The sequence below is a fragment of the Podarcis bocagei genome (genome assembly GCF_964188305.1).
Source record: "Podarcis bocagei genome assembly, chromosome: 3".
Lineage (NCBI taxonomy): Eukaryota > Metazoa > Chordata > Lepidosauria > Squamata > Lacertidae > Podarcis > Podarcis bocagei.
In genome coordinates, this window is record NC_138127.1 from 102,503,328 (window position 1) to 102,636,359 (window position 133,032).

General features: G+C 43.4%; 2 protein-coding genes across 6 annotated transcripts in view; both read right to left on the reverse strand.

Annotated features, from left to right (window-relative positions):
- Nucleotides 1-4,666: 4,666 nt before the first annotated feature.
- USP34 (ubiquitin specific peptidase 34) lies at nt 4,667-115,355 on the reverse strand. 2 transcript variants are annotated; one of them, XM_081188302.1, is made up of 81 exons: nt 115,152-115,355; nt 96,648-96,735; nt 93,855-94,278; nt 92,089-92,139; nt 89,977-90,126; nt 85,030-85,097; nt 84,016-84,208; nt 80,586-80,666; nt 79,486-79,547; nt 77,476-77,557; nt 77,295-77,387; nt 76,427-76,552; nt 75,833-75,962; nt 72,679-72,714; nt 71,485-71,615; nt 70,333-70,952; nt 69,363-69,577; nt 67,127-67,242; nt 66,918-67,045; nt 65,162-65,251; nt 63,799-63,894; nt 59,801-59,883; nt 58,961-59,115; nt 58,746-58,859; nt 57,304-57,403; nt 56,999-57,158; nt 56,452-56,578; nt 56,213-56,360; nt 55,706-55,806; nt 54,591-54,800; nt 53,415-53,540; nt 52,124-52,246; nt 51,947-52,030; nt 51,416-51,502; nt 50,939-51,139; nt 50,255-50,337; nt 49,228-49,268; nt 47,117-47,241; nt 46,338-46,490; nt 45,554-45,658; nt 44,548-44,603; nt 44,336-44,456; nt 43,949-44,132; nt 42,716-42,879; nt 41,327-41,392; nt 38,959-39,105; nt 38,787-38,843; nt 38,578-38,655; nt 37,478-37,572; nt 36,092-36,264; nt 34,450-34,603; nt 33,945-34,023; nt 32,904-32,957; nt 32,708-32,803; nt 28,431-28,495; nt 28,249-28,324; nt 28,116-28,163; nt 27,192-27,257; nt 25,721-25,801; nt 24,712-24,797; nt 24,050-24,218; nt 23,719-23,793; nt 22,606-22,757; nt 22,083-22,131; nt 21,884-21,988; nt 21,737-21,781; nt 19,870-19,974; nt 18,893-19,040; nt 18,004-18,638; nt 16,749-16,906; nt 15,930-16,008; nt 15,633-15,759; nt 15,393-15,500; nt 14,119-14,223; nt 12,325-12,449; nt 11,729-11,852; nt 10,666-10,745; nt 9,701-9,841; nt 7,915-8,061; nt 6,656-6,815; nt 4,667-5,932 (listed from the first exon to the last, which is right to left on the reverse strand). In XM_081188302.1, exons 1-81 carry the CDS (start codon nt 115,192-115,194, stop codon nt 5,325-5,327), a joined length of 10,740 nt encoding a protein of 3,579 aa, XP_081044428.1. In that variant the 5' UTR covers nt 115,195-115,355; the 3' UTR covers nt 4,667-5,324. The 2 variants fall into 2 exon arrangements, with proteins under 2 accessions (XP_081044428.1, XP_081044429.1); XM_081188303.1 differs by lacking the exon at nt 80,586-80,666.
- Nucleotides 115,356-130,330: 14,975 nt separating this feature from the next.
- XPO1 (exportin 1) overlaps nt 130,331-133,032 on the reverse strand; it is a 36,142-nt gene continuing 33,440 nt past the window's right edge. For all 4 annotated transcript variants that reach the window (XM_081188439.1, XM_081188440.1, XM_081188441.1 and 1 more), the window contains 4 exons: nt 132,444-132,578; nt 132,173-132,332; nt 131,976-132,072; nt 130,331-131,381 (listed from right to left, as the gene is read on the reverse strand). In XM_081188439.1, coding sequence (XP_081044565.1) covers nt 131,235-131,381; nt 131,976-132,072; nt 132,173-132,332; nt 132,444-132,578 — 539 coding nt within the window. In that variant the 3' untranslated portion in view covers nt 130,331-131,234. The remainder of the gene's footprint in view (nt 131,382-131,975; nt 132,073-132,172; nt 132,333-132,443; nt 132,579-133,032) is intronic.

The window sequence follows — 133,032 nt, forward strand, 5'->3', positions numbered from 1 at the left end:
ACCAACAGTGGAAAAAGTACCCAGTGACTATTAGCTGGCTTCATCTTAAATACATCCAAATATGACTAAGCAAAGCTATGGACAGGAATCTTGGTTTATGTGTTATGCCACAAAGAGAGAATCTGGTTTCTAGGGTCAGGAGTCCTCACAGTGTATCCATTAAATTATGACAACAACAATAATGGAGTGAGTGTCTAGTTCTCATGACTGAGACTTGGAAACTAAGCTAATTTTGATGAATGGTATATTATAGTAATGAATTCAAGGGATTTTTTTTCTTCTCAAAGCTGTGTAAAGAGATGCGCCAAATGTTTGTGCTTAAAGCAACACTTTGTCAGATGTTTAGTGCACACACACAAAAATCCAAATACGAGTTAATAAAGTTGAAGTAGCATACCATTTTCATCTGATTTATTGTGGGTTCTGTGTAGGCTGCCTTCAGTATTTTTCTCCACCCTCTCCTGCCAGCTTCCAGATCGCTTGGGCCGAATGCCAGAGGAGCCCCTGCAAAAATCACAGGTCGATAGCAGGGCACACGGCTTTGCATAGAAAAGGTTCCAGATTCAATTCCAGTGGCAGTTCTGGGGAAGACTTCTGCTTTAGAGCCCAGGGAATTACTGCTAGCCACTATAGCCAATATTTGGCTAGATGTAAAAAGTAAATGCTAGGGACCAGGTGGCGCTGTGTGTTAAACCACAGAGCCTAGGACTTGCCAATCGGAAGGTCGGCGGGTCGAATCCCCGTGACGGGGTGAGCTCCTGTTGCTCGGTCCCTGCTCCTGCCAACCTAGCAGTTTGAAAGCATGTCAAAGTGCAAGTAGATAAATAGGTACCACTCCGGCGGGAAGGTAAACGGTGTTTCCGTGTGCTGCTCTGGTTTGCCAGAAGTGGCTTAGTCATGCTGGCGACATGGCCCGGAAGCTGTACACCGGCTCCCTCGGCCAATAAAGCGAGATGAGCGTCGCAACCCCAGAATCGGTCACAGCTGGACCTAATGGTCAGGGGTCCCTTTACCTTCTAAAAAGTAAATGAGCCCTGGACAGTTAGGTCCAGTCAAAGGCAACTATGGGGTGCAGCAGTCTGATTCGGGTATAAGGCAAATTTGTATTCAGTGTTTTGCTACAGCAGCATAACATGTTAAAATACCAAGGTTGTTGGTATCATAAATGGATGTGAGCTGATTGAACTCTGTCAAAGATGGAGTGAATGGGTCCCTAGGACCATTGCTGACCGAATTAAGGCAGGAGCCGAAATCGTGGTTGAGGTGCCACTGCTGCTGCCTGATTGCTCACAAGGACCATTGCAGGAGTTGAATGGCTTCTGCAGAGCCTTTCCCATAGTAACAGAGAAGCCAGGTGGTACTGGGCAAATGTCCCTACCTGGCCTAGCTGATGCAGGAGGTACGGTAATTTGGATGCCTCCTGCATGCCAACTGTGGAAATGGGTAAGTGTTTTTCCCCACTTAAGACCAGCACGCAATATTATCACAATCCATCGGTGATGCCACAGGGAAAGTTTGAGAACAAAGCTGAAATTGATCGGCCTGTATAGCCTGCATAAAGGACATTTTGCAATTGTTACTTTAACGTTGCTCAGCAAGTGAAAAGCCCAAATGGCCATGTGTACATTTTGCTAAGAGTTCTGAAACGTAGTAAGGCAGAGCTCATGCTTCTGTATGTGTGTGCTGAAACACATTTGGCCTGCATCACGATAAAATATTGAAGTGAAAATGCCACTTACTGCAGGCCAGCATCCACTATAAGTCAGTTCGACATGCTTTTTGTATTTGTATGTTCTCATGTAGCAGAAAAGTCCTATTCAGTTAGTAGTAGGCCTTTCCACCATGTTAGCAGTTAACTCATTAAATTCTTATGGCATTGAAACAAATTATTGGTGAATAAAAAAAATAAAAGAAATCTGTGTTTATATTGGCATTATCTCCCAAAATTTGCATTGCATTGGTGATGTGCTTCTTAATAATAAAATAATAATAATAATAATAATTTATTATTTATACCCCACCCATCTGGCAGGATTCCTCCAGCCACTCTGGGCAGCTTCCAACAAAAGATTAAAATACAATAGTCTATTAAACATTAAAAACTTCCCTAAACAGGGCTGCCTTCAGATATCGTCTAAAAGTCTGGTAGTTTGTCTTTGACATCTGATGGGAGGGCGTTCCACAGGACGGGTGCCACTACCAAGAAGGCCCTGTGCCTGGTCTCCTGTAGCTTTGCTTCTCACAGTGAGGGAACTGCCAGAAGGCATTCGGTGCTGGACCTCAGTGTCCGGCCAGAACAATGGGGGTGGAGACACTCCTTCAGGTATACTGGACCGAGGCCGTTTAGGGCTTTCAAGGTCAGCACCAACACTTTGAAATGTGCTCGGAAATGTACTGGGAGCAAATGTAGCGTCTTTCAAGACCGGTCTTACGTGGTCTCGGCAGCTGCTCCCAGTCACCAGTCTAGCTGCCGCATTCTGGATTAGTTGTAGTTTCCGGGTCCTTCAAAGGTAGCCCCACATAGATTGCATTGCAGTAGTCCAAGAGAGAGATAACTAGAGCATGCACCACTCTGGCGAGACAGCCTGCGGGCAGGTGGGGTCTCAGCCTGCGTACCAGATGGAGCTGATAAACAGCTGCCCCGGACACAGAATGCATGAAACAGGTTCTACAAAAGCCTTAGTCAAATAGAGTTAACTCCTAAATGTACCTATAAGGTGATTCCTGAATGGGTTTTTTAATTATAATATGGTGTGTCATAATTACATTCCTATACCACCATTTATCAAAGGATCACAGGACAGTTTAGAATATAAACACACAATACATATAGTAACAAACAAGAACAATTTCCCAAACCCTCCTCCCTGATTAAAAGTGCACTGATTGCTTAATTAGCCAAAGGCTTGGAAGAGGAATGCTTTTCCCTTGTGCCTAAAAATATATGATGAAGGTGCCAGATGAGCCTCCCTGGGGAGGGTGTTCCACTAATGAGGAGCCACTGCAGAAAAGGGGCATTCTTGTGTCACTGCCCTCTGGATCTCTCGTGAAGGAGGCACGCGAAGAAGAGCCTTCAGTGATGATCACAGGGTCCAGGTCGTGAGAGGTGGTCCTTGAGGTAATGCAGTCCTGAGCGGTTTAAAGCTTTATAGATCAAGACCAGCACTTTGAATTGAGCCCAGAAACTAACTGGCAGCCAGTAGAGTTGGGCCAGGATCAGTGCAATAAGCTCAAATGGTCTTGACCTAGCAACCAACGTGTATGCTGAATTCTGCACCAGCCGAAGTTTCTGAACTATCTTTAGAGGCAGTTTCATGTCTAATGCATTGCAGTAATCTAACCTAGGGGTTACCAGAGCAGAGAACAGACATTTGGAGCACAGCAGAAGGAAGCTGATAGAAGGCGCTCCACACCTAAGCCTCAAGCAACAGCAAGAGATCCAGAAGTATCCCCCAAGCTGCGCACCTGGTCCTTCAGGAGGGGTGTAACCCTAACTTGGGCAGGCAGCCTCCCATCCATCCGGTCTAGGGAACTACCCACTAACAATACCCATATCTAAGCAGGGCTGAAGGGACGCAGGTGGCACTATGGGTTAAACCACAGAGCCTAGGGCTTGCTGATCAGAAGGTTGGTGGTTCAAATCCCCGCGACGGGGTGAGCTCCCATTGCTCGGTCCCAGCTCCTGCCAACCTAGCAGTTCGAAAGCACGTCAAAGTGCAAGTAGATAAATAGGTACCGCTCCAGTGGGAAGGTAAATGGCATTTCCGTGTGCTGCTCGTTCGCCAGAAGCGGCTTAGTCATGCTGGCCACGTGACCCGGAAGCTGTACGCCGGCTCCCTCGGCCAATAAAGCGAGATGAGCGTCGCAACCCCAGAGTCAGTCACGACCGGACCTAATGGTCAGGAGTCCCCCCTTTAAGCAGGGCTGAGCTTCAGTTTGTTGGTTATCGTCTAGGCTATTGCTGAGGCAAGACAACGTTCCAATACATCCACTGGCTACCAGACTGGTAAGACACACAGGAACAGTGGGAGGAACCAGCTGGGGAACCAGCAAAGGAAGAAAGGCTCTGAGCCCAGGGAATGGTGGTGGGAGGATGATGGGTGGTCAGATTGAAAAGACTCGGAAGAGGTGTTGGAAGCTGATGGGGCAACAGGGCTCAGTGAGCTGGGGGAGTCTGGCAGAGAGAGGTCAAGCAAAAGTAGAATCCAGTGAGTGGGAGAAGGGAGTTGGGAGAGTGAAGTCATGGGTGCCACCTCCCTCTTACTCCCAAAACCAGAAGTATTAAACAAGAAAAGCAAAAACAGGTTGCAAGCAGACACAGACTGCCTGCTTGCAAGAAACCCTGAGGAGGAGGCAACATAAAGTTGGGGAGCAGGGGCTTTTAGTCTCTGCAAATGGTTTCATGGAGTAGGACCTATGGGGCATAAGCGGCTGTGCTCATTAGGCCTGAAACCCAGTCTCTGAAGATAGGTGGGTCAGACAATCTGGAGGAGGGGGCACATGCAGAATATGAACTTATTCTCCCAGAGGGAGAACAATAAACAAGAACTGGGTCCAATTTATCATATCCCAGACTAGTTCCGAGTCATCCAGGTGAGGCTCTTAGCTTGCAGCTTTGGTAAAAAATAAAACTGGAGCACTGAGGCAACATATATAAAAACGAATGAAAAGTCGTCACAATCAGTTTAATGAAGTGCACAGAATAGCAATCGGTCATGTCAATAAAAATAAAACAATTAATTTTACATCAAGTGTGCTTTATTTCCTCCACAGGTATTCTGTTAAATAAAGCACCATATATATATATATTTATATATATACTGTCAGGCCACAGCTAGAGGATTCTTTACAGAATCAAATTTCTTGTGGTTGTTTAGTATACAAGTAAACTTAATTTTGATAATAAAAACCACAGCGATTGGAGGCAATTTGCCTCTATTGTAAGGTACAAAACTGGCACAGAGGACACCATATTATACACAGTAAAAATGCCATCAGTTTAAATTACATCATACAGGGCGAGGAGACCCTGTTCTCCCAGACAGCCATATTTTAAAAGAAAGCCACTACAGTGAACTTTGAATTACATAAAACATATTCATTATCTGATTGCCCTTTAAGAAAGTGTACGGTAGATGCTAATTTTTTTCCTTTTTAATCTGGAGTTCTGCCTGACCAAGAATTAAGCATATAAATTTAATCTTGCAATTCAAGCAGAAAGCACTGGACAAACTGAAGCACAAAACAGAAATAAGCAAAACTTATACAAACAGCATTTTTGAAGGGGGGAAAAAGACTTTAAAAGCAGACATGCTCCTCTATTGTCAAGAAGCAGCTTGGTTTCCTTTGCCAGATATCCTCGAAACCACATGAATCGTAGACTCAATGGTCCTGCAAAGGATGTCTAAAATGTCTTGCTGCTGCTGCATGTGACTCAAGAGTCCTCTGGAATGGCTGCAACTGAGCGACAAGCCAGACTCGGGGTCCTGCGAGGCTTGACCTTCACAATTCTTCAAATCTGTGAGGTCAGACAGAACAGCAGAAATGGATGTGGAGGGGAACTCTGCGTCATCCTCAACGACGTTGGAATCCTTCGAGCTCGGGGGCTCTTTCAGCTCTTTACATTCTTCAAACCTACTGCTGCCTGCCTGCTCCTCCCCATGCTGCGACCGGGCAGCTAGCATCATGTCTTCCGAGAACGAAGACGGAACTTCCATCCGGTACTCTTTGACGGAGCTGTTTTCCGGGGAGGGCAGGTCCTGCTCTGTGCCCGGGTCAATGATCGAGGAGTCTCTTGTCTCGTTATCTGAGGTGCTAGTTGGAGTCAAAGCCTCCCTGGGTTCAGTTTTCAGATCACTGATGCAACTGTCTACTGTGTGCTCCTCGTCGCTGCTAACCCGTCTTCTTTTTACTGGAGTAGCTCCTTCATCATCTATAAGGTCGAAATACAGCATGCTGTCATATACACATCTGATTTGCTCCACAGCAAACTTTTGACACTCGGGGCAAGGGCACTTTTTTCCTGAGCTATGGCTCGCTCTTAGACTCAACAAGAGTCAAAAATTGTCTTCACCAGCTACTAGAACAATGGGCAAATGCTTGCAACTAAAAGATAGCTCAGCTAGCCACCCACATTTGGCTCTGGAGCTGTCCAGCAATTGATATCCCTTGGCAAGGGGAAAAAAGCAGGCTGCCCTTGAGTTAGGAAATGGGACTGTGCTTTCTAAGGAATCCTCTGCCCTCCTGGGTATAGATGCTTATTGTGAAGGCATCTGTAACATCTTTACCCAAGAGGATGTCATTACTCATATCCTGGATGTGTTTATGGCCAATATATGGGTATCCAAGTCAGAGTGGGAGATGCCTCTAACATGACGCATGCTCCAAAACACAGGCTATGGCTTGATTTGGACACAGCTTCTGCTTACCTGTGTAGCAACATCAAAGTGCTCCAGTTTTACAACTGCTTAACCCAGTTAGGTGCTTAAAAAGGGGGGGGGGGTGCTTGGCATTTTAGGGATACCAGTAAGAACACTGGGCAAAGGGGCAGCAAGTAATCAATATAAAGAGAGTTAGTGAAATCTGAAAATGCAGTTAAGAGAAGCCAAATCAGCAACTAGAGGGGTGGGGAGTCAAGGACCACTCCAGAACAAACCTTTAGTTTTTCTTTCTTTGGCTTCTTGCTCCTGCAGCGAGTTCTTCTGTTGTTGGCAAGTCCTGCATTTGTTTAACAGTTCTTGCAGTGTTGGAATTAGGGCAGCGTTCAGCTGTTTGGGGGTGTGCACGGAAAGCAGCAAAGTGAGGGCTCGAAGGTCCTGGAAAAGAAAATCCAGAAAAATCCACTTACTTAATGAAGATTCAGTTCTTAACTCAGAAAGATCTGACGTGGGAACACTGAAATGCTGCTGGAAGGATTGTAAGATGTTTGCATCCCAGCAGAACAAACACCTGAATCATTTTACACTATGACAACTTTAAACAAGCAACTTATGTTCCGATGATGAACTTAATAGGATGCCATGGGAGAGGACTGGCCATACTGACCACACAGTTTTATTAGGGCTGCAATGTTCAATCAAATTAAAAACAAATGTTTAAGCAATTAATAAGGTGCCCTGGCTAAACAGGAACATTTCATCTTTTAAAAATTTGGAAGAGAAATATATAAAATACAGCTTCTTGAAAGAGGCACCCTCACCTTTAAGCATGGTGTGTGCTATCACATATGCATGATTTGAATGAACACCAAATATGCTCTCTGCTTCACTTTTTTTTTTTTTACCCATATGAAAATGTTTGCTAACTGAATCAATGGCTTAATCAATTAAAGCCTGCACGATTATCTTCACCCAGCCTCCTCAGAACAAGCTGAATGTCTACACAGGGCTCACTGAGGGGTACTTGCACACATTCATTACTTCTAGCTACATGCCCTGGCTTCCTTATCTAAATTTTGCCAAGTCATACCAGTGGAGTCACAGCTCTGGTTCAGAGGTAACAGTATTAGCCCAATAAACCATGGTTTCTCAAACTATCTTGTATACCTTCTTGTGTTCCCTTGTGTGCCTGATTTTGGCGCTTCCATTTCTGCTCGCTAAACCGCAATATCCCACTATGTCTGAACCGAGAAAGTGGTGATTTAATTGCTCGTTACAATTCAGGACATGAGACCAGCATCAATCCTGGTACAACTCCATGTGCCATTCTTTTTCCAACTTGTAATACTGAGAGCAATTTCCCCTGCCCATCTCAAAAAGAATATAGCAGACCAAGAAACTGTATAAAAGCATTTTTTAAAAACAACAACAACTCAGTTATGACTTTTGGATACATACACTGAAGGCACAGCAGAATGAAAATAAACCTCTGGTATTTATTTTAAGCCGAAAGGGAGGGGGAAGAGAGGTAACTTACCCCATTTAAAGTGGAGCTTGCTTTAAAAATTTCAACTCGCTGATTGGCGAAATCTGATTCTAAGCTCTGATACTGGTTGATCAGATTTGTAACCAAATTATTGATTACTCCAGCACAATTTGCTTCAGAAAAAACCTGCCCTTGCACCTGTAAAAAAATTAAATATGATTTTTAAACTTGGCTCATGAGACACAATTAATTCAAGTGATCACAGTGCTGCTGTCAACACAGCTATGGAAGTGGTATGTGTGCTTTGATATTCCTTCATTGCCAGGGGTTGGACTCGATAACCCCCAGGGTCCCTTTCCAACTCTACAATTCTATGATTCTGTGACTTATTTCAATTGGTCAGTGGACTGCAGAAGTAGCAGCCATGTGTGTATTCTGTCCTCACGTTTGCTAGGAAGTGTGTGGATTTTCTTTCTTAGATAAGACGGAAATACGAAACACCTTTCAGCTCACTCCCTACCAAACAAACTCAGCAGAAGCTCTATCCTTCGAGCAAGGTGATTTATAAAGTAAAAGTAGGCTCCACCTCAACAATTCTACCTACCGTCTAGGAGTCCACCCAGCAACTTACAACTGAGTGTTCCTTTTCTTCAATCACACCAAGCCTATGTGTAGTTATGATCTAATTCAGTGGTTTTCAACCAGCATGCTGTGGCACCCTGGGGTGCCTTGTATGATAGTCAGGGGTGCCACGGACAACACTGGCCTGTCCCTCTTTCCTTCTCTTCCTCCTCTGATGCCCTCTCATCTCAGCCTCCCAAAGACTTGCACGACTGTGACGTTAACATATGAGAGTGCTGGAGGTGAAATAGTTAAAACAGGTTACCCAATCAGGACCCGGGGGATGGAGTCAGAGGGGCTATAAAACTAGCTCTGGGAGGGGCAAAGGGGGAGTTCGTTGGGAGGTTGGCTGGAGTGGGAGTGAATTGGGATAGAGTCTGTGGGTAGGTTGAGTTAGTGTAGCGAAATAAGCTGAGGCAGGAACAGTTAGGGGCTAGGAAGACGAGTAAATATCGGAGAGGTGGTTTAGTGAGTGAGAGCAGGTAGCGGAAGTTATAGGTCTGGATAGGCACCCCATGATTGTAATTGACCGATACCGTTTATGAAACCACACGCTTGTTAAACTGCAATAAATAAACAAAAGTTTATGTTCCAATTTAATCCTGACTGGACTCAGTATTGTACCAGGTAGGGCCTGGTTGGTGGCAGCGAGAAATAAAGTAGTGGCACAGGGATCAATAGACGGTGAAACGTCCGGGGACCCTGTGTGATCGGGGACCCTTCCTCCTTTGATGCCCTCTCATCGCAGCCTCCCAAAGACTTGCACGACTGTTTGTTGCAGCAGCAGCAGCAGCAGCCCTGGCTACAACCCCCCCCCCCAGCGAATGGTGCCTCTAGGGCTGGCCAGAAGGTACTTCCCAGGCCCCTGTGGGGCAGTGTGATGAGGCACCTCTCTTTAGGGCAGGGGAAGGGGCAGCTCAGAGACCAGGAGAAGCGGGAGCGACTGCCCAGAGGACTCCCAAGGAGAGGGGAGAGGAGGCTGAGGGAACACTCCACAAGGCAGAGTGTTTGAAAAGGAGTGTGGGGCTGCCAGCTCTGCAGGCAAGGGGGGACATAACTGGGCTCCTGAGCCCCACAGAGGTGCCGCAAAAAGATTGTAGTTGGTCAAGGGAGCCGTGGACACAAAAGGGTTGAAAACCTCTGGTCTAATTAACCTGAGTCAAAGCTTTGTGAGGGTGCACTGAGCAACTCATGCACAGATGCCTGATGGACATACCTTGAGAAGAAAATGCGTTAAGAAAGTGTACACAACGTTGTTATTGAGAAAGGTCCTTTCGTCCATGAGTATGCATTTAATGTATTCTGCAAACACAGGATCCTCGCACAGGAGCTTGATACAGTTCTTTGACATGGCAGACTGAAGGGAGAAAGAAAAGGCTTCAGAACCGGTGCCAGTTTTGTGTTGCTGCTGGAGACAACGGCTGCAGTCTTTTGCACACATGCAACAGACAACACTTATTCACTCCAGCAGGGCTTGTGAAGGCAGCTTAGCAGAGAAGTGCTGCACAAAGTTGCCATGGTTCCTCAGCACTTGCAGGCCGCTGTACGAAGCACAAGGTGCTTACATAGGAAATAGCAGCACCTGCTGAATTCCTTATAGCTAGAGATACATTGGCTCACAGTGGGATGTGGGTGGCACTGTGGGTTAAACCACAGAGCCTAGGGCTTGCTGATCAGAAGGTTGGTGGTTCGAATCCCCACGAAGGGGTGAGCTCCCGTTGCTCAGTCCCAGCTCCTGCCAACCTAGCAGTTCGAAAACACGTCAAAGTGCAAGTAGATAAATAGGAACCACTCTGGCGGGAAGGTAAACGGCGTTTCCGTGCGCTGCTCTGGTTTGCCAGAAGCGGCTTAGTCATGCTGGCCACATGACCCGGAAGCTGTACGCCGGCTCCCTTGGCCAGTAAAGCGAGATGAGCGCTGCAACCCCAGAGTTGGCCACAACGGGACCTAATGGTCAGGGGTCCCTTTACCTTACATTGGTTCACATGTGGAAAACAGGAAGCTGGTCTTATGCAAAGTTAGACTCTCTAGCCACCTAGCCCAATGGTGTCCCTCCAACTGGCAGCAGCTCCCAAGGGTCTCAGGCAGGCGGAGGTCTTTCACAACACCTGCTACCGCAGATCATTTTAAGTGAAGATTGTCAAGGACTGAGAGCTGCTTGCGAAGCACACAACATTTTACCTGAGTTTGGCAAAGCTCAGTCCAAAGTTTGGGAAACAAAGCTAGATGAAGAGGCAGGCCTTCGTATGCGACGAGGACACCTACAATTTGGAAAGAGAAGCAGCAGCCATTTCAGCGGGTTGGAACATTCTCCGAAGGTTTGAAACATTTTAATTCAGATCATGATAAATGATCAGCAATATACAAAAAAGTTATATGGGCTCCCTTCTTTACTGTCCTTAAACTGGCAGGTGAACTGTTTTATTCTGACAGGATTGGGGGAACTGGCTGTTTTTAAGGAAAGAGCATTCATTCATTCATTCACTGAATTTATCTACCGCCCTTTACCCAGAAGTCTCAGGGCGGTTCACAGAATAAAATCAAAATATAAAACCACAAAATACATAATAAAAATAAAAACAACAACCCAATAACCCCCAAAAAACACATTTTAAAAGGGCTGTGCTGTTTTTACTATCTATGTTCATAGATTTGCTTTTACAGTATATAGCTTTAATTCTATAATACCTTAACTACTTAACTATCGTCATTTATATATTTTTAGCTTTTTTATTTTATCCATATTTGAATTTTTGTAAGCTGCATTGAGTCCCAGTTTGGGGAAAGGGTGGAATATAAATAAAATTAATTAAATAACAAACAGACAGACAGACAGACAGACAGAGATTGTTGCTTCCTAGCCTGAACTTCAGGAAGGAAAAATCTCTCCTTTTGTTTGTTATTTAATTAATTTTCTGCACTGCTTTCACTGCTATTTAAGGCTAGGTCTTAATGGGTTGGCAGCATAACAGGGTATCTCTCTACCGTGAGCCTGGCCAGCATTTCCAATGGTCAGGCACAATGAGACTTGAAGCCCTGCAACTCCTGGAAGGCTATGGACTCACAATCCCCCACCCAGAGCCTTACAATGAAAGATTTGCTCAATGAAATGCTCAGGTACACTTGAAAAGGAAATGCTGTAAATACACTGTTGCATTTAGTCTCTTGTTTAAGCAGCAGCTGCCACCGAAGGCCCCCTCGGGTGCTGAGATTCTTTAGGGAGAAGCGTCACTTCTGTACTTACTCATCTTTACTAAGGTCTCTGTGAACTTCTCACAATTGATGGCAACTCGGCACAGCAGATGGATGAACTGATGATACGAGAAAAAGTAATCTAGCAGCATGCGGTCATAAACTTCATCTTTGCCCTGAAGATGTAAGGGAAACGGGTTTATTGCCGTGTGGTTTCAAAAGAGGCCCTGACGCGGAGTGGAAGTGGAAAAGCAACTAACTGGTGAATGTCTCTGCGCACGTATCTGCACTTAACCCTTCCCCTGCCCACGACTTCCCCACTCCTCCTGAGCCACCCTCAACTATTGCACCAAGTTTAAACGTATTTGGAACCCTGTGTGTGTATGTGAAATAAAGATCTGGAGAACGGAAGTGATGGGTGAGGAAAGATGAAGTATTCTCCATCCTGCTTCCAAAAGCAGTTTCCTTCTTATTAACACACCGCCACAGCAAACTAGTTGCCAGCATTTTGTAACATGCACAGCATTTAACAGCAGTCTTCAGCACCAGCGGTGAGCGAAGTCCACAACTTCCAAGGCACAGCAGTCTTGGAGCCTCGCTCAACCCCACCAGGAATCCCAACAAGAAGCCCCTCCCCAACAGATGTACCTTGCTGGCTTCAACCATAGTAGGCAAGAGGCACATATTAAGCTCAGGGCGAGGTGGGCGGATGTTACTTTTGCCTCCTATCAATTTCAAATTTTCACGGCATGGGAAGTAAGGACCAAGAGACACTGAAACAGAAATCAGAGAACAAAAAACAGGCATTTAATCTATGCAGCTTGACACTTACAAGTAACCAGTAATATTCTTAAAAACAATAAAAACAAAAATGTGTGTGTGTGTGTGTGTGTGTGTGTGTGTGTACACACAAGATCCAGACTCAGTATTTAGTTCCATTCAAATTTTTAGCACTTTGCTTGTTATAGCATCCCAACCTGAGGCTGGAGCCAGAAGGTCAGAGGCAAACAGGAAGCTTCCAAGTCTTAGACTGATGGGAAAGGTGCTGGCTGCGGAAGTTTGTCACTTTGGTTGCTTTTCATTCGCAATCCCTCCCCACCAGCTGCTTTGCAACCACTTGACTGGGAAACCTGCTCTTGAAGGCAGGCTGGGAGAAAGCGACAGGATTAAGCACCTCCCTCGCGTGTTCTTTCCCATCTAGGCAAATGCAACGTGAGAGGCAAGCACAGAACATAGGATCCCTTGCTTGCTTCCAAACAACTTAGTGCCCCCCGCCTTGAGATCTTTGCACCATCTGCCCCAGTACCGGCTATTTCCAAAGCCCATCTCACCTGCTTGCTAGAACAGCCAGCCACCCTGCCTGCCCATCCAATCCTTGCTTGCAGAAACTTTCCTTAAAACTTCCCATCACCACCTCCTCAAGTGCAACCCAACTGCAATGATTCCCATCAACATGTAGTCATGTTACCAATATCATTTATTGGCAGGTTTATAATTTACCCAATTGTTATCCAAGCTCCTTGGAACGGGAGCCTGCTTGATGACAAGTGGCAGTCATGGGCAAGCACCTGGGCTGAGATATCGACCCACCATCTCACCCTCATTTGTTCCCAGGTGATTCCTGCTCTTTATTACTACCCCTCCTTTATGTTCTGATGCTGTGATGAACATTTACAGTGGTACCTCGGGTTAAGAACTTAATTCATTCCAGAGGTCCGTTCTTAACCTGAAGCACCACTTTAGCTAATGGGGCCTCCCGCTGCTGCCACTGCACGATTTCTGTTCTCATCCTTCAGCAAAGTTCTTAACCCGAGGTAATTTTTCTGGGTTAGTGGAGTCTGTAACCTGAAGCGTATGTACCACTGTATTTTCATTCACAAGGTTTTAACCTGCCTTTTCAGGGCAAATTGCCCTCAAAAGGTTGCTTTCGAGACTCTAAGACACAATCCAATTACAAAACAGACATACACCCCAATCACCAGCTTAAAGCGTTGTTTTTAACTACAGTACAGTTCAGCCAAACACAGATATTAATAAAGGTGTCTTCAGAGGTGTTTTTTTAAAGACCTGCAATGATGAGGCTGTACATATCTCCACAGGAATGGAGTTCCAAAGGCATGGGGCTACCACTGAGAAAGCCTTGGCCTAGTACCTGCCCATCTAATAGGTATTATGTACAAAGCTGCTCTGCTTTCTTTTTTTAATCAGACTATTCCTTATGTCTTCTCCCCCTGTTGATAAAGTCAGCCCAGTAAAAGTATGCCTGAAATTACTTAAATAAGCCATATCCCTTGAGGTCAAAAGGGAGAACCCCTCACCTTCCTGGGCTGCCTTTTGTCTTGGGGGAAATGTGAAATCTCAGAACAATTGAATCCTGCAACAAAATCCTGGGCTAGACACACAAACAGTTAACAACAGGCCTTTTCAACCAGAAACACGTACTTGGGATGTTGCTGTGGTGGTATGTGCAATGGTTGTGCTGCAGAAATGGAACCAGAGTGTGCAGGAAATCGTGAGGGCTTAAGAGCACCAGCTCCTTCAGGACATCTGCAAAGCAAACATTGGTTTTGCATTTTTCTCAAAATATAGGTCTGGGGTCAACGGCTCACTTGACAAAAGTGAAATACCCGATATAAATCTTCTATTTTATCAAAAGGTTCAAAGAGGGTTTAAGATTACAGTTGGGACACCAAGCAGGATTGGATGCCTTCACTTACAAGTTGGTAAGCTGAAGGATCCAACCCTGTGCTGCTTCGCAAGCAGCTTTCCTGAAAGAAAGCAGCTTGTGAAGTGGCAGCCGTAATTCACAGGATCAGTGGCTCTGCTCAACAGCTGTTGAGAGAAGGCACTGCTCCTGTAGGGCTGAAAGGAGAACCACTGTGTTGGGCCTAACTCCTCCTGACAAGATGCAGCTGCCAGTCAGGTAGAGCTTGTCCTATTCACTTGGTTTTCCTGCCCAATGCCCCTGCCTCCTGACAGAAGAAGAAGAAGAAGAAGAAGAAGAAGAAGAAGAAGAAGAAGAAGAAGAAGAAGGAGGAGGAGGAGGAGGAGGAGGAGTTTGGATTTGATATCCCACCTTTCGCTCCCTTTAAGGAGTCTCAAAGTGGCTAACATTCTCCTTTCCCTTCCTCCCCCCACAACAAACACTCTGTGAGGTGAGTGGAGCTGAGAGACTTCAAAGAAGTGTGACTAGCCCAAGGCCACCCAGCAGCTGCATGTGGAGGAGCGGAGACGCGAACCCGGTTCCCCAGATTACGAGACTACCGCTCTTAACCACTACACCACACTGACAGCCACAGATTGCTCCAGCCTTCCAACCCAACTTGCAGCGATCCATGGTTGTCTGTACCCAACTCACCCAATGCCCACGTCCCTCTCCAGATATGCCTGGTTTGGCCGAATCTGATGCACGGTTCCAGTAGCTACCACAGCTAATCTGTGCGATGCTCTTCGGATGGTAGAAATTACAGGCATAGGTGTTTGGAAAAACCTGGGTGCTTTATCTGAGCCAGATCCCTCTCCTCCCCACACCCACCAATCACTGAAGGGTCTCAACCATCAAGCCCCCTCTACTCTGAAATGACCCCCTTCCATTTTTGTATGTTCTATGCCTGCATGTGAGCACCCAGCTTTAGAAAAAAAGAGAAATAGAAAGCTTTCTTAAATGTTAACTGTTCATCAAGCCTTTGGGCGGCGCTAACCCAAATATACCTTACCTATACAAGTGTTTCTAAGTTCCGGGGGGCTGTATGAATTTAGCAACGTTAAAAGTTTGTGGGCAAATTCTATTCGCTCCTGCCACTGGATCAGTGCTTGTTTCACATCTGCAAATACAAGAACACGGTTTGGTCATTCAACCGCTATAGTTGAATTATACTGGCAATTATACGTTGGCTTTCCCCCCCTTTCATTTTTAAAAGAGAAATGTAAATACAAGTAATAAATAACGCCCAAACCTTTTCTTTGCAGATATGGCCGGGTGGACTTGAGAACAGAAAGGAATATGGACAGAAGCTCAACCAGGTCTCCAGTTACGTGGCAAGCTGTGGCTTCGTGGTACATCATGTGCAATGTGTTGAAGGACTGCAAATAGATATATAAATTAAAAAGTAGTGTTAGCATGTTACTAGCATTTCAAAAAGCATTTATATGAATACAGTGTCCTCATATAATTTACTCTGTTATGTTTCCTCAGCACAAGTTTTTTTTTAAAAAAAAAACACCCCCACAAACAATAGGAATGATAATCTTACCTCCGTCATCAGGATTAAGCCTCTGTTGAACACAACAAGAAGCCGGTCCTCATCTGTTTCTAGTAATATTCGGAAGGCACTAGGGGGAGAAAACAGTAAGGGAGAAACATGAGCTCAAGCATGCTACCATATTGTTTGTTTTAAATTACTTTTTTATTAGCGATTGTGACGTTTTGAAAATAGGTGCAAGGGAGGAGCAGGCATACTGGGAGGGCAAAATGTGGCACTGTGTCCTGAACATAAGAAGATCCTGCTGGATCAGGCCAATGGATCACCTAGTCCAGCAGCCTGCTCTTGCAGTGGCCAAGTGGATTCTTATGGGCAGCCCAAGAGCAAGACCTGGGAACAACCGCACCCTCCCACTGAACATGCTGTATCAAATATAATTATTCACTCTTGATCCTGGTGACAGGCCTTGCATTAAAAATGATGATGTATCTTTCCTTCACCCCTGGAAAATGTGCTCTGTGGGGGAGAATGAGTGCCAAACAGAAAACTACGCAACACAAAGGTACATAAGCAAATTTCAGCGTGATCTCTCCAGTTTTCAATGGGAGTGCAGGAGAGAAAAGGGGAAATACCCACATTTGTTTGGTGCCTAGAAAAACAAAAATAAAGGGGGATGCGCACATCAGCAGGGAGGATCCAAGCTCTGAAGGCACTAAACGAAATTAATATTCACAAAATAGCGGAAAGCACAATGATGACTGCTTGGCTCCTTTGTACATTCTCTCCCTCTGTGTGCGTGCAGTTACCAGATTTCAACTTTTTATATGGTCCATGAATTTCTTTTATACCAATATTCCAAGAGTGAGATACCTTATTAAAGTAGTCCAGCATGACCGTCCATCTAAGCAGCGAAGGTAACAGCTTATGGTAGTTTTCTTAAACTGCTTAATGTCTTCCAGCTCTTCCTCTCTCATATCTGGCCTCTGAGCTACAAACAGTTGCATGAGGTTAAACAGCTCCTCCACAGCCTAAAGAAACCAGAACAAGCATCAGGCTAAAACAGTCACCTTAACGAACAATTTTCAAGTCCTGATCATTAATTCACTGGGGGGCAGGGATGCTCCTAGAATAAAGCAAATTCCAAGAATCAGGAAATTTGCACACCCAAGCATCTGCTTTCTAATGCCACATTTAAAATAAAAAGCACTCTTGGGTTCATGTGGTTCTAATTTTTGCCCCCTGCCAATCCTATTAAATTGCCGCCCTTCATATTTATGGAATAAAAGGTAAAGGTAAAGGGACCCCTGACCATTAGGTCCAGTCGTGGCCAAGCTCTGGGGTTGCGGCGCTCATCTCGCTTTATTGGCCAAGGGAGCCGGCGTACAGCTTCCGGGTCATGTGGCCAGCATGACTAAGCCGCTTCTGCTGAACCAGAGCAGCGCACAGAAACGCCGTTTACCTTCCTGCTGGAGCGGTACCTATTTATCTACTAGCACTTTGACATGCTTTCGAACTGCTCGGTTGGCAGGAGCAGGGACTGAGCAACGGAAGCTCACCCCGTGGCGGGGATTTGAACCGCTGACCTTCTGATCAGCAAGTCCTAGGCGCTGTAGTTTAACCCACAGCGCCACCCACGTCCCTATTTATGGAATAATCCCCCCCAAATACAAAATCAAGTAAATGTATGGTAAAATTAAAAGATAAAAGCACCCTAAAACTGGAAGGGGTGGGACATATTACAGGTGCCTGGGCTCTTGTTTTCTTCACCATCTCTAAATTAGGTATCAACAACTGGAGAACCTAGCCGCAAATTGAGCCCTCTCAATGCCACCAGTTGGCCTTGTAGAGGCAGGAAAAGCAAGGAGGGATTGTTCCATTTGAAGCAAGAGAGTTTGAAGCCTTCGAGCAACAAAAGGAGCCAAGGCCACTCAGAGACATCCAACACAGAAGGGAGAAGCAACTGCATTCACTGGATGGGCTCTGGGCCCCGATACCTTCTGTAGTTTCCTCAAAATGCCACTCCCGTAAAAAGCTGCTGGCCAATCAGAATCCTGGCTCTTGTGTTATGGAAAATCCCAGCACAACACCAATTTCCCCATCCTGTCTGTTGGGCGAAGGGACTTACCCCAGGGTACTGGCTAGCGTGTGGGGTGAGATTCTTAAAGGCCCACTGAATATTCTGATGAGAAGCCAGCTGCCTGGTGAATGCAGGGGACTGCTCACAGCACAGCCGCAGAATGCCATAGTAGGCAGGCAGCATCCCGCGGTTAAAGAGCACCACATCCTGGTCGTCGTGGTCCGCTAGGATGTAATTGAAGGCAATGTTCTTGGTTACTACGGGGTTCTGTACAATAAGGCGCACATTCTCGGGGCAGTCGACACAGACGTTGTACCAGAAAGAGAGCAAGGCCTGCTTGTTGTGGTTGGTGGCGATGGCGGGCTCAGAGAGCTTCGGCTGGAAAAGGTTCCACAAGTCCATGAAGTAGGTAGAAAACATCAGTTTTTCTGTTTTGGAAATCAAGCAGTAGGTCATGAAGCTGAAGTAGGGCACCAGTTTCGTAGTCCCGTGAACAGCAGCGTCTACGTAGAGCTTAGCTCGCGAGAGCAGCCCAAGGAGCACGTTATAGACCTGGTGAAGGACGACCGTGGTGTCTGGGCTAAGGGGAAGGTCCCGAGTGGGGATGTGGAGTGAGCGAGTGGATCGGAACATCTGTCGGAATGAATTGCTTGGAATGAGAGAGACCAGAAGGTAGGCAGCAGCTGCAAAGGGGGGAAAACCACAGGTGAACAGACAGACCAAACCTCACCAGGTAGAGCTTGAGTTTCATAAAACCACACATAATACAGATAGGAGAAAGGGAAACACAGGTAGACCTTCCAAATATTCAAATACTGTTAAGTGAAATAAACAAAACAGCAGAGCCCACATTCTCCTTTACAATTAAACGACGATGAAACAATTGTGCAAAAGTTAAAACCAGAAAAGGGTAATTTCCTCCCACGTAACAACTTACAGGTTCTCACTCTAGGGTAGTTGTGAGCCAAAAGAAAGCGTTCTACCCAGTTCTCCATATTCTGCAACACCCAACTGTGGGCAAGCTTATTTCGGGGCGTCTGCACCGCTAGCCAATCCAGGCACTGAGAAGGGTTGTACTCAATCACCTAGGCAGGAAAAAGGGGAAAATGGAAGAGTCAGACAAACCCACAAATGCCAGATTCCTGACTGGCATTCAACATATTGTGAACATGGCCAAGACTGCAGGTATTGAACAAGGCTGCATGTGTGCTTTTCTGCAAGAGGGGTGCAGTGTCTTGTACGTTTTGCCTCAGATGCAGGTATCTGATGTGATACCTGTTCATGAAACAGAGTCAGAAGGCAAGGTAGTCCTGACAGTAGTTAGCTACTTTAAGTATTCCCCCATGCTCCGAAATCTAACTTGGGGAGAGATACCCCTAACCCTGCGTCTCTAATCGGCTACTCCCTTAACACATGGAAGGGAGGCTTCCTGTACAAGACAGTAGGCATAATTCAAACTGTTCACTGGTTCAGGCGGTGGAGTCCTCCCATGGGGATTTTCTGCATGGGGAGCAATTACTCGAAAATCATGCACCATGTCAAAACTTATGGACTCTGAGAGAAGACATTCAGGAACTCCAAATGTGAAGACTAAAGTGTACAGTCCTACTAGAGATCTGCACCATCTGAGTTTCATGCCAGCTGCACATAGTTCGGTGCCACAATGAAAAATATAAAAGAGAATTGGCTGTTTTCTTAACACCATCTAATATCTGATGGAGGAATATGCACCCAGATCTACTGCACTGCTTGCCAAAGGCAAGAGCTACTATTTCCAGAGTTCCCAGTCAGGTGGGGAAAGGCTTAAGAGCAGTTCTTCTTGAAGGTTATTCCATCTCGACACCTTGGTGGGAAATAGATGAACAAGGGCTGGGAGTCTCTAAATCTCTGCTTGATAAGCTCTGAATACTTTACCTCCCATATCCTCTGGAGGATGTAAGAAGCGAACGGAGGCATTCCAGGAGGGCCACCGGCAAATTCCATAAGCATGGTCAGCAACTTGAAAAACGGATTGGCTGCCTGCAGAGTTGAAAATAAACAAAGGGCATGTTGAAATACTGCCTATGAATCACATCAGGAAATCTCAGCCATGCCTTGAAAACCAACTTTTAATCCACGGTTTATTTCATCCCGTGAGCAGTTTATGTGCGTTTATGCAGCTGAAAGATTTACGGCCACGACATTCCAAAGCTACTGCAAAGCACCCTGAAAATTGCTTATGGATGTACTGCAGAGGTCCTTAGCCAAGCCCTGGTGTCATGCATCTATTCAACTTGCCTTCCTTTGGTGGAAAGAAGAATTATATCTGCCACACTGTGCAGAGTCCATCAAATTCAGTTCATTATTTATAACTAACGTGATGTTGATGATGACGGTGTATCTGTTCACAGAGGATAAGGCTATCAATGGCTACTAGCCATGGTGGCTGTGTTCTACACTGACTGTCGAAGGCAGTTGTTGGCATCCGCCTGTCTCAAGAGACAATGGAGTGTGCCTCCAGCAGTGAAGTTAAACCACACTGTTAGCGGCACTGAAGTGACCTCCCCGGGGTGCAAGCCTGGGCAGTGTGTATGGAGGTCCTGGGCTGCCCAGACCCCCCCGCACCCCCTCCCAACCTCGCTGATATGGTTCAAAGGAAAGCAGAGCAATATGTCTGGTACCAGCTTGGCTGCAGGATGGTACAAGGCACCATCTAACCATCTTAGGGACTGCACTCTGGATGTTTGTAGGGTTCACTCCTGAGCCTTTGCCCCACAAGACAGCAGAGGTTTAGCACCAGAATTCTCCTATGAATACCAGTTATTGGGAATCTCAATAGGGAGAGTGCTGTTGTACTCAACTCCTGCTTGTAGGCATACTTATGCGCATGTGTGCGCGCAGAGGATTTGTGTACTGCAGAAACAAGGGGAGAAGGAAAGATGAGGGCAGGAAGGGAAGATGCATGTTTTTTCTGTGCACTGTGAACAGAACGGCATTATCCTCCATATAGGGTCCATTTCAATGGAAGCTACCCACTGTCAGGGCAGACCAAGTATACTTTGTTCTCAGATTCAGCACTTTTCCCCACAAGAATGAACAGCAGCTATTCATTACATAGTAGTAAGGGACAGGGCATAATCAGAGACACCAGCCTCTAAGCCATGCAATTCCACCCCAGAGTCTATTCTTTTTGCATGGAAAATCTTGGCCTTAAGAATGTATTAGCCCAGTTTCATCTGACTGGCACCTGAGTTAGGCAGTGGTGTTTCCCATCAACCCTTTTAACTTGAGAATGCCAGGTCTTTTAGGAGGGCACAAATGGAGAAAATGAGAGGAACTGGCTGCTAAAGATTTATATAGGCTCATACTAATCTGTAGAGGTATAGACGCAAATGTCAGGCCAGTAAATTGGTAAAGGTACCCCTGACTATTAGGTCCAGTCGTGGACGACTCTAGGGTTGTGGCGCTCACCTCGCTCTATAGGCCAAGGGAGCTGGCGTTTCTCCACAGACAGCTTCCAGGTCATGTGGCCAACATGACTCAGCCGCTTCTGGCGAACCAGAGCAGCACACGGAAATGCCGTTTACCTTCCCATTGGAGCAGTACCTATTTATCTACTTGCACTTGACGTGCTTTTGAACTGCTAGGTAGGCAGGAGCTGGGACCGAACAACGGGAGCTCACCCCGTCATGGGGATTCGAACTGCCGACCTTCTGATCGGCAAGTCCTAGGCTCTGTGGTTTAGACCACAGCGCCACCTGCGTCCCCAGTAAATTGGTAGCAATACCATAACCGTACGCACCTCAGGAGTCAACTTGGCTATAGATGTGAAAAGCATGGAAACAATCTGTAAGAGAGAAAGGAAAACTTCGATTATATATGCAACTCCAGTGCAACTTTCCCAGTAAAGCTCCTGGAACAAACAGAGTCGACAGCAGCTGATACTTACATGTTCTGCAAGTCTGTTATTGTACCGGCAAAGGCTGAATATAAGATTGCAGGTCTGCCTGATGTTTATCCCATCGCGGATATGTTGAAACAAGAAAGGAAAACCCTGAAACAAATCCGAAGGTGTCAGTACAGCAGACATTTTTTAATAAGGCACATTTGAAAACAGTAGTACTTTTCCAGCATCCAAATATATTTACCTTGCCTCCTGTTAAAGCTGCCATGTCATTCTGGGATAAAGTCAAGTGCCTAAAAACACAATTTAAAAAACCAAACTGATTCATTTCATCCATCTACCGGGCTTGAAAAAGTAAGAGTTGCTTTCCTGTAATGTTCATTCTCTCAGAGTGATCCATGCAAGGTTGCACATACAGAAAGTCTCCTCTGGGTGAGCCAGAACAGATTGTAGAGAGGTAGGACCTCACTTTGCCTGCTTCATGCTGCTGATAAGTACAATCTCTCCACTACTCTCGCTATGGATTTTAGGAGCCCCACCACCAGCCACCTCCAGTGGTCAGCCCAGCTCATTGTACAAGAGGCACCACTCAAAAAATATGTGAGGTGAGTGCACCCAGAGTTTTGCATCTAACTGCACTTAAACAAGAGTCTAAACCAGGGCAGCCCACTAAACTGAAGGCTGCCACAAAGGCCTTGAGGGCCACGGGTTGAACCACCCTTGTAAACCCAAGGGAGAAGCTGTGCCTGCGTGTGGCTGCTCCTTACCTCTCTGAGCGGGATTGCTCAACCAGAAGAGCTATCAGAGCTATCATCTTTTCAAGGGCAGCAGGCCTGTATTTTTCTTCTGCTAAAGAAAGAATATCTTCCTCCTCTTCTTCCTCTTCTCCTTCTTCTTCTGATAATACTTCAACTTGTGGCTAAAGGACAGGCGGGGGGACGGGGGGATGGGACGGACAACAACAACATACATGTAATTCTCATGGCAAGCTGAAAGAAATCACCTTGCAGGTCTGAGTGAGAGATTAACCTTTTCACTTTATCACTCCCTGAGATTCTCTTGGTCCAGACCTCTTCTGTAATATGGGGTAGTAATATAAGCCCACTGGGATAATGTCTCTAAGGCAGTGATGGCCAAACCTGGCCCTCCAGATGTTTTGGAACTACAGTTCCCATCATCCCTGACCACTGGTCCTGTTAGCTAGGTGTGATGGGAGTTGTAGTCCCAAAACAGCTGGAGGGCCAAGTTTGGCCATCACTGCTCTAAGGTAATCTATGTGAAAGCCTTGGAATGTTAAGAAAGCACTAACTATAAAGGCCATTTATTATAATAATCAACCAAGTTACTCTGTATCAGGACTTAACCACAAGGGTAGCTTAATGAGAGGGCTTCCGACAGATACAAGCTTATCAGGGGATCCATCCCATACAATGTAGGAATAGGGCCTTTGGAACGCCCTCCCATTATGCATCAGACAGGTGTTGCCTTTATTGTCCTTTCACGTTATTTTTCCAACAAGCCTTTTAAGTGAAGCGCATTGACAAGAATTCAACTCCAAGCCCACATGGGGTTTGGGCCAGACCTCCTGGGCTTTAACCATCTTCCCACATTATGGAGCACCATATACACCTATAGGGACCCCTGCACTGAAAGGGGAAAGGAGCCAAAGTTCGTCCTCGTCAGTGACCTTCTTGTGTAAGAACTTTCAAGGCACTCCCAGGTACCACAAAACAGAGTTTACAAAAACGACTCTTAAAAAAGGGCTCACATTAATAAAGCTACTTCCATCATTTCAGTGTTCACTTAATAAGTGGTCAGCATGAGGTGTGTGGAAACAAACATTATCACTTGGTCAGAAAGGTGAAAATCTTAAGACTTACATTTTCAGGTCCTTTGGTTCCCATGTAGAAATGGACCATTGTTGATATGGCTTGCAGTGAAAGCAAGAACTGGCTCTGGAAACAGTTGAAAATTATTGGAATGTGTAAGCAATACAGTATATTTACTGATTCTAGTTATTTATGGCCCACCTCCCATCCCAAGGTTGGCTTTTCTCCCTCTCTGACTATATATAATGAAGGCACAAACATTTTAAAAATGTGTACAGTAACAAAAATCTGAGACAGCAGATGGCACAGCAGCATGGTCACACACACCCAAATAGAAACTGCAGAGTCCACAGAGAATCAGACCAACCAAAGCTGCACTCACCTCCTCTTCTCCCATTTTGGCAAATTCATAAAGAAAGGCGAAGTACTCTGTGAGATGTTTACTGTGAGGTTTCACACCATGCTCCATAATTGACAACAGAGTCTTCACAAAGCGGGTTACGCACGAGCGACTACCAATATCTTCCACAGGGCCATCCATGTCATCCGAACTGAAAATACATTTCAATTTGAATCATTCAGTGTATTGTTAAGGACTCTGCAGGCAAAAGCGACCTCAGGCCAATCTAAAGGGATGTTCAAAGATTCCATGTTTATGTGCATACTGCATTATCCTCAGGCATTCTATGTACTACAGCTAAGACTGAAATCCTATGCATGGTTATATGGTTAAAAAAAGTCCTACAGAACTGAGTAGGACGTACTTCAGAATACAAACATGCATAGGATAAGGCAAAAAACAGTCTACACTGAAGAAGATGACAAAAAACAGTCTACAGAGGGAAGCTGTTTAGAACTTGTTCCATTTTACTCAGTCTTGTGACCACGCAGCAGTATAAAAACAAAGGAAGCAGCCTGAAACAGAAAGGTCTGATTATGTATTTCTTAATGCTTTCTAATGATTGCTTTTAATAATAAAACAAGCGTTTTGAATAGCTGAAATAACTTTTAAGAAGAAAACATTATCAGGTACAAATGTTTTACCAGTCTTCTATTCCTGGCTGCAAGTAAAGATGAGCATGGACAGGCCTCAGCCGCTGAATCACATGAATACACAAGCGCTGGAACATCTGCAAAATAATGAGTTGGAGGGTGACTTTGTTTGGGACTTTACCAATAATTTTAATAGGACTTCAAAAAACAGAATTCTAGGACTGCATTGTTCAAAGAATCAGCCATGACTAAACTGATCTTGTGTTTCATGTACCTAAATACCACTTCACCCATGACATTATAGAGCTGGGACAGGGAACTGATTTCAGCCAGGAGGCCAGATTCTGGATCCCCCAACCTTGAAGGTCTACTTTGACAACCTTCAATTCCCACCAGTTAAAAGAGGGATACAACTGGCTGAGATGTTTTAAGTGTAAATGTACATGTTTGCAAACACACGTAAAGTTGCTGGCAGCAGCATTGATGTGTTAAGAAAAAGCCACAAACCACAGTAGGAAACTATATGCAGCACAAATTGGAAGTGTCATAAAATACTGAGCAAGCTTTCGAGTTTCAGAGTGGATGTCCAGCCAACCAAAAGGAAAAAATGTTTTGAATGGGTTGTATACAATGCTGTCTGTGTGAGCAGGCTTCCACCTGTTGCAAAATGGCACATCTAAAAGTAACTCTTCTGCAATCCATTTTGTACATGGGCTTCAATTCTCAGGTGAACATGTGCACCCAGTTCTTCCTCGGTATTAAAGCAGGCCCAAAGCTGCCAAACTGCTTCAGAGCTAATGTCTTGGAAAACTATGAAGAACACTTCAACTGTATAGAAGGATTAACTGTGCAGGCAGATTGAAGGCATTAAACATTTTGAGTGCTTAAATGGCTAAAATTAATTATAGCTTACTAGTGGACAGAGAACACAGCAGCCCAGGATTTTCTGGGCGTAACAAGGAAAGGGAAAAGAACAAAAATGGCTACACACAAGAGACAGCTTAATCTCAAACAGCAAAAATTATTTTACATGGCAGATTGCATGATCCATATTGCTCACCTGTCTCACAATCTGATTGGGACATTTTATTAGAATCTGCATGGGCCACCAGTCATCATCAGCCATACGATCCAGAAACCACTGGGAAGAAAAACACACATTGTTCACAATTCAGTTCACACTCTATTTTTAAGTGAAACAGTCTTTTCTAATGTGTTATACCTTAATAAAGCTGTACGGTATATTATTATTATTATTATTATTATTATTATTATTATTATTATTATTATTATTACAGTGGTACCTCGGGTTACATACGCTTCAGGTTACAGATGCTTCAGGTTACAGACTCCACTAACCCAGAAATAGTACCTCAGGTTAAGAACTTTGCTTCAGGATGAGAACAGAAATCGTGCTCCGGCAGCGCGGTGGCAGCAGGAGGCCTCATTAGCTAAAGTGGTGCTTCAGGTTAAGAACAGTTTCAGGTTAAGAACGGACCTCCGGAACGAATTAAGTACTTAACCCAAGGTACCACTGTATTATTATTTCTACCCCGCCCATCTGGCTGGGTTTCCCTAGCCACTCTGGGCAGCTTCCAACTGAAGGTTAAAAATACATTAAAATATCAGACATTAAAAACTTCCCTGAACAGGGCTGCCTTCAGATGTCTTCTAAATGTCATATAGTTGTTTATTTCCTTGACATCTGATGGGAGGACGTTCCACAGGGTGGGCGTCACTACAGAGAAGGCCCTCTGCCTGGTTCCCTGTAACCTCACTTCTTGCAGGGAGGGAACCGCCAGAAGGCCCTTGGTGCTGGACCTCAGTGTCTGGGCTGAATGATGGGGGTGGAGACGCTCCTTCAGGTATACAGAACCGAGGCCATTTAGGGCTTTAAAGGTCAGAGTTTTATTGGGGGGCAGGGGGGTATCACCCCTTGGCCAGAACTTACAGGTTCCTTTTTAATTTGAACGGATTAAGTTAGAGTTTTCTTTACATAAAGAACTTAGCCTTCCCTGCCTTCTAGCAGAATGTGATCTACAGTGATGAGCTAGATCCAAAGTCTGAACCCTGGAGAGGTTCTGCAAGCGTTACTATGCGACAAGCTCTATCTCTTGTTGCTCCCTGCTTATGAGGCACTCTGGTTTGTGATATGCAGACCAGACTGAGAAGCCTGGATATAATGTAGATACTTTGGACCACAATCTCCATCAGCACCACTCAAAGGCTGCGTTGAACCACACCAACATATCTGCAACTTTTTATGGCCTTCTCATACATTGGTGTCTCACCAAACGCTGTTCAGAATATCAACATTCCCTTCTTACAATGTTTTGCCTGATCCAAAATGTTTACCCTTCCTTTTAGCCTACATGATAAAATGAAAAAGAAAAAAAAATCATTCAAGAAATGCTAGTAAATGCCTAATTATTGTCTTAGGTCTCCTCTAAATAAATATATTTGGGGATAATCTATCATATTCATCTCTTACGGCACAAACTACAATTTAAAAATGTTCATTTCAATCTTACCTCACAAGCAGCTTGGCTGTTGTTAAATTGTTTGGTTAACAGTTCGATCCACTGAAGCATTGTAGGCTAAAGAGAGAAGAACAGTAAATGAAACCTAAAAGTGGTATTGCGTGGCTACATAAAAATAAATGTAGCCTCTAAGTTAAAAGAAACAGGTATCTCACAAGGAATGGTTGGTACCCTTCCACATCTTCCTTACTGAAAGTGTTTCCATTTAATAAAATTGTGTCACATGCTAGAGTCATCTTGGGCTATATAGTCTAAAATACAGTCGTACCTTGGAATTCAAACTGCTTAGTTGCCGAACGTTTTGGCTCCCGATCGAAAACCGGAAGTGATTGTTCCGGTTTTTGAACATTATTTGGAACCCGAACGTCCAAAGAGACTTCCGTGGCTTCCTGCAGCCAATCAGAAGCCGTGCCTTCGTTCCCGAACGTTTTGGAAGTCGAACGGACTTCTGGAATGGATTCCGTTCGACTTCCAAGGTACGTCTGTATACATTCATTTGCATGCATTGTGCATTAAAAACACATTTAATTTGCTTATGAAACAATATAGTCTGTGTATATGGATTAATCTTTTATGAAGTCTGAAGTAAAGATGACCAAATCTTGGGGAAGGAAAAGTACATATATAACAAATTGGTCCATGCTGCTTCAAAGGGTTTTACAAAAAGCCTACATTTGGAGCCTGAATCAATGTATCATTTGAGGCAAAATCAATTTTATTACAAATTCTGCTTTGTTTTCATTTCCACAAACTGAAGGGTACTGTGTATCTGAAGAAGTGTGCATGCACACGAAAGCTCATACCAAGAACTAACTTAGTTGGTCTTTAAGGTGCTACTGGAAGGAATTTTTTTATTTTGAAGGGTAGCAATTTTTCTTAAGCAATTTTATGGCTGTGTTATATTTAGCAACGTACCTTTTCTTTTGAATGAATAAATGTTTCGAGGACAAAAGAGGTGCTTAACTGTAAGACAAGAATTGACAGTCACACAGAGTGCACAGAACCAACAGTAAAAGATGGGCTTTAAAAATGTGATAAGGAATCATACCTTGGCTGTCATCAGAGAAACCGCTTTTGGATCTGGTAAAGTGCTGGGGATGCTGCTGCACAATTGCCACATGAACCTAGGCCAGATAAATATGTTATCAGTTACTTAAATTGAATTTTAAAATGTGGGTAAGAGGTTTTGTTTTTGTTTTTTTAAATGTTCTCAAGTTAGGCATAGCTTACCCAAAATATGTATGCTCAAAAATATTCTTGTCTTGAAGAAACTGCATGTTATCGTGCCATATCCACTGAAGAGAAAAAGCAAGTGCAAAGCTGTTTACTCCTTCAGAGCCATACAATTCAGAAAGCAAGAGACAAAGCCTTCAGTAAGGAACCTTCTCTCTCACACAGCAATTTAAACTTAACACAATAGTTCAAAGTTAGCTGATATGTAAAGCAGGTGTGAGATCAGTGATAGGGAAAGACAGACAGGGAGAAAGAGAGAGAAACTATCTATCTACCCTGTCCTGGGAGTATTTGGAGCAGGCAAGGTAAGAAAAAACAATGAATACATGTTGAAAATCTTTCTCCCCTCCCTCTCCCCGGGCTATGGTCTACTCCAGGCATAGGCAAACTCAGTCCTCCAGATGTTTTGGGACTACAACTCCCATCATCCCTAGCTAACAGGTCAGGGGTGATGGGAATTGTAGTCTCAAAACATCTGGATGGCCGAGTTTGCCTATGCCTGGTCTACTCATTTTCCTTTTTTTTTTTTTATAAAATTTTTATTGGTTTTTCAGAATTTTTAAAGACAAACAAACACAGAAAGAACAAACATACATGTATAAATTCATAACATATTTTCATAAACCTCTTTTCTGGGACTTCCCCATACCTCCCCTTTCTGCATCCCAATGTCCAAAGTTTTGTAGCAACTCCCAATTGTTACTTTTCAACCTCTGTCATCTTAGTCCTCTCTATGTTCTGATCTTATATCACTGTATCCCTTTGTTTCTAAAAACCACAGCACATTAACATTCATTAAGTTTATAGTAGTCCTTAAGGTAACTTTTAAATTTTCTCCATTCTTCTTCCACCGTCTCTTTTCGTTGGTCACGGATTCTGCCTGTCATCTCAGCCAATGTCATATAGTCCATCACTTTCATCTGCCATTCTTCCAGAGTGGGTAAATCTTGTGTCTTCCAATACTTTGCGATGAGGATTCTTGCTGCTGTTGTAGCATACATAAAGAAAGTTCGGTCCTTCTTCGACACCAATTGGCCGACAATGCCCAGGAGAAAGGCCTCTGGCTTTTTAGGAAAAGTACATTTAAGTACCTTTTTCATTTCATTATAGATCTTTTCCCAAAAAGCCTTAATCTTCGGGCATGTCCACCAAAGGTGGTAGAAGGTACCTTCAGTCTCTTTACATTTCCAACATTTGTTATCGGGCAAATGATAAATTTTTGCCAGCTTGACTGGGGTCATGTACCACCTGTACACCATTTTCATAATGTTTTCCTTTAAGGCATTACATGCCGTAAATTTAATACCGGTGTTCCATAACCATTCCCAGTCATCTGACATAATGTTATGGCCAACATCCTGTGCCCATTTAATCATGGCTGATTTGACTGTTTCCTCCTGTGTATTCCATTTCAGCAACAAATTATACATTCTGGATAAATTCTTAGTATTAGGATCTAGCAGTTCAGTTTCTAATTTTGACTTTTCCATCTGGAAACCAATTTTCCTGTCCTGTTTGAAAAATTCCACTATTTGATGATACTGAAACCAATTTTGTACCTTATGCTTCAGTTTCTCATAGCTTTGCAATCTCAACTTATCTCCATCTTGTTCCAAAATTTCCCAATACTTCGGCCATCCGACCTCCATATTGAGTTTCTTCACTGCTTTGGCCTCCACTGGTGAGACCCATCTAGGGGTTTTGTTTTCCAAAAGGTCTTTGTATCTTCTCCAAACATTAAACAATGCTTTTCTAACAATGTGATTCTTGAAAATACTGTTAACTTTATCATACCATAAATATGCGTGCCAACCAAAAGAGTTGTTGAAACCTTCCAGATCTAAGATGTCTGTATTTTCGAGGAGCATCCATTCTTTCAGCCAGCAAAATGCTGCTGCCTCATAGTACAATTTCAAGTCCGGCAGGGCAAATCCCCCTCTTTCCTTCGCATCTGTCAGTATTTTAAATTTAATTCTGGGCTTTTTGCCCTGCCAGACAAATTTTGAAATATCTTTCTGCCACCTCTTAAAACATTCCATCTTATCCAGGATCTGCAAGGTCTGAAACAAAAATAACATTCTAGGCAGTACATTCATTTTAATCACAGCGATTCGGCCTAGCATTGACAGTTTCAAATTTGACCAAATTTCTAGGTCTTTTTTAATTTCCGACCAACATTTTTCATAGTTATCTTTATACAAATTCACATTTTTTGATGTCAAATAGACCCCTAGATATTTCACCTTCTTAACCAGTGTCAACCCTGTCTCCTCTTGGAACTTCTCCTTTTCTGCATCTGTTAGATTTTTGCCTAAGACTTTGGTTTTTTGTTTATTCAGCTTGAATCCAGCTACCTGGCCAAACTGTTGTATTATTTCTAACACCTTTTTCGTACTAGCGTTTGGCTCTTGCAAAGTCAATACTAGGTCATCTGCAAACGCTCTTAACTTGTAATGTTTAGCTCCGACCTGGACACCCTTGACCTGCTGGTCTTCCCTTATCATATTCAGCAACACCTCCAGGACTGAAATAAAAAGTAATGGGGAGATTGGACACCCTTGTCGTGTTCCTTTCTCTATCTTAAGTTCCTCCGTCACTACATTATTTACAATCAATTTAGCTTTTTGTTCAGAATATATTGCAGCCATACCATTCTCAAAACCTTTACCTACCCCCATCCCCTGAAGGTTCTTTAACATAAAGCTCCAGGAAATATTATCAAAGGCTTTCTCCGCGTCCACAAAGATCAATACTGCTTTGGTGTTTATATTCACCTCATTTTCCTCCATGCAACTCACAGGGCGGCATGATTCACTACTAACCTACCAGGCCATGGTGTCTTCTCTTAAAGAAACAATGCCAAACTCGTAGGATGGGATCCAGTGTTGCTCCAGCGGATGCAATGGAGTTGCATGTTCCACTCCTCCGTCCTGCAGCACCTCCTTAATCTGCTCTGCAGGGCGCCCCAACCCTCAAGAGCAGATTTTGGGTGGTGGCAGGGGGCGGGGCGGCAGGTGAGAGGAGTGGAAGGGGAAATCCTGTTTGCACAAATGGAACGGTGCAGTTGGGTTCCACTCACAGGCTTGGATCCCAAGACTATCCCTCCTCTACAGACACCCCCAATCTCATATTGTTCAAGAGGGCCAAACTCTGTTTTTTGTGTGGGGGCTGTATAGGGGATGAAAAACCTTTAGCTTCCATGAAAAATTATCCTAAGCATATTTATCTTAGGATCGAAGCCACATTTTTTTTAATACCGTATTGTTCGCTCTATAAGATGCACCAGACCATAAGACGCACCTAGTTTTTGGATGAGGAAAACAAGAAAAAATATATTCCGAACCTCAGAAGCCAGAATAACAAGAGGGATCGCTGCACAGTGAAAGCAGCGATCCCTCTTGCTGTTCTGGCTTCTGGGATAGCTGCGCAGCCTGCATTCGCTCCATAAGACACACACACATTTCCCCTTACTTTTTAGGAGGGGAAAAGTGAGTCTTATAGAGCAAAAAAATATGGTATATGAAACTGCCATATACAGAGTCAGGCTCAGCATTCTTCATTATCACTGGCAGTAGCTTCCCTATGTACCAGGCAGAGGTTTCTCCCAGTCTTGTCCCTAGGGCTCTTTATTGGAGATGCCATGGACTGAAAACTGAACCGCCTGCATACAAAAGAATGCATTTTTCCCCAGCAGAGCTGCATGCTCTTCCCAATGCTTTATCTAAATCAAAGTACTCAACTAACCTAGCAATCATAATGCTAAGCATCCTTTCTAACTTTTTGGATACAGTCAAACCTCGGTTGTCGAAGTTAATCTGTTCTGGAAGCCAGGTCGGCTTCCAAAATGTTCGACAAGCGGAAGCCGCGTCGGATGTTTGGCTTCCAAAAAACATTCGAAAACCAGAACACTTACTTCTGGGTTCCCGGTGTATGGGAGCCAAAACGTACAGTAACAGAGGCATTCAGGAGCCGAGGTTTGACTGTATTTTGACACCCTGGTGTGCCACAGTGCAGTGAGAACTCATTGACACAGGCACAAACTCATGGTCCTTGAGCCATAGTACAGCATATAAGCCAGCAAAATATTTGTAGCCACTAATTTGATTACATCCCATTTTGCAGCTCCATCAAGGGAAGACAATCAGTCACTTGGTGAGCTTAAAGCAAATGGCTGGCTGAAAGTGGCAAGATAAAATTTAATTCTGCTAATAAAGATAGTCGGAAAAAGAATCCTTAAAAGTTTGCATTGTTATTTTAAATGTAGCCATATATACCTCTAGCAACTCGGACGAAACATCAAATTTGTAGTCTTTGCCGTTCTCTTCTTCTGGCTCCATCCGTTTATAAAAGAGCATGTATGCACTATGGGTCTGGGGGAAGCAAAAAACCCAACAGCGTTAATTCAAAACAGAAAGAGGGAGAAAGATTATCATGAGTTTCTTTTTAAAACTGAAGGATAAAGCAAAGTACCTTTTCAAAGGAGAAATCCATAAATTTATCAGTAACAGAATCATACGTCTTTGTCTGAAAGAAGGAAAAGTTTTTTTTTATTAAAAAAAAAAAGATCCATCCTTTCTGTCATAGCTGTTTTGCATGCACGACATGGTACAAAGGCCAACCCCAATTTTACACCCATTTATTGGCACAGAAGTAATTTACCGTATTTTTCGCTCTATAACACGCACTCAACCATAACACCCACGTAGTTTTTAGAGGAGGAAAATCCGTAGGCATGCCACCCGTAGGCATTCCTTCCATAACACGCACAGACATTTCCCCTTACTTTTTAGGAGGAAAAAAGTGAGTGTTATGGTGCAAAAAATACGGTAATTCTCTTCATAGCTTCATGATTGATTTTCCAGCTACAGCACCTTTGATCATTATTGTAAGTCCTTAAGAACAAAAAAGGGCTCTAACTTTCCAAGTTCGATTTTGTTATGAGTTGGTGCAACTGTGAAGTGTGGAAATAATCTAGCACCTACATTGTAATTAAAATACGCAACATATCTGATGTGACTGGCATAACTGCACCTACTCAAAAGTCATGGCAATGTGAGGCTCTTACAGTTGTGAACTGGTATCTCCAAATATGTTCAGCCCCTTTGCATCACTCCCATCCCAAAGCACAACAAAAGTGACTCTGACTTGAAAGTAAGGAAGATTTATTTATTCAGATGCTTGAGGCTACTTCTGTATCCTTTGCTCCTTGAGGCTCAGGTGGCCTTTCATCAGCTTCAGATGGTGGCTCATCTGTGCCCCTATCTAGACAGGGATAGCCTAACATCTGTCATCTATGCTCTGGTAACCCCTAGGCTAGATTACTGCAGCAATCTAACCTAGTTTATGCATTTCATACAGTGATTATAGGCTCTACAGAAGTTCACAATGTATTTGAAAGGTGGCACAGTACCAGTTTTCTGCTGTTTCTCTTTCTGCTTAAAAAGTGCCAGTGGGGATTACAACTATGTGGGTGCCTTTCTGACCTTGTAAAAGAGAGAGATTACAACTCACTGTCATTTCTCCGCCAAAACATTCAGAAGCCAGCTGAGCAGAATCAAATGGCTTTACTTCAGCATCATTGAAAAGATACCTAGAAAACACAAACACGTTACACTCATGTATCAAGCCAATTTATATCAAACCAAACATTTATATTCTGCTGGATGGAATATGGCTGTAATTCCTCAGAGTTCTTGATGTGAAATTACAAGAAATACAGTATGAGCATACTCGTCTACTGAGTTAGATGACACATTTTAGCTAAATGCTACAAAAGCCAGGAGAGAATGAAGAGAACTAAATCTGAAAACATGTAAGGTTGAAAATATATATTTTAAAACTATTGAAAAAAGACTACTGCTCAGTTCAAACGTACTATCAAACCCATCATTTGATGATCAAGAATGCTCCCTCTTCCCCTTTTGCATACAGTTTTCCTCCCGCACTCCTGGGGGGGGGGGTTGCTAACAAATCATCTACTGCGACACGAGTTGAAGATTGAACATTATTGACTCACCACTTGTTGTTTTTGTATGCATGAGGATTAACAATATCCCGGATAAAGCTGTAGTAGTGTCCCCCATCTGCTGTTCCAGTATGGACAGTTACACCTATTAAATCGTACTCAAAGCTCTTGGTCTCTTTGGAACTGTTGCTGTCATCCTTGAAACCTTAAAGAATGTATAACAACTTTTAGAATCTCATTCTTTTAATTACTGGAAGAGACCAAGTACAAGCCTAGGACCCTTGTACCTGCGGGACCGCCTCTCCCGGGATGCCCCACGGAGTACCTTAAGGTCCATAAATAGCAACACCCTAGAGGTCCCGGGCCCTGAGGAAGTCAGATTAGCCTCAACCAGGGCCAGGGCCTTTTCAACACCGGCTCCAGCCTGGTGGAACACTCTTGTCTCATGAGACTCATTTCTTTCCGCAGGGCCTGTAAGACAGAGTTGTTGCGCCTGGCCTTTGGCTTAGAATCAATTTGATTCCCTCCCCCCCTCTTTCTTTTTTCCTTTTCTCCTCCTGTGAAGAGGCTGCATCTTAATGTTTTAATGTTGCATTTTAATCTTGTTTTTTAAGTTGTATTTTAATCAACTTGTTTTTATGATTGGTTGTTAGCCGCCCTGAGCCCGGTCTTGGCTGGGGAGGGCGGGGTATAAATAAAAATAAAATAAATAATAATAATAATAATAATAATAATAATAATAATAATAATAATAACAACAACAACAACAAACAAGCTACAATATATTTGGCAGCCCTGCAGAAAGACACCAACCCAATGTGTGTGTACATGAACCAATAAATGGGCATTCCTGCTTAATGAATTAAAAGGTAAAGGGACCCCTGACCATTAGGTCCAGTCGTGACCGACTCTGGGGTTGCGGCGCTCATCTCACTTTATTGGCCAAGGGAGCCATCGTACAGCTTCCAGGTCATGTGGCCAGCATGACTAAGCCACTTCTGGCAAACCAGAGCAGCACACGGAAATGCCGTTTACCTTCCCACTGGAGCAGTACCTATTTATCTACTTGCACTGGTGTGCTTTCGAACTGCTAGATTGGTAGGATCTGGGACCGAGCAACGGGAGCTCACCCCGTCGCAGGGATTCGAACTGCTGACCACCTGATCGGCAAGTCCTAGGCTCTGTGGTATAACCCACAGCACCACCCGCATCCCTTGCTTAATGAATTACAATGACCCCAAATCAAGGTGGGCACAGCACTCCTTTGAATAGGCCTACCTTATACTGGGTCCCATTCCTAACCTCCCTTTTAAGCCCCTCCTCTTCCACAAAGGAAAAGGGGACAGCTGATGGAAAGGCCTTTAATGACTGCATGAAAGGCTTGGTGGTTGGGCTTCCCACTCTGGAATTTGGTTGCTCCAGCAAGAAAAGTAATTAAAAACAAATCATCTTCCTTGGGGAAGACGGAGGGGCAGGCAATCAACTGCACCATCAACCAGTCATGCCAAAACGTTCAAAAAGCCCCACAAAGTTTTCTGAATGCTCATCACTTGAAGGGCCAAAGTACCACAGTGTCTGCCCAACTCTAGTGGAAACCATGTTGCCAGAAATATCCAAATAGATGAAGAGGAGTTATCAAAACTGAAAGAGTTTGCCAGGCGCAAAACTGCGGAGGTGAACTAAATTCAAATACCTTCTTTCCTGTCATTTTTCCCCATAAGAAAATCTTCAGTGTAAGGTGTCATGTCCAGACGCAGGGGGAATGAGAAGTGTGTGTTGACTTTCTCCTTCATCATAGTGACCATGTTAAAAGTGTATCTCATTGTATTGAAGCTTAAAATGCGAGGCAATTTCTTAAAACAAGCCCTAAAGACAAAACAAGCAAATAATTCCTTGCGGCGTGCGCCTTCCTTCAAGGACCACTGTTATTTCTGAAAGAAAGTATTGCTCATGTATAGCACAAGCAGATCTGTTCCTGGTATGCATGACCCAGCTGGCATGGAATCCTAAGCAAAACCGTGCAAGGTCCCAGAATAAAGATAATAGAATCATAGAATCATAGAGTTGGAAGAGACCACAAGGGCCATCGAGTCCAACCCCCTGCCAAGCAGGAAACACCATCAGAGCACTCCTGACATATGGTTGCCAAGCCTCTGCTTAAAGACCTCCAAAGTAGGAGACTCCACCACACTCCTTGGCAGCAAATTCCACTGTTGAACAGCTCTTACTGTCAGGAAGTTCTTCCTAATGTTTAGGTGGAATCTTCTTTCTTGTAGTTTGGATCCATTGCTCCGTGTCCGCTTCTCTGGAGCAGCAGAAAACAACCTTTCTCCCTCCTCTATGTGACATCCTTTTATATATTTGAACATGGCTACCATATCACCCCTTAACCTCCTCTTCTCCAGGCTAAACATGCCCAGCTCCCTTAACCGTTCCTCATAAGGCATCGTTTCCAGGCCTTTGACCATTTTGGTTGCCCTCCTCTGGACACGTTCCAGTTTGTCAGTGTCCTTCTTGAACTGTGGTGCCCAGAACTGGACACAGTACTCCAGGTGAGGTCTGACCAGAGCAGAATACAGTGGCACTATTACTTCCCTTGATCTAGATGCTATACTCCTATTGATGCAGCCCAGAATTGCATTGGCTTTTTTAGCTGCCGCGTCACACTGTTGGCTCATGTCAAGTTTGTGGTCAACCAAGACTCCTAGATCCTTTTCACATGTACTGCTCTCAAGCCAGGTGTCACCCATCATGGCTCACAGTTGTCTCGTTCCAGACAAACAATGAGCTGAAATCAAGATTTGTTCCCGGTTTGTCTAGGGAAGAAGAGCCTTGGTTTGGAGGGAATAAGGCAAACCTTGGCTCAGCCCTGGGTAGTGCAACAGCAGCTGAACCAGGGGAGGAGTGTAGCAGCTGTAATATTTGCTCCAGGAATCCACACATTTGCACTAAGCCATGGATTGGCTTAGTGTCGTTGAGTGAACTGGGTTTATGTCTGTTTAGACTGGTAACTTCTACCAAAATTAAACATCAACAAGATAAAATATATATACCCCCAAGTGTTTTCCCTCAACGATACCTTTTTTCAGCCCGTACTTTCTTTCCGCAGTGAGAGCATGTATACATGTTGTCCCCTTCCAGGGTATCTTTAATGGTAACTTCATCAAGAGATTCCTGTATGTAAAACAGAAAGGAAACAGCTTTATTTATTTATGTATTCATTTGTACAAACTAAAGAAATGAAACTAAGAAATGAAAAAGTATTGAGCGTGAGAAATCACGTGTAAAGTCAGCACTGTGAACTCCTGCCCTAACAAAAATACTTGTTTTTAATACATGCAACTGTGTCCCCCAATCGAAGATTGGACTTGTATCTCATCCAAGGCATCGTAAAACACACACACACACACACACACACACACACACACACACACAGAACCACAAGTCCACATTCAAGCTGTCCGCAAAGATGCTGGTATAGAAAGGATAATAATACATTATTCTTTCTGACATCATCACCAACTGCAAAACCTACAGCAGCTAGATGCAGAATATTACCTTTCTGTAATTGGACACTATGTTAAGAGTTATGGCACTAGGTAATCTCTAGTGGTGCTTCCTCCACTGATAGCCAACATTTGTCATCAGAATGTGGAGGGAGGGAATTTTCAGCTGTTCCTCCTTCCCCTGCAAGCCTCTGGACACTGAGGGGAGCCCACAGCAGAGGGTGGGGCATCACCACACCCAGCTTCATTTCTGCTTTATTGGCATCAGCAGAAGGGAGAACACCCACTAGTCCTCATCAGTATGAATTGTTAAAATGATGTGCAGGATTCAACAAATGAGTCCCCTCCTTCCACTTATGCAACCCTCCCTCCATGTGATCCCCAAAATCGGCTCAGGGGACAAGGTGGTGGAGATCCCTCACAACATCACACGAGAGGAGGAGAGGGCGGATTGTTTTGTCTGAGGTGCCAGAGAACTTGGCCTGACAGAATGACTTAGTGCAATGCTGAATTATATTATATTATTATAAGGGGGGGAGATTACTTAGTGATTGAGTTTATGACAGTCAAAGCAGGCAATACTGGGCTAGACAGATCACTGATTCTGCATTCAGTTGCTTCAAATGTTTGCTTAACAGAGGCCTACAATCACTGCAGGTTCAGTACCACTTACATAAATATTCTTCATGTCTGCTACCTGGCATCTCACTGTGTAGAACTCTTCAGCAGTCTGGCTGACATGTTCACAGTCCTAAGGGACAGTGGGTTTTTTTAAAAAAAGAATTAACAGGAATCAGTGACTTTATTCCTACTTGAAAAGCAACAGCTTAGGATTGGGGAGTGGGGAGGGAAATTGGCAGGCAAAGTTAAGTAGCCACTCACCAAGGAAACAACGTTGTTTGTGATAACACCTCCAAACAAGCTTTTCACCGTATTCTTCTGTGAATGAATGAATTTATTTCAGTCAACAAAATAATTTACTTCAGCCAGGACAATAAAATAAAATGAAATCCGAAGATTGGTTTAAAAATAATAATAATTATGGGCAGCTTACCAATTCTGGAGACATTTCTTCAATTTTTGTTATTAGATCTGTGAAGAATTCAGTCATGTCTTTTTGTTCACCGGTATTAAGTGGCTGTTTATCCATGGTGTAGGTTTTGCAGAATGGTCTTGGATTGTATGCTTTGCATTCACTTTCCTGTGTTGAAAACAGACAGACAGTCAGAAGCAAAAGGCAAAAGAAGCAATTAAATCTTTAATCTTAAAAAGTAAGAACACACACAATAATTCTTGCAGATACAGATATCTTTGGATGCTTCTGTGCTAGCAGATTCAAGATAATCACATGCAGCTCTGAGCTTCAATAGAAGTGAAGGAGTAATTATGATTTCTGCAGCTCTGAGATTGCACAGAAGGTTATTGAACTATTACAGGGTCAAAACATGGAACATGCTCAAACAAACCTTCTGAAAGCTAAGAAGCTGCCTTATACAGAGACAGACCATTAGCCCAGTGTTGTTTATACAGAGCAGTCCTTCAGGGTTCCAGATAGGGAACATTCCCAGGCCTACCTAGAAAGGCTAGGGATTGAATCTGGTGTCTTCTGCCCGCAATACAGATGCTTTGCCACTGAGCAACGGCCCTTCAACTTGCCAAAATAAACACCTTAGAGTTTCATAAGAGTCAACACCTTCCATTCCAGCAGTCAGAGGAGAGGCTGAGATTAGGCTTACAATGCAGTATTTGTAATATCAAGCTATTGTCTTGATATTATTTCAGACTATAATGTGGAGGACATTTCTTCTGGGAGCTAAGAAATGTTTTCTGTAACAGCTGAAATCCCATGATCAGAACACCGGGCAGACTCAAACACCTTATAAATAAATTGTAAGATGCAACAAAATATTGAGTCAAATAAGAACTCATCATTTTCTCCGTACCTTGACTTCTCAATGAATCCCATCGTTTAGGGGCAAGCGCATGCATGGGTATTTTTTGGCAATGGGACTGGAACTCCAACATCAGAATATTTGAAGAGACATTATCGTAACATTCCAGAAGTGCAGTACCGCTTACGGTGACCTAACTGCCGTAAATTTGGGTCATGATTTAGTATATTTTCTTCATATACTAAAGCCAGGGGGCTGCCAAGCTTTTTGAGGCAAAGGGCACATTTGGAATTTGGAGAAAGCACGGTGAATACCAGTCACAACACGCCTGCCATGAGGGTGTCACATAACGCAAAATTGGGGCTGTGCCATAACATAAAATACATAGCCAGAATTTTACATGCTTAAAGTGTGAGGAGAAGAAGAGGATTCCTGAATAGGGGCTTTCTGAACCTGAGAGGGTGTGCCAGTCCTCAACTTTGCCTGTCTGCAGGCAGAATACAGTGGAAGCTTGGGGTTACGTACCGTCCTCCTTACTACAGGTAATGAGCTCCACTAACAGAGAAGTAGATGCTCCTGGTTGCGAATTTTGCCCCAGGATGTGAGCGGAAGGCCCCATTAGCGAAAGCGTGCCTCATGTTAAGAACGGTTTCGGGTTAAGAACGGACCTCTGGAATGAATTAAGTTCGTAACCGGAGGTATCACTGTAGATGGTTTCAGGGGGCTCAGAATGCTTGTTAAGAAAACTCAGAAAAGTGCTCTTTTGAAAAAGTGGGAAGTTTGGATTTTGCATTAAGACTGAGGCCTACCCCCCCCCCCTTTATGGTGAATAGTGGAGGATTCAGATGAGCCTCTCCAATAATGTATGTGAGGACGTTTCGATTTATCCTTGTAGGAAGGGATTCTTTAATTTTTTTTGGCAGCACATCTTGATAAAGAAGGAGGGAAGGGAAACCAGCTTGCTCAGAGGCATTTTCCAACTCATGACACCCGCTCGCACTCTCTGCTGGCAAAGCGTTATAATGCTTTCTGTTTCGGCTGCAAAAAATAGTGAGGCATTATTTAAACTCTTGGTGCTTGAGAAAGCTCCAACTGAAGTGCAGTCATCTGTCCTGGGACAGGACACACATAAGGGTAGCAAAAACAGCAGTACTAAGGAAAGAATATATATAGCCCTACATACACAGCCCTGAGCTATAAGAGAAGAACAGTCTCTGCCTGGGTGAAGGTAGGGTGAAACTGGAGGAAGTGCCAGAAGAGAACTAAAAAAAGAACCCTGTGATCCTCGGATGAAGGGCAGTATACAGATTTAATAAATAAAAATAATACTAAATAAAACTTCAGACGCATGTCTTTGCCTTGAGCAAATCAGATGGATGCCACCAACATAATGGATGTCTCTGAAGTTAAAACACAAGAACCTATTATGCTCCACCACCGCAGCAGGCAGTCATAGACTAGCAGACCGCTATTAAGGTCATCAAATACAAAAGTAAGCATTTATTTTCATAAGCGCTTTCCCAAACTTACCATTAGATGTGTAAACATTTTTTGAAGTTCTAAGAGGGTGGTCTTGTGCTTCATATCCTCGGAATACTTTTTAAAAAAGATGTAAGAGTGGGAAAAGGAATGTTATTTTGTGAAGTTTGTAGGTTATGAAAACAAACCTTTTCCTAAAAGTTGGAGAAAACTGTAGGATTACAGCATTTTACAATGTAGCTGAATTCAAACTATTCCAGAAAAGCTAGACTTCATCTATTCAGTTGAATTTATGAAATAAACTAAATTAGGAAATGAATTACTTATTTTAGGCTGGGGGAAGGGGACGTTTATCAATTGACTTATTGTATCAATGTATGCATATTGATGGGAATTCTCTCTATCTTCTTCTACAAGGTAATACACTTTCCTTCTGCAGTTGACCCAGTGGCGGAGGAAGGGATGTGTGGGTCCACCCTGGGTGTCATCACTGAGGGGGGTGACAAAATGAATTGTGTGTTTGGTTTTTGTTGTATTTTAAATGGGCTTACGAAACTTTTTAGGAGTGATGGGGTGGCTTGGGCACCTGCAGGTTCCGCGCTGCTTGAAACGGCATTATGGGACTTGTGCCTGCCTACTGCCTCTCCTTCAGCCGCCCTACAGCTGAGAGGAAGGCGACGAGAGACTCCAAGCATCGGATAGGCTCGCCCCGCCCCTACGAGCGGATCACCCTGCCCCGGCTGCAGGACACGCCCCGCACCAGGTACCTGAATGGCTAGATATGACGTTGAGTTGACCAATTTCAGAAAACAACACCCCCTTCAATTTTGGCCTCTGACTTGGTTACACTGAGGTCAGCACCAACCCTACAGTGCTAGATTCTGATGAGTAGACTTTGAAAGGGATAAATGTTACATTGAGCATATGAGCCAATCTATGCCACTGCAGTCTATTCTGATTGGCAGCTGCTCTTCAGGGTCTCAGGCAGGCAGGAAGGAAGGAAGGAAGAAGAGGAGTTTGGATTTGATATCCCGCTTTATCACTACCCGAAGGAGTCTCAAAGCAGCTAACATTCTCCTTTCCCTTCCTCCCCCACAACAAACACTCTGTGAGGTCAGTGGGGCTGAGACACTTTAAAGAAGTGTGACTGGCCCAAGGTCACCCAGCAGCTGCATGTGGAGGAGTGGAGACGCGAACCCGGTTCACCAGATTACGAGTCTACCACTCTTAAACACTACACCACACTGGCTCTCAAGAGCCTTCACTAACACTGATACCCGAGATTATTTTAACTGGGAAGACATTCTGCATTTATTTCACCACTGAACAATATTGCTTCAGACCATTATTCACTGTAGTTAGATTAACTATTTGCCAAATCACTACACCACCCCATCTAAAATGGAAAACTTGCTTCCTGTTGAACCAGGAAGGTCATACCTTTGCAGTGAAGATGGCTTGCCTGGCTTCCGGTATCATATACAGCTGCTGAATAGTTGATGCCAAGTAACACGTTGCTCCAAGGTTGGTTAGACCCACAAACCTGCACTCAGCTCTGACATCATCATGTGGCCAATAATCCCACTTGTAAGGTGCATGGGAAGCTGGAAGAAATGGCAATTTTATTTCTTAATACTGGGTTTCAAATAACTGTCTGCCTGATTATTTGTGACAAGTGAGAATGGCCACTGATTGTCTCTTCTCCTAACCACACTATGTTTGGGGTTATACAGTGGTACATTGATTTTCGAACGTCTCGGAAGTCGAACGTTTCGGTTTTCAAACACCGAAAACCCAGAAGTAACTGCTTCAGTTTTTGAATGTTTTTCAGAAGTTGAATGTGCCATGTGGCTTCCGTATTGAGTTTTCCATAAGTAACTGCTTCTGTAAGTAACTGCTTCGGTTTCCAAATGTTTTGGGAGTCAAACGGTCTTCCGGAACAGTAAAAGGTAAAGGGACCCCTCACCATTAGGTCCAGTCGTGGCTGACTCTGGGGTTGCGGCGCTCATCTTGCTTTATTGGCCGAGGGAGCCGGCGTACAGCTTCCGGGTCATGTGGCCAGCATGACTAAGCCGCTTCTGGCGAACCAGAGCAGCACACGGAAAGGCCGTTTACCTTCCCACCAGAGAGGTACCTATTTATCTACTTGCACTTTGACGTGCTTTCAAACTGCTAGATTGGCAGGAGCTTCCGGAGCGGATTACGTTCAAAAACCGAGGTACCACTTTATTTTGAAAGCGGCCCAAGGAACCACATTTCTGCACTGCAAGAACAGGATGATGGACTAGATGAGCCACTGCCCGATCTCGCAGGCTCTTCTTATGTTCAGATCCATTTACTGAGCCAAAAGAAGGCACTGAAATGAAAGCCAAATGGATGCTGGCACTGTTCTACTTTTGCTAATTAATACTGAACATGGAACAGGAGAACAACCAAGAAACTCCAGCATTTTCTCAGTTTGGCCAGAAAATGTCAGCAGCGAAGATTTCTCCTTAAAAAGCAAAAGCAAACAGATTTCTGCTTGTTAAGGAAGGACTGGATTCTTGCAAGGGGTGAGCAAAAAGGGCACCGTAGCATTTTATCAATAAACATCCAAAAATTCTAAGGCAAGGAAAGACACTGAAAACACCCTGCTCATTCGCAAATGCCGAGAAACTAACAAAATATCCTTACATTGCATGTGCTGTGCCATAACCCAGTTGTGGAGCAGCCTGTAGTTCTCTACGGAACCTTTTACCATTTCTACCAACAGGTCGTAAGCAGCAGCCCTTGAAGAATGAGACTTGCACTTTGGCTGTTGACGGTCTTTTAGGCTTGGAAGCAAGAACAGAAGATTGAAGATGTCTCTCAGAAACTCCTGCAAAATGAGAGAAGTATATCAGCTAAGGTTATATTAATGGCAATTTTGGGTGGTGCTCTACGGAGAAAGTCAGGCATGCAGAAGGTTCATGAAATCAATGGGGCTTGCGGTGAAAATTTCCCTTTAACAAGCATAACTGTCTCTGGTTTGCGCCCAAGGTTCTGAGCAAACTGTGGTGGGAGAGCAGGTCAAGTTCTTACCTGCCCTTCTCGGGAGAATTTAAAAGGCGGTTTGTGTTTGACTACGCTTGTTGCCAGGCGGAGCAGACCTGTAAGACCATCATCTTCTATGTTGCCATCTTGATGGTCAAGGATTTCTCTGCTGTAAAATGCAAATTGAGTGCCTGTCAGCTAAAACAAACACTCTCCTATTGAAAATACGCCCGAAGTGAACTAGCAAATTTAAAGCTTACCTTCGAATGCAATCTGCCAAATGTCTAGCTAAGGCATCTAAATCAAGCAATGTGGTCTAAAGAGAGAGAGAAACGTAGATGTAAATATAAATAAATTGGTGGAATACACTGGTTGGGTTATGCAATAAAAAGGTACTATGTGCAATTTTAGTCTCACTTTTGTACAAAGAAAAGGATTTTTTCCTTTGAAAATAAAGCTATAGGGTAGCATTCAATTTTTTCCTTTTTTAGGTAAACTGCTTTGAGGGTTTTTTTCTCTCTACAATTAAGCAGTGTATAAATTTTATGAAATAAATAAATAAATAAATAAATAAATGAGGTGCGTCCAGATTCCTGGACAAGCCTAGTGGAAATTCAGAAATTCTTCCTTTGACCAGCAGGCCTCCGAAGCAGCATCACAAGCTTTTGAAATTCCTTTCATGCAACAGAGGTCTGCTATCTGGCACAGGGAGCGGTTGTGTAAGAAAAGCAAGCCGAAAGCTCTTTTGGACTGGAGAAACTAGTCATGCTGACGTTTGCCAAGAATTTTCTTAAGTAAGTCTTAGGTAAGCCTTTTTTCCCCTCTGATACTTAGAATCTTAAGATTTATATCCAACTGGCTGTGCTCAAGCAATGATCAGCTCTGACAAACGCAGTTGAATCCTGCTTGGTTGCAAACCAACAGTGGAGAGCCTTATCTGTCTTAAGCTTGCATGTATGAGAAGAAAAAAAGCAAGTTTTGTTTGTCTGAACTAAAAAGCCCAAACTCACTGGCCTTGTGTGTGTTGTGTATATATAGACAGATCCCATTCAGGCTCTTGAAGAAAGCCATTTCTGTCTGAGTGTGCAAAGGAATGGGTCAACAGAACAGCTACAAGGATTGCATTTTTCAGTTCTTGAGGCTTTTAACCCATGCTCCGAGTATAGTCAAACCTGCCTCAGTTTCAAAGGAGCAAGGTTGCAATTGGTGGTGGTGGATTCTTTAATATAAAACCAATGTATATAATATAGAACCAATTGTACCTACCTGACTAGCATCTTTTACATGTATATTATCTATTAGTTTGCACAGCAACCAGAAATATTCCTTACAGCCAGACTGTAAGATAGGTTCTTCTTCATAATCTTCAATCTGAGGAAATAAAAGTTTGTGTTTTGTTTTATCTATTTTGATCCAAAAAAACACATAGAATATGATGAAGGGTCAAAACTAGATGGTGACTATTACTTGATCTATTGGTCTGGAATGCCAAAAGGTAAACAACTGAGAAACTGTTTTACCTTTGCTAATACAAATAGCGAATCAGTGCTTATGTAAGCCATGCCAACAAAACAACCTTAGTTTTATAATTATGACCCACCTATTCCAGGACGACTAACCATAAAAAGTTTACAGCAGCATATACATAGCAGCATATAAGCAGAGGGGTGAAAGGGGAGGGGGGCATGTCAAGGGGAAACTGACTGCATCAACACATGACATCATAAACCTGGCTGTGACATCCACTGGCAGGATAGACAGTAACAGCATATGGGAAGGCAGGTAGAACAGAACTGATCTTACAGAGCTATGTGTAGGTCCACAAGTAAATGTTACAAACTGGAAAACCAGCAAGACATACAGTCTTTTTAACGGCTGATCTAATCAAAATGCACAAACCATCAAGACTTGGGGGAAGTAGGCAGAGAAAAGCTTGCTCGAACTGTGCATCAATTTAATTGGGAGAAATGTGTTTTATATTTGCTACACAACACAAATGCCATACAAATGAAGCTGCTAAGCTTCTTGTTTGTTTTTGTTGTTGTTTTACCTTGATAGGCTTTAACGCCTGAGCATCAGGAAGAAACTTGAGCAACGTTGAAGCAGCCAGTAGCAGAAAAGATCTGTTTATTGAGTCTCCCCCATCCAAACCTGACAACGATAATTTATACAGGCCATTGCAGGACTCGTGACGAACTGCAGTCTGAAATGAAAAGAGATTGCCATAAAATGGAACCCATTTAAATGAAAACTTTTTAAAAATCCTCTTTCCCTCTAGCATATTTATGAAAACTACTTTCAACATGTCTGTTAGTTGCTGGCATTCTGAAACTCATCACTTGTGCTAGTTTTATAGATGAGGGGAAAACCCGAGGCTTCCAACCAAGTGCTGAGAGCTAAAGAATCATGCAAATGGAGCAATTTATACTGAAAATCAATTTGCAACCTTGGTTTTGAAAGCTGAAGAGAACGACTACTTTATACCCTAGATCCACAATGAGGGCATTCAACAGGCTTAGGCAACAATCCTATACACACTAATCTCAGAACAAGTTTTATTAAACTCAGCAGATTTCACTTCTGAGTTCTACCCAACAAAGTCATAAGCAAAGTAGGCCCAATGAAATCAATGGACTTAAGTTAGTCCAGTCAGTGGGTTAATTCTGAGTATGACTTACTTAGCTACAACCCTTTGAGTGGATATGCCTAAGAATATGTTGTTAATTAAAAAAGCAAATGAGATATATGATGTTAAGACCTTTCAACTGAATTTGGCTCAAGGGTTTGTTAATGTAACTAGAATTATGTTTCCCCACCCCTTAGGCTTACCTCAGGAATGAGAAGGGTGAGTTTCTTTAGCCAGTCTTGTAAATTATCACTGTCTGCTAGGCTGGATTTCACCAAAGAGCAGCAGTGAGCCCAGCTCACTAAGAGCCACATTGAATAGTGAGTAACTAAAAAGGAAGAACCACATACAATTGTTATACATCACACACATACAACGCCATTTCATTTATTTAAAGGCTAAGATCATCACAATATATAAGAACAACAACAGCATCTTATTTCTAAATCTTATACTAAATCCAGATTACACTGCATAAGCTTTCATGGGTCAGCAAGATACAATTCTGCCTTTAATGAGGTGTGCATGCCCATATATTCCTATTATTTATTTTCCAAAACACTAGACTGCCGAAGGGAAAAATAAGAAAGGCGGAGTCCTCTGAAACAGAGCTTCTGTATACAATATTTGGCATGTGTCTCTGCCTGCCCTGGGTAGGAGGAGGAGACAATCCATCCTTGGGTGTTCTCATTGTACTATGCTGAGAATGAAGATTTTGCTTAGATGGTCAAGCATGGTAAAAGGGTAAGGCACAAAACCAAGAAGAAAGAGGCATTAAGCTAACAGAAGGCCTGATAAGATATATGGCACTTGCTAACTGCAAACACATGGACCAAAGCTTGGTGTGTATTTTCCCCTTTCTTCCAAGAAAGCCAGCTCCCAAAATGTTGAATCCCACTTGACATTTTAGTGCTTGTGGGAAGAACCTGATTGTGCAAAGCCCTCAACATGGTAAAGTTACTTAATTATGGAAGCACTAACATCGTTACTTCACAAAAGTCTCCACCTACCAACCTCAAGGTCTGGACAGTAAACGAAACACAAAAATCTACTGGAAGAACCGAGCTGCTACAATAAAGCTTGCAGTTTCAAGTAAAAACAAAAACTCTGAAGTGTGTTGCCACAGCTTTTGCCAATCTGTATACCGCAGGAATACAAAAAACAGCTCCCTTGGCTATACACACACTCTTATTCATCACAGTAAATTGAAACTCAGCATGACACTTATGTTCACATCTGAGCTGCAAGGCTGGCCTTCACAAAATTGAGGTATTCATGCCTTCTTGATGGAACTAGCCTAGGAGTTCTTTCCAAGCCTCTTTGGAGCCAATTATTGTTCTCTCCTCCACAGAGCATAGAGAAAACATACAGCAGAAGCCTTTGTCAGGTCAGATAAAGTATCAGGTGAACAAAGATGGCTCTGACACCCTACTATTCCTTGCTCACTATCCAAAGCGAGGGAAAGAAAAATGTTGTGGTCAGCTGCTTGTCCGTGCAACAGTAACACACACCTCAATTTTGCTGCTGCTTCAAAGCAGGCAGGTCTGGAACTGAAGAACACTCCAGACACTGAAGAAGAGCAAGCATGAAGTCACATGAACACCCCTGACACTAAAGCAAGTGGGAGGAGCAGTCCACTCCTGGATAATCTCCATCTTTTAAGTTTCCTAATGGTGCATAATGCTCTATTCTGTGAGCTTTGCTTTCAAATTAATTTCCCCCCTCCACTCCTTTCCATATAGGAGGTTAGAAACCAGAACTAAGTTTGCCTTGAGAAGTGACATGGCTTTTAGATTACAAGCCTGAGGGCAGGTACTGTATTACTTCCTGATTTTATAAGCTGTTCTGGGCTTCTTTTCAGGTTAAAGAGCAGAGGAAAAAATGTTTAAATAAAATAAACTGGAAAGTGCTCGAAACAGCAAAAATAAATACTTCAACACAGCAGCTTCACTGCTCAAGTCTAATAAATGCTCTCCATAGCAAAGGTTTGTTGGTCAGCTCTACTGCATGGGGAAATCTTGTCTGCAATCCATTACTCATGATGACATGACATATACAATTACCGTATTTTTTGCACCATAACACTCACTTTTTTCCTCCTAAAAAGTAAGGGGAAATGTCTGTGCGTGTTATGGAGGGAATGCCTACGGGTGGCATGCCTACGGATTTTCCTCCTCTAAAAACTACGTGCGTGTTATGGTCGGGTGCATGTTATAGAGCGAGAAATACGGTAGCTATGAATCAGGAAAAAAGATTTTCAAGAATGAAACTGTTATTGGTTTAGTAACCTTCCTGTCTTCATTTATTCACTAACCTTCATGTCTTGACCTATGATCAGCTTGAGCTTTCAATACCCTGTATAGGAAGAAAATCAAGTCAATAAGATCTTGGTGCAAAACTCTATTTTAAAAAAAACCCTTCTGCAAAAATCAAGCAATGAAAAGTGATATTTCTTTTCACTTCTCAAAATATTACTCATTTGTTCTCAGTGGATTATTAAAATATTAAAATACAATTTAGTATGGAGGGTTTTGTGTTCTGCTCCTAATTTTTCCCCAGGATGCTTTGTGCAATGAGACCAGCAGAGAACAAACTAAAATGCGGAATTTTTCATAACTATGCAAATGCAGGAACTAACTTAAATGCAGTAATATTTCTAACATTCAATGAGGAGAAAGGGGGCATTAACTGAGGGCAAAGCAGAGAGGTCACACTGTGTGGCACCTTGTGCCAAGTTAGGAACGGCTGCTGGGAATAGACCTGATTTAGCCCCCTGAGATACTCAAGAGATACTCATGACAGGCAGATTCCTAACTTGGTGTGGGCTGCAACTCCCCTGAGGTCAGCTTACTTCTCCTTGGAGAAATATATTTAGCATGTCTGGAAAATAGCCGACCTGCTGCATCCTGTGCCAGCAATGAGGGCTGTGGGAACTGCCAGGACTCACACCAACAGGGATCAGGGCAAATGGAAAAGCCAAACCAAGTGTCTTCAGCAACCAGAATGATGCCCAACACCAATGCAGAATAGTGGCTAACAACCTAACAACCTTCTTTCAATCTCTCGAGGCCTCTGGGCCATAATCGGGTCTTCTTTGGGCACCAAGTAACAACCAGGGGAGCACATGCAGTTGCTCACTTTTCCTTCAGCTCTTGAGGACTGGTTTGCGGCTCAAGTTTGCAAAAATACTGAACAGAAAAGACGCTTTAAAGAAAACCTAAACAGCTTCGTCTATTTGTAACGTCATAATCCTTTCTGAAACTGGGAAATCAGTATGATGCTTTAATGCAAATATGTATACTATAAATCTTACCAAAGATATTAAAAAAAGGTTATTGTACCTAGGCGCCAGGTTGTCATACGTATAGGCAACACACATAAGTCGCTGTATCAAACTGGTTCCCTGGACAAGTACAAGAAATACCTTTAAAAAAATTGAAGCCAAAAGAAAACAGTTAATGCAACTGCTATCTTAAAATATAACATATTTCTTATGCTTTAAATCAAATCAGAAAAATAAATGTGCTGACTCCATGTATTGGAGTGATAAGCAAGATACCCTGAACTTCAGCCAGCCATCCAAGTACATTCAAATTTCCTATGTCTTAAGAAAGTGTTTTCTACTCTGACTCACAGTTGGATTGCCATCACATGCTGCCTCACCCTTTTTCGTTTGTTTGTTTATTTACAGAAGATGCTAGGGATTGAAGCTGGGATCTTTTGCACACAAAGAGTGGGAGAAACCATAGTATTTGGACTGCTGGATAGTGACAAGGAAGGAAAATGTTTTGGGGGGAGGGATTTCAGACTGCATTGAAGTAGTAACAAAAATCTCTCTTTTATTCTCTAAGTACGCAGTCTACAAACAAGTGGATTCTGTCTGTATGCCTGTGTCTTAAGTCTTTCTTAAGTCTTTGGCAATAGAAGCCACATAGCCGAAGGATCCAAGACTGAAAGATCCAGTATGCATCGGGATAAGTCAAGTACAAAAAAGTTTATGTTGAAATTCCTTGTTCGTTTCTCACCTCTGTCAAGCGAGGTATATGCAGGCCCTTTGTGTGGTCTCCCGCAGTCTTGCGTGATTTCCCTGGCCAAGTTCTCTTCCTGTGGCTCTCTGCTACTCCAGACCAGGCAAAGACATCGTGATAAGCCAAATCCAGATCAGAAGGATCTACCGCAAACTGGCATATCAACTTCAGCAAGCACGCAAGGCAGTCTAGTAGCCACTGAAAATAAGAAAAGTCTGATTAGCTTGGCTTTCCTTTGCAATTTGTTCAGCTAACAGCAGGACATTTTAAAAGCAGTGCTACAGGAACACTGTAGAAATTCCCACGGCTCAAAGAGCCCCTTACGAACTGCAGATCATAAAAGCCCCGAGAACTTCGGAAAAGGACTCTGAAAACATACTCCACAGGCAGAAAACGGCTGACATACAAGCTTCCAAAAGCACGCCTATGCAATGGTAACCCATCTTATGATTAAGAATCAGGCACGCCACCTACCACAGTCCATGATTCCTGTTCTTTAGGCTCTAGAATCCCAGAGTTAAAGATTTCCAGGAGCTGCTGAAGCCCTCCAGAAGCAACAAACTACAATCAGAATAAAAAAGTAGCAGTAAGAGCAAATGAAAACCCCAAACAACTTTGGTCGCAAGAGACAAGTATATTTGTGTACATTACTGAGCAACTTTTTATTGACTCAAGAAAAAGAGTTCATGTTTCCTTTTAGTTTTACATGCTTTCAAAACTGCAATCCCACATTTGGTGTCTAAAATGGAAGCAGACCAGGATCTCTGCTATCTTGCTCTACTACCTTATTTTCTGTTAACTTGTAAAATACTCTACTGATAGGATCGTTCACATAATACTTTCACATCACGGTTTCAGCAAGCAAGATGCTTGTTTGCAGCAAGCTAGACCTTTCTCTTAAAATTGTGCCTTCACTTATGCAAGTTCTGAAATGTCACACTACCATCAACAGAATAAAGATCATACATACAATCACTGGAATAGCTTTCAATAGTAGTATCAAACCTTGCAGCTCCATGTGTTTTTACTGTTTTCTATTTGATCTTCACTCGAGTCATCAGAATCTGGATACAGATCACTGTAACTTCCCTAAAGTTAATGACAAGAACATTAGTATTACAAAAAAATACACGGATTATAAAAGGCACTTCATGCTATGCATAGGAAAAAGAATGACACTACCGTGGATTCTCGCCTTATTCTTCTGTTGGGTTTTCCAAGAGCTTCAATTATTTCAAGGGCATACAAAAGTTTATGGGCACTTTTTATTCTCAAAAGATCTTTCCAGTTGAACCCATCATTACCCTTTTAAAAAAGACAGAAGAGTATAACTTGTAAGTGAAGAAATAACACCAGCACATTAGGTTAGAAATGATGAGCAGTAATTTGGATATAAGGTTTATCAACTATTCAGACTGAAAACTACTGATGTGGACAACATGAAACAAAGGTTCTTGGGTTGTGGTTTGGGGAGCGCTGGTGGGTTCTGGTTTTTGACCCTGAAGCAAAAGTGAAATCAAAAGAGGAAAATGCTGAAATTTATTCCATAAAACGTATTAACTGCTTGATTGTAATTAAAAACAAAACAAAACCTCAAAGCAGTGGTAGTTTCTTTGTGGTTTCTACAGAAGAAGCAACCTGTTTTCAGTTTACTTTAAAAAAAAAAATTAAACTGAAACATAGCTTGTGTCTTCCGCAGTCTTGCAGGGAAAACTTCAAAGAAATACTCCACTATGTCCAGGGTTCTCCCCTACTCACACATACATTAGATCACGGCAAATATCCTCTCACATGGTGGCTGAGAGGTAAGAAAATACAGAGCTTTTACAGTAACTCAAAGAGAGGTATGTACAGTTCGGTGCGAGTGTTGCTATAATAAATCAGCACAACCACCAAAACGTAAAACTGCCTTCACCTGCTATCCCAGGATGTATTGCCAGTGGAGCAATAGGAGCACTCAGCCATCGTTTCCTATAGCCATTCTAGTACAATTTCACTGAGCTTTAAAACCCCAAGCTGCTTTGGCCATTTGTGAATGCTCTTGCACTTCTGGCATTTATAGTGTTAATATCTGGGTCAGAAGAATTCACCTTGCATGATACCATGTAAGCGCAACAGGAATCTCTGGTGCACTACCATCCAGGTACCTGAAGCCACACCATGAATGAACATGCCAATTCAAATGAATGAACACGCCAATTCAAATGAATGAACATGCCAATTCAAATGAATTTACACTTGAGCTGTTGTGACCACGCCAACAAAGCCAACCCTCTCCTAGACGTGCTTCTGATACTTTTCGTGCCAATACCACTCAACTGGCATTGCCAGAGATGGCACACCAACTGTCATGGGCACTGGAACACGTGACACCAAAATGCCACCAAAAACAGAATGAATGAAGACGCCATAAGAGGCTACCAGCATCATGTGTTGACAGATGCAAATATTTAAGTAGTGATGCTTCACTCACCTGTTCATCAGAAATATTTTGAAATGCCTGAAGCATATTGGGACATGTAGGCAGAAGCATCAACAACTCCCAAACTCGCCTGGAAAGGTTTTCTGCATGAAGATGAAGTTCTTCACATTTTACACTCTGTGAACAAGCATACAAAAGATCTCGTGTTAAGTCATAATTAATTCAACTTAACTGAATCATGGGATATTTACAACCAAAGATGTAGGGCTACATTCATTAATAACTCTATACCATGGCTTGAGAAGGGAAGAGGAGGCATTAAAATGTGGGGTGGTCTGTGTGTGAGGGAGAGATGAGAAATTAAGGAGGAGTATGGAGTAAAAGGTGGTGGTGAAAATGGGGGTGCAAAGGGGGTTGCAAAAAAGGAGAGGAGGCATGGGTAAGGAGGTGAAGGTGAAAACAGGTGCAAAGCCAAGGTTACTGAATGAAAATGAGGCTTCAAAAATGGGGCTGGGAAGGTGAATAGGGAAGGTGAATAGGGAGCTTAATTGTTGCATGGGGTGGGGAGGTTAATGTGGGGAGAATGGCAGGGGGTTGGTGAGTGTAGCAAGTAGGCACAGCCCATAGTCCATATGAATTTGATTAAAATTACCGTATTTTTCGCTCCATAAGACGCACTTTTCCCCTCCTAAAAAGTAAGGGGGAATGTGTGTGCGTCTTATGGAGTGAATGCAGGCAGGAGGCTCTGCTCAGCACTCCCTTTAAAGAGCCGCGTGGAGCATGTGTGCGGCTTTTGGGGGCTTTTCCCCGAGGAGGGAGAAGGGCAGCCCGTCAGTCCCTTCTCCCTCCTTGGGGAAAAGCCCCCAAGAGCCGCGCTCCCTTTAAAGAGCGTGCGGCTCTTGCTGGCTTTTCCGGGAGGTGGGGGAAGGGACAGAGGGCAGCCCCTCAGTCCCTTCCCCCACCTCCCGAAAAAGCCCCCAAGAGCCGCACTCCCTTTAAAAAGCATGTGTGCGGCTCTTGGGGGCTTCTCCCTCCTTGGGGAAAAGCCTGCAAGTGCCGCACGCACGCTCCATGTGGCTCGTGAAAGGGAGCGTTGAGCAGAGCCTGGGATGCATACAGGCTCTGCTCAGCGCACCCTTTAAATAATATATTTTTTCTTGCATTCCCCCTCTAAAAACTAGGTGCGTTTATGGTCAGGTGTGTCTTATGGAGAGAAAAATACGGTACCTCGCTATCTTCCATAGCCACTTCAGCAGGAGGAGGTTTAAAGGAGGCAAGCATCTCCAGCAAATCAAACAGGGTGGTCAGATGAGGTTCTTGCAGGAGTAAGAGCATCGGAATGTTGTCCTTCTGAGGAGGTGGTAAGCAGGATGCGGGAAGCTGGACGCCTTCTCCCTTTCGCTCTCTCCGTGGAGCTCCCAAGGACACAAACACCATCTTGGAATAACAAACAGGGATTTATTTGTAAGAAGAAGCATGTACTGTAATCAACATTTGCGTAAGGCAGGTTTTCGAAGACAACTGGCATCCCACCCACCCCGTCTGAAATGTGCACAAAGCGGTTTCAAGCACCCTATCAAATGCCATCCAAAAGCCTGCTCCTGTAGCTGAAGATGAAATGCACAAAACAGTCACCTGGCAAGAAACAAGTCCGTACGCCAGAGAGAGCCCTTAACGGCAATGATCTTAAAAGTGGTACTGTAAAGAATAATACAGCCACAACAGTGGAAAGTGATTTTTTTATTATTAAAGAGATCAACTAAAAACTTAACAGTGCCACTGAGAAAGGTGAAGTGGGTTGCGGCCCATCAACCCTGCAGTCTTAACAAAATCAATATGCATGAAGACAGTATTATAATACTTCCCTAGGGAAAGACATTTGGTGGTCTAAAAGGGTCTCTGCTCCTCCTTGGGATATAGATGGCCAATAACAATTAGACCTCACTTAAGACCACAAGGCAAGATACAACCCCCTCGTCAGTGCCCACATCTTGAAAACATGAGATAAAATTGCTTGCATCTTTTAAGTACTATGTTCATAATTACCTTACATCAAAGCATGGCTTTCCCCCTCAAGGCAACCAAGTAGCAGCAATGCTCACTGCTGTATGAAGAACATTTCTATTTTACATGTGCATTATCTGGAGTAGGAAACTAAATAGACTGCAACATTCCCCTGCTGTCTGCTTTAGATTTTAGGTTTCCCGAGACCTGTCTCTTGTTTTTGCTTATGAAACTCTGCATACCAGCATGTACATCGATGTTACTGTGGAAATGAAAACCGTTACCATGTGACAATGTAAAATGCTGTAAAATGACCTCTTTGATATGTTTGTCACTACCTGCATATCTTTAAAACCCAATTCATGAAGAGTTTTTTCATCGTAGTCAGTTGTTAGTTCATGTCCAGAAGAGATCATTCTCACAGGCCCCATGAGGCCACCTAAAGAAAAAGCACACCTTGCTTCACTATTTGATCATTAAAAAAAGAAAATCAATGGGGGGGGGGTTGATTTGGTTTTTATCTGAAATCAGCCCTTATGTTGGTGTTCATTCATGCAGGTCTGGACTGGGCTCATTTTCTTTATCAACACAGATCATTATTACTATTATTATTATACTACATAATAATAATAATAATATACTAATTTGGAGGAAATATTTAAGAAAAACTAGCATTTGTAGAAGAAAAGCTAACCTTGTATGAACATTAAATTCTGTTAAAATCGAAGGAGAAACAAGGCCATCCACACTACTTAGTTTCCCTTAGTTGTCTTTACTTCAGAAGTACTCTAAATGAGGGGCAAATAAGCCAGGCTGAAGTTATGTCAACATGCTTTAAATCATACCCGGAAAATCTCCTTTCCGACTGCTTTGGCCAAACTCCTGCAGTTGAGCCTGTTGGTTTAGCTGCTCTTTCTGCAAATTCTCGTACCAATGTGTAACTTCGGCTCTCAGATCGGCTACCTGATCACTTGGATACATTTCAATTGTCATCTGAAACATAACCAATTTGTTTAGCTGAGAATGGCGGGAAAGCAGGGACATAATACAATGATCTTTCGGAAAACAACTTGCTGGACTGTACCTTGTCAGGAAGCCCAGCTGGCTGGCAAACAATTCTGAGAGGCAATGACTGTTTGTCACTCAAGGCTTTTAAATGGCTGCTGATGCCAGTGCCCTCAATTTGCCACTGTCTCAGATGATAAGCAAACCTGAGAAAGAAATAATATTTATCATATAAAAAGGAAATTCACTGGCAATTTGCCAGTGTGGTGTAGTGGTTAAGAGCAGTGGACTCGTAATCTGGTGAGCTGTTCAAAAGAAAAGCATATTTACCATATGTTTGGCAGTGCCCAAACACTGATTTTAATAGGAAAAAAATATCACTGGTTGTGAACTCTCTAGAGCCCCTTTAACAATTTTATTTTGTTTTCACAAAAGAATTATTTTGATGAAGATACCAAAATAATAGTGCACTTACTAACAGCAGCCCATATGACTGTATGTGACAACTGGGAAAAAGATAAACCACCATTAAATTCTATGAGGCTAGTGCAAGCACCCTGTGTGATCCCATGAATATCATTAAACAGCAACTTTTATTAAATAAAATTACTATGGACATAGTTTACCTTCTCCGAAAAGCTTCTAAATGAGTCTTAAGCATCAGAAGTCCTCGTTCAATAATGGTGAGGCTGGAGTGAGAATCTTGCTCAAGATTACTGGATGCTATCATTAGGCTTTCCATGCACTTGCTAATAAATTCTTGCTCTTTCTCCAGACCCGTTTTACCTAAAATATGATTTACAAGAAACATTCTGTAAGCATAATGAAACTTTTATGTCCCCCTAAGAAAAAGAGAGTTGAAGTACGGTATCACTGATACACAACATCGGACTGAGCAATGTGCAGCATCTTAAACTGAATTATATCATACCATTAATATAATAGGAGTTAATATACTGTATAGCTGCACGGCTCACATCTCCAGACTGTGCTCTTAAAGCAATACCCCAGAACTGGTCCATGCCACACAACTGCAAAAAAAGTGAGAAACTGGGTTATTTCTTTTATACAAATGTCCACCCAATCATTATCATGTCAATGCTGTGCTGTACAATATCATGTATCATCTATGTATTTTTCACAATACAGGCAACCCCCACCCCCCGTTTTAGGAGCGACCAATATGTACCGTATTTTTCGCCCTATAGGATGCACTTTTCCCCCTCCAAAAATGAAGGGGAAATGTGTGTGCTTCCTATGGGGCGAATGCAGGCTTTCGCTGAAGCCTGGAGAGCGAGAGGGGTCGGTGAGCACCCTCCAGGCTTCAGGAAGCTATCCGCAAGCCTTGGGCGTTCCCGCCGGGCTCCCTAGGCTTGCGGATAGCAGCCTGCACCCTGCGCCTGGGGGGGAAATAATTTTTCCCCCTTTATTCCCCCCCCCAAAAAACCTAGGTGCGCCCTATGGGCCGGTGCACCCTGTAGGGCGAAAAATACGGTATGTGATCGCACACAACACTGAACCCGGAAGTGACCTGGAAACGTCATAGAAGACATCACTAAAAGGGTGGAGAAGGCTGTTTCAATTGCATGCAATTTCACAGACCACAATCCCCACACAAATTGGGGGTTGCCAGTACCGGTTAACAGAGGTGCTTTCTTTCTGTCCCCTTGCCCCAATTTCTTGGTGTACTGGTCAGACATATTTGGAAGTAATGCTAAACTATGTTTTGTGATCTATGAAAGACTCTGGGCGACTCCTCCTCTAATACGGCTGTGCAGAGAAGAAGATTAAAAACTGAAAGTTTCCTCATTGCAGTTTGGAATTATGTCAAAACCCATGTAGAGTGAGGTTAGTTTTAAGTTATGGTTCAACTTCCTTAGCAGCTCCATATCCCCCTTTTCAGAATCCTTGGCTTCAATTAATAGGACTGAGTAAAAGAAAAATCCCAAATCAACTGGGCAGCTTTCCAAAAACTGATTTCCACCCTGTTTTCATGCAAAGGTCGATAATAATCATCTAACTTCCCACCCACATTTCAACTCTTTTCATAGGCAAGATACAACTTCAGTCAGTTCCATACTAAACGTATACAAACTGCTTTCTTCCAAGGAGAAACAGCATCCTTAGTCCTCAAGAGACATAATTCCCATCTCAGTATCTCTGATAGTTACAACTCCCTTGTCAGATAAGCTGCTGCTTATCATTTACAGAACAGGAAGTCTTAACACAGGAACACAGAAAGGTCAAACTGCATTTGCTAAATCGCACCGCTCAGCAAATATTCACTAAGTACACTAAATATATCTTGTGAAGAACTGAAGTTATGTAAAACTTTGAAAGAAGGGAAAACAGCGATGTAATACTCTCGCTTACCTCTGAGTTTGAACCGCCATCATATGCACTAGTAGCCAATCGAGCCAAGTTACATAAATGCTGAAACAAGTTTAATCCAGTCATACTAATGGTTTCGGGCTTTAGCTGAGGCATCTAAATAAAATAAAAGCATGTTTTGCTTCCATCAACATCAGCCTTGTTTTCAAAGAGGAAAGTTAATAGGTTTTGTATGTAAGAAGCTATTTCCCTTCTACCTTTTCTAAAAAAAGATGCTTGTAGGTTTCCATTCCCATGGCATGCTGGTCTTTGCTTCGCACTTGATTTAAGAACCAGTGCAGAGCATCGTCATAGCACTCCGAATCTTCTACTAAACAGTGCCATAGTATGTCTACTTGCTCCAGACTCAACCCTAGAGATTCAAAGCAACATATGACAACATCCTGGTAAAAGGCAGCTAATTTCTTTCCCCAAAAGTCCTTCCCACAGTAAACACAGCAAGGCAGCCTGATCCCACGAATGCCTGTCTGCTGGTTTGACCTGTATCACTGACAGAATTGTAACAGCACCTTCAGTCTCTCAAATCACACCAATCCGGAAAAGCCCTAAAAGCGCTAAAGGGCTACACAGCTTGGCTTCTCATACTTATTAAATGGTAGAACTCTAGAGCTGGAAGGGAACCAAAGGTCATCTGGCCCAACCCCTTGTTATATAGGAATAAAAGCTAAAGAATCCCTGACAGACGGGCCAGCCAACCTTTTTAAAACCTCCAATGAAGATGAATCCGTCACCTTCTGGGTTAGTCCATTCCACTGTCAAAAAGCTCTTACTGTCAGAAAGTTCTTCCTAATTTTACCCATTAGTTTGGGTCCCACACTCTGGGGCAGCAGAAAGTTAGCTTGTTCCATCTTCTATGTTTCAGATACCTGAAGATGGCTACCGGACTCTTTTTAGCTTTAAAGAAAGAAGCTATTTCCTTTCTGTTACATTCCTTGTTTGTCTGGCTGATGCAATTATGGTATTTCTATTATACAGTGCCAGCAAATCAACCTTGTTGTTTAAAAGAAAAAGTATGGGTACATATATTTAGAACTTACTGAAATGATCTGGTGATCCTAGAGTTGAAAAGACACATGTCAAAAACTGAAGGCGAACTTGAACTTCTGCGCTGTGGCTGTACCTATCATGGAAATTATTTGTTATTTCAGTACATCTTCAGTCATCAACAAGAGTTTTGCCATTGTTTAAACCCTTTTTCATAACTGGGGTCAAACCACCCAAAAAAAGAACTGAACATATGTATGGTACCCACTTTTCCACCATGCAGCACAAAACCTCCAGATATAAACCTGGCAAGACAAAGGCCTATATCGCCTAGCAGACTTCCACAAAAAACAACAAACCCGTATCGACACAAGAAATACAAAACAAACAAGGGGACACCCGAATACCCTGGCTAACACACCATCAGCTACATGCCTTCTTAAATAATCAAAAGCCACTAGGCCCTTGACCACCTTCGAAAACTTTCTCCTATCAACAACAGGACATGGCAAGTGGATGTTATCCACAATATATCAAACACTGCTCCAAAGCCCCACAAACCCTCTTGACACAATCAATAAACAATGGGAAGACGACACAGGCTACGAAATCAACCCCACCCAATGGACTAGAATGTGGTCTAAACCTCCCTTTAAATCCATATCAGCAAAAAGAAAGGAACTCACTCTGAAACTCACTTACAGATGATACCTAACACCATGGAAACTGTTGCTGATACGCCCGGGAGCCTGACCAAAATACTGGAGAGGCTGCACCTCCACAGATACATACCTCCACATGTGGCGGGAATGCCCCCAAGCCCAACTCTTCTGGACAACAGGCATACAAGAAATAAGCGAAATAACTAAACTGGTTCTAGAAGTCACCCCAGAACTGGCCCTACTGAATATTTTCCGAGATAACAATGCCCACTCACACTATAAAGAGCTCATAACCCACCTACTCTCAGCAGCCAGAAACATCATAGCTAGATACTGGAAGGACCTGTCAGAAATAAACATGGAACACTGGTATCAAGCAGAATGGGAAACAGCCTTATTAGAAAAGCTAACCAAGAGGCTGCAACTGACACAGGGAGAGATAGAAGAGGACGCCTTCACTCCGGTATGGCTCCCCTTTAACAGAGCCCTACAAGACAACAACACGAACCCACTGACAGCAGACAATTCAATATGGCTAACTTAATGCACTAACAAATCCCACTGCAGCCAAACAAAGACAATCAACCACACCCTAGGTCACCCTAACCTCTCTTACCACCAAGGAAACCTAACAGGTGTATAGAAAGAGAACCTACCTAAGTGACGCTGACACAAAACCCCCACATGTACACTTAGTAAAAAAACATAAGTTTTACCACCCCACCCCCTCTCTTTTCTTCCCAATTCTATACTGCATAAAGCACCAATGTCTCACAACAAATATAACTGATCTGTAGAAAACACAACCTGAAGAAAGAGACAATGCATGTGCTTTTGTAAATGAGGAATCAGAAGGTTGGTGGTTCAAATCCCCGCGACGGGGTGAGCTCCCGTTGCTCAGTCCCTGCTCCTGCCAACCTAGCAGCTCAAAAGCACGTCAAAGTGCAAGTAGATAAATAGGTACCACTCCGGTAGGAAGATAAACGGCGTTTCCATGTGCCTCTCTGGTTCGCCAGAAGCAGCTTAGTCATGCTGGCCACATGACCCGGAAGCTGTACACCGGCTCCCTCGGCCAATAAAGCGAGATGAGCGCCGCAACCCCAGAGTCGGCCACGACTGGACCTAATGGTCAGGGGTCTCTTTACCTTTAAGGTCAATTCATTTTGATGGGTCTACTCTGAGTAAAGCTTAAATCAAATACCACCCAGTTTCAAACATTTTCTTCTACCCCTGCCACGTCATATACAACATATTCTGGGCTTTCCAATCCTCTTCCCCCACCTAACGGGTGCTTTTTATTTTATTTCACTGAGGGTTTTTACGTACTAGAAATTGGTATCAATTCAGCAGGGCTGGCTCAACCATTAGGCGGGGTGCGGTTGTGCCCTGCCTGCTCCGCTTCCTCCACCACTGGCATCAGTGCTGATTTTAGCCGAAAATCGGCACTGGCAGTGGTGGGGCATCTCTCCCTAACACAGATCAGACATTCAGACTTTATAAAAGTTCCTCCACAGGAGAAGGAAGTCCTTGCCACCCTCACTCCTCAATCACAAGGGTCACTTGGGAGGCTCTAAGGAGGACCTCTGCAGGTGAGATGGTATCTGTACTCTTGGTTAATTTAAGATACAAACTGTTTGTGTAGAGGCAAATTTAACACTCTACCACTGCAAACAATTTTTTTAATATAATTTTGTTTAAGGATACTGTCAGAGAACTGACATCGGAGCCAGAGGCGGAGGGAATGCTCTCAAGTGATGCTGGAGAGGGACCCAGCAGGGAGAGAGGTAGCTCAGCGGGGGAAGGAAATCAGCGCAACACCAGGGATAAAGGGGGGCAGATGGGGGAATCGGCAAGAGGGCTCCAGGACTCTTCGCTGGACACCAGCGGGGAGAGCACGAGTCCTCCGCTACCCACACCCTCCCTGCGCAGAAGACTTCAGCGCAGGGAGAGTAGGAGGAGACTTGGCGTCAAACAGCTTTTATGCTGGAAAAGGTTTAAGAAACGCCCACTGACGGATTCTGCCAGCGACTGAGGCAGCCACGAAGTGAAGGGCTGTCCAGTCAGAAAAGGTTTAACAAGGCAACATAGCCAGGAGTGGCAGCAACTTACGCACGAGCATCCCCTATATACATTACAGATACATATGAAAATATTCATCTATTTATTACTTTTTTGGCTTAGCTCATATGGCTTGGGATGGATAACAACGCTTATTAGGTAAGAAGAAGGGTTCCAAGTAAGAGTGCAACTCGTTCAAGCCCAAGGACCCTTTAGCCTCAACTCCTCAAACTAATATGACAAAACAATTTTGTAACTACAAAAGCAGGGGGATTTTTTGTTGTTCGAAGTAAAGAATTCCCACTTGGCACTCCTAGAATAGCAGGACTCCAAAGCTAGTGAAACAAAACACTCCCTCTAAAACTAACACTTAACAAACATTAAAATTCCACTCCCACGTCATGTCAGCTCAGCTCAACATGGGCCTACTTGGGAACAGACTTTCCCTCAATCTTTTCCAGCTACCATCAGTCTTATGACAACCATCTCCACACCCACAAGTGCACCCGATAAAGCTGCTCTACATATCCATACATCTTTGCACCACCCAACCACAAAAGATGCCCACCCTTAACCCCTTTGTCACAAACTACCCTCCAACAGAGACCCATTTTCACTGAGCGCCCAATGTTCAAAGTGAAAGAAAGCTCAGCAAACATAGATTAATGAAAAGCAAACCATTATTTTTCTTTTTTGCTGCTAAATATAGTAAGATGGTTATGGGAATAGTCACACAAACATGGACTTGATGTACTTTCCTTTAGCCAAATGCCATCTCCGATCAGCTCAAAATAGACCTTTACAAAAAGACTTGTTATTCACAAGTGATAAAGGTAAAGCTAAAGGGACCCCTGACCATTAGGTCCAGTCATGACCGACTCTGGGGTTGCGGCGCTCATCTCGCTCTATGGGCTGAGGGAGCCGGCGTACAGCTTCCGGGTCATGTGGCCAGCATGACTAAGCCGCTTCTGGTGAACCAGAGCAGTGCATGGAAACACTGTTTACCTTCCCGGCGGAGCGGCACCTATTTATCTACTTGCACTTTGACGTGCTTTCGAACTGCTAGGTTGGCAGGAGCAGGGACTGAGCAACGGGAGCTCACCCCGTCACGGGGATTCGAACCACTGACCTTCTGATCGCCAAGTGGGTCAAAGGAAATACTAATGAATATGAATATACATGAATAAATAAGGTGTAGAAAAGAATTTTGTTTGATCAGGAGCAAATTTCAACCATGTGAAGGTGGATTTTAACAAGCTTCAGATAAATGTTAAAAACACCAAAACTATGAACAGACAAGATACACCCCACCACTGCAACACCATACTTACAATGCATGTTTATGACGCCCTTCCCTGACAGCTTGAATGTAGTACACCAAATTATCAAAGAAGAGCTTCATCATATTAAGTTCTTTTTCGGCCCACCTGTTTCAATTTAAGAATCATTTGTCATTTCATATCTATATGTCTTGGGGGGAAATTGCATACAAACAAACGATGCAAACTATCTTTCAAAAAGCTAACTACAGAGCAATCCAACACTCCTCATAATATTTCTCAACTCAAAGGTGGCTCAGAAATCTGCAACACGCATGACTTAATAGCAAATAACTGAAGGGCAACTCATCCATTTGCTATAGCCCAGGATATCAGTGGAAGATTATGCACAACATAGTTTATTTTGCCTGTCCTCATCAGAGCTTCCTGCTTCTCAGTCCAGTCTGATCTGAACACTTTTAGTATTTAAAAAGGATTAGCAGATTTAATATAAAGGAAGAATGTCCCAGATTGGGGAATGACAAGTCCAGCATTATATCTGGCCATCTCGAGTAACATTCTGGAATTAATTGTATAGATCACAAGCACTCCATATCAAAGAAGTAGTAATAAACGTAAGATAACAATTACATTTGAAATCAGCTTTAATCTTTATTATTGTAATTGCTTTGGGACATACTATCATGATTTAATTTAAAACAGGAATTGTGAATGAAACTTAGCAGCAGATATTGTGAACCTGCCCCTGTATGTCAAATGCAATAAAAATATGTGTACAAACAACTTTTAAGAATGCAACAAATTTAGCCAAGTAGAAACTTGCTCCTATTACTGCAGGCAACATAATGTGCTCCTAGCAAACTGTTTATGTCAGCGTATGACATATGCTTAGGCCTTAAGGTGCCTTCTGACGTTACCTTCACGAGATGGGGAAGTGCTGTAACATAGTTCTTTCATGTGGTGCAAAAATAACATCAGAAGACCCAATTCATGTGGGAGAAATCCATTATACAAGTCTTCTCCATACAAAGTTATTGAGTTGAGCTTTTACGATTACCCTTCTAATGTGTGAAGGAGCCACGCAGCACTGACTCCATACTATGAGGATCAGGAGAGCCGCTGTCAAACTATGGAGATTAGAGTCGGAAATAGGTGGCCCCTCTTTTTGGGGGGGGCGGGGGAAGAAGAGAATCAAAAGAGACCAAGATTCCATTTAATACCAAACAGGAAGGGATGGGCTTGGGCAAGGAAATGTTAAAACTATAAACTGCCCTGAAATTTCAGGGAAGGGTGGGGTTAATAATCTACGCTCTGCATTTGACAAACTAAAGGTAGCTAGGGAGGAGCCAGTATCAGACCAGTAATCCCTCAATGATCAACCACCATCTTCTGTAATGAAAGGACATGTACTTACATGGTTATCCAATGTGTGTCATAACTGCTTCCAAATTGTTGAAAGGTACCAAATAATTTTGGGAGAAGACGAAGAGAAACTACCACTGATCTGAGAAGATAGATAAATGGTGACTAGGTATAGAGGAACAACACAGGATAACTGTTCTCCGAGATTTATAGCCCTTAAATTAAAATGTATCATGTAGCCACATTTAGAGAAAAAGATGCCTTTCTACGGGAGGAAAGGAAGAAGCAATCTGTAACTTTGGGACTGCCATTCTAAATTAATGAAGAACTAACTATGAATGAGGCGTACGTTATTCAGAAGTGCAAGTACAGAGACCCAGTGTGGGCGATGATTTGAATTGGGAGGGCTCTTTCAATTAGGGACACACCAAAAAGGGTTACTTACTTGCCTTTCTATCCCAAACTTTCTTCCTTTTTGCAACCTTTAAAAAGGTAAAGGGACCCCTGACCATTAGGCCCAGTTGTGGTCGACTCTGGGGTTGCGGTGCTCATCTCACTTTATTGGCCGAGGGAGCCGGCGTGCAGCTTCCGGGTCATGTGGCCAGCATGACTAAGCCGCTTCTGGCGAACCAGAGCAGGGCATGGAAACGCCGTTTACCTTCCCATCGGAGCAGTACCTATTTATCTACTTGCACTTTGACGTGCTTTCGAACTACTAGGTTGGCAGGAGCATGGACCGAGCAACGGCAGCTCACCCCATCACGGGGATTCGAACCGCCAACCTTGATTGGCAAGCCCTAGACTCTGTGGTTTTGACCACAGCACCACCTGCGTCCCTCAAACCTTTAGCTTACACAGCCCTATTCTTGTTCCCCTTCTCAAAACAACATCTTCCTTGATGCTGAGTGTTTTGGGGAGATGGGAGAGTAAATCTGTGATTTCTACATTTTGATTTGTAGTTTGTCTTAAGCAAGCTTATCTGCTTGTCAAGAGGAGACTTATACTCCGTCTGGGACAAGCCTTATAGAGGTTTGATTTTTCTTAGGATTTTATTTAATTCTATTTTTGCTTTACCCCTAATCTCCGTGGATTCCAATGGGAAAAAGCAGGCCTCACTGCACCAAGTCTGGAAGATATGGACCTTTTGGCAGCATTCTCATGGCTTTTGCTCAAGTTAGCTGGACTGGAACAAGTTGTGAGACAACAGTGCTCATCTGACTACCAGCCTGCCACATTGCTGTTGCTAACTGGGAGGTGGGGCAGAACCAATTCCACGCTCCTGTCAGTTTGTTTCCACTGCGCTGACCTCATTCCACCACAGTAAGCAGGCACAGAAGTGATGGAAGGATGATCAGGTGAGTACCACCACCCCATGTGGTCCACGACAGAGGGTGGGAGTTAGAACTGCTTTCATATGTATTTTCTTCACTTGCAGTTTCTTGTTATAAGCAGTTAATAATGCAAATATATTTATCTGGTAGCTTCACGATAACTGTGAACCCCCTTTTAATATAATACCCTTTTAGTATAACTTAGTATATTTTAGATCGTGCTTTTGTTGTTTCAAATGAAAGTTTACAATTTTTACCTTTTCTCAGTTATTTTAAATCAAGTTTAAATTCACTTTCTTTTGGGTGTGGTTCTGGCTCTTTGGTCACTATCCACATGCTCATAGCAGCAAATTAATATAGACTGAACTGAGAATCCATTTTTCAAATATGATTTTAGATAAAGCGGCTTTTAGAGATTTAATGGACAAAGAAACGGATCAGTAGTAAGACACTGATGCGCCACTCAAGCTCATTTACCTGTTATTTGCTAAATTTTCTAGGCAGCCTTCAATGAACCTCATTCGAATCTGTCTATCAGTAAACCAACATACTAACGAACACAGAAGCTTCTCTGCTTCATTTATTAAACCTTCAGATAGATGAATCTAGAGCAAGTAAGAGAAAAGTTATTGACAATTATTATTACATTTTCTCTGTCAAATATTCTTGTGTGATATTTAACTTACTGCATCTTCATCCTGGACCAGATCCCACAAAAGGGTATTTCCCTTCTTACAAACATTATCCAAGTTAATATCTGTCACTGCGTTGCTGTTGTACTGGTGTTTATGAACTGCTGGCCCTGAGCAAAAGACAGGTGTTATTAAAAATATGGAATGTGTATCCTGATTTGAATGGACTTTGTCCATCAACAGCTGTTAATAACGGCTAAAGACACAAACCTACAAATGGTTGGAACAAATACACTTGAGAAAACTAAGCCAGGGGAGGATACAGGGAGACCCAATACAAACACATGCAAAGTCAATACGATTTATCAGAATACAGCGAGGAAGCAGAAGATTCCTCAACCCTTTAAAAGGCAGGCCTTTTGTCATATATTACCATCCACTATGGTGTGAAAGCGATACGAAACTTAGCATTCAAACTCAAATTTTCATTGAAAAGTTTTACAATTGCAAATGTCTGTGTTTGCTTGTAAAGTTATTTAATTAGGATGTGAAACTGCTTCACAAGTAAAAAACCTGTTGCAAAAAAAAAGAGCTATTATGATAATGCAATTAAATACAACTGTCCCAATTCAGGGTCTGTCTTTACTGAGATAAACAAATAATTGTGTTTGCTGTCTCCCTGTTCACTTCAATAAAGGGAACAGTTCTGTGCGTACATCACTGTGTGCTCTTCAATGAGGCATCTCGGAATTAAGTGTTGCTGCAGGTCAGTGGTACAGAATCTGTTTTGTATTCAGAATATCTCATGTTCAATTCCTGGAACCTCTACTTGGAGAGGATCCTGTCTGAAACCCTGAACTAGATGGACCAATGAATCTTCCTATGTGCACACAAGACCCAGTGTCCCCAAGCTGGAATCCCCATGCCTGTAATCCAGCCCACAATTGCTTATCTATATCTGTGGGACATCACAAGTGTACCTGTAGGTTGAATGCAGCATCCATCATAAATATAGACCTTCTGCAAGATGCAGGACTTACACATGACAGAACACATCTATTTAGCTCAGGATCAGATATCATGTCTACAGCAAATTGGAAGGAAGCGGCACAGGAATCTTTTTACTTGATACAGCCTTGACCTTGAAGGGCAGGTTCTTAATCTTTTTCTATGGGTCTCAACCAGAATAAGCAAACTACTGCAGACCTCTTAACTCAGACAAAGAAATTCAAACTCAAACACAGAAAAACTTCTGACTGATTCTGAAGCCTTAAGCCTGATCCTACCCCCATCCTTTATCAGCTGCCCCCAAGGATTTTGTGCCACAAAAGCTGCAATGGTGCAGTTATCTAAGCAGGTAATTCGGTTACGCCCATTTTCTTTAACCAAACCTTAATTGTTCTCATGCTACACTCTTGCTCTTGTAATGCACATCCCTTGAGCTGTGGTGTTAAGAAGGGCTCACCTGCCTTTTCCTTTCTAAAAGGTTCTAGAAATGAAATTCCCTTCTTTAAGGGTGTTGCTGAAACAACATAAATGAGTCAAGAAGAATCCACAGAACATTACTGACTGGGGACAATAAGACAGTTTGTGAATGCAGCCAAATTACTCCATAAGTAGAAGGCTCGCCAAGGATCAGCCAATCTTCCTGCAGGCCCAATGCTGTATTATCTGCCTTTATAAAGCAATCTAGCAACTCACATTCTCTTTACACTTCTCTCCATTATTCTACTCCTAGGTATGTTGATGACAGCAATAATGGCCAAGGCTGGCTACCTTTCTTCACTTGCTCTCTCTTTTACCCTCCTGAAATTAATTTTGATACAAATGCTATTTAAGCATCCAGGGGAACGGATCACAGAGTTGCCACTTTCTAGTGCTCCTGCTCCTGTGGCCTGGACACACACCAATGGAACAAGTGAAAGCTTTCCCCAACATGCGGGAGAGGCTTTACCAGTCAAAGATTCTGTATGTTAGGCTGTTGCTAAGGGAGCAGGGTCAGAAAAAGAGATTGAGAACCTAGACCTCTAGTATCAGGCTTCCTCAACCTAGTGCCCTCTCTATGTTTTGGACCACAATTCCTATCAGCCCCATCCAACATGGCCCATGATAGGGCAGGAAGGTGAAAGCTGTATTTGCTCATGATTTGATTTAAATAACTAGAAAGGTCACTAATTCCTATCAGCTTATCTCTACCACAGGCATGGTACTTGGGTTCTCCTTAGTTTCCTTTTAAGTAGCTAGACCACTGAAACAAAATGTGGCTGCTCTTTCCTTTGCTACATCTTACCTTGGCTGAGATGCTCATGATAAATGGAAGCAAGATTTGGAAGGTGCTGCTGAAGGTGAGATGTCAGTTCGGCATGCGAGTTAATCTGTACCAGTTCTTCTTCGCAACCAGATTCCTCACCATCAAAATCTGCCATATTTTTTTCCGATTTTGCACTGACTTGGGAACTGCTACAACTGACATCATCAGCACTTAACATGTCATCTACCATGTGTCTGTAAGATACAGGCAAGAATAAGCCAGTTTATTGCTTTCAGTCCATGAAGACCCAGTAGACTATGGAAAAGAAGCACTTGCATATATGCAAAGAGAAAATATCATCACTGAATATAATTCTGAATATACCCCCCTTCACCTTACGGTTTAAACAATAAAATTTCATAAGTATGCAGTTACAAAAAGCGCCACCGCAAAAAATAGGGTGGTTCCTGAAAATAAACATCTCAAGTGAACAGCATTCAGAGAAAACAATATAATGAAGTTGCCAAGCAAACCTCTGTGGGGAGTTACACAACTTACGGGCTGCCACAGAGAATCCCTTATTGCGGGTTCCACCACCCTGAGCTTCTGAAGGCAGTGAAATTACTAAGAAGGTGCTCTGATTATCTTAACAGCCAAGAGGGTATGTAGGGAAGGAGTCGGTCTTAATATTAAACTGCATCTGCTCAGCTTCAGCTACATTCTTTTAAATGGTTGGTAACTAGGACTGCATGCATTCTGCTTGACTGTACACAAATGGCAGAATGCTTTAGGTAGTGCAGCCTGGTCAAAATTTGGGGGGAAGGTGGGAGAGTTCTTAATGGGACTTTGTGCAATTGGTCAAGGAAACTTCAGGCCCCAATTCAGCTCCTTGCACCTCTTTCCAAGATAACTAAATGCAGCAAGGATGATGCAAGGCAAGCAATAGGCATGCAAATGTGATCATGTTCCAGAATGTGTGTATGTGCGTGCAGGCACACAAGTAACTTACCCTTCATGATGGTGGTGATGATGGTGGTGGTGGTGCTGGTGGTGGTGCTGTGGCCCAATAAACTGCCGGCAGTTAAATAACTCATTTCCGATGGCTTCCCCAAGGAAGTCCCCGGTATGCGTTATACAAGAATCTTGAGAGCCTTGGGATATATGAGCTGTGCCGATTTCCCCGGCCATGTCGTGCTCTGTGTCCTCCCCGTGTGAACAGGAATCAAGCATTCTAATTCTATTATCCACCGCGGGCACCGAGTCAGTATTAAAAACATGGTCATTTCCAGTGCCGTTACTGACACCGCCCCTTTCTGCTGCTCCCTGGGAGTCTCCCAAGCAAATGCCTGATTGGGATTCCATTTTCCGGCTCCGCAGCTCTGCATTCCGGCCATTTTTCTGGGAACTGTGACCTCTGTCCTCATCCTCCTCTTCATCTTCCTTGAGAGCTTCGATGTCGGCAATGTCTTCCGACTGCACCTCGCTGCCTGGGCTCCCTGCAGATTGACTCGCATGGCTGGAGTTGGCTTCGTTGCTGGATCCATCGCTGTGCCCGCTACTGCTACCTGGCCCACTGCTGCCATCTTCGCCGCTGTTTGCCGTTTCATCAGAACTCCCCTGCATCGATTCCTTTAATTTTTTTTTTTTTTGATACAAAATCACCAAGCATTTATTTTCTAAAATTACTATTCTGCACCTCCAATGTCAACAGGGTGGGGAACAACAACACATTATGCTGAGGAGGGGACAGAGGAGGTCTGATAACCATCTTCAAATATTTCAAGGGCTGTCACATAGGAGATGGAGCAAGTTTGTTTTTCCCTGCTCCAGAAGGTAGGAATTGAACCAATGGCTTCAAACTCCAAGAAAGGAGATTTTTGACTCAACATTAGGAAGAACTGTCTAGATGATAAAAGTTGCTTGACAGTGGAACAGACTCCCTCAGAAGGTGAGTTTCCCGCATTGTAGGGGATTGGACTAAATGACCCTAGGGGATAATCTGGACAGAGGGGACATGATGGCAAAGAGGGAGAACCACCATGGTACTTCTTTTCTAAATGAAGGGTTGAATACCAGTTACCTTATTAGCAACAACCACAACCACCTTTCATACTGACAGATTCTTTGATAACCATCAGAGAAAAACAGTTATTTCTTTTACCTCTGTATCTGAAAGCCGCTGCTGGACATGTTTATTTCTGCTGATCAGCTGCTCCTCCATTTCAATATCACTCCCTCCACTCTGGTGAGTATCACTGTTGTCACTGCTTTGAGGACTTGCTGCAGGTGACCCTATTGTAGAAAGAGCTTTTCAAGTTACTCCATGTAATGGAAAAGCAAACACTTTAAATTAGTGTTTCCCAATCAGGAGTCCGCGTAACCCACTGAGAGGATCTGTGGCACCATTCACATAACAAAAATTACCAGAGAGAGCAGGGAGTTGACTTTTGAAAAACACGGGGTCTACGGTACTTAGCTAACTGGGACCACTGCTTTAAATAAATAAACGCAGGATTGAAATGCTTGCTCAAACTCTCCTGTCAACATCAAAATAAATTAAAATAAGGTGGTTCTACTGCTGCTCTTGCTACAGACTGGCTTTGCCTTTCGGCACCCAACTTTACTCTCCTGACTTGGCTGAAGCCACACGTCTGATACCGAGTTAATTGTCATCTCACTGCTGCAAAATGACTATGAACTCTTGAGATGGGAGAACAAAAAATATTCTAAATACATTTAATTCTCACAATTATCAGTTATTTTTTATTGATTTGTTGCATTTTTATCTCACTTTTTCTCCAAGGAGCTTAACATAATATCTTTTTTCAGCTGATGGGGGGAGCAATATTCAGTGAACTCTCCCACAGCCCATCCTCTGTCTCCTAAATCTGCAATGGATGGTTCCCCCAACCCTCCAGGGCAGATGGGGGGGGGGGAGAAACACAAAGTTGGCTGCAGATGGGACAGGGAATCATTGCAAAAGTGCTTCCCTCTCTGTTCTGTAGACTGAAGTTTTACCATCAGATGAGCAATACCACTGGAATCAACTCAAAGTGAGTGACTGTGTATAATTCAAATTGCCATCTGCCACAAAGTATAACTTTCATTCAGCCTCTGCCAAATAAAACATCTATTAACTACCTCTCTGCCAAGGTGCTTTACAATTAAAAATATTAGAATCAAACAAACAAACACTATAAAACATTCTCAAGCCATTTCAGGAGCTGATGGCACTGGACATGGGGCTGCTGACATCTGGAGAAAACAGGAGGTGATACAAAGGTCCCTTAAATAGAGAATAAGCATGACTCCCAAATCGTATTTGATTTCAAAGTGCCTTTCTACAATAACTTACATGGTGAAGGAGCAGCTCTTCGGAGCTCTTCTTCCTCTGAAGAGGAGACAAAAAGGGGAAGAACATTCCAAGTTATGAATGAGTTAACATTCCAAGTTATTGTAGGAGTTAACATCATACAATATACAGTCTATAACCGGTGTGGCTAACCTGTGAGCCTCAAGAAGTTGTAGGACTCCAACTCCCACAATCTCAAGAGTGAATGGAATTGTAGTCCAACAATATCTGCAGTGAACACAGATTAGTCATCAGATTAGAAACCCACCCAGATGGGCCTGGTATAAATAATAAAATTATTATATAGGTAGTGACTGAAATATCTACTTGTTCTATACAATATGTTCCTGTTGTTATTTGGGGTTATTTAGTAGCCTTTTGAAATAATATCATGATGTTTATTAACTTTCGTTAAAATCAATACAGCCCCTTTCTTTAGAAGGAACTGGATTTTCCTACTTTACACAACTGATATCACAGAAATTGGGGAACGCCACCTTCCTACATCACTCAAAGCAAGAAACTATGGTTACCTGCTTTGGAACAAGCCAGGGTATTAAAACTATGGTTCAAACCTGGTTTACCAACCTGGATCGTTCCAAGGGTGCTAACCTTAGCTTGATAGTTCAGGCTCAGTAAGAAACTACAGTGGTACCTCGTGTTAAAAACTTAATTCGTTCTGGAGGTCTGTTCTTAACCTGAGGTACCACTTTAGCTAATGGGGCCTCCTGCTGCTGCCTCTGCGTGATTTCTGTTCTCATCCTGAAGCAAAGTTCTTAACCCAAGGTACTATTTCTGGGTTAGCGGAGTCTGTAACCTGAAGTGTCTGTAACCCGAGGTACCACTGTACATATGGTGAATCAGAGGCTTTAAGAAACCAACAAGTATGACGTGGGTGAGATAGTACTCTTTTCACATTTGTGCTCCAGAGCAACTGGTAGTGAGGCATTCAATACTGGAAGGTAGTACAAAGCCATCCTGAATACAGTGGTACCTCGGGTTACATACACTTCAGGTTACAGACTCCGCTAACCCAGAAATAGTACCTCGAGTTAAGAACTTTGCTTCAGGTTGAGAACAGAAATTGTGCTCTGGTGGAGCGGCGGCAGCGGGAGGCCCCATTAGCTAAAGTGGTGCTACAGGTTAAGAACAGTTTCAGGTTAAGAACGGACCTCCGGAACGAATTAAGTACTTGTACCACTGTAGTCATTATGATTTTGATCACTGTAGCCTTTTCAATTTGATATAATAGTTACAATTATATATTTTAACCGGCAGAAAGAACACTCTGCTTCAACTGTCACTTTATCTGGAACTGAAGAATCATAGAAGCATAGAGTTGGAATAGACCACAAGGGCCATCGAGTCCAACCCCCTGCCAAGCAGGAAACACCATCAGAGCACTCCTGACATATGGTTGTCAAGCCTCCGCTTAAAGACCTCCAAAGTAGGAGACTCCACCACACTCCTTGGCAGCAAATTCCACTGTCGAACAGCTCTTACTGTCAGGAAGTTCTTCCTAATGTTTAGGTGGAATCTTCTTTCTTGTAGTTTGGATCCATTGCTCCGTGTCCGCTTCTCTGGAGCAGCAGAAAACAACCTTTCTGCCTCCTCTATATGACATCCTTTTATATATTTCAACATGGCTATCATATCACCCCTTAACCTCCTCTTCTCCAGGCTAAACATGCCCAGCTCCCTTAGCCGTTCCTCATAAGGCATCGTTTCCAGGCCTTTGACCATTTTTGTTGCCCTCGTCTGGACATGTTCCAGTTTGTCAGTGTCCTTCTTGAACTGTGGTGCCCAGAACTGGACAAAGTACTCCAGGTGAGGTCTGGCCAGAGCAGAATACAGTGGCACTATTACTTCCCTTGATCTAGATGCTATACTCCTATTGATGAGGCCCAGAATTGCATTGGCTTTTTTAGCTGCCGCGTCACACTGTTGGCTCATGTCAAGTTTGTGGTCAACCAAGACTCCTAGATCCTTTTCACATGTACTGCTCTCAAGCCAGGTGTCACCCATCTTGTATTTGTGCCTCTCATTTTTTTTGCCCAAGTGCAAGACTTTACATTTCTCCCTGTTAAAGTTCATCTTGTTTGTTTTGGCCCAGTTCTCTAATCTGTCAAGGTCGTTTTGAAGTGTGATCCTGTCCTCTGGGGTGTTAGCCACCCCTCCCAGTTTGGTGTCATCTGCAAATTTGATCAGGATGCCCCTGAGTCCATCATCCAAGTCGTTGATAAAGATGTTGAATAAAACCAGGCCCAAGACAGAACCCTGTGGCACCCCACTAGTCACTCTTCTCCAGGATGAAGAGGAACCATTGATGAGCACCCTTTGGGTTCGGTCAGTCAGCCAGTTACAAATCCACTGAGTGGTAGCATAGTCAAGACCGCATTTTACCAGCTTCTTTACAAGAATATCATAGGGCACCTTGTCGAATGCCTTGCTGAAAGAAGGTGACAGGACACTATGCCCCAATCCATGGGCCAAAGGAATAAGAGCTACCACTTGTCTATGCAAGCAAGTGCACCAGCAAAGGAAGATCAGCCTGGCCCAAAGTGGATATAAACGCCTACTTACAGCTTACCAATTCCTTCTGGGCTTGAAGAACTGAGCATCCTCATCTACTACTATCTCCCTCCACACCCCATCCCTTGTGTGTCTTGTCTTTTTAGTTTGTGATCCCTGAAGGCAAGACCTATTGGTATGAGCCACTTTGGGAGACAACAATTTTCTGAAAAATATATAGGGCAATATCCATCATTAGTCATACTCAGAATAGGCCCACCAAAACCAACAAATTTAAATCCATTGATTTCAGCAGGTCTGTTTTGAGTATGACTTAGTTGGACATCACCCACAGTAAATGAGTAACTGCACCTGTTTCTATAAGGAAAGAGGCTAACTGTAGAGAAAAATGTCATTGCCTATAAAGTAGTAAAGGAGAAAAAACCATAATTAATAAGCTTCTTGGATGCCTTTCAAGTGAGTATGTATAAGGCATGAGCAAAAAAAGGGGAGGGATTACATATAAAAATACCTAATTAAATTGTCTTCAAAATCAAAACCATTAGAAATCTCTTTGTAATACGATCAGCAGTAAGATTTCAAGTTGGTAACAATACATTAAACCAAAGAAGAAATAAACACTCACCTTTCTTATTACCCATTGGTAGGTTTGTACTGAGTAATGATGCAAATGAGCTCTGTTTTGATAGCTGAGCCTTAGCTGCTAGTGCATTATTCCACAGTGCTTTAATGAGCATGGATGCCAAATACAAGGTCTGTAAATCAAAGCAGAAACTGTACTCCCAACAGAAAACAGAACTTGTTTCTCATTATATTCAATACATGACAAAAAAGATACTTCACAAACAAAATGGAGTTCTATATACAACTATGTTGTCTTTTGTACCATAACTGGAAAATCCAAACTCTTATACTAAAAGTATAAGAGTTAAAAAGTATAGGGCTAAAAGTAGTCTTCTCTAACAAGAAGCATAGTGGGGGAGAAGAATAATGGAATTGTACAGCTGGAAGTGACACCAAAGGTCATCCAGACCAACCTCTTGCAATGCAGAATCAAAGAATATAAACCATAGTTCATATAAGAAACAAAATAATAGAGCTTTCATCTTATAACAGCATTCATGTGTAGATTTCTTTTCACTTCAACAGGACACATGCAAGAGAACATCCTAGTGAACCAAAGCAGAAAAGAAACTCCTTCAAAATGCTTTGTTTTTACCTGTTCAGTATGTGCACTTGGATGGAGTGTTGAAACTAAATTAAGAAGATGCCGAAGTGGAACAGGATCCAAATTCTTGATCAAGGAGGGAAACAAATCGTGTATATAGCGACTACAATGCTTCAACTTCAAAAAGAAACACAGAGAGAAGAGATAAATTCAAAGAAACTGAAACACATTTTTGTGCACACACACACACACACACACACACACACACCCACCATTTCATTATTGTGGCAATTTCCCTCTTATAAAATGTTATGCGCATGAAAGGTAGTAAAGATAAAACTAGTGTCGTAGTAACAAAAAGGGTGTAAAATGGTAGCTGGATATGCATCTAAGAATTCAGCGTAACTTCAACGCTTTTTCAAAGGGAACAAAGTCTAAACCAAGATAATTTAGCATTAGGATAAAAAGAGTGAGGAAAATCTGTCTGGACCTTTGTATTTCCATAATAATAGGGGGAGAAAGCAGGATATCACTTTTACAGGGAACTGTTAGTATTTGGACATTACACTGGTCTGTAAAATTGTTGCGCAAAGAAGACAAAATCCTTGAATTAAAGGAATATAAAACTGGTGTGATATCATGCTGGCCACACTGCCAGCTAGATAACCATGAGTTATTTTTTTTAAAAAAATGACACCAAGAAAGCTGCCCAGGAAGGTAGAGAATCAGAAAGGAGCATTTGAAAATGTTTAGGCCCACCAACTCTGCCGCCTGAGCAGTTTGCTTTGTATGGCACAGCTCTATTAAAAAGTAAGAATAGTTCTGTTCTTTTTAGATAGTTATTTAAGAACAAAATTTAAGCTCCATGAACTTTAGCCAACATATTAGTGGCCTGTTTCTTGCTTAAGTCTAGACATACCTGTGCTGCAGCCCAAATGCAATCTATGTGCTGTGTACTAAGCCGGCCTTCAGCAGCGAGAAAATTAAGAATCACTTGGCACTGCTTAATGATCTGGAGGGGAAACAAGGGAAAAAATATAAAACATTAAAAACATAGCCTCATGGTTAACAAAGAAAATCATACTTCACTTTAAACCTACCTCAATATGCAAATTTGGTCCAAAAATATGTTCTACCACATTGTTGTTGATTAGCCAGTCTGCAAGCTCTTTAGCAATGGACCTAAATAAAATGGGGAAACCATAAGCAAGCAACTTCATGCGCTCATATTATGCTCAGTCTCCTAAATAAAAGGCCATTGTTCTTTCCTTACAGATTTACAACCAAGGATTACTTTCCAAATTCAAGGAATTTTTTTAAACAAAGTGGAAATGGCTGGCATGCGTATAGCTACAAATTCATTTAAACTAAACCTGTAGCAGAAGATAAATAAGGAAAAAAACCACGCTGTTACATTAGAAATGCCTTTGTGGAGGCCAGTGCAAATTAAATAATTAATCCATTGAAATGAAGTAATTTATTTCTAAGCAAACGTGCCCTCCATCAGGCTATTAGCCGATTACTTTTGTGCTTTAATTAATGCCTTCTACATGTGGCTGCTCTGAAGAAACTTAAGAAACTTCATATGGCCCAAAGAGCTGCAACCAGACTGTTGACCAGGGCTGGTTATCATACCGGGATTACACAACTCCCTTGGCTAGAACAGCTCTGCTGGCCTCTGGCTCAGTTGCATGCTATCTGAAAGATCGTTATTTTCTCATAGGAACCTGCCCTGGCACTGAGATCTCTGGGGAGTCCCTGATCTCAGGCCCAGCACCCTTAAAGGAATGCTTGATGGGGACATAGGAGAGGGACTTCTTGGTGGCTGCTTTAAGACTTTGGAACTCTCTTCTTAGAGATGTTACGACTGGCTCCCTCCTTCTTGTCCTTCTGCTGGCAGGTGAATACCTTTTTATTCCAAAGGCCTTTAGAAACTGATTGGAAAGGACTAATGCTGGGATGTTTTGGTTGTTATCTGTATTTTTAATAGATCTTTTAAATATGTTTTGATTCGATTAGTGTTTAATTACTTTTTAACTATTATCTTTTCTCTGTTTTAAGCTTTTTATCTGTGTTTTTGTAAGCTGCCTTGAGCCCTGGTGTGGGAAAAAGGCTAGATATAAATATTATTATTATTAAATGCTACTGAATTCTGCAAGTCATAAACTACAAAAGATAATGGAAATCTGCTAACACTGTGCTTCTCTTGCATTTATTAATGTTACCATCGTTCTGACATTTATTATCTTTTTTTTTTTACAACAACTTTCCCATCTATTTCCAAAAGATAAGTGTATAAGCAAAACAATTTTTCTGCTATACTCCATTGTATGCGTCTCCAATACATGCCCCTAACTCTGATTCTCTTTCTATAGGGGGCAGGTAGCCACAATATTTATCTTTTTATCACTATTAGGTCAATTGTTGGTTGATTCTCAATGAATCACCAGTTTCCTTTATCTCCCCTGGATAGGGCAAACTAGGACCTCCAGCAGCTATTCTCCATGCTACAACCATTTGCCCACAATGTGCAAGCGCCAAGGAAATTTTTCTGGATGTCATGAGAGAGACTTCTCGTTCTATGCCAAGAATAGCAATGAGAGTTAAACTTAGACTTGTGCTGCTATTTTTGATTTATCATTATCTTTGCTCTACTACTGCGACATTTCACAAAACCAGAAGGGGGTAGGCATTCAAGTGGATTTTTCACACATTACTGTGAGACATTGTGTGTTATCTGGGATTAGCTGTCGGCTCTCATCCTAACCTCTGGTGGGCATTTGTTTATTTCACAAAAGCGACAAACCAAAACACAAGGCAGGCAGCTAGAATGGCAACATTTTTCAAGAATTCTAATTTAAGTGGTGGGTGGTGCCCAGCCACTAGAAAGCCAGAAACTCTTTTCCTATGAATTTGCAGCTATGCTCACAGTGAAAAAGTTGGACAGCATCTGCCACATCGCCCAGTCCCACCCAGTGCCTGCAGTTTGGATGCAACGTGGATATCTGGGCTTCTGACACATCACAAATTGACATGGGGAGGTATAGAAGTGAATGTCCAGTGGTAAGAATGCATGTATTTAAATGAAAGGTACTCAAAAAACTACTTACGTTTCTGTGTCTGAAACCAATGATTCATTATTACACACATCGTTGAAGGTGTGAAGTTGATTCTACAGTTGGAATAAAAAGGGAGAGGAAATAAAGTTTAGCTTTATAAACTCAAAAAGGATTTCATTCGTTTAACTTAAGCATCAATAAAAACTGACTTAATCAGATCTGGATCTTATTTTCCACAAGAGATCCCTAAACTGATGTAAAACCCTTAAATAGTGATTCGAGATCCCACTTAAGATGACCCTGGCAAAATGAAGGGCCAATTTTAGTTACATTTGTCAAAAGCTGCCAATGAGAAACAGACAAATGCTTTGTCATAACTGAAGTTGCAGTGGGAGATGCTCAGGAGGCCATCAACTTCCAAATTAAGAAAGGGTTGTACCTTTCCTGGGATACAAGCAAGGACTCTGTCATCCTGCAAAACCTCAACTACTTGAATTGGGAGTTTGGAGTGGGAGTAAGAGCAGGGTCCCATTTCAAAAAAATCTTCCCTTGATTCAGCTACAATCTCTACTGGCCTGACAAAGAACTCTGAGAAACTTTAAAGCTTGCAAACATTATTAGTCAGACTAATTCAGTGTTGTCTACACTGACTTGCAGCAGCATCCCATTCTTTCAGGTCAGGGTCTTTTCCAGCCCTCCTAGAGATTGCCAGGGATGAAACCTCTACCACTGATGCTGGGGAAACCCAGTCAGATGGGCAGGGTATAAATTATTATTATTATTATTATTATTATTATTATTATTATTATTATTATGCTCAACCGCTGAGCTATGACCCTTCTCTACCACTGAGCAAGGTGCTTCTCATGAAGACCATTTCCTCCTAATGGAATTCATAGTTCCCTCCACTTATTAAGGAGAGTATGGAATCATCACTGAAGGTTATAAGGATGCCTCAAAGACAGGCTGTCTTCCTAGAAAGCACATGTCAACAAAGCCAGTTCAGCTCTATTTTACATAAGTGTTCATAGTACTGCAGCTGTGTTCTGTTACAAACAGCAATCAAAAGCCCTTGGACATACAGAATAAACCATGTGTTCTTCCAAAGAAATTACAGCAGACCACATGGCCATTTCATTCACGTTACTCACTGAACAGCCTTGTTTGGCATCTGTTCCTTCTTTCCTCCCCACCTCCTCCCTCAAGCAAGAGTACACAAGGTGCAGTGCTTCCTAGGAAGGAACAAGACTTTTTAATCCTCTCTTTCACCATCCACGATGTCACTCTTCGCTGCTCTTTTCACCCCTTTTTAAAACTTGATTGGCCCTGAGCAAAGGAAAAAAATGAGCACAGCCAGATTTTACATCCACCTCCTCCCTCATCAATTTTTTGGGTGATGCCTGGACGACAGATTTAATTACGTGACCAAAGGACCATTAGTTTGTGCTTTGAAGACACATTAACTAGCCCATCGTAATGGAAAACAAACATTCAAAATGTGATTATTTGCCTCATATCCTGTAGTGTGAGTACAATGGAGAATGATCTGGAAACTGCAAAGTGTTTTTCTTTTTTAAAAAATGGTTCTGATATTAATTTGTCTGAAATGACCTTCTGGAATTTGCAATGTACCAACTGAGAGGAATCAGATACAGAGCCCAACTGCTTACGGACAGTGAATGTTTTAGCTTACTGTAATAACGTTCCACCTGTGGCCTCGTAAGCTTCAGAAATATGAACATTATTGAAGCTTGATGCCAGCCTTCAAATATTCCCTATTTAATTTCAGAACCACATTCTTGGAATATTTTGCTCTTGACCTAGCAAATATTCCCTATTTAATTTCAGAACCACATTCTTGGAATATTTTGCTCTTGACCTAGTTTTCAAATGGAAGAATTCACCATACAACAAGGATGGCATTCTGTGAACAAACATTATTACACAGAGAGTTCCTGTGGCATTTAGAAAGAGCTACCATATAAAACATGCGCCCACAGCTGACCTTGCTAAAGGCAACGTGGGTTACAAATGCTGATCTCCGCTTCTATACACAGACTGGAAAAATATATCAAATTATTATGTCCCAAAATAGTAATTCTGGACATCTAGATACTAGTCTGGAAATAAGGGAGTGCATCCAAATTCCATGCCTCTCCAGGTGAAAGACAGAGTGCTCTATTTTGCCACCCGATCTGCTTCTGTACTGGCTGTACAGTATTTGCTAGTGTCTATTTATGGCACCATCTGCTTTGAGCATTTTGGCATCTTCCAAATTGTTGGGAAAAATGATTGGATCCTTACAGGAAGCTAAACCTGTAACGGCTGCTTGTAAATGCTTAATGGATCTTTATAAGATAGACGTTAAGGAACTCAGACGTATCAAATAGGGAATTAGAATGTTATTATACAGCCTAAACAGTGGGAATTTGCTTTAGAATCTGTAATGAAATATTTAGACTTGAAATTTATTCAGCAAAAATTAATATTTCAAGTATATTGTACAATGTTTGTATAGGAAGGCACTGTCCAACACAGATAGATGCTGGAAGTGTTACAATACAAACAGATACATTGAGGGATATGACATGGGATTATCCAGTGATATACTCTTTTTTGCCTGAAGTTGTTATCCACATCAGTTTGTATTGGTAAAATCATTTACAGGTGCTCATGTATTTTAAAATTATATTCCTGTAATATGGGGATTAACGGCAGGACAAGCAAGTGGATTTTGTGAGCCCTTATGGTTATACTTACACTTTGAGCCTAAAAAGATAAATACCTTCTATTACCAAATGGTCTGAGGCTACACAGCCCTGGCTGCATTTGCACATATTTCATACAGATGCCGATTTTGTGTGGATACCTATTTGGACATTTGGAGGGCTTATATTAACTTATTTGTGAAACTTAAAATGCATGTGTCTAGGATATCTCAGCTGGTAGAGCATAACACTCTTACTTTAAGAGTCATGGGTTCAAGTCTCATGCTGGGCAAAAAGACTCCAGCATTGCAGGGGGTTGGACTAGATGACCCTCGTGCCTTCCAACTTTAAAATTCTATGCACTGTTACTTTATTTGTAATGTGAACTGATTATGTTTTTTTCTGTTACAATTAGTATTCTTATATTATATTCTTTTTAAAAAATTCTTTCTTTACTTTACCTTAATTTTTTATTTGCAAATTCAACAACAACAACAACAACAACAACAACAGTTAAAAAGAAAAGTAAAAAATTGTGCAGGCTAGTAACTTCAAGGAACTTTGGCAACAAGACCGCTGTAAGCACAATGTCAGTGATGAATGAATCTGATATTAGAGACATTTTGCTCTAGTGCAGGCTTCCTCAACCTTGGCCCTCCAGATGTTTTGAGACTACAATTCCCAGCATTCCTTACCACTGGTCCTGCTAGCTAGGGATCATGGGAGTTGTAGGCCAAAAACACCTGGAGGGCCGAGGTTGAGGAAGCCTGCTCTAGTGCACACTATACTCTGTATGACTTTAAATGCTTTTGCTTATGGTATGCTTGAACTAATAATGCAATGCAAAGCAGGGCTGACTGTGCTACTGCAGTTTCTTCCCTGTGAAGACATGTCATAAACCACTGTGCCAGTTGTGACAGCCTGACATACTCTGGCCATCCATGAGTTTTGTCAAAGAAGTTGAAAAAGACATTGCTCCTCTACGACACAGTTAAAAATAAACAGGACTGTTTTGAAATGCAGTAAGTCAAGCCGCACATCTGAATTTCTGCTGTGCTCGCAAAATGCAACCGTATCAAGATTCTTAGCATTTTATAACCTAGCTTCACAAATTATAAACCTGACACACAATCCCCCAAGAGACACCTTCTGTGTTAAGTCCCACTGAAATGAATCGCTCAAGTATACACTTTCATTCACTTTATTTGGGTGTGCTCAAGGTGTGTTTGGATGCAGTGTAGAACTGTGAACGTTACACACCAGCAAAAGAATTTCTCCTTCTACAATGGAACACTCTCCCCAACACCACCTCTTCCCTATGTGTGCTCCGCTACATCTGTTCTGGGTTTCCCCACAACCTTCCAGAACAGCTCATGGTGCGTAGAAGGGAAGGAGGGGGGAAAATCAGATTGTGCTAGCACTAATCCTTGCGCTAACATGACTATTAAATTGTGTATCACCCAATATCTGTGGTACTCTACCTCCGCCCCCACTCCCAACAGCAGCTATCATTTTTTAGAACTGCTTACAAGGGCCTTTAATGTTACAAAGTTAGGCTTGGTCTACACTTGTTGCAAACAAGGTGCTAAGAAGCCTTAGGTGGTAAAGCCATCTATAGGATTTCAGACTACAGGTAGCGAAACCAATTTTAAGTGTTTCTCCATGTAAAAACGTCCTAGAATGACTCATTTCCCATTATGCTAGCTTTCTACTTGCAAGAAGTTATTCATATAGAGAACATATTACCCCACTCCCATCTAGCACTGCTGCATCTATAGACTAAGCTTTGACTATTACACCTTAGTTTATAACTGTTCAAGTACAAATGAAAACAATTCTGTATATGTGTTTCAGTTAGTTTAAAAAGTCTTACTGTTATCTGGCTGAGGCCGGCCAATCTCATGGTTAAGGTTGGTGACATAAAGTACTTAAATGCAAGATCAAGACTCTCTTTATCAAAACACAAGGCAGTATCCAGTGGCTCTTTCACTGTGCTCCACATTAAATCTGCCATGTTACGAGCTGCACTCTGTCTTAATTCCTGGTCCGACAGTTTACATAAATACCTAAACAAAAAGGTAGGGATGGGGGGAAATGCAAGAAAGTTCAAATTAGTATCGGCAAATCAGTTTAATTTTAACATATCATTTTTAATAGCCATACGCTCTTCTGGAAGCCTTCAGGACTGCAGCCAAAAGAACAAAGTTATAACTGCTTAGTTACACTTGGAAGGGACAACAAAGGTGTTTGGCACAAATGTATTTCTAGGCATACGGAAATCAAGGCATCCCTGCGGTTTTAAAAGCAGCTCATCCAATAGCAGGCTAGCTTATGATATAAAGGCAAGTTTGGATACCATTTATTCCCTGAACCATGATGCTAAAGATAGCCACCGTAGTCTCCTTCAGATGTTGGACTACAACTCCCATAATTCCTGCCTGTTAGGACATGCTAGCTGGGACTGTTGGGAGTTGGGAGTACAACAACATCTGCTTATGTAAAGTGACATCAGAAACAGGCTTCAGGTGCATGTTTTCCCTCACTTGAACCTCCTACATCCTTATCATTGTGTGCAAAAGTTAAATGCACCAGGGATCCCATGCTTAAAAACGAACATAAATCTCCTGAAGCAGTTTTAGGGGTGGTGGAGAATGAGAGAAAGCACACGAGCTCAAGTACTCACAATCTCAGTGCATATACAGAACACTATGTTAAATACCCGAGTGTACGTAAACCACCGCCTAGAAACCAAGGACCAAATCACTTACTAATATTAATTGTAAGCCATATTGTTTCTTTATTGGCTTCTGTCACATTAGATATACCATCTGAGTGATTTGAATTTATTTTGACAAGAAAAACCCAATAACGGGTCTGCAAAACGTACCTGATAACATAAGTCCTAAATGGTATAATGTGTTGCATAACAGCAGGGATGTGCAGCCATATTCTGATCTATATAGCAAATACAAAAATTGAACACTATAAATCGACATGTCACACCAACAACTGCTTTTCAGATTCACATAACTTGCCTACTGAAAAGAGGGACACTTATTTTCCCTTCACATAACTTTTTTACATTCAAAACTTGGGTTCATACAGAAGACGGAAATGGAATGCCAGTTTGCCTGGATCCCCTAAGCCAGAAGAGTAGGAGGCAAGTTTTTTTGTGAGAGGAAAAATAATAGGGATGGAATGTGCTTTCTCAGAAAGTTTTCTGATGCCTTTTCCTATTAGCCCCAGCCCATAGAGGGAAAGGAAAGCGCATTCAATTGGGGCCTCACTCTGGAATCTGAGGCATGGCTCTATTATACTAATGCAAGGGTGCCTTTTTTGGCCAAGAACCACATTAGATTCTGGCTAACACTCTGAGGGTTGAGGGTCAGGTGTTGGCATGGGCAAAGGGATGTGGTCATCACACACACACCGCATGGATCCCTATCATGCCCTCTCCTATAAAGCATTATGTATTGAGGGAGGGGATTTTCCTCCTCATTGCCCCCTTCAGGTGCATTCCTTTTGTGCCACTGGGTAGGGAAGAGAGTCTGAAACATTTCCACCCAGTCTAGTGCCATTATGAAGATGGTAGCCACTGATGCTTTGCGCTCTTGATGGCCACCAACCTAGGCTTTAGAAGAGGATTAGACAAATTCATGGAGGGCAATCAATGGCTACTAGCCATGATGGCTATGCTCGGCCTCCACAACTGGGAGCAGCAATGTTTCTGAATCCCAGTTGCTGGAAACCACAGGAAGGGAAGAATGCCCTTGTTTTCAGATCCTGCTTGCGGGTTTCCCACAGGCATCTATTTGGCCACTGTGAGAACAGGATAATAAATTAATAATAATAATAATAATAATAATAATAATAATAATAATAATAATAATAATTTATTTATACTCCGCCCTCCCCGGCCAAGATCGGGCTCAGGGTGGCTAACACTAAATATAAATACAGTGAAAACATTTTTTAAAAAAAACAAAATTAAACAAAAAAAAGTTAGAATAGAGTTTAAAATGCAGCTTAAAATGCAGCCTCGTTTTAGAGCCTATAGATCAAAGCCACAAGGGGAGAAAATGTCAAATATTCACCAGAGCCAAGTATCCATGCTGGTCCTACATGCTGGTCCAGCAAAAAGAGCCAAGGGAAAATTTATACACAAATCCCATATAAGGGGTTCCATCAAAAAATAAAATAAAATTGGGGGGGGGGGGGAGGTTAGACTGAGTCCAGCCCAAAGGCCTAGAGGAACAGCTCCGTCTTGCAAGCCCTGTGGAAAGATGTCAAATCCCATAGGGCCCTGATCTCCTGTGGTAGGGCATTCCACCAGGCCATGGCCAGAGCTGAAAAGGCCCTGGCCCTGGTTGAGGCCAATCTAGCCTCCTTGGGGCTTGGGACTTCCAAAGTGTTGTTGTTTATGGACCTTAAGGCCCTCCGTGGGGCATACCAGGACTAGATAGGCCATTGGCCTGATCCAGCAGGCTCTTTTTCTTCCTTTTTCTGAACCAAATTGGACCGGGGGCTGGGAGACCACTGGGGAAGACTTGGGAAGTCTGAGTTGGGTCTGTAGATCTGTAGATACTAAGGCCTGTTGCTATGCAGCCCCAATGCTTTAAAAAAGGATGAAAAAGTATTCTTTCCCTTTGGGAACAAGTACGTACTCCCATTTATTTGACTGTCCCTACTGTCAGGGAAACATGGTGAATATATCTGGAGAGCTACTCATCCAGGAAATATATGTGGTGAACTTACTTTCTCTTAATTCAGTTCAATAATTCAGTAAAATATTTACAATTGGGCCTCCGATTCAACTGTATAATAAGGTATTTCTCAGGAATACCTTTCATACACTTACTCTGTGGCTATCACAAATACAAACATAGACATTCTCAAAACATCAACACAATAGAACAACTTGGTTGTAGAAGGAACAACCTTGTATTTGCCCATGTTAAATATATGCCAGTGCAACCACCTGGAAACAATATCTATGCCAGTTGCAGGTTTTAATGAGCATTGTTCAAATGAATGGACTCCACAGTAATCACCAGAGGAACAATACAGAAAAGTGGGAGCCTGTGAGACTGACACAGTGATGAAAAATAACTGGGCTTTTTTTATATTTCACATCTGGCTTAAATATGTTTAACTGGTGGTTGTTTTGAATAAAGTTAAGCCAAAAACATATAAATAAATCCTAACGTTTACACCATAGCCGTTTCAGTTTTACCCAGTAGTTTTCCACTGGAAGTACCCAAACCTCATTTATATTTATAAGCCCTCTGTGTGGCATCAGAACATACTTTAAATTACTGAGGTGGATGGAAAATAAATCTGTTATTGTGGTGCTGTTTATTGCAAATTACTTTGGAGCACAGGGATTTGAAAAATTTGGCTCCATTTTTTAAGGGCAACAAAATTACTTGATCTTAACTTACGACAAATATTTTCCATTCAGTTTTTTAAAGGACTACTGTTACCAGCCTGCAATTTTATTAGCCTATTTCGGAAGGAAATTGCCATTCAGGTACATTTTTAAAATCTCCAGGTTGTTTTGAGATAAAATGGAATCCTGTGAAAAATGAACAAATTGTAGCTATGGAAGACACATACAGTGGTACCCCGCAAGACGAATGCCTCGCAAGACGGAAAACCCGCAAGATGAAAGGGTTTTCTGTTTTGGAGGCGCTTCGCAAGACGAATTTCCCTATGGGCTTGCATCGCAAGACGAAAGCCCATAGGGAAATGCTGGCGGTCGGGAGCAAAGACTTTCGCCCACAGCCGGCCTTCAGAAGAGGACCTCTTCTGAAGGCCGGCGGGGGGCAAAAGTCTTTGCTCCCCCCGCCTGCCTCCCCCCCCCGCCTGCCCCGGGCGATCTTAAAATGCTGGCGGGCGGGAGCGAAGCGTTCGCTGCCGACCCCCAGCATTTTAAAATCTCCAAGGGACAGCAGAGAAGTCTCTGTCCCAGGGAGATTTTAAAATGCTGGGGGTCGGGAGCGAAGCGCTGCCGACCCCCAGCATTTTAAAATCTCCCCGTGTCCCGGGAAGGTTTTAAAATGCTGGGGGTCGGGAGCGAAGCGCTGCCGACCCCCAGCATTTTAAAATCTCCCCGTGTCCCGGGGAGGTTTTAAAATGCTGGGGGTCGGGAGCGAAGCGCTGCCGACCCCCAGCATTTTAAAATCTCCCCGTGTCCCGGGGAGGTTTTAAAATGCTGGGGGTCGGGAGCGAAGCGCTGCCGACCCCCAGCATTTTAAAATCTCCCCGTGTCCCGGGGAGGTTTTAAAATGCTGGGGGTCGGGAGCGAAGCGCTGCCGACCCCCAGCATTTTAAAATCTCCCCGTGTCCCGGGAAGGTTTTAAAATGCTGGGGGTCGGGAGCGAAGCGCTGCCGAACCCCAGCATTTTAAAATCTCCCCGTGTCCCGGGAAGGTTTTAAAATGCTGGGGGTCGGCAGCGCTTCGCTCCCGACCCCCAGCATTTTAAAACGCTGTTCCGAAGGGGGGGCGGGGACACCTGCCCCAGCCGCCCCACTTCGGAAAGCTGTTCCGAAGTGGGGAGGGGGGGCGGGGACACCTGCCCCAGCCGCCCCACTTCGGAAAGCTGTTCCGAAGTGGGGAGGGGGGGCGGGGACACCTGCCCCAGCCGCCCCACTTCGGAAAGCTGTTCCGAAGTGGGGAGGGGGGGCGGGGACACCTGCCCCAGCCGCCCCACTTCGGAAAGCTGTTCCGAAGTGGGGAGGGGGGGCGGGGACACCTGCCCAGCGGCCCCACTTCGGAAAGCTGTTCCGAAGTGCGGAGGGGGGGCGGGGACACCTGCCCCAGCGGCCCCACTTCGGAAAGCTGTTCCGAAGTGGGGAGGGGGGGCGGGGACACCTGCCCCAGCCGCCCCACTTCGGAAAGCTGTTCCGAAGTGGGGCGGGGGGGCGGGGACACCTGCCCCAGCCGCCCCACTTCGGAAAGCTGTTCCGAAGTGGGGCGGGGGGGCGGGGACACCTGCCCCAGCCGCCCCACTTCGGAAAGCTGTTCCGAAGTGGGGAGGGGGGGCGGGGACACCTGCCCCAGCCGCCCCACTTCGGAAAGCTGTTCCGAAGTGGGGCGGGGGGGCGGGGACACCTTCTGAAGGCGGGCAGGGGGCGAAAGTCTTTGTCCCCCCTGCCTGCCTTCCCAGGGGCTTTTAAATCGCCCCGGACAGCGGAGAAGTCCTCCGCTGTCCGGGGCGATTTTAAAATGCCGCCCGCCAGCATTTTAAGATCGCCCCGGACAGCGGAGAAGTCCTCCGCTGTCCCAGGGTTTTTTAAAATGCTGGGGGTGGGAAGAAAAGCCCTTGTCCCCCCCCCCAGCCTTCAGAAGAGGTCCGGGGACAGACTGTCCCCGGACCTGGTCTGAAGGCGGTTTCCCTAGGAACGCATTAATTGATTTTCAATGCATTCCTATGGGAAACCGTGCATCGCAAGACGAAAAAACCGCAAGATGAAGAGACTTGCGGAACGAATTAATTTCGTCTTGCGAGGCACCACTGTATACTGAAAGCAAGAATTTTTAAAAAAATTGATGGAATTTGTCACAAAGATATTGCGAATAGCTAAACTATTTTTCTCAGCAGCTGGATTTTTAGTCAATGGTTGCAATAAAGGGGTATGCGAGCAAATATATTCCAAATTTTTAAAATGCAGCATTTTTGTAACTTAGAAGTAAAATTAGTATAACTAAAATTTAGAGGTTTTGAGACTAGTACATGTTACCACAGAAAGCCTCTTGCCTTTAAGAAGACTTTACAGGCAACATTACTGCATCCATGTTAAATAAATGAGAAAATCTTGGACACATACTTACATTAGACACCACAGTGATAAATGCGTGCGCTATGAGAAATGGCAATGTTTCAGGGGCTCCATATTCAAAACAGTCCTTCATGAGGGAAAGACCATTTTTTCCGCAAAATAAGCAAACGTAGCGAAGCAAGTGCAGCGGTACTTCTACATCCTATGGACATAAGAACACATGAAAATATATATTACAAATGTCCACATGTAACTTTTTCTCAACCAAAATTACAGCATCTTAATAATTCCTCCTATAGACTATTCTGAAAGGCTTTTTGTGGGCATTAAGTCAGTCTTCCAGGTTCTGCACTGACTTTCTTTTGTATTCCAGGCACAATTCAAAGGGGTTAATGTCTGACTTATTCATGTCTTCAAAGTTTGACTCAATTTACCTAAGGGTGCCGTATGAATGAAGACATTTGAAGGACCACATTTTACATTCACTGCGTATCTGCAAACCCTGGTCAATCTATATGAACAAATATATTTTTACTATTTCTTTCTAGCTTTGTTCTGCCTTTCTATTCACCCATATGCAAGACGGCAGTGCAATATATGACCATTCAAATTGAACACAGCCACAAGAACAAACCATGCACAAAAGCCCACTCAGAAAGGGGGTAGAGCCCAAGCACAATGGAATATTGGGATTGTACTCAATCCACCACTTTATACAGGTTCGTTTAAGGCTCACGAGAAGCATCTCAACTACCTGCTTGGGACTGCAAAAGCAAGATCACCCAGCATCTAGCAGGTCACCCAGACATGGCTGATGGGGGACTTTTGGTTTGGTTGTCAGAAAACGTGCAAGACCATGATTCTGACGCAAGCTATATCTGTACCACATTGTGTCTGCTTGCTCAGAAGGATGGGAAAGGGTTTAATGCCACAGTGCTCAACTCAGAAGTATGGAGAGCTCAAAAGGACTCTAAATTATGCTGGAATAGCCAGTATCTTAGGAGAAAAACCAAGTATTAAAATTTGCTTTCACCCACACTTTGAAATACATTGCGCCTGGAATTAGGATGGTGCCAGCAATTAGTTCTTAATACTTTTTATTATTCAACCATGCTTTTTCAGGGTAGCATTGTTAGATATTGTTTCTGCTGGCTTTTACAAAACGATCTAATGGATGCCATTGCTTCAACTGTGTGTATATTTATTTATTTATTTACTTACTTACTTACCATTTTCAAATGGTCTGTTGCAAAGAAGCTCTTTCAAAAAGTAATAATAATAAATCATTTATATTCAAAGTCCAAAGAGCAAGCAACAAGTACAAAATGTACCCTATGACTATGGGACTTCCTTCTTCAGAGGACTCCCCCAAATCTCTTACAAAAGCATTAGAAGGTTTCTACCTGGGTGGCCATAACTAAGCTGCTAGGGTAGTCGCAAGTGCAGCCCAAGGAAGAATGACAGGAAGAACTGACTTTCGCTGGATCGTACATTAACATTAAAGCTCAGTACAGTCAAACATCGTTTCCCAAACACCTCCATTTTGGAAGGTTTCAGCTCCCAAACACCAAAAACTTTGAAGTAACTGCTCCGGTTTTCGAACAATTTTCGGAAGCCAAATGTGCTACGAACGTTTCAGAAGTCGAATGGTCTTCCGGAACAGATTACGTTTGACAACTGAAGTTTGACTGTACTTTATTTTCCATGCAGAAGGCACCAGGTTCAGTCCTTCATCTCTAGTTAAAAGGATCAGATAATGAAAAAGGCCTCCTTATGACCTCCATATGAGCTGCTAGCAATCAGAGCAGCCAATACTGGCCTGGATGGAGTAATGAGAGGGGCTGTAGCTCAATGAGCACATAATATTCATGCAGAAAGTCCCATGTTCAATCCCTGTAATCTCCAGATGGGGCTAGGAAATACCCTTTTCTGAAACCAGAGGCAGTCATTGCCTGTCAGAATGAGCAATATTAAACTAGATGAACCAATGGGCTGAATCTGTTTAAAGCAGCTTGAAAATTATATTTATTTTAATAGGTTCTTCCAGTTATAGTGTATTCTGGATCACTCTAAACTACTGAGATGGAGCACGCTTCTGAAAGTTAATGAGCTGTAATTTATTAAAACTACACACATCTTATATACAGAAATAAAGCTAACTTACATTCATATCACAGAATGCTCCCAATATATTGCTTTCTTGTGCAGAAATATCCTATTTAAAAAATAATAAAAGTTATGAATTTAACCAACATGAAAGAAAAAGATAAACATCATCCATAATTTAGATAACACAGCTGCGAAATTCAATAATATTTTCCTAAGGCTGCAACAATGCATGTTTGATTCAAGGCAACTGAATTTTGCCGTTTTAAAAAGCCACATGCTTGCATACAGAACCTGGTATATAAACTGTTTTGTTTTGTTTCTGCCTTCTAGACAAAGCCATGTTTTCTTGGGCTTCAAGAAAAGTAATGCAATAATTTGAATTTCCTATTACAGAGTATGTTATTTCAATCCAAGGAGCCATAGATCACAGAAGTCAGCATCAATATCTACAGATCAACATGAGGGTGATAAATCGATGCCTTGATTCTTTGGAACTTGGATCCAAGACCACTCTTGGCATAGCACATTGTGGACTAACCAAGTGTAGTAGTAATAGTAGTGATGATGAAAGGAGGAGTGGTTAGGGTGCCTTCCATTGCAAGCTGGTTTCTACTCAACTTTTACTTTCACAATATTTGTGTTCAGGCTGCAGCAGGACAAGTTGTTGGGAGTTTGAGCCGATCTACAAAATCAGCCTACAAATATAATTGAACAAGGTAGAAGAATAGAAACCTAACTACCCGTATTTTTCGCTCCATAAGGTGCACCTGACCATAAGGTGCACCTAGTTTTTAGAGGGGGAATTCAAGAAAAAAAATATTATTTAAAGGGAGCGCTGAGCATCCCAGGCTCTGCTCAGTACTTCCTTTAAAGAGCCGCACAGTGTGTGTGTGTGGCTCTTGGGGACTTTTCCCCAAGGGAGAAGGGCAACCTGTCAGTGACGGGCTGCCCTTCTCCCTCCTCAGAGCCGCGCTCTGTCCCTTCCCCCACCCCCCTAAAAGCGAGGGATAGTGACTGGGAAGATTCAATACCAGAAAGACCAAAAATTTATCGAGGACTGGGGGAGATTTACAAAATATCTGAAAAGCATATGTGATGTACAGACAACGCTTGTTGGTTTTGAAGAGACTCTGTGAAAAATTAAGAAATATTGTAAAAAAAGAGAGAGTAAGAGGGAAAAGGAGTTTCTAAAGGCAATATTAAGTTTAGAAATGCGTTAATAATAAAAACTTTAACGAAAGATTGGCAGAGAAACTGAGGGAAGTCAAAAACTGGTGAATGAGTGATAAAATATGTGTTGATTGTATAAAAATGTTTGGAAAATGAATAAAAATTATTATTAAAAAAAATGTGAGGGATAGCTGCGTGAAGCCTCCGCAGGGCAGCGGGAAGAAGGCTTCCCCCTGCCCTACAGAGGCTTCGCGCCACTAAGGCAGAAGCTAGAACAGCTGGAGGGAGCGCTGCGCAGCACTCTCTCTCACTGTTCTGGCTTCTGGGGTAACCCCAGAGCTGCTCAGGAGCTTGTTGGGGCTGGAGGGGGAAGCCCGCCCCCCCCCCCAGCCCCAGGGACCACACATTCGCTCCATAAGACGCACAGACATTTCCCCTTAGTTTTTAGAGGGAAAAAGTGCGTCTTATGGAGCGAAAAATACAGTACCTTTCTGTATAAAGAACCCAAGGATTATGAAAAAAGAGAGTTATGCTCTGACAAAATAGTAAGAACTTACAAACCGGAAAGTCAAACGATGAATCAAGTAATGGTTTCAGCATCAGAACACAGAACAGCCCACCTTTGTATGTGTTAATTAGGATAACATGTACCTCAATTGTAGGATGCGTATTATGCTTGTAAGCAGTATACAGGGGAAACTGGATCTGAAAGATTTTCGCTACACAGAGCAAAAGCTTCTCCTTTTCCTCGGTGCTCCATATGCTGAAGGCATCAGCGCCCTTTGTGGGTTCTTCCTCTGTCAGGATACAAGTTCTTCCAGAGTCTAACTTTTTCTCTATGGACTTGTGTCTTTCCCCATTTTCTTCTCCTCCACGAGATTCTCTTTCTACATTCAGCGGCTCATCAGATGGATTATTCTCATCTTGCCATGCTGAGTCTATGTTGATAGTGCAATGTTTACACAGCTGGTCCCGAAGAGCTTGAACCTGGGCAATTACTAAATTTATAAGCGCACACACAACTTGGTTGAAGATCTCCAAATGCTTATACTCCTTGAAGCAGCACAGACATTGCCTGTTTTAAAAGGGATTTAAAGCAAATCAAGATGGGAAATGTTGGAAGAGCTTCAGAAACAAATGACTAAGCAGTAATTCATGTAGATAACCTGGAGCTGAACGTGTCATGTTTCTTCCATCTTGTATTTAATGGTCTTATATGAAGGAAGACTGATATAAATTGACTGCAGTTACATAAATACTGTGGTACTTGTGTCCTTGGTATATGTAAAACGATAGCATGATCTGAGAGTTCTTTACCATTATAAATAAAATGGATTAATAAAAATCAGCATCACGCGGTGTTGGGAAATGTCAGAAACAGCAAGAAACATCAATGCAGCTTCTGACTTTCTCCAATGTCTGCCATGAAGTGTGAGTCCAACTCCACCCATCCCCAAGGACTGAGCATATGCCAAAGGACGCTGAAGGTGTGGGATGCTATCAATTTTACCTGGTAAAAAACTCGTATGTTCTACAGGCAACATGGGAGGGAAAAGCATCATTTTGTGCTGGAAATACAGGAGACCAGCAGCAACCGGATTACAGTTATGGTTGCCACTAGCAACAGGCATTGTGCACACTTGTAGATAATTATATTGAACTAAAACACCTTGTACAGAAATCTTTTGTATTCAATATGTATTGACTAGCAAAGTGAGCAGTAACAATGTTTTAAAAAAAATTACAGTGAAATAATTGCACTTAAGTTTAATAATTGATTCCAGAGGATATTCCACTTCTTCCAAGATACAAAGGCAACGTCATTCCTGTTGTTTAAATAAAAGACATTTACCCTGGCCAACTTTGTCTGACCACCATGCTTGCCCTCTTGGTTCTTCAGCTTCAGCAGCCAAGCATGTAGTCAGGATGAAACAAGATACTTGGGCATCACTGCTCCTTACTGAGGAGGCCTTTTCTGCATCCTCTCCCACAGGTATTGCAACCATCCAGGGTCAGATGGAAGAATCCCTACACCCCCACATGGACTTGGATAAGGGGGTTTAAGATATTGCTCCAGCTACTCCCACTATAACCCAATACCCACTTCCCCTAGTCAGGCATGGCCAATCTTGGCCCTCCAGATGTTTTGGGACTACAATTCCCATCATCCCTGACCACTGGTCCTGTTAGCTAGGGATGATGGGAGTTGTAGTCACAAAACATCTGGAGGGCCAAGTTTGGCCATGCCTGCTCTAGATTAAACACTGAGAGGGGAGGCAACTAAAGATAAAAGAAAAAGGAACAATCTGAAAAGGAAGAAGAAGAAGAAGGAAGACAGAAGAAGAGGGAAGAAAGAAGTCAGAAGAAGAAGAAGAAGAAGAAGAAGAAGAAGAAGAAGAAGAAGAAAAAGAAGAAAGAAGAAAGTCCAAAGAAGAAGAAGAAGAAAGAAGTCCGAAGAAGAAGAAAGAAGTCCGAAGAAGAAGAAGAAGAAGAAGAAGAAGAAGAAGAAGAAGAAGAAGAAGAAGAAGAAGAAGAAAGAAGCCAAAAATTAACTCTACTCTTCTGAAGAAAACACAGTCAAGACTGGTAGGAAGGGGTTCCTACTTCTGGTTGGTCACAGGCAACCCTTTTTTTCTTGTTTTGGCGCTGCCTTCCAGAAAAGGAATTAATCCTTTCTGGTATGCTCCATTTCTCCGCTGAAAAAACCCCTCATCTGGTGAACCTTGCAAGGTGTGTCATTAAGGTGTTTATTGGCAAAGTAAGCCTTGCTCGGCAGGCACAGAAAATATGACATTCTAGGAGATTTATTAGATATTAATCAAAATAAGCGTATGCTTCTTTTATAGGTGGTGTGTTCCACAAACCCAAATGCCACTGTTTAATCAGTGTGTAGGCGTTTCCCCACCAATCACAATCCTTTTCCAAAAATACCTTGGGTTGAAAGGTTGTGATTTCTACTTTCAGACACTAGTCATTTCCACTATAATGCTGCTTTTCTGTTCAGACATAGTGCACAGCATGAGTCATTGCAAAAAATGTATCACTATTTCAAATAGATACCCTTCTAGCTGTGACTAATACATTAAATTTCCCCTCTGTAACAGTTTCAGCAAAAGCTATTTTGAAATCAATAAGACCCAATAATTAACTTTTAAAATTATCTGTAGAAATCCTACATTACCACTCTCCAACATTTTAATTTTTTAAAATAAACATGTTTTAAAATAATAAGATACCCCTGCTTCACAAGTTAACTAGAACCTATAAAACTCTTCTAACACTGTCTTAAATGCCAAAAACAGTTAGCTGAGAAGGAGCAAAGTAATCTTCATGCCACAGTCCTTTTTAATGCTTACTATTTATGTACAATGTACTTATAAAAAAATAGGCATGGACTTACAAAGATGCATCATAAATTGGGAGCACTTAAAAAGCTGAATTTACCTTTGTGTCCAAGAATTGATATAAGCAAACACCTTGAGTGCATGTTCCTTTCTGAGCTGCAATCCATCACCACCTTCAATGTCAGATACTAAAGAAAAACAATTGAATCATCAATGCCATGAAGAACGTTTGAAACTTTAAGCTGTCTACTAAAAGCATATTAAGGTAAACAACATATTTTCAAAATGGTTCAGGGATTAGCCACAGGTGGAAAAGTAATAATTAGACTTAAGTTTTCAAATCGGCATTTCTTAAGCATTCAACTTTTAAATGTGGTGGGTGGTATGTAAAACCCCAAAGTATTGGAAACCAGCTAGAAAACACCTGCTTTGGTTAGATCCAGAGCATAAAGAGGACTTGTCTCTTTGCTGTTAGACCATCAGTTTTCTCCCCTCTCTTCTTTGGTATCTGTTTGAGAGACGATCCTGGAAGTCTATTGGATAATGCGCAGTAGGTAAAACTATGGCTTACCCACCTTCTTTGCAACTATCCAAGAGAATTCCTGAAAAATAATCGATTGATGGTTCTTGACTTGCACATTGATGGTTCTGCCTTGCACATAAAACTAGAGTTGGTTCCCCTGTGTTGGAAGGGTGTAACAAAAAAGAAAACTATTGGCACATGGAGTAGTCCTGCCTCTTGGGAAGAGGTAATGAAGGAAATTTCTGTAATAGGTGTACCAGTGACTTAAACCTCAGATTGTGTCTTTTGTCAATTTTTGATTTGTCAAATATGGACTTACTTATGTAAATCCCTGACCTTTTTTTTTTAAGTAGCTGCTTGTGTGGCCATATCACTGGGCTGGAAGGAGTCCTCGGGTCCTTTTTAAAATATTTGGTTCAATAAAGTAATGGTTATTCTCATTTCTGAGAATTTGACTTATAAATTAAGGGTATCTCAGGGTTCACTTAAACTAAGGGATTTTTGTCTCCATTTGGTGGCCATTTGTTACTTATACGACAGGCCAATCACAGAGATGGCAAGTCACAATGAAATATGGCTTTATTTGGTATTCATAATATTTCTCTTGTACTCTTTCTGTATTTGGTCGGCTTTTGTTATAACATCTAATTCACCGTGTAGCTTCTTGACAATGTATTTTATTTTATGAAGTAATGGCTGTGAGCTCCGGGAAGGTATACCTTTTCTCCTCTTCTTCTTTCTTTCATAGTTCTCACTAGGTTGTTATTTTACCTTTTAAAAAGCAGCTTTAAAAACCACCTCCCTTGAATATAGATCTGGGATTAAAACTACAAGCAGCATTAAGTTTTTAAAAATAGTTTAAAAAAAAGAAACTTCCAGAGCCATAGCAATAACTATTCATTCCAAACCAACTGACAGCAATAGCCTATAAATATTGAATATAAGCAAAAGATAACTGATTCTCATAGGGTCAAGCAGAAGTCACCCAAGATTATCATCTGAGCACACCTGAAGAGCTAAGATCACAATACTTAAGAGCAGTGCCTCCAATTCCAACATGATGGGATCTACAAAGACATCCCAAGATAATTTTGAGATTGATTCTATCAAATACAATAAGCTAGGAAAAGCCAACATGCCATCCCCTCTAATACAGGCAGAAATAAATGCAGAAGATTTTGCAGCCATGACTGCTTCCAGTTGAATCAGGACCATATGCCTTACAGGCCTGCCCAAGAATGGCAATTACAGACTAGCTGAAAATTCTCCATATAATTTCCATTATTGCTGGGAAAAGCATGACCTTTGCAACCAGGTCTGAATCATTGGTACTTTCAAAGTAGCTGGCATTCTTCCCTCATATAAGGAAAAGTTTATGTTGCTTTCACCAGAGGGGACAATTTCTCCTAGCTTCCTGTAACAAAGCCAAGAAGCAAGTGGATAACTGTATTGTCAGGCAACTGAAAACTTTCAAACCAACCAGAAGGTAATAGAGCTTCGACAACAGAGCAAGCTATCCAAGAACAGTGGCATCTGCAACTGGGAAGGTTTTAGGCACCTTATATTCTGCCTTATGGTTGGACCAGACAACTCAGGAAAGCAATTCCTCTGAAGAATTAAGAACAAATTGTTGAATATATAGCAGCTCCCACTTCCTAAAAGCCACCATTGATTTCTAGTGTCAAAGCTCTAATTAGATAATCACCCAGTGAAATTATTTTCAAAGCTTTATTTTGCAGCAGAAAATTTTCTGCTTCACGACTTCACTAATAACAATGAACGCATACCAACTGCAAATATAATATTAAGCAAGCTTGGTGGTGTCGAAGTTTTTAGCTTTGTTTACTAGATACAAAATTAATCGGAATTTTCCATATAGGCCACAACTTTGTACAGTGGTACCTCGAGTTACAGATGCTTCAGGTTACAGACGCTTCAGGTTACAGACTCTGCTAACCCAGAAATAGTACCTTGGGTCAAGAACTTTGCTTCAGGATGAGAACAGAAATCATGCTCTGGCGGTGTGGCAGCAGCGGGAGGCCCCATTAGCTAAAGTGGTACCTCAGGTTAAGAACAGTTTCAGGTTAAGAATGGACCTCCAGAACGATTTAAGTTCTTAACCTGAGGTACCACCGTAATCAACTATGGCAAATACAAATGAACATACAAATGAACAATCAACTTGAAGTATCAAATTAAAGAACATGTGGACTTGACACCTTGCCCAATAAATCAGTTATATTCAGCCAAAGAAAAAACAGAAGCAAAAGGGGGGGGGGGAGACATTATTTAAACTCTCTCCTCTCAGCAGCAACTCTTGCTTCAACAGGTTAAAATAAGTTATCTCCAGCTCAGCAATTTAGGCGTTATGCAATGTTTTATGAACATTCCAATGGCTCTGAAGATTTTAAAAAACAATTGGTACATAAAGAAGGGGTGGAGAACCTGCCGCCCGAAGGCCAATGTTGGTGCACCAGGGAGCCCAAGCTGGCCCACGAGACAATTTTCCCCAAACCGTGTGCACTCACCCATCAGCTGATGTCACTCTAACATCATCTGATGGGCAGGGTTAAATCCTGCTTCGGCTGTGCAGATCTGTTCCCAGCAAAAACAGTAGCTGTGGTCAAACAGAGCAGGATTTAACCTTTGCCCATCAGTTTATGAGTTGGAGTTCAATCCTGCTCTGTTTGGCAGGATTTCAAGGCCTTGCTGAAATCGAGTCATGTATGTATGTGTGTGTGTGTGTCCCCATCTTTTCCACGCTAAAATGAGGGGGGGGGCACTACTTTTCAGTGGGAGATTCCAAAGCACACCACTTCCTGATTCAAATCTGGCTCACAAGGCTGATCTTGATAATTATCTGGCCTGTGGAGCCAAAAGGTTCTCCATCCCTGATATAAAGCCTTGACAAAAATGGGGCTATTAGTAAGAAGTAAGCAGCAATACTGTTGTTCAACTCTTAATGAACAGGTGGATGCATAAAGGGGAATACAGTGGTACCTCGGGTTAAGTACTTAATTCGTTCTGGAGGTCCGTTCTTAACCTGAAACTGTTCTTAACCTGAAGCCCCACTTTAGCTAATGGGGCCTCCCGCTGCCGCAGCACGATTTCTGTTCTCATCCTGAAGCAAAGTTCTTAACCCAATGTATTATTTCTGGGTTAGCGGAGTCTGTAACCTGAAGCGTATGTAACCTGAGGTACCACTATAAATAGAACAGAAGCCAACAATTAAAAAAATATATGATTACTTTATTTTGCTCTTGATTTTTTCTTCTAGTGGAAAAAAAATCAAAGTACTTTAAAATATCTAGTTGTGTTGTGGTTCAAGTTGTGGTTCAAGGACCCGATCCCTGCTTTGTGGAATGAAGACACACGGACACGGAATATAAGGTTAATGGGCAAGAAAAAGCCACAGCAAGTGAAAAGGTATTGGCTTAGGCATTGGACCACAACAGATTGTCTCCACCCCCTCGAAGAGGGGGTGAGCCCGAAAGGGGGTTTATTCACCAGAAGGTGGAGCCTGTTGATGCTAATACAACTATAAGCTATCCCCTGATGTCACCGAGGGCCGTGCCACGGCCCCCCGCCACACAGGCATCGGACAGGATCCATGACCGCCGGATTCCTGTAACGGAATACCCAAAATTGAAGGGGTAGGCGATGGCCACACCTAGGCCTTCCACACACCACGAACACATTCCAATGCCTAACCTACCCGCCAATACCAAGAAAGTTGTGACGATTGCTACAAGGTAGGCGAAAAAACCAAAAGGCCTAATGCCACATGGAAAAATTCCTACCAGGCCCCCAGGACAACCTGGGCAACCAACCTAAGGTCCATATCAAGGCCAAGAGAAAAATTAAGCCCTAAGCTCTAAGGGAATGGAGGGTGGGTGACTCGCGACGGGAAGGCAGAAAATAAGGCAGAATGGCTGGCGCAGCAGTAACTTAAGACTGCAATCCATGCCCCCTCCAAGACGACCAGTTGGGCGCTTACCTGTGGGCGTGGTGCACCAGCCAGGTGAGTGGGTGACACAGAAATCGCGTCCCGCCCACAACACCTCCCCTCTTGGACAGAGGAGAGGCTTTGTCTTTCTTAAGGAAGGATGATACTTCAGCATCTGATGTTTCCAGGTAGGGCTGAGAAAGATATCTGAATTCCTGGAGAGCCAATGACACTCAGCATTGACACTACCAAGCCAGATGGACTAATAGCCTGACTCCTCAGTTCTTACTACAGCTATAAATACTGGGCAAGATGGACTGAATATGATTGTCTGAATTTAATGCTCTCAAAACAAGGAACTAAGGCATCTAAATAAAATCCTATTTTTAGGAGTATTAAGCATCCATCAATTCTATATTCCTTTCCTTTCACTGTAAAGGCATCAGGTGTAAGGGCTGAGGCAAAGATATTTCATTAGTAGCACACCTAGTCTCTAAAAAAAATAGCTCTGTATGAAACAAACTGTGAAAGTGGGCACAAGATGTGGGTCACAATACTGATAATTATGGGGAAAGTTGTGGAAAATAAATATGAATTTTACGGCATGATAAAAATGGCCCACAGATAGTATTTAACACCCACTAGATTGGCGAAAATGTCTAAAAAAGAAAATGGTATATGTTGGAAGTGTAATGAAATTGGGGGATCTTTTTTTCACATGTGGTGGTCCTGTAAAATAATTAAGGTATGTTGGGATACTATATATAATAAATTAAAAAGATACTTTAAAAACATTCCCCAAAATGAGTTTTTCTTCTTGGGGATGGTAACAGAGGTCCCCCAAAAACCAAAAGAGTTTACTACTATACACCACTGCCACAGCTAGAACCTTATTGGAACCAAGGTGGAGAACAAGTATGCAGTGGTACCTCTAGTTGCAGACATGATCCGTTCCGGGGTGTTGTTTGCACCCCGAAAAGTCTGCAACTAGAGTGGCGCTTCTGTGCAAGCGCGGAGCGTGATACAGCACTTCTGCACATGTGCGAAGCGCGCAGAACGCTTCTGCATGGTGAAACCCGGAAGTATATACTTCCGGGTTTAACGTGTTCGCAACCCGAAAATCTGCAACATGAACCTAACACAACTAAAGGTATGACTGTAGTACCTACTAAGGAAGAATGGCAATGTGCAATGTTTGAATATGCTGAACTGGCTGGTCTGATGAACAGGGTACGAGAAAACGAAGATAAGGAATACAAGGAGGAATGGACAATGTTTATTGAACATTTTAAGAACTAGTATAAACAAATACATAGTTTAGCAAGTCTTGAGTAAATGAAGCAGAGTTGAAATGGATAATTTAATAGATAACAAATTGGATGATTAAAAGAATGTGGATTACGCGGAGTAGTAGAAAAGCAAAGGAACCAGGAAAAGGGTGAAAGGGAAGTCATATGGTAGTGTATATGTATACATGCTGTATTTGTTATGAAGTTGTAAGTGGGACAGGAGGAGGGAAGGGAGGGGGAGGGGTTAAATATTCTCTCTGTTCCTGTTTTTGAAAATGAAAATAATAATAACAATAATAATTAGAGATGCTTGGAATTTTAGTAAACATTTGAAGAGAAACAGAATAACTTGTGATCAAACATAAAGGACAACAGCTAAGTTAGGGTTCCCACATGTCTGGATTTTCTGGACATACCCAGAACATTGTCAGAAGAAGTGTCCGGGTGGAAATCAGCAAAATGTCTGGGAAAATCCGGACATACAGCAGCCCATGTTGGCTGTCTTGTTTTTGCCTTAAAATGCTCAAAAACTCGCCCCCCCAAAAAAAAGCTCAACAGCTATTGTGCCTAGATTTGAAATTTAAGCTGAGTTCCTAAAGAAGAGCACATTTAACACAGAGATAAAAACATTCACTGTGAAAGCTTAATTAACTCTGAAGCATGCACCCGGTAATAAACTCTGCAAGGTAAAAATACTGAAAAGTCACTTTGAATCTCCAGCATCATTTCAAGATTGAAGTGTTATTAAAGCATCAGCAATAGGGGTGCAATTAGTCACTTGTGTGGTCAATGAAGAAGAGTAACTGTTGCCTCCTGGAAAGCAAATGAGAACAAGTACTGCTCTCAGCCATTATCCTCTTTTTTAAAAAAAATTTAACTTTTCAGGTTTATACATTTCACTGATTTTACAACCATTTAAACATTTCAAAACTTGACTTCCTTCCCCCTCTTTCTGCATTCCTTAAATTTATTTTTAATATCTTCTGCATATTCAAATTAACTTAATTTCCTCATGTATTCATCTACTTTAAATATCTACTCTTATGAAACTGCAGCTTATTACAATAATCCTGCCAATGTTGTTATCTGTTTACAATTTATCTGTAAATATTCAATAAACTATTTCCATTCTTTTATTTAAAAAAGTATGTTATCTTGATTTCTTATTCTTTCGGTAAGTTTCGCCATTTCTGCATATTCCATAAGTTTTTTGTATCCATTCTTCCTTTGCAGAGACTTCTGTTTCTTTCCTGCTCTCAGCCATTATCAATGCCAAAATCTCAGAATGTAATCAAGAAAACCACAAACCTTGAGTTTTGAGCCAACAAATATATTAACAATACATAATAGTCACAATGCCTATAGCATCACAAATGACATTATGAAAGAAAAGTGACATTTAGCCACATCCCAGATAACCTCCTTGCTAATATAAGATTTCTTTCTTTTTATTAGATTTCTTGGCTGCCCTTCATCAGCTACAATCCCAGAGGTGCTAAACAACAAATACCATATGCATACACCAAATACCATCGCCACAAAATAAAAGAGAATTAAAATCAAGGAAACACTAAAATCAGGAACACATACTGACATTCCAAACAGCAGCTACTGATAGCTCGGGGCCCGATAAATTATTTCCAAATGCTTGCATATAAGTGAGTCTTCAGAGTGACTGAGACAAAAACTAACCAAGAAGGAAGGAAGACAAACTTCGTTAGGGAAGGCATTCCAGATCCAGGGCACCACCACTGAGAAGGCCTGCTATAAGTCACTGTCCCCTATGAGCTTCAGCACCACATCCTAAAACACATATGTTCAAACGAGGTCATTATTGGAACTCAAGTAATCATACTATAAAAGGAAGCTCCAGCATGAAATCACTGAACTAAGATTCATCAGCAAATCTGGTTCTGTTGAATTCAGATTTAATCATGACTCTCTGGATTTCTTTTGCACTACTGGTGGAAAAATAGCATAGAAAAACTAGAAAAACAGTATCATCACAGTGACTGCTGTTATGAATGCATCATTCTGTTGTTATCTTGCATATGTGAGAGTTGTTCATAAAAGTGTCACAGGCCTCTGCTGCCCTTTGCTGGGTCTACAATTTACCATTCCTTCTCATACCCATGTGTGCGTGTGAAGATAGAAAACTGCATACACTGTCATCTGCCAACTACACCTAATGCTTCATGAATCTAAGTGGGCTCTACAGTGGTACCTTGGGTTACAAACTTAATTTGTTCCAGAGGTCCGTTCTTAACCCAAAACCATTCTTAACCTGAGGCGCGGTTTTGCTAATGGGGCCTCCTGTTGCTGCCACACGATTTCCATTCTCATCCTGGGGCAAAGTTCTCAACCCGAGGTACTACTTCCAGGTTAGTGGAGTTTGTAACCCGAAGTGTTTGTAACCCGAGGTACCACTGTATTCCACAAAGGTTTATACCACAATAAGGCTGCAAAACCTACCTAAGGGTAGTCCTGCTAGACTCAGTGGAACTTACTTCTGGAGTACACAGGAGTGCACAGGACTTTCCACCTGCCCCTCGCACCTTTCAGATACTTTGAGCTACAACATTCAGCAGCTCCAACAGGATGGCCAATGGCCAGGAACAATTTAGTTCAACAACATCTGGACATCACTAGCCTGGTAAAAGCTACATTAAAAGTTATTTCCAGGGACAAAAAAACCTCCCACAATCCTAACTCACCACTTTGTACTTCAAGATTAAAAAAAAGTGAACTATTTGCTTACATGTACTGAGAGAAAGGAAAGGTAGCGACTTTAATCTGTAGTAGTGATTATGATTACAGAATGAGAGGTAGTAATTATCAGTCCCAAACAAGAATCTAGTGAATCTACTCTTTGGGACAGATCCCATGAATTTCTAAGCCTGTAAAGAAGTATGTAAATCTCAACTGTGGCTTTGAAAATAAGTTAATAGCCCATAAAATATTATATTAATATTTATATCCTACTTTTCCAACTTCTGAGCCGAGCTCAAAGCATTTTACAACAAAAGCGATAATCAGCAATAATTTAAAAACAGAATAATAAACAATGCAGCAGATAAAATAATCCAAGAGGTGGAAGAGGAAAAATCCAAGGGTCAGAAGATGGATCAAATGTCAGTTAGGCCATAAACCTGCTGAAATAAATAGGTATTCAGGTGTTGCCAAAATATGGCCAGTATAGGAACCAAAGCAGATTTTCCATGCTAGGGAGTTCCATAATCTGGGTGCTGTAACAAAAAGGCCAGTCTCACAACATCTTCACCAGCTGAATCCGGACAGTGCCTTTCCCAGTGGTCTGAGTGGTTAGGCAAATTCATATGAGAGGCGCCTGGTCCTAAGTCATATAAGGTGTTAAAGGTAATAACCAGCATCTTCAATAGGGACTGAAAACTTATCAAAAGCCAGTACAGTTGAAATAGCATTGGTGTTATATGTTCTGAACAGTGTTAGAAACTGGGATAGAAAAGCTAGGAGCCAAATGGCTCTTGAGACCTGAGTTGTGAGTGCCAAAACAGAATGTCTAGTCATCATTTGGTGGGTTTGGCAACACTTTTTATTTATTATTTTGATAAGCATGAACTAATATGCAATTCACATAAGTGACACTCTACAGTGGAACCTCGGGTTACGGCAGGGATCTGTTCCAGAGGCCGCACCACAACTGAAAAACAGCGCAAAAAAGCGTTGCGTTTGCAAGCGCACAGCGTGATTTAGCACTTCTGCACATGCGCAAAACTGGAAGTAACCCGTTCCAGTACTTCCGAGCTTGCACCAGTCGCAAGCCGAGGGTGACGTAAGCCGGAGGCAACGTAACCTGAGGTTCCACTGTACTCTTTATTGTTAAATGCCTTAACATATTGTCTATCCTTAACATACACTGCAAGGCTTCAAAGCACATACATTTCAGTAATCCTTGAGTGTCAGCCAGGCACAAAAAATGGGACCCAGACTTTTTGAGGTGCTTACAAATGGAGAATCTTTAGGTGCAAAATAAGCATCGCACCCTGCTAATTTCAAACCCCGGTTCTGAAAAACTGGCCTCAGTCAATGAATTGAATTCTGCACCAGGTGAAATTTCATTTCCAATGAGTCTTCAAAGGCAGATGCATGTAAATAGTTACAGTAATTTGCAAGCCAGCCTAAAAATAATAAGGCTTCCATGCTTGATCAACCACAGGTGACGTATATGCTTGGAATCTTAATAGGAATTACTCTCAAGTAATTATGCATAGGATTGCAGCTTTCCTTACCACAGAAAACCATATGATAGGTTCTTCACAAATTTGTCCTACTGTACTATAACTACTTATACTACTACTATAACTACATATTAGGTTAAGTCATATTCATGCATTCATGCATTTGTACTTGAGAATCATTATTAGAAACTCATCAATATATAAGCTAGGTGCCAAATGGCTCTTTAAACCAGAGTTAGTCTCTCCAAAATGAATGACTATTTGCCATTTTTTGGGTCACATGGCTTGAAAGTTGTGTTTTTCAATATGACTTGATGACTCTTGAAATTCATTCTGAATGTGCAGATAAAAGATAACGGATAGAATTCTACAGGTTGGGGTATTAGTGTGTAAAAGCAGAGCAGATCCAATGATCCCCAGGCATGCACCTCCAGATAGTGGAGACGTCAGGTGCCAATCCTGGCACCCAGGCATCTTTACTTGGTCGCAAGTGGCCGATATACAGGTGTGAAATGCACCTGGCGAATTTTGAACGCTGTTCAGCATCAATTCCTAATTATCATTTATTAACAGTATTCAGTCATAGTTGCATGCTAGTGGTGGCTTTGAAAAGAAATGATTCTGCTTATGCAAGACAGGGCATCTGATTCTTGCTAATCCTTCCTACAGAATGCAAATTCCCATGCCCCTCAGGATTAGGGAGCCCGCTGGAATGGGATGTGGTACAGCACAGAGAGATGCACCTTGGAGTGGTGGCAACACTTCTGCTACTGCAAAGCCACTACCTGGGTAGAACCCAATGTGGATACATTGCAAAAAAAAAATCTTAATACATAACTGACACATAGGCACCTTTCATGAATTAAAAGCAAGCCTATTCTAAACTCAGAAATCTGTTCTTCTATCCAAAAGTACTACATATACAGGCCCTATATATTACTACAGAAAGACTCATGGGAATGGGATTCTTTGGACTCCAATAAGTTTCTAAGACTCCAATGACGCCTGCTCCAGGCAGACTATCTCTATAGGGGCATCAGATAGTGTCTGCTCTGTGGGAAGGAAGAAGAGAGCAGGGGAGGAAGCGAAGGCAACAACAGAGCCTGCTCAAGTGAAATGCAGTAGGCATTACTAATTTGAAACTGTGGCTCTAAAATCTCCAATTATGTTATTACATCAGAAATTCAACGAACAAATCTTATTTCAGAGACAAAGCGTAAACATCCAATATTAAGAGTTGCAGTCAGTTCATATACCTCCTCTGTGAAACATGCACATAGTATAGTCCTGATCTCAGATTTTCAGAGCTATTTGGATATGGTTGCATCTCAAAAGAGCATTCCCACATGGTTCACAAGGAACATGGAACAGCTATCCTAGGAACACAAGTTAACCAAGAATTTACCGTATTTTTCGCTCTATAACATGCACCCGACCATAACACGCACGTAGTTTTTAGAGGAGGAAAATCCGCAGGCATGCCACCCGTAGGCATTTCCTCCATAACACGCACAGACATTTCCCCTTACTTTCTAGGAGGAAAAAAGTGAGTGTTATGGTGCAAAAAATACGGTAATTCTAGATCAGAGTTCTGTATTAGCAGATTACTCATACTGAACCCACTGGAGGAAAGGGGATTAGGATAATATAAAAAAACGAACACTTATCACATGCTTAACTTTCATCAAAGGAGCAGCAGGACTATAGTCCATGTGATCTCTGAAGATAAGCCAATGCTGCATTAAGTTCTAAAGACTACATTATTTTATGTTCCACAAATCATTTCTAAGCATTACTCAAAGTACCGTATTTTTCGCCCTATAGGACGCACCGGCCCATAGGACGCACCTATTTTTTTGGGGGGGGGGGGAATCAAAGGAAAAAATTTGATTTCCCTCCAGGTTTGTGCAGCCATCCCCAAGCTAGAAGAGGGAGACGGAGCACTTCGTCTCCCTCTTCTGCCTTCAGGGACAGCCTCCCAAGCCTCTGTGGGGCAGCGCACTGCGCTGCCCTGCAGAGGCTTTGCGCAACCATCCCAAGCTGGAAGAGGGAGATGGAGTGCTCCATCTCCCTCTTCTGCCTTCAGGGACAGCTTGGCCCGCTATCCCGCGAGCTTGTGGGGCTGGCGGGGGGGAGAAGCAGGCTTGCTTCTCCCCCCGCCAGCCTCCAGATCAGGTCAGGGAATAGCGGGATGGCGGCGCTCTGCCATCCCCCTATCCCGCGAGCTTGTGGGGCTGGCGGGGAGGAGAAGCAGGCTTGCTTCTCCCCCCGCCAGCCTCCAGATCAGGTCAGGGAATAGGGGGATGGCGGAGCGCCGCCATCCCGCTATTCCCCGACCTGATCTGGAGGTTGTGGGGCTGGCGGGGGGAGAAGCAGGCTTGCTTCTCCCACCCCCAGCCTCCAGATCAGGTCGGGGAATAGGGGGGTGGCAGAGCGCCGCCATCCCGCTATTCCCCGACCTGATCTGGAGGTTGTAGGGCTGGCGGGGGGGGGGAGAAGCAGGCTTGCTTCTCCCACCCCCAGCCTCCAGATCAGGTCGGGGAATAGCGGGATGGTGGCGCTTCGCCATCCCCCAATCCCCCGAGCTTGTGGGGCTGGCGGGGGGGGGGGGGGGAAGCAGGCTTGCTTCTCCCACCCCCAGCCTCCAGATCAGGTCGGGGAATAGGGGGATGGCGGAGCGCCGCCATCCCGCTATTCCCCGACCTGATCTGGAGGTTGTGGGGCTGGCGGGGGGAGAAGCAGGCTTGCTTCTCCCACCCCCAGCCTCCAGATCAGGTCGGGGAATAGGGGGGTGGCAGAGCGCCGCCATCCCGCTATTCCCCGACCTGATCTGGAGGTTGTAGGGCTGGCGGGGGGGAGAAGCAGGCTTGCTTCTCCCACCCCCAGCCTCCAGATCAGGTCGGGGAATAGCGGGATGGTGGCGCTTCGCCATCCCCCTATCCCCCGAGCTTGTGGGGCTGGCGGGGGGAGAAGCAGACTTGCTTCTCCCACCCCCAGCCTCCAGATCAGGTCGGGGAATAGGGGGATGGCGGAGCGCCGCCATCCCGCTATTCCCCGACCTGATCTGGAGGTCGTGGGGCTGGCGGGGGGAGAAGCAGGCTTGCTTCTCCCACCCCCAGCCTCCAGATCAGGTCGGGGAATAGGGGGATGGCGGAGCGCCGCCATCCCGCTATTCCCCGACCTGATCTGGAGGTTGTGGGGCTGGCGGGGGGGAGAAGCAGGCTTGCTTCTCCCACCCCCAGCCTTCAGATCAGGTCGGGGAATAGCGGGATGGCGGCGCTCTGCCATCCCCCTATCCCCCGAGCTTGTGGGGTTGGCGGGGGGAGAAGCAGGCTTGCTTCTCCCCCCGCCAGCCTCCAGTTCAGGTCGGGGAATAGCGGGGTGGCGGCTCTGCGCCTCCCCGCTGTCCCCAGCTTTTGGGTGCAGGCTGCTGCCCGCAAGCCTTGCGAGCCCACGGGACATCCCGCCGGGCTTGCAAGACTTGGGATAGCTTCCTGAAGCCTGGAGAGCGAGAGGGGTCGGTGCGCATGGACCCCTCTCGCTCTCCAGGCTTCAGCGAAAGCCTGCATTCGCCCCATAGGACGCACCCAGATTTCCCCTTCATTTTTGGAGGGGAAAAAGTGCGTCTTATAGGGCCAAAAATACGGTAGCTGCTAATGGTCATGTTGACACACACACACCCCACTTCAGTTTTATAAACACACTCTAAACTTTAAATTCCAGCAAGATTTATCCAGAAGAAGGAAAACAAGGATGGAACCCAATAGTCTTTAGATTTAGATTTTAATGTCCTTTTTGCTTGGCACTCTGTAAAAGCAAGGTTGAGGAACCTTTTTTTCTGTCAAGAGCAGCATTCTCCAAGGGGCTATCTATCAGGTGCCACATGGCAGCAGTGGGAATCGCCAGAGCCAAAATTTTCCTTTTCTGCCATAACCTTTCTCACCTTTCCACCCTCCTGGCCACTGGCATGAAATGAAGTCACAGTTCTAGGGGCCCAGATTGACCACCACACATATTGATAGCACTATATTAACATGCAGCAGCACTGCTTACAGTGCAGATGTAGAACCAGGGCCAACAGACAGCATGGCCAAATGGAGAAGGATTATGGAAGCTGCAGACCAAGAACAACTGGAGCGCCACAGGTACCCAATCCCTGGTTTAGACAAAGGGAGCCTCACACTTCCTCTTTGTAGAGTGCCTCAGTCCACCACGGAGTATAACTGTAGGAAGAAGAACTGCAGTTCCAGAATATCCCCACACAACTTCCCCGAACACAATATTCTAGTATTATATATTCCTGCCTGGTGTGCTCTGGTCCATGGGGTCACGAAGATTCGGACACGACTAAACGACTAAACAACAACAACAACAACAACAACATATTCCTGTTCAGAAACTTTTAACCCAATATTGTCAACAGTATAGATGGTACACTATACTCAGATAACTTGTATCACAGCAGCTGACACCTTTTGCCTCATTCTTGCAGTGGAATAGTATTTTTGAGGCAAATTAGATGCATCAAAAAGTATAATTATTTTCTATTGCATTATGTGGTCTCTATAACTAGTTGCACACAAAGCACAAGAAAAGGAAAGCAAAGCTATGGCAGAAAATGCATGTTTCTCGGGGGAAACTTTCATCGCAAGAAGGAGATAACTACCCCATCCAGTTTCTGGCCTTTCTATATTCTCTGCTATGGCAAGTGCCTCTCATTCTCTTACTTGGGCTAGAGACTATTTCCCAGCCAGCAGGAAGGAGCAAATTTTAGAATAGAGTGTTGTGGATAAGAGGAAAACTAGTCCCCTTGCTATGCAAATCCTTTTTATGTGATTCCTTCACCTTTGTCCAATGATGTTATTATTTTAACGTTCTCTTGAACGTTGTATTATTTCCTCCTTGTCCCAATTATTGCAACTTGGTATCTAAAACAGTTCATTTTAAATCTCTCACTCTCTCTTTCAAAACGGCATGTATCAAAATATATGTTTGTGTTTTCTGCTTAGTATACACAAATACTCTTTAACAATGTTCAGTGACATAGTGGAAGTTTAATTCAGTTCCCAAATCTCTCTCAAGGCTCAGCTCCAGTAGTTTTAGCAGAATGAAAAGCAATTCCAAATGCTCAGCAGGCAGGGCAGAGAACTGTTGGCAATCCCTGACTCACAAGTTTTAAACATGACCTCATTCATTACCAGTTTTCACTGGCTGCTTTCTTCCCTTTTGAAGTGAATGTAGACTTGGAATTTCCAGTTGTAATAGCTGTAATACTAAAATAAGTAAATAATGAAGAGTTTCTTGAATAAAACCATAAAAAGGGGAGCCTCCACCACACAATCTGCAATGCACAACACTCAGTGGGTAATATCTTCTCACAAGTGATGCAACTATTTTTAATTTGCTCCACCACATTTTGTAGGTTGCATGTGTTTGTAGGTTGTATGTGTTTGTAGGCTGCATATTAGGGAGCCAGCATCTGCCATTCTCTCTCTATTCCATTACTTGTGTGATTTTGGGGGATTCTTGAGATAGTACAAATGGACATCATGACTGTAATCTGGGTCCCTTTCATAGCATAAGTTAGTAAATTCGGTTCTCAGAATTGTCAGTTACAACTAGGCATGCACCAGATGCACTAAAGTGGGCAAGAAAGTGGGGGGAAGGCTGCATAAACACTATACATTTAAAACATGACCCACTCCTACTCCAGGAATCCTGTGAACTGCAGTGGTTAAGGATGCTACTAATTGTAGCTTGTGATAAGTAAACCAGTTCCCAGGATTCTTTGGTGGGATGTGCTTTAAATGTATGATGTACACACAGTCAAATATTTATGATAAGCTCACTTCATGCAAAGCACTGCAGATACTGTACTTGAAAAGCCATGATTTTAGATTCATTGCATAATTAGCCTGCAGTCTTAACCCCACTTACCTTGGTGTAAGCCACTTTGGTTTCATGTCTGATTTTGAGTAGACATGGTTAGGCTTGCAGTCTAAACTCATGGAAGTTAGTGGGACTTACACTGGGGGGGAAATTCATGAAAATACAAATGCAGTGCCATCATTCTTTTCTGAATTTCAAGTACTGCAATTACTTTTCTTCCCTCCACTTCTTTTCCTTAACCAGTGACAACTGTCTACAGAACATTAAACTACAGCTTTGCCTTAAGTATTGCAATCAGAATTCTTTCTAATTGTCTTAATGTTATTTTAGTGTGCTCAATATGGATACTCAAATCTTATGAAAATAAGTTTCTAAACTCAAACAATCGAAAGCAGGCATAGGCAAACTTGGCCCTCCAGATGTTTTGGGACTACAATTCCCATCATCCCTGACCACCAGTCCTGTTAGCTAGGTATCATGGGAGTTGTAGTCCCAAAACATCTGGAGGGCCAAGTTTGCCTATGCCTGATCATTAACACCTGTGCAATAAATCTGAGGAGGACTCACTGACTGATAACTCCATAATCTACAGTCATTCCAGATTGATCTCAACACATCAGGGTTCTTTCTCTCCACCTCAAAGTTAAAGCCATACCAGTCCATACCAACAAACTATATAATAGAAACAAATACATAAACACAAGCGGGTAAAAGCAACCGCTGCCTGAAATCTTAACAGAATCAGAGCAAGTCAGAAGTAAGTCACAGGCTTCACTGGGACTATGCAAGCACAGGGTACTAGTTTTGGATCAGAAATGGACATACCAAATCCTCAAATAATAAGGGCTACAGAATGCACCACTGGCAAAACATTTAACTCTTCAATAACAAGATGCAATAATTACACATAAATAATTACATGTTAATAACCAAACCAGCTGGTAAAGCAGCCTTTAATTAGAAAGTTATTAAGTTCTGGTCAAGAGTTTTCTTTGATCTTTTGCTCTCCCAGGAGCTTATCCTCACAAAAACCCTATATTGCATTTATTAGCAGTCACCAACACCTTCCAAATACTGTACATGATTGAGAAATAAGTGTATATAAACATTTTCTCCATTTTCCTTCAGCCTGCACACACAGAAGATAATGTTCTCTGGACACCTTTTATAGGATCAGGAACTGTACAAGGATTTCCCCTCTTTTACATCAATTTCATTATTTACACATTCTAACATTTTAGGGAGATTTGCCTATCAACATCCACCATCTATCTATGGTACCCATGCTTTCTTTATTAGCAGTTCTTTACTCAGGTCATCCACAGCAATAAAAAGTTCCAAACAGCTTGCATAAACTTGAACTAGGAATCCATTTTAATCCAAACCTTACACATATTCACAAGGAACCAAGTCTCAGTTGCAAGGGATTTAGACAAATGAATGCATATCAGACACATTCTACTTCAAAGATGACTGTTCAAATCCTTTACTAAGTATACAAAACAGGGATGTTTGTCTGCAACTAACATCCCAGCAAGGGAACAAGAAATTCTGGAAACAGGAGTCCAGGTGAGTTTGAGAGCTGCAACATAAAAAAAAAATAGTGCAGATATGCAGAAGATGGGAGGAGTTAGGTTTTTGAAAGGAAGAAAGAAAGAACTTTGAACACAATAAACTATTGCAGTAGTTTACTGGAGGAAGAGTGTAGTAAAAATTTACAACAGATACAAAAAGGCATTACGTTAAATGTTAATAGTAGTGAACCAGAATATGACAGAACCAGAGGCAACAGTGCAAAACTCACTATATGGATCCAAAATAAAAAGGCACACCACTACCACCTCCTCCTTCATAGTCACCCCAACCCTTGACAGACCAAAAACAAAACACCCCAAGGGGTTACTCCCGGTTCAAGACCCCTTTGTCGCTCGTCCCCGCTTAGGACCTCAGTACAGCGGGCGAGGCGGCGGGAGGAGAGCGGAGTATATTGCAACTAGAGCTTTACTCCTCCCTCCTCCTGCGCTCAGAGCACATCCACGCAGCCAACTCGCAGCACAAGCCGGGCTCGCCTGCAGCCTCATCCCGACCACAGGCAAGCAGGAGAACTAGGCCTCTCGGCTGCAGGGCGAGAGGATGCCGGCAGAAATGCCACGGGAAGAGCTCCAAGAGGGGCTTTTAAGTTGCTGCCGCCCCCCTTGCACCCTCCAACTGGGGCGCGGTGGGGGCGGGGGTTGAGGAAATCCCCTCGCTACCAATAAAAGCTCCGCATCCGTGTCCCTTCGCCCTCGTCTCGAGGGGTGGCATTGTGGGGTGGGAAGGGTAGAGTAGAGAAGATAAAACCGTTCCCCATCTTCCTCCGTCCCCCCACCGGCGGCTTTCTCAGGCCGAGTCCCCGGGATTGGCAGCCCTGCGGCGGGCTCAGAAACCGGCCTTCCTGTTCCCACTCTGCACAACATGGCCAAGCCTGCCTCTCCTCCAAAACGAGGCCAAGTGGATTTTTATATATATATATAAAGGTGGTGGTGGTGAAATGGGAGGGCGACGCGGTGCCCGGTATCCCCCCCCCCCTTCCATACAGGGGAGGCTCGTGCAAAAGAAAAGAAAATGGGGGTGGGGGGGGGAATCGTCGGAGGATGAGAAGGGGTGGGGGTGGGGATAAATAAATAAATAGATAGAAAACCGTCTTTTTCGCCCCTTCCTCATCCTCCTCCTCCGAAGCTCGGAGGCCTCTCCGACTTACTCTCGTTTAACACCTCCAGCAGCTCGGCGCAGCTCTCACACATTGTTCATTAACCAGCAGCAGCCGCCGCCGCCTCCTCCTCCCGACCATTGATCGATCCGCTCCCGGTCGCCGCTGATTGATTGATGGGCTGGCGGTGTTGGGGTGGGGGAGGTGCGGATTGAGAAGAGAGGGGGAGGGGCGGCTGTGACAGAAAGAGAGAGAGAGGGAAAGGGGGGGGGGAAAGAAGGGGGTGGGGAGAGGAGGAGGAGGAACCGTGAAGGAGGAGGAGGATATGTGTGTGTGTAAAGTGGGTGAGAATGGGGAGGGGGGGGGAGAAACACAACAACTACGAGGTGGAAGGAGGGCGGGGGGGCGGCGACTGCCCGATGCAAATGAGCCTGGCGGCGACGGAGAGGAACGTGAGGGAAGGGGTGGGGGGAAAGGAGGAGGAGGAGGTGGAGGAAGAAGAAGAGGAGGTGGAGGAGGGACGGCGAGTCACTCACTGGCTCCCAAGGCCTCCACGCGCCGCCATTTTGCTGAGGGGGAAGGAGGAGGAGGAGGAGGGCTGAGGGAGGGAGGGAGTGAAGGGGGGGATAAGAGGAGGGAAACCTACGCGCACGCGCGCACACGCACGCACGTTCGGCCCCGGCTCGGGCGTTTCCGGGCCAGGGCGGCGGGAGACGAAGTGTGAGGGGGTGGCGGTGGCGGCGGCGTCGCCGGCGAAGGAGGAGGCGGAGTTTCGAGTTCCCTCCCTCTCCCTCTGGGCGGGGCGAACAGCGCGCGCGCGGTTAAGGCACGGAAGGGGGGGGATGGGGGAGTTGGGCAGGTTAAAATGGCGGCGCGGGGCGTCTCGCGCAAGGCGGAAAAAGCGTCCTGACGTCGCCGTCGTCCACCACTCCCGTTCCCTCGGAGGGAGTCGGTGCGCCTGCGCGCGCTCCTCGCGAAAACGGGCTCCCGCGCTCTCAGAGGAGGAGAGGCCGGGGCGGGAGGAAGAAGAGGACGACGACTATTATTGGGTGTCAAAAGCCCTGCTCTGGAAAGAAATATAAACTCGAGAAATAAAAATGATACAGGGAATGGGGAAACACGCGTACAAATAAAACAATATATATTGTGAGGGTATAAAATACACATATATTCAAAATACACACACACACATACATATATATATATATAAAGTTACAGATGGGTAGCCGTGTTGGTCTGCCATAGTCCAAATAAAAAAATTCCTTCCTGTAGCACCTTAAAGACCAACTAAGTTAGTTCTTGGTATAAGCTTTCGTGTGCATGCACACTTCTTCAGATACACTGCTTCCAGTGTATCTGAAGAAGTGTGCATGCACACGAAAGCTTATACCAAGAACTAACTTAGTTGGTCTTTAAGGTGCTACAGGAAGGAATTTTTATATATATATATAAAATACACATACATATAGCGTCATACCACAAGTTAGGACTTCTTTGCTATCAGGCTATGATGCCAGAATTCCCCCTTTCACCCCACTCTTAAATAAACAAGGCCACCTTTAGCTCCATGGCTTTGGCCAGTCCTGTCAAAAGCCCCGTTCAGCTCAGCAGCAGGGAGCTTACTCGTCAAAGTCATCCTTTGCATGCTTACTTCCGAGTAAGCATCGGAGGAGCCCTTGACTGGATGCAGTTAAAACTCCCGCCCCACTCTATAACCCAGAGTTCTCAGGGACGTTCACAGAACAAAATTAAAATATAAAACCACAAAATGCATAATCAGAATAGAAACAGCAACCCAATAACACCCCCCCCCCATGGTCAGAGATAATGGGAGTTGTAGTCCTGCAAAAGATCAGTAAAGTTTCCCTGGTGTTTATTACATATATAACCCACGTTTCTTCCGAAAGAACTTGAGGTGTCTTCTTTTCGTTTCTATGCCCCTTCCCTGCATGCTCCCCATTTTATCCTCAGAATAACCCTGTGAGGTAAATTTATCCCTTGGCATTCAGGGCTAAACTTCACTATCAAAACTGGAAGATTCGTGTTGCAAATGGGCTGAGGGGTGCTTATCTCTTTCCCATTCATCAGTTTCTGACTTGCCATCACTTCCCCTCTCCCCAAAATACAAAAGTATTTCAGCTGAGCTGCAGGGATTTCGTTTTAATCCCAAATGTATTGCTTTGTCTTAATCCTTGCAGCAACCCTGTAAGGTTCAGTACAGGTTCAGGACATGGTGGGGAATTGTGAAGGATCGGGGCATGGGCACCGTTTGTTGTTTTAAACTATTTCTATGCCACTTTAATATTTTCAAATATCTCTAAGCAGGGTACAACAATTAATATATATATATATTACCAAAAACACCTCACTAAAACTATTTATTATAATTTATTAAATATGTATACTGTCCTATAGTCACAGGGAGGTTTACATGTTAATATCATGATATAAAAACACAGAATACATAATCATAATCAAAAACAAGAACAATCCAGTAATCCCCCCACCCACATTTTAAAGGGGTATTGAATGCCCAATAAACCATCAATACAAGTAAATAAAAAATGGCAGAGATGCAATAAGGCATTCTATTTATTATTCTGCTCTCTCCCCCCTGCCCTCAAACTAAAACAAAGCATTCTAACAAACAAAAAGACAAGGCCCAGCTTTAAAAATTAGGAAAAGCCTGAGAAAAAGGTATGTCCTCAAAATACATTTGAAGCTGGTAACCAGTGGCAGAGGTCAGAGTGTTGCAGTGAAAGGGACATCGGTATTCAGACCAGGAATGTAAAAATCAGGCAGCAAAGTTTCTTAAAGAAGAAGATTTTTATTTGGATTTTGTCCGACAAAAAGCAAATGTGGGTGCATTTTAGGAAAATGAGAAAATGCCCACCTCTCCTTGGGGCAGTTAACTTATATACCTTTTTTGCAAAGCACAGTTCAGCCCCTTGGCATCCCTTTAGCCAATGATTGACAATTTCCTATGGTCATTGATGCATATTCATTAAAGCCCAACCAATTAATAAATTGGTGTGTCCTTTCGGTTCCAAGTTGCCTATTCCACTAGGTGGCGCTACTGGCTTATAATCTACTTAACCTCTTTACTAGTTCCAGGAAGTGCCCCTGAACCCCCCACTTCCAAGAAATGTCCTTGTGGTTTAGCAACTTCACACCTAAGCGTTATATCTGGAGCCTGGCGGTCAGCAAACATCCTGCTACTTGCCTTTGTCAGGGGTCGTTTCTCAGAAATGGCTTAACCTCAACTAGCAAACTTCCTGCAGGGGCAAGCTAGCTGCACCCACAAGCTTGCATGCTTGCTGCCTCTGCAAAAGGTGGCAAAGTGACAAACATGAGAAAGAGAAATAGTCTTTAGCTTCCTAAAATGGCTTTGTGCTTTTAGCTTTTAGATGGCCCTATAATATGGCTTCAGAGATTCTTAGCCTGGCTCTCCATTGGTCATCCTGACCTTCACCCCTCCATTCCCCCCTTTCCATCACGAAAATGCTGACCGGTCACGGTTCTCCATTTTCGCTTGATGGACCTATAGGTACAATATCATAGAGAGCCAGGAAATGTACACTCCTGTGGATACACGTGCCTCCCTCTATGACCCTGTCAAGACTTCAAATATGGTGCTCGGGAACCACATAGGTGGTGCTCAGAATCTTGACCTCGCACGCATACCCAGCACTCAGACCTGTTCAGGCTCTTGGCCACAGCCGTGGTCATGTTCAGGAAGGTGTTCTCCCTCCACCCGGTGGCCATCTGAGAGGTGAGAACCATCAGGAGGCAGGGTATGATCCACATCCTGATTCGAGGGATGTTCGGTGGCCCAGAACAAAGAACTGTACCACCAACACAGAAATACCACAAAAAGGGTAATACCGCAGGCCAAAGGGATGGGGGCCCACGAAGGCCAGGTCATGTGGGCCTCTAACTCCTGGCCCTACTGAGGCGTGAACAGCGTCTACACACAAAACGTTCCCACTCTACACAGGGAAAAGTGGCCGCCTGGCACTGATACACTGCTAGGCCTCGGGAGCTGTAGGGATGGCAGTAGACACTGTAAAGTTCAAAGGCTGGTCCTACTGGGTGGAGGTCACCTGCGTGGTCTCTGACCAGGGCCTATGGAGGCTGAAGCCTGGGGTGGCAACCCTTATGCAGCCACAAGAATACCCTACCACATTCAAGGGTATTATGTGTGGAGTTACCAGGCCAGGTATTCTTCTGGGATTATGGGAGGCTCGAGCCACCACGACAACCACAGGTGGGGCTGCAGGATTTACTGGCACTTGTTCAGCAATTTCAATGTGCACCTGGTTCAGGCTCCCTCCCCTGCAATATTTGCATTAAGATGGGCTCCGTCCCATGCAACACCTGGATTAAGATTAGGACCTGGTCTACCAGATGGGGTTGGTACAGTGCTCTACCCCCTGAGTGACAGTTGGTTCCCTCCCCACAACAGCAAGAGCGGTCCAGAACTCGATAGATTTCGACCGTCTCTGCAACTTCCCGTAGGAGCAGTACCCATGTGCGCTGGACAGTGGTGTGGAAGAGAAGCCACAGTGGGGTAGTGGGATGTTTCAATACGGCAACCTCATCAAAGCCCTGTTCCCAATAGCCAATGAGCACGCCGTTTCTTACCACTGGCAAGACAAACCAGTCGTAGCAGAGGTCCGCAGGCCAAGAGGGTCGGTATGGCTCGGTGGGGTCAGGGCAATAGGACATAGAGCAAAAAGGGCAGTAGGACATAGAGCAAATCAATACAGAACATAATAGAGAAAAGGGGAAAGTCCTTGTGAAAGTCCTTGTGATGATCAGTCGCAGGATCTCGTTGCCCATGGCCCAACGCGTTTCCGGTAGCGTCAGACACAAGGTGATGATCAGACGCGTGTGATGCACCCAGGGAATCACGTCGGCTACTCTCACCGCAGTTGGGATGGAGAGGAGGACGGTATACGGGCCTCGCCACTTAGGGATGAGGGGGTTGCGCTTCCACGCTGTCACCCGGCTGGAACTGGTGGACCGGCTCAGCGAGACTGCACAGTGTAGGCTCGAGGTAGTACCTGGAAAGGGAAGCAAACACACACGGGGACAGGAATTGCACTTGTTCCTGAGTGATGTGATCTCCCACCCGCCCCAAACTGGCGGGGATGTCTCGGACGAAAGGGGGTAGCCTGCCATACAAAAGTTCAAAGGGTGATAGTCTCAGTCTCTTGGTTGGAGCGCTCCGAATCTGAAACAAGGCAATGGGCAGGACATCTATCCAGTGTAGTCCCGTCTTTTGGGTCAACTTGGCCAAGTGGGTCTTCAAGGTGCGATTCATACGCTCAGGTTTTCCCAAACTCTGGGGTCTGTAGGCTGCGTGTAGCCTCCAGTTTATCTGCAGCGCCTTGCACACTTCTTGCACAACTTTATCAATGAAGGCAGGGCCATTGTCACTGCCAATACTTCTGGGGAGGCCAAATCGGGGTATGAGTTCATGTAACAGTTTCTTGGACACTTCACGAGGTATCTCTGTTCTAGTGGGGTATGCCTCTGTCAGGGTGCAGACAAGCACAAGCAGGTATTTGATGCCACTAGCTGGTGGTAGTTCAGTGAAGTCCACAATCAGGCTTTTCATAGGGGTAAAGCCCACGTGTTGTACACCCGGTGGGGGAAGGTGGCCTTGTCTGGGGGTGTTCTTGGCGCACAGGACACACCTCTGGGATATAGCAGCAACTAGTTGAGAAAGGTTAGTGATATAGAAAAGTCTCCCAAGGTGTGCTCTGGCAGCTGGACCCCCTAGATGAGTGGACTCGTGGTAATTCTTCACAATCACGGTAGCCAGATGTTGGGGCACAAAAACATGGTTTTCTGGTAGACGGAACCATCCCTCCTGGAGTGTTGCTCCTTCCTGGCGTGCCCACTGTTGCTCCTCCTGTGTGTAGCGTGGTTCCACATCGTCTGGAGTGAGTTGTGGGATGAGGGCTGCGTTGAGTGCTGGTGGAGGTTTCAAAGCTGCTTCACGAGCTGCGTTGTCTGCCTTCCGGTTGCCCCTAGTGACCATGTCCCGGCCTCTCCCATGGGCTTTGCAGTGCATCACGGCAATCTCTTCGGGACCCCATACTGCTTCCAGTAACGTCTCAACTTCTGGACATGCAGGGCAATGCCTTTTGCTGTTGGACTTCGCCTCAAAACACAAACAACTCTTGGAGACTTTGGCTTTCTTAGAGCTCTTGGAACGGCTTGCCTGGCTTGCACCCCCACTTCTGGGTGCTCTGCTGCCTGAGGAACAACTTGTAACTGCCTTCCTCTTCCCAGGTCTCAGCCTCTCTCCAGCCCACAGTCCATCACACAGATTTATTGAAGCGTAGAAACAACTTCCCAAAACAGCCTCAGCCCCCTCTGGACTTGGTACTTTTTCTGGGCATCCTCTAGCCCCCTCTGGGCTTTCTGGGCGTCCCACAGCCCCTTCTGGGCTTCCAGCCCCCTCTGGTCTGGCTGCCACTGTGGCCTGACATGCTGTCTTCAGTGGCTGCCACGTTACCCAGGGCTTCCTCCCTTGGAGTATTGGCAACAGCCAAGAATCAACGCTGGCCCTTAAAATGACTAGGACCCTTTGGTCTCTCTAGAACATCAGGCACGTCTGTTTCACAAGCTTCCACTGCGCCTGCAGACTTCTCAATGGGTTGGGCAAAGCCTGTTTCAGCCTGTATACCCCTTATATTCCATAAGGGTGAGAACCGAATGGGGCACATTCACATGCATCTCCTGGCCAAATGTGAACTTGCCTGTTTCTTCCACTAGCGTGGCGGTGGCAGCGACACCCCGCAGACAGGGTGGCCAGCCTTTCACTGTGGAATCTAATTGCTTGATAGTCTCAAAGGCTTCTTGTTGGGCTGGTCCCCACTCAAAGGGGTCTCTTCCTCTTCCTCTGGTATTCTCATTTAGAGGTTTTGCTAAAATACTGAAGCCTTGGATCAGGATTCTGCAAAAGCCTACTGCTCCACAACTTTAAGCTTGTCTTTTAGGGATATCACAATCTCTGCCTTTTTTTTTTTTGCAGTGACCTTTTGACAATTTCTAGATGGTCAGTATGTTCAGCAAGTTGTCTGGATAAATTAGCTAAATCTTCATCCCTTTCTTTTTTTGCATTTTGTAAAGTGAGCTGGTTGTATGAATCTTTCACTGATTTCAGCTCATTCACAAAACTTTGTTCTTTGTTTTTCTTTTAATTTTAGTAACTTGTTCAATTTCTCCTTTACAGAGATATGTTCATCGACCTGGGATTTAAGATGGTCTGTTCCTCCTTACATTCTATTTCTGTTTCTTGCAATTTTTAGCTGATTTACTTATTTGTTCTTTAAACAATTTAATTTGTGACTCACACCCCATGAGTTTGTTGTTTTAAGTAACATCACAAGTATTGATTGTAGAATGAAGATCTTTAACTGTTTGGCTAGTCTCTTTGTTTTGCCTAACAAATTCTTCATTCTCTTTTGTTTTACTAGCGTTTTCAAATTTTTTTTTTCTCAGCCAGTTATGATTTTATTGCACTTAACTGTTCAGAAAGTTCTGAAAGCTTTCTGCCTCCACTGTTCACACCTTTGGTTTGTAGATCTTTCAGTAACTGGACTTCCCTTTCAGCCTTAGACAACACTATTTCCCTGTCTTGCATTTCATCCTCTTTGCACTTGATCTGACATTTCAGAATATTAATCTGCTCAGAATACACATTTATATTTGAAATAATAGCAGAAATTTCTTTGTCTTTCTCAGCTAAAACCTCTCTGAGGTTGTCAAATTCTCTTCCATGCCTCTGGAGGTCTTGAATTAGTTGAGACCTCTCTTCTAAATGACTTGTGTTTAATCTATTAAGTCCTTCATTTGTCTGTTCAAGATCCTGTTACATTAATTCTATAACAGCATCCTGTTTCATGCTCTTTTCTTTTATTTTCCTCTGTTAATGCAGTAATAACTGCTTACTGCTCTGTACACTGTTCTCCATAAACACTGCACTTCTTCTGGACATCTTCCCTCTCCAAAACCTGACATGAGGGAGTGACTTTGCAATGTTCAGTCCTGCATTTCTTCAACCGGGGGGGGGGTTGTCATCTACCACCTTCAGCCAGTTGTCTATATAGGGAATCTGGTCAGGATGTCCCCCCTGGTCTATGCCATAGTCTCCGCTGAATCCTTTCTTGAAGTTGTTTAACATACATTGAAGGGGGATTACTGGACCTTTCAAGCCTTTCAAGCCTCCCCCCTCCCATTTTCAGTATGGCCCTGTACAGCGTCCCCACACCAAACACTCACACATTCATTTCGCAACTTTTCTCGCCCAGGTGCGGTCGCCCGACTGGGAAATGGACTACTTGTTGCTACGACCCCAGGGGAATGCCCCGGGGTAACACACATACATGCACAAAATGCCTCTCTCGTTGGACGCTTGCACGACACGCTAACCACCCTGTGCCCCCCCCCTTTTCTCCTTCCTAATACCAAAGCGTGGGTGGTTGTCAGCAGTCAACCCTTCTACTTAATGCCACTATCCACGCTGGAGATTTGATCAGGATCTCCCTTCTCCTTAATTAAAAGGAGGATTTCCTATGCCCTCAGGTCTTGTTGCCATGTACTCACCCCAGCCGGCTCTTCTCTGCCCTGTCCTCCCAACCTCGGCTCTTCAAATCCGTTGTCCTCTGTCCCAGGATACAGCAAGAGGGTCAAGTTGCCTTCTGTCCCCCTCCGAAGAAAAGGTTCGGTGTGCACGTGGAAGCCAGGAGGTCTGTTGGCCCTCCGCCGTCTCTGCCCAGAGGGCAAGGGAGCTGCCTCCTGGTCTCTGAGGACACTTAAAGTCCTTCTGATCCGAGTCACTTTTGGCACCAGAAATGAAAGGGACATCGGTATTCAGACCAGGAATGTAAAAATCAGGCAGCAAAGTTTCTTAAAGAAGAAGATTTTTATTTGGATTTTGTCCGACAAAAAGCAAATGTGGGTGCATTTTAGGAAAATGAGAAAATGCCCACCTCTCCTTGGGGCAGTTAACTTATATACCTTTTTTGCAAAGCACAGTTCAGCCCCTTGGCATCCCTTTAGCCAATGATTGACAATTTCCTATGGTCATTGATGCATATTCATTAAAGCCCAACCAATTAATAAATTGGTGTGTCCTTTCGGTTCCAAGTTGCCTATTCCACTAGGTGGCGCTACTGGCTTATAATCTACTTAACCTCTTTACTAGTTCCAGGAAGTGCCCCTGAACCCCCCACTTCCAAGAAATGTCCTTGTGGTTTAGCAACTTCACACCTAAGCGTTATATCTGGAGCCTGGCGGTCAGCAAACATCCTGCTACTTGCCTTTGTCAGGGGTCGTTTCTCAGAAATGGCTTAACCTCAACTAGCAAACTTCCTGCAGGGGCAAGCTAGCTGCACCCACAAGCTTGCATGCTTGCTGCCTCTGCAAAAGGTGGCAAAGTGACAAACATGAGAAAGAGAAATAGTCTTTAGCTTCCTAAAATGGCTTTGTGCTTTTAGCTTTTAGATGGCCCTATAATATGGCTTCAGAGATTCTTAGCCTGGCTCTCCATTGGTCATCCTGACCTTCACCCCTCCAGCAGAGAACAGGGCCAAGGAAAGAAATTGGCCTTTTATGACACAATTTTCTATAATATGCAGTGCCACTAATAGGAGCTTCGCAGATGACCTGAGCGATTTCCCACAACATATAGGAGCCCGCAGCCTTTCAGGTAATTAGGCCCCTAAGTTGTTCAGGCCATTGAATGTTACTAACAAGACCTTGAGCGTTGCTTGGTGGCTAATAAGCAGCCAATGCAGTTCTCTCTGCACAGGTGTTCATATGTGCGCCTCTAGATGTCCCATTTAACACCTCATTCACAGCATTTAGCACCAAACTGCAGCTCCAAACTACCCTTAAGGGAAGCCCCACATAAAGTGCATTACAGTACAGTGGTATCTTGGTTCTCAAATGCCTTGGTACTCTAACAACTTGGAACCCAAACACTGCAAAGCCGGAAGTGAGTGTTCTGGTTTGTGAACTTTTTTCAGAAGCCGAACGTGCTCCTCTTTGAGTGTTATGCTTCCAGTTTGAGTGCCACACTTCTGTTTTCATGTTACACTGAGGTCTGTTTTTGCTATTTGTTTTGCATTTTCGTTTTTGCAGCTCATTTTGGTTTTGGTTTTGTGACTGTGTGGAACCCAGTTCAGCTACTGATTGATTGTGTGACTGTAGTACTTTTTTTTTTTTTGCTTTCATTTTATGGATCAATGGTCTCGTTAGATCAGGGGTCACCAACCTACGGCCCGGAGGCCGGATAAGGCCCAAGGGTCTCGTTTATCTGGGCCGTGGCGACCACCACCACCCGCTCTTACTGTTGCGGCGTGGCATGGTGACCCACTTCTGGGTCGGAGGAACACCGGAAATAGCTTGTGTGCATGCACACGGGCCTCCTCCGCCCCAGATGTGCAATGCGTGCACAAACGCTATTTCCTGTGCACATCCTGGTCGGAGGAGGTCCATGCACATGCGCATAAGCTGTTTCCGGTGCTCCTCCGACCCCAAAGTGCGCTGGAAATAGCATGTGTGCGCGCGCTTCACCGCCCTCTGCGCGATCGTCATTCGAGACACCAGCCCAAGACAAGGAAAGCTTGGAGACCCCTGCGTTACATAGTAAAATTCATGTTAAATTGCTGCTTTAGGGGTTGTTTTTAAAAGTATGTAACAGATTAATCCATTTTGCATTACTTTCTATGGGAAAGCGCGCCTCAGTTTTGGAATGCTTTGGTTTTGGAACGGACTTCCGGAACGGATTAAGTTTGAGAACCAAGGTACCACTGTAATCCAGCCATGAGATTACCAATGCATTAATCACAGTGTTCAGGTTATCCTAGGACCTCATTCACACGCAACAGGCTCGTTCCGCTCCGCTATAGAAACATAAAACTCTGATGTTGCTTCAGCAAGAACCAAATTGAGACCGTCTTCGATAGTGGAAACAGCTGCTTTCCAGTTATTTTTAGCCCTACCTGTACTGGGAAGTGCTTCTTTCTTTAAAGGGGTCCAACCTGCTCTTTTAGTTTCCTGTTTCAACAGAGCTGGGGAGCTTCTGAGTCAAATGATGGCAGCAACGGGGGTCCAGGCAGTGGCGTAGCGTGGGTTGTCAGCACCCGGGGCAAGGCAAGTAATTTGCGCCCCCTAACCCGTGGATTTGCGCCCCCTAACCCTAACCCCCAGATGTTGCGCCCGGTGCGGCCGGCCCCCCCTGCACCCCCCACGCTACGCCACTGGGTCCAGGCCCTACAAGCACTCCTGGTGGAAGGACTTTTTGGGGCTGCCTCCTCATATTCTCCCTTTTCAGGTTCAGTGTCCTAAACTTTTTTTCACACACCCCCCCCGGGAAGAAGAGGAATCTAACTGCAGGGTCATGGCCAGCATAGCCTGCCCAAGTTGCTAAGCACTTATTGACATCACATCCAACAGGGTGAAAAGGTTTGGAGAAATTGAGAGGCGTTAGGCGGGACGCGGGTGGCGCTGTGGGTTAAACCACAGAGCCTAGGACGTGCCGATCTGAAGGTTGGCGGTTCGAATCCCCACGACAGGGTGAGCTCCTATCGCTCGGTCCCTGCTCCTGCCAACCTAGCAGTTCAAAAGCACGTCAAAGTGCAAGTAGATAAATAGGTACTGCTCCAGTGGGAAGGTAAACGGCGTTTCCGTTGCACTGCTCTGGTTCGCCAGAAGTGGCTTAGTCATGCTGGCCACATGACCCGGAAACTGTGTGCCAACTCCCTCGGCCAATAAAGCGAGGTGAGCACCGCAAACCCAGAGTCCGTCACAACTGGACCTAATGGTCAGGGGTACCTCTCCCAAGGCAACGATCCCTTGCGATGTCATCTAGCGGGCTCAGGGGACAGCCCATGATATCGTGTGCTGTGTTCACCACCCTCCGTAAGACTTTCTGTCCGTGGCTGTCAAGCCAATGTACCACACTGTGATGCAATATGAGAGGACACTTTATACTGTGGACCGGTAGGTCATCAATTGTTGTTTAACATTGTTCTTTCGCAAGACCCTGAGAAAATGGAGTCTCTGTAGGGCCTTTCTGACCACCTGAGTTATATTGTTTTTCCAAGTAACTCACACTCAGTAAGACTTGCTGAAATCAAGACTTCGGTCTACAAATTTACTCAGAGCATGACTAATGCTCCGAACATTACCATCTTTTTGCTATAACATAGGTCTTTTTGTGACTGTAGTCGCTGGTATGGAGAACCAGCACCTAATTTGCACCAAAAAAAGCACTAAATGGCTTCTTGTATGCAGATTCTGGTTGTCTTGGGGAGCAGAGCAGGATTGCAGGGAATTGACTTGTCTTGATAGCAGTTGGAATCCTCCTAGGAGGGACCTTGATCCGTCCAGTTCTGGGCACCACAATTCAAGAAGGACACTGACAAACTGGAACGTGTCCAGAGGAGGGCAACCAAAATGGTCAAAGGCCTGGAATCGATGCCTTATGAGGAACAGCTAAGGGAGCTGGGCATGTTTAGCCTGGAGAAGAGGAGGTTAAGGGGTGATATGATAGCCATGTTCAAATAGATAAAAGGATGTCACATAGAGGAGGGAGAAAGGTTGTTTTCTGCTGCTCCAGAGAAGCGGACACGGAGCAATGGATCCAAACTACAAGAAAGAAGATTCCACCTAAACATTAGGAAGAACTTCCTGACAGTAAGAGCTGTTTGACAGTGGAATTTGCTGCCAAGGAGTGTGGTGGAGTCTCCTACTTTGGAGGTCTTTAAGCAGAGGCTTGACAACCATATGTCAGGAGTGCTCTGATGGTGTTTCCTGCTTGGTAGGGGGTTGGACTCGGTGGCCCTTGTGGTCTCTTCCAACTCTGTCATTCTATGATCTATGCACTGGTAACGTCTAGGTTAGAATACTGCAGTGTTAAAATATCCGTCTGCCTTTGAAGATGGTTCAGAAACTTCAGCTAGTGTAGTTTTCAGCAGCCACGTCGCTGACCAGGGCAAGATGGCTTGGGCATTACACCAATCCTGGCCTAAATGCAGTGGCTGCCAATTAAGTTTCCAGGCCCAATTCAAAGTGTGTGATGGCCTGGGATTCGGAGTCGGATGCTGAACCTGAGGGATCTCAGCCTGCACAGGATTCCCCGCCTCCAGAACCAGCTGAGCCGGGACTGGGGCATGAGCCTGAAGGGTCCTCACCTGTGCTGAATCCTCAGGTGCAGGCATCAGCTGAGTCTGCTCTGGCTCCTGAGGTGATGGAGGACCCATTGCCTGCAGGTGCTCCACTCTCAGCCCCGTCAGAGGAAGCTGAGGTTGCCACTGGGTCCGGTAACCCTTCAGCCTCTCCTGAGCTGCAGAGGCTCAGGGCAGAGAGGCAGAGGGAACTAAGTTCCCACAGGAGGAGTGCTCACCTCCAGGCCAGGAGAGGCGAGTCACCAGAGGATTGGGGCCGCCCAATGCCTTGGGGCAGATAAAAGCCGGCCAGCCCCAGTCCCAAGTTGCGGGAGCAGCATTGTTGGTTGCTAGTTCCTGCCTGAACCCTGTCCTGCTTTCCTGCCTGAGCTCCTGACCAGCCCTGGCTCCCTGCTTGCATGCCTGTTCCTGACTTCACCTGACTCCCTCCCCTGCACCCAGCTTCAGCTTCTACGGACTGCCTCTTTGCAGTCTTTGCACCTTTGACCACGGACTGGACTTGGACCTCACCTCTCGGGTAACCCCCGGGACCAGCACAGTGTGCTAGTTTTGACATCTGAAGCCTTAAATGGCTCAGGACCGCAATGCCTCAAGGACCACCTTTCTATCAACCACCCTGGACTCTGTGATCATCATCTGAGGCTCTTCTTTGTGCGTGTCCTCCAAGAGAGGTCTGTAGGGCGGTAGCATGAGAATGGGCCTTTTCTGTAGTGGCTCCCCCTTTGTGGAATGCTCTCCCCAGAGGCGGCTCACCTGGTGCGCTTGCTACATATATTTAGGTGCCAGAGAGTCCTCTATAACCGGGCCTTTGACTTATTAAACTATCTATAGTCTTTTAAATTGTTTTCTTTTTCTGGGTTGGGGGGCGGGAATTGGTTCGTATCACTAACCAGCCTGGAAAGGTTGTCAAGGTGGACTTCTGCCAGGAACTGCTGGAATCTGTCACTGCCCCTTGTGGTGAGACCCTGAACTGCTGGTGTCAGCCTTCTAAGACTGAAGTACAGGTGAACCACACGTTTAAGTGAACATGCATATATTTGAAACACCATTGAAAAAGTCTGCAAACACCCTGTTCCTTGGCCCCCTCCTTTTGTGACATTTTTGGGTCACAAAAATGTGCTTCTACTATGTTTGCCCTAATGTATACAATGCCCAGTGTTTATGCAGATTCTCCATTACTCACACTTCCTACAACATTCATTATTTGCTTCTCGTATTAATTTATTTTGTCCTCCACTGTGTCCACGCCTGCCATCTTAGGCATATGACGCAGACTGATTTCAAGTAGTATGCTGTGCAAAAAGTTTTGGTTGGAAACGGAAGTCGACTTAGCACTTTGGAACCTCAATCTAGTTTTGGTATTTTATACCAAGCATTAAAAGCACTTGAATTTGATTTAAGTGTTATTTTGCTTTGATAGGTACTAAAATGAAGAATTTCCAACTAAAAATTCTGAATGGATAATAAAGGCACAATACAACTTTATTTTGATATTCAAATTTTATATAAAAAGATTAACACTAATCATCTACCCTCATTTTCTTTAACAACGGCACATGAATGTTGCATTTTAAAAAAAGTAGTGAGACAGTCTCAGGACTGTAGGCAACATGGAAGCCACCCGTCCCAGGAAAACCAAGACAAAGTTGGCATTTGATATACAGAAGAGAAATTCTGGAGAAATGTTAAGCAAAAGTAACATTGATACTGCCAAATGTTAATTTTTTTGTTTTTGGTCATATTATACACTGCTTGAGAAGAGCCACAAAAACTCGGGTTAAAGGGGAAAAAGACAATGCTGGGCAGGCCATTTCGGGAGACGTGTTGAAAACCTACGTTTAAAGAATCAATTTGCAGAGCCACTCTCCTGCAGAGGAAGGTCCCACGGCCATTATGGGAGTCCCTGCCAGGTCTTGCAGGGTCCGTAACGGGATTCTTCTGCTACTCTAAATTCTACTTGAATTTTAAGGTGATCAGAGCGTTTAATCCAATAAAAGAATAAAGCCAAGGAAAGGAAAATAAATGTAAACCAAGTTTATTTTGCTTTTTAAGTAGTGTTCTTAAAGCACTACAGCATGGTAAACAATGTAATTAGTAGAAGTCATCTCAAAAGCCAGAATTCTTCTTTAATGAGCTTGTTAAAAAGATGCAGCCTAGTCTAACAGGATAAATATTTTAACCATTTCACTTCGAGTTAATGAAGGCTCACAAATGAGCAACACTCCTCATTGAGGAAAACAAAAAGCTGTTGTCGACAAAGCGACAGCACACACACAAAAACAAAAGAACTGTGTAAAAATAACTAACTGTACTGTGTTCCCATACTCTTTTTTCTCCAAGTTGCTTTACAATGGGATGATATGCACATGATCTTGCTGCAAACTTGCCATACAACTTGCAAATACCAGTAAGCCTAGCCTTGCCACTCAGCCCAAAAGCTGCTCATGTCTGATGCAGCACTCACCATCCTATACCTAACAATTAATCTGATGGACTATACTCATTTACCCTTTTCTTCTAGACTGCAGGACAGGCTAGTAAGAAAGTGTTCCCTAATTGGAAAAAAAAATCTGTGTTCTAACTGGAAAATGTATAATTTTGCAATAGACTTTACAAGTTATATGTTTTGCCTCTTTTACCCTTAGCCACAAAATGGGCATGAAGTGTTTTTTTTTATTTTTAAAATGCCTTAATTTCCAACTTCATGCAAATCTAAATAAAGATGACCAAAACAAAAAAGCTTAAACAATGGAAGGATATTTCACAGAAAATTTCTTATACAAAAACACATAAGAAAAAAGGGCCACTAGGTGACATCTTAAATTTACAAATTGGCATCATTTTGGTCAACAAATATCCAAGTCCTGTTTTCTTTTACAACAAAGCAGCTGTACAGAAAGAAAACAGTGCAACTGGTTATTTTTTAATCACACATTTCCTCAGGAATTTCATGTGGATTAAGGATGCCAGGGACAGACATCTGAAGTTTGTGTTTCTCCTCCTGAGCCTGTCGAAGAGCTGTCTCTCTTTCTTCCAGGAATAAGTCAGACGTGTCTTCACCTGCAAATTCCTGTGGGAATAAAGCAGATGAGAAAATCCATTATAATCCAAACAACCGGCAGAGATCATCAAAAGCTAGAAAGGCAGTTACGATGCAAGGTTCCAGAACTTGGATGGGTGAGATAATTTTATGCAATGAAATAAAGACCACACTCAAGAGTACCCTTATTGGCACCTGCATGTTTGAAACAGAACAGTGACTTCACATGTTAGAAAGCAAATGCCACAATTAGTGCATATCCCCTTTTCATAACCTGATAGTTCTGCCCTTATATTTTTGGTCCTCCAACTCAATCATCCTCAAGTCTCCTGTTCCCTTAAGTATGGGCATTAGTCTCCCTGATGGTTGGAATTAGAAACTAAAGTTACCCTAGGACTTTAGAAGTTGGCTACCTTTAACAATATGATAAAATTCACAGCATCAATATTAGCAAATAAGAGAGCTTTTGTTTTATAAAATCATCTAGCAACTGACTTGGCATACCAATCAATGGAGCATGACAGAAACTAGCAATACATAGGTCTCAACAAAAAAAAGCCCCATGGTTTAGTCTACTTGAAGTCCCATATGCATTCAGAATAAGAGAGGAAATTCCAGACATACCTTTATCTGTACCAGGAAGTCCCTAAGGTGTTCCTTGAAAGCAGGAATATCCTGATTTAAACTGAAGAGTCCTGTTACAAACAGTTTAACCTGTGCACTGAAGTAATAAAAAAAAGAGACACACAGAGAAGAGCAATTAAGACCACTAGTATTTGCACTCAAGTTCTATTTAACCTTTTAATTCTAAACACACTTACTCTTGAAGATGAGGAAATGCAGATTTAAGGAGATTAGCAACGTACTCCTGAATAAACATTTGGTTGCTCACTGGATTTCCAGGGTTTAGAGGAGTACTTATTTTTCCTTCTTCTACTAAGTTGAACATGTATGCAAGAATTGATGCATGCATCGTCAAACCTGGTGAAAGCACACAAAGGAGAGTAATATTTAGATTAGAATGTATACAGCAACTGAACTCACTGTAGCTCAAGCCGTACAGGTCTTCCATCCCACTCCACAATTACTTACCAGCAGTGTGAGACGTGTCTGTTACAACAGAGAAAATGTGCTGAAGAATGTCACAGAAATAAGTCTGGTAAAAACTCTGGGCAGCAGCTTCTTCTTGTGCAACATTTTGTAAAAGTGTATAAAGGATCTGAAGGCCTAAAAGAAAGTACATGAAGCTATTCAAAATTTTAGTGCCTGTAGAAGTTATGCATTCTAGAAACCAAGTGAAGTACATCAAGTATATGAGCTACACAGAAGCAAGTAAGTCTGGGAATTCCACTTTTTAAATTAAATAATCACTCATGACTACCACGTTTAAAAGGAATGGACACACTTGGAGTGTCCACTCCACCAAACCTGTTCTCAATAGAATTCCCGTAAATTATTGAGGGAAGCTTAAAATCAAGTTTCAAATCTGTTAGGCGGGTATATAGAACAGTCTCTTTTCAGAAATAGGTAAGAACAGACACCCCCAAACTTGGCCCTCCATATGTTTTGGGACTACAACTCCCATCATCCCTAGCCAACAGGACCAGTGGTCAGGGATGATGATAATTGTACTCCCAAAAAAATATCTGGAGGGCCGAGTTTGGGGGTGCCTGGGTAAGAA

What these genes read in the sequence shown, in the direction of transcription:
- USP34 (XM_081188302.1), bottom strand. Translation starts at nt 115,194, where the DNA reads ATGTGTGAGAGCTGCGCCGAGCTGCTGGAGGTGTTAAACGAGA. An exon ending in TTATCACTGTGGTGTCTAAT is followed by an intron (nt 85,098 to 89,976) that starts GTAAGTATGTGT and finishes TTTGCTATATAG; the next exon opens with ATCAGAATATGGCTGCACAT. An exon ending in TTTCGTCCGAGTTGCTAGAG is followed by an intron (nt 28,496 to 32,707) that starts GTATATATGGCT and finishes TTTTCTCTTCAG; the next exon opens with TGGATATGGCACGATAACAT.